The sequence below is a fragment of the Lissotriton helveticus genome, assembly GCF_964261635.1.
Source record: "Lissotriton helveticus chromosome 1_1 unlocalized genomic scaffold, aLisHel1.1 SUPER_1_unloc_61, whole genome shotgun sequence".
Lineage (NCBI taxonomy): Eukaryota > Metazoa > Chordata > Amphibia > Caudata > Salamandridae > Lissotriton > Lissotriton helveticus.
Window position 1 is genome coordinate 344,121 of NW_027611705.1, and position 121,896 is coordinate 466,016.

The 121,896-nt window shown below is 45.8% G+C and overlaps 2 protein-coding genes across 2 annotated transcripts; both read right to left on the reverse strand.

The window, feature by feature from the left end:
- Nucleotides 1–34,209: 34,209 nt before the first annotated feature.
- Nucleotides 34,210–35,615, reverse strand: LOC144806312 (uncharacterized). Its single transcript, XM_078672704.1, has one exon. The coding sequence runs from the start codon at nt 35,383–35,385 to the stop codon at nt 34,300–34,302; it is 1,086 nt and encodes a 361-aa protein (XP_078528830.1). The 5' UTR covers nt 35,386–35,615; the 3' UTR covers nt 34,210–34,299.
- Nucleotides 35,616–55,005: 19,390 nt separating this feature from the next.
- Nucleotides 55,006–108,529, reverse strand: LOC144806311 (uncharacterized). The gene is made up of 3 exons (XM_078672703.1): nt 108,475–108,529; nt 106,527–106,646; nt 55,006–61,176 (listed from the first exon to the last, which is right to left on the reverse strand). Exon 3 carries the CDS (start codon nt 59,805–59,807, stop codon nt 57,738–57,740), a length of 2,070 nt encoding a protein of 689 aa, XP_078528829.1. The 5' UTR covers nt 59,808–61,176; nt 106,527–106,646; nt 108,475–108,529; the 3' UTR covers nt 55,006–57,737.
- Nucleotides 108,530–121,896: the final 13,367 nt, after the last annotated feature.

A 121,896-nucleotide genomic window follows, 5' to 3' on the forward strand; every position in this document is an offset into this window, starting at 1 on the left:
TGCTCCTGGACGTCGCAGATGCCCCAGAGCCCACGTGACAGCGAAGAGAAGCGCCTCGACGACCACCTGATTGCGCCCGACATTGCCTGGTTCCGTCCTGGTTCCACCCTGGTCACTGCTGAGTGACCCAGACTCTGTCCCCTCTGCTTTCAGGTACTCTACAACTTGAGTCCACCCTTGGACTCCACCGGACACTTCGTCTTCACCCTGCCTGCAGCCCTTTCAGCTTCAAGCACCAAGAGCCTGCGTGTCAAAACCCGACGCCACTTCGACCCTGTGCACCCACTTCCTGTGGGTGAGGTAACTTTGCTCCGCCGGTGTTCCCACACTGGTGCACACCTCTAGGGTCTGTGTGTTAAGTTTTGTTCCTCTAGGTTCAGCGGAAGTGTCCTTAAACTTTAACTATTTGACTTTTACGCACCATTGGTTAACATTGGTGCATGCGTGCGCTTTCCGCACATCTCCCGAATCCCGAGGGCCATTCCCGACTTCAGCATTGCTTGTCCTGACTGCTCCCAGCGATTCCCTAGGCCCTAGGCCTAACCACTGTTCGAGTGGCCTCTCTTATACCACTTGTTTAGTATATGGTTTGAGTGGCCCCCTTCCCTCATCCATAATTGTGCAACTTTGTATGTTTAAACAGTGCTTTTGATTTAACGCTTGTGCCCCTTTATTCATAAAGAATACTGGGGATTGTTTTTAGTAATAAACACATATATTTTTATAATATATACTTGTGTGGTGTCCTTTCATTTGGTATTACAGGATTGTATGTGGTAAAACAGCTCGCTTAACACGACCTCTTAAGTTAAGCCTTTAGGCTGCTTAGTCCATGCTACCACTAGGATAGCTTGTCTAATAAGGTTGACTTACAACCAGACACCATAAGGGGATTGTTTGGTCAGGTAGTAGGTGGTTCCAGAATTGGAAACATCCCCTACCAGGCCAACTTCTCACAAGCATGATTAATGAAAGGCTTTGATGAAACACCACGTCTTTAACGCTTTCTTAAAGAGAACCATGGTGGGTTGGGATTTGATCTCCGAGGGGAGGGCATTCCATAATTTAGGGGCCACAGATGAGAAAGCTCTTCCGCCCCATCTGACCTTGTTTGTCCGAGGGACGGTGAGAAGGTTCTTATTGACCGAGCGAAGGTTTCTGCTGGGAGTGTAAGGACTCAGAAGGGAGCTTATGGCCTCAGAGCTGCCGCAGGATAGAGCACTGAAAACTAGGCATAGAATTTTAAAAGAGACTCTAGACTGAATCGGGAGCCAGTGTAGGCTCTTCCTTGCAAGAGAGACAGAGGCGGTGTTAGGGACGTCCAGAACAAATCTGGCAGCCGCATTCTGGATAATCTGGAGGCGTTGGATGAGGCCTTTATTAATGCCTGCATAAAGGGCGTTACAATAATCCAGCCGTGATGTAACTAGGGCCACCACGGTCTGTTTACGAGCTTGAAGAGAAAGGTAGTGGGCAATTTTTCTAAGTACTTTAATCACTCCCCAACAGGTAGAAACAGTTCTATTGACCTGTAGTGACATGTCTAGAGAGGTGTCAAAAATCACGCCAAGATTCCGGGCGGAATTTGACGGAACGGGACAGGTTCCGAGAGAGGAAGGCCACCATTCGTTAGACCAGCTGTTTTGATCTTTACCGAAGATCAAGACCTCTGTTTTCTCTCCGTTCAGCTTCAGGGAATTTAAAACCATCCAATCGGAGACAGCTTGCATGCAGTTCCTGAAGCTGAGCGCGGAGGTACTCACAGAGTGGGAGAGGGACACCATGATCTGGGTGTCATCGGCGTATGACACCACCTCCATCCCCTGAGCTCTTACCAGTCTGGCAAGTGGGGCCACATAGATGTTGAAGAGGGTCGGGCTCAAGGCCGACCCCTGTGGAACCCCACATTGCACAGGCTTAGCAGGGGAGAGGAACTCTCCTAGCTTGACCCTCTGTTCTCTCTGATCAAGGAAAGATGACAGCAAGCTCAATGCAGGACCTTCCACCCCTATCTCCCTCAGACGAGCAGTTAAGGTCGAGGGAGATAGGGTATCAAAGGCGGCAGTCAGGTCCAAGAGGACCAAAAAGGTGGTCTGGCCTTGGTCGACCTTAGATCGTATGTTGTCTGTCACTACTGTGAGGGCCGACTCAGTGCTGTGGAATTTTCGAAAACCATGTTGAGACTGGTCGAGGAACCCCGAGGCATCTAGGAAAGCGGTCAGATGATGGTTGAGATGTAATTCCAACATTTTGGCTGGAGCAGGCAGTAAGGAAATCGGCCGGAAGTTCTTAAGGATGTCCGGATCCAGAGTCGGTTTTTTGAGCAATGGTTTAACTATGCCTGTTTCCAGGAAACAGGGAACATGCCCTGAGACATAGCCAGGTTCATTACCTCAAGAAGCGGGGGCAGCAGGGTTTCCCTGCAAACTTTGAGAACCTTCAGAGGGCAGGGGTCCATAGGCGAGCCTGATTTTGTCCTGTTTAGCAGGGAGTCTAGTTGGTCAAGTGTAAGGGGCGGGAAGTTGGTCAGAATCTTAGAAGGGTCCTTGGCCCAAGGTTCTAGAACAGAAGGGGACTGGGGAGGATGGGAGCACATAAGGTCTCTCTGTGCTTCCAGAGTGAGAGAGCTGTCGGTGATTTTAGCATGAAAAAAATGGGCAATCTTGTCACATAGCTCTTGGGAACTTATGATGGGATCAGGCGTTTGTAGCAAACACAAGGAATCCACAATCTTGAATAGTTCCCTAGGGGACGCGAGGGACGATGTAAGGTTGGAAAAGTAGTCCTGCTTTTCTGTGATGACCATGGTCTTATATTCTCCAAGTAACAGCTTGTGCTTTTCTCTATCTGTGGGGTTCCAGGTTTTTCGCCATTGTCTTTCCTGTCTCCTACATCTCTGCCTCAACAGTCTAAGTTGCTCCGTGAACCAGGGAGCGGAAGGTTTCCACCTGGCTGAATAGCGTAGAGAGGCAGGGGCTAATAGATCAACAGCTCTGGAAATAGAATTAGCAAAGTCCAGTGCAACATTACTGGCATCCTTAGAGGGAAAAATAGGAGCCTGCAGTATGAATGGGGCAAGAGAGTCATTAGAAATACCCTTATAGTGGAATGCTACCCCCGTCGCCAGAACTGGCGGGGTGGGGGGGTAGTATTCCAAAGTGTTTGACACCTTACACGGCATGTTTTGATAAAGCCAAACCAATATTAGCATTAACCGCAAGCATTATAATGCACTAAAGAGTATATGGTATGGCTATATCATAGAACAGCTATAAGGACATAGTTCTGAAAGCTGCAGAAGAGCTCAGCTCATGCTAGAGCACCCTCCCACATAAAACCAAGCACTCTGCCTCCAGGATTTTCAAGGCCGACCATAGGAGTGACTTAGAGGTGCATATGTGTCTATATATAAGGTAGATTTAGATCTATTATATCTAAGTAAAGGGTGATTACACAACCTTACCCAAGCTGAGTGATCAGCCTGTGGTGTCAGTTTGGAGGGCCAGCCAGGGGTGGCATAATACATGCTGCAGCCCCTGGTAGGCCTTGGATGCACCTATGCCCTGGGTACCTATGGTACACTATACAGGGGCTCACAAAGGTGACCCAACACCCAATCAGGTATGTGCCTAAAGTACATGGTATCAATTTAGAGAGAGAACAGCTGGGCTGTGGGTCTGATTAGCAGGCCCACAGCCACACTAAAGTCGAAAAACCAGAAAATCACAGCAAAAAGTGGGGGTGAAAATGGGAAGCAGACCCTACTCTCCTACAAGAGGTATCATTGTAAGCAACCCAAAACAAAGGCACTGGATGTAACCACTTGGATGTGGTACAGATAGCAGGGCTCTGAGAACAGAGTAGCACAGTCCTGCCAGTGCTGCTTTGTCTACAAATAAAACAAAATGTCTTTACCTCTCAGAGAAAGTAAGCTCCCAATTGATCTTCAATTGCCCGGTATGTCCATACAGATACATGGCTTAGAATACGCATGTCGTTCTAATCTTACTGTTACCATTCTTTTGGTGTAAGCAGTAAGACCATTGTGCGTGATAAGCAAACATCCAATTCATGCATATGCCGACAGGCAGTTTGTGCTCCCACAGGGACTGAACACCCATATATCTGCAGTGGGACACTTAACTTTTGAGCGAAAGATGGGAAGAGGGTTAAAAAAAAAAACAGCAGCACGTGGGGGTGAAGAAATTGGACTGCTGAGACATGCACTCAACAATAAGAGTGTATGTTGAAAAGTTAAGAGAGAGTGCCTGCAGTGGAAGGACACTGGCCACCAGTAGCAGTACTTTTATCAGGGTCCACGGCGCAACGAAAACACGAAGGCCAGAAGGAAGATGGGGTCGAGGAGGAGGCGCTGACCAATAGGAAGCAAGGGAATGAGTGATTTGGGAGCCATGTGGGAGACAGCCAATGGTAAGTACCTCTGACTGCCTTCGACTAAATGGGGATAAAACTGAGGATTTGATCATTGGTAGCCAACAATCTATTTGGACCCATTCTTGGTGGCCAGAAATTCTGGGGCAAAAAAACACAGTTGATGGACAGAATGTAGAACAATGTCATACATTCACCCAGTATAAGGATCTGGGCCTAAATCCATCGTTTTTTTGCACTCCACACCACCCTGGGTTAGACACTGGCTACATGCAAATCAGCTCTGACCCTGTGCCTCATGGGAACAGTCCAGTCCGAACTACCAAGCCATGTCTTTCCCAGACCGGAATCAAGCATCCAAGGACCGGTTTCTGGCTATCAGCCTTCATTCAGCCTGGATAGCTTGCCTCCAGTGGTGTGGAGAGTCTGGGACTCACGTCTGAGCATACCCAGCCCACTCGGGGGCAACATACCAGCGCTGTTGACTTTGCAAAGAATCATTGCGTCCTGGTTGATAACAATCTGACGCTCATCTTCATCTACTCTGCCGTGAGGGCAACGGCTTACCTGACCTTGGTGCCAGTGGGCAACGGAAGACGCCGTGAGGGGAACGGCCATGCCGGACATCGCCTGCAGCTACCGAGGGGGGCCCAAAAACTCCAACACCCAGGTGCCCCGGCGGCTAAGTCGCGTCCCTGACGCCAGCACTGCTCCCGGAGGCGCCTGAAAAGAGAGTAGCGCCGAGCGCTCTTTGGGACGCTCATCTTCATCTACCCTGCCGTGAGGGCAACGGCTTACCTGACCTTGGTGCCAGAGGGCAACGGAAGATGCCGTGAGGGGAACGGCCGTGCCGGACATCGCCTGCAGCTACCGCGGGGGGCCCAAAAACTCCAACACCCAGGTGCCCCGGCGGCTAAGTCGCATCCCTGACGCCAGCACTGCGCCCGGAGGCGCCTGAAAAGAGAGGAACGCCTCTCGCCCCGCGAGTCGCGCGCGGGAGATCGCCGGGAGAAGCCCAGGACAAGGGCGGGCCATCTGTGGCCATCAGGGGCCAGAGGAGGCCGGGCTGGGCCACCCCCCTTGGACCTTCCCTCAGGTACTTCTGTGTGACTTTGATTCATATAGAGACTAATTCGCTTACAACAAAACTTGGGATATTGCATAACATCCGATAAAGCGAATGATAGACGGTTTGTGGGAAGGGCAAAAATCTGATTAATTTTGCTGATAGCTGTTGCTCCTTTAAGTATTATCTAACTAGCTCTGTATTCAGCAAAGTGGGAGGCAGGAAATAGTGTAGATTACTGCCCAACCACTATGGCTACTAAACCGAAAACTCGCTCTAATAAGGGCAAATCAGGAACCCCCTTACATCCACCAAAACAGGGACTGACCCCAACAATATAGTAAGTCATAAAGCAACACCAACAGCTATTGACCTAATGCTGAGGAAGGTCATCGGGGCTGTCGCTGGGGAGATAGAGCGCACTGAGAGGCGCTTATCAATGACACCAACAACTATCCAGAAATGAAACCTATACAATCAAGAATAATTTCTTGAGTGAATCAAGTCTCTGGCTTAGCCCAAATAGAACGCCACAATAAGAGTGGCCGGACGGCTGCTAAGTCAGATATAAACTCGATCCCAACCTCATCGTGAATCAATTGAACAGAGGCGGAAGGAGGGACACATAACAATCTCTTTAAAAACTTATTTTCATCCGTTTGAAGGGAAGGACCTTCTTTGTGGCCCCATACTCCAGCCCCATACAGTGCAGAAGAGACACAACGAACATTGTATATATTAATCATATCTGGGATACTTCTCGAACCAAGTTTAGTGGCAAATCGGAATATGCTGCTGGTAGTCCGCAGCATTTTCAATCTGATGGTATCGAATTCAGAAGTCCAAGACCCACTGTTGTTATAGGTGATTCCCAAATAGCAAAACGTTTTAACATGTGTCATTTTATCTTTGTCCAGGAAGAAAGTATGCTTCGTCTTTTTTGCTACCTGGCCGCATGACATAACATACGTCTTAGATTTATTCACAACAAGCCTCCTATTCTGGATAAACAGCATAAAGCTATCAATGAGGCGCTGGAGGCCGATCTGTGTGCGGGATAAAAGAACAGCGTCGTCCGCGTAAAGTAAAAGTGGGACAGGTTTTGCTCCAATCAAAGGGGCATCTGCTGGAATATCAACCAGGGTGCGGTCGACACCATTGATAAAGAGGGAAAATAAAAGGGGGGCCATTATAGCATTTAACTAAACCAGCTGATTGGGGGTGATTTGCAGCGTGGAACTTTTGTCGGATTCCTAAGCCATCACACACTCTCTTCATCACTTGGCCCACAAATTCACTCCCATTGTCACTCCAGACCATTCTCGGCAAACCATACCTAGGGAAAAACTCCTTAACTAAGACTTTAGCTGTGGACAAGGCAGTATACTTGTGTGCACTGCATTTCACAATCGCAACTTGCAACGGCAAGGTAAGTGACTCAAGAAGCTCATTCACCAACTGACCATTCTGAATCTTCGTTCCATGCGACGTGAGGAACCCACGTTCCTTCCACAAACGTCCAAAACTATGAGCCACACCAAACGCATACTGGCTGTCGGTGTATATGGTCACTTTCTTTCCTTTTGATAACACACACGCTCTCATAAGTGCAATCAACTCTGCTGCTTGGACTGAATTATGTGGGATACGTGCAGCTTCAACAATCGTATGCAAAGTCGTAACAGCATATGCCGCAGTCGTATCACCATTTGGAAGCTTGAAGCATGAACCATCTACCCATAAGGTACCATCACACTTTACAAGAAGAGTGTCCCTAAGATCTACTCTCCCTTTCGTTTCCTCTTCTGTCCTGAGAAAACAATCATGCTGTTCAGAAACATTTGTCTCTACTGAAATCGGCAACAACGTGGCTGGATTCAACGCATTGCATCTCTTTATGTGCACATGACTTGCTAAAAGTGTCAACTCATAACCTGTCAATCGAGCACTAGTTAAGTGCCGTGTCTTGGTCCTGTTTAACAAAGTATCTACTGCATGTGGAACCATCACAACCAGCGTATTATTCATCACCAAACCAGCGGACTGTCGAATAGAAACAGCTGCTGCCGCTGTGGCTCTCAAACAACTCGGCAAAGCTCTAGCTACCGGATCCAAGGTCGACGAGAAATACTCACATGGACGTTGCTTGTCCCCAAAAGACTGTGTCAACACTGACAACGCACATCCCTCTCTCTCGTGGACATACAACGTAAAGGGCTTACTGTAGTCGGGGGTACCCAACACAGGAGCCGAACACAATGCATCGTGCAATTCAGAAAAACTTTTCTGACAATCATCAGACCATGGGAGGGGATTCGGTGTGTCTTTACAGGTCAATGCCACCAGTAGTTTGGCCAACAGAGAAAAATTTGCTATCCTTTGTCTGCAATATGGCGTAATACCCAGAAAAGCACGCACTTCTCTGTAATTGGCACACTCATTTTCGCAATTGCTTGAATTCTCTCTGGGGTCAATCTTCTTTCCTCCTTCGATAGGAGATGACCTAAGTAGGTCACTTCTTGTCGAGAATATTGCAACTTCGAAAGAGACACCTTGTGATGGAAATCAGACAAATGACGTAACAATGATAAAGTAGCTTTCTTACAAATTTCCTCAGTATCGGCGGCAACTAACAAGTCGTCTACGTATTGAAGAAGAGCAGCACCATCAGGTAAAACAATCGCATCATGTTGTGTTTTCAGGGCTTGACTATAGATTGACGGACTCTCACAATAGCCTTGAGGAGCGCGTTTGAACCGGAAGCTTCGGCCTCCTAAACTGAAGCCAAAAATATCCCTACTCTCCTCAGCAATCGGGATGCTGAAGAAAGCATTCTTCAAGTCAATCACCGAGAACCAAGTCGCTGAAGCTGGAATCATAGTCAATAAGGCAGTGATATCAGGAACAACTGGAAACTGTGGCACAACTATCTTATTCACCTCTCTAAGGTGAATCACAAACCTGTAGACAGGTGGCTGAGAAGAGTCAGTACGTTTCAGAACAGGCAGAACAGGACTATTGCAAACGTTACCTCTTGTTTCCTCAATTACATCTTTTTCAATCAGATCATAAATGATCACTTGTAACGCTCTTTCACCATCGCTAGAGATCCTATATTGGGGAATGCGTGACATTTTAACATTCGCTTTTAACGTCACAACATATGGCCGTATCTCCAAGAGACCTACATCGTTAGGACCAGTTGCCCAAAGAACATCAGGAAGACAGGAAAATTCCATCGGAAGTTTATCCTTCGACAAATACATAGGAGAGACCACTTTCTTACCCAATGTGAGTTGTACTCCCGAAGGAGAACAATACAACGTCGCATACAATCTTTTCAACAGATCCAATCCCAACAAGTTCTCACCGCAACCTGTCATCAGAATAAGGGGTGCTTCGAATTCACGAGGTCCAACAGAAAGGGACAAAGGATTAGAAATCGGGTTTCTAACTGGGGCGCCAGAAAAACCTACTGAAACATTCGTTAAGCCAGACAAAGGTGCGCCAGGGAGTTTAGAGTGCATAATAGAACTCTTCGTAGCACCAGTATCCAACAGAAAAGGCTCTGACACACCTGACGTAATCACTTCAACATAAGGACCACTCTGATCTACTGGAACTGAAACAACTCCCTCTCTTTGTCCATGGCTGTCCTAGCAATCATTACCGTCTACATTCTCACCTTCGACATAGTAGTCGTCAGCATAGTACTGAGTCGTCCTACCAGATGCACCATTCTGGTAGAACTATTCATTGAATTTTGTGGGGGAAAGGAACGTGCGTTCTGGGGGAAATTTCCACGTCCCCTACCTCTAGGTGCCTGTGGAACACCTCGACCTCTTGCGCCAGAAACACCATTCATACGCTGTAATAAAATAGGACAACTATATTTGAAATGACCCTCTTCCTTACAATATGAACACTGATTCGGGCCTACCATAAAACGCTGTTGAGGAGACTCGAACCTTTGCGAGTTTCTCTGAAACTGCTGAGGCTGCTGATAATCACGCTGATTATTACGGGGCGGATACTCTTGCTGTAAAAGCACCTTCGTCTTCAACTCTTTAGTCTTCTTGTCTGCTCTATCCTTCTCGTCCTTATCCCTATTTTCATAATACTGTGCAGTAGCCAGTATTTGTGCTGAAGAGGAAACGGCCCAAGAACTCTCTGAATCCTTCAATTTTTTACACAACTCGGGAAGCAAATTGTGCACAAACTTGTCAACAAATAACCTTTGACCACCTTCTGTACTCATATCTTGACCACTGTGGTCGATAAACGTCTCTTCAAACCTAGTGAAGAAATCAGACACGGTTTCCTCTTTCTTCTGCTTACATGCAGACAATTTATCCTAATTTACACGCATCACAGGCATTAAAGTCTTCATGTAAGTAACGATCTTACCAGGGAGGTCTGCTACCAAAGGTTCAGGTTTAGCACCACCTACTTGTCTGTCATTCGCAGCACTAAAATTAGCCCATGTGTCACTTAACTCTTGCGCATGATCCGTATGACGAATCAATCCCCATAAAGGCTGTGGAACAACATTCCCAAACAACATATCTATATCGGCTAGATTCATAATGCATGAGTCTGCAGTCTGTGATAATTCCTTATAGTACCCTGCGGGATTTTTACGGGGGTCAGGTAAAGTCTGCTTAAGAGCCAGAACTTCAGCTCGCTTCCATGGAACATGTACCCAAACACGCTGAAAATGAGCTGGCACAGCATCAATATTATGACCCACATCAGCTTGAGTTGCTTCCTTCCACACTGGAGGAACTTCTCTCATTGGATATTGTCGCACCTTTCTCCTAACGGAAGAATCAGGTTCAAACAGTGACTGGGAAGGATCCTCATTCCTAAACGACAACAACGTCGCAACTGCTTTCTCAACATCGGAACCCACTATAGAACCTTTCGCAAACTCCGACTGTATCTGGATCAACTCAGAAGGAGCCTGTCCCAACTCACCATCTTCCCATTCTTCATGAAGGAAAGTACACATTTTATCAAAAACATATCTCTGCTTCGGTGCTTCCCATTGACGGAAGACATCCGTAACAGATTCCACATCATATCTTAAAGGGCTAGTAACCCATTTACGCGCCATACGATCAAACATTTCTCTCTCTCTCGAGAATCAGGCAATTGGCTACGTGACTGTTTACGCTCCGAACTAGGGGTCATACCAGATGACCCGAAGAGAGGAAATATAAGACTAGCAGTATCGGTCATTCTCTGTCGAACAGAAGGAGAAGTCGACAGAACAGGAGATAAAGCAGACTGAGAAAAGGTCAACGTAGGAACAGTAGCAGAGGAGGTAGTAAGAACAGGTGAAAAAGGCGCAGGAATTAAAGGCGGAGCAGGTAGCGGAGCAGGTAGCAAAGTCAGTGGCCCTTGAGAAGGCTGGACCAAAGGAGTAGGGGCCAACTGAAGAGGGGCTGGCGGCTGTGCAGGAGCAGGAAGCTGTACAACTGGAGGTTGCATAACTAAAGGTTGTGGAGGTGCTGTAGCACTCTGCACATAAGGGGGTGGCGAACTCAACAAATGCGACATTAGAGGATCTTTCTCAAGTTCTTTCGCTGCCTCTTGCTGAAGAAGCGAAAAAGCTGGATAGCATTTATCGATCACCATTTTACGCTGCCTGTGCAACTGCTCACTCATCTGTTCTTCTTCATTATCTTTAAACTGCATAGCAGCTTGCATTATCGAGATACCCTTTTCTCTCTATTTCTTTTCGCTAATTTAATTTCCTTCTGTTTGGCTTCCTTTCGCCATAGGCGGAAAGAGTCAAACATCGCCGGCCGGGCTTTCTTCTTAAAGAGTTTAACCTCTAAATTATCTAGAACTTCGGTGTCAAAACTACCATATTGGGGCCACTTTAGGACACCATCTTTCCTTGTGAACCTAACCCATACTTCATTATACGTGATAGGGCCCACGCCATGCTTTACGTAGAGCTCATAGGTTGGAGTTCCAATCGGAGGAACCGGACACGAGTCCTCAAATCAAGAATCCCTATTTCGACCACAACAAAACAAATTTCCAAGTCTGCTAAGACCAGGCATCTTCGCTCTCTAGTCTAGCTTCAAACTTCAAAGGATTATCGAATACGATAGTCTCGTAAATACACGAGTCCCTCGGCTTTGGTACTTGCAAGTTCCAAATCAAAGATCCTAACAAATCAAAGATCCCATGGGATATCCAAAACTAAGAACCAAACTAAGGACTGGGAGACGCTCCACTCATACCTAACTGAGGTATCGATGACGTCACCAGAAGACTTGTCTATCGTCTCGCTCTACAAATCATCAAAGGGTCCAAGACAGGGCGATAGTCAGGGCAGCAGTCCTTCGTAGCCGTCGGAAAGCGGGGAACCTCGCAGCAAAGACTTTCGGACCACAACAACATACAGGGGTCGATGAAGTGGTTGGCCTTCCTCCAGAATTTTCACACGAAGCTCCTCACGATCATCAGGCTTGGACCGGTACCGCTGAAATCGCCCCACGTTGGGCGCCAAATGAAGTACCCGGTTATTTAGAACCCAGTGGTGCCAGGGGACACACCCAAAGACTTCGAGTTCTCCTGTCTCAGACTACAGAAACGCAGAGACTTCTTGGTGACGTCAAAGATCGAATTTATTGGCTGCAGCCAGTAACAGATATCCTAGAAGTACAACACGGTGTATATTCTCAGGAGACTGCTTAATCTTACAAAGTCAGTCGACCCTTCTTATACAAAATATTACGCTTCAGGCAAACATTCCTTAGTTACAGTAAACCAATCCCAATGTGTACAATAAAAGCATTACATGACAAACCCATATTTCATCGTCCAGCCCACTATCAATTACCCGCCAAGGCCCAACATTCTTCATCAGATAAATCGGCTGGACCCCTCATAAAATCGGGCACCTCCTCATCGTAAAGCAGGTCATAAAGAAAGGAGCAGAGACAGGTGTGTGTAAGATTAGACATAGTTGTGTGCAATAAAGGGTTTACGGTATGCTGTGCCTTGTTCCCTAATCTCGATCGGCCACTGGGAAAGGTACTGGCCGAACAGGTCTGGCTGCGGGCAGTGGAGTCAGCTTGCCCAGGTCACACAGAAGTCAGCTGAATGTGTACGTGTCCCTAAGACTCGTTCGGCCTTAGTCATGGGCCTATGTGAGGGCAACCACAAAATGGCTGCCATACACAAAATGGAACCCGAGGGTTCAGAACTGAATCTCTGGTTTCACGGTGATCACGTCACTCGAACCTGACGAAAATACTTGTATATAGTATACTCGTCATTCTCGTTCTACTGATACCAAAATCGTCATGATTCGACGATGTTTATGACACGGGTCCAGAATCCACGGAACCACAATAAAACAAAAATTCCATGCTGTGTTCCATCCGCAGTCAGCAGGTTTAGTGGAAAGATACAATGCTACATTGAAGCTAAAACTAGCAAAGATTGTGGCATCCACGTCTTTGAAATGGCCGGATGCCTTGCCCTTAGCATTATTATCTATTAGATCAGTGGCACACTCCCGATCTGGCCTCACACCCTATGAGGTGGTGTTTGGAAGGCCTATGAATATTTGGGGAGTTCCTAAACCTGGTTTGGTTCATGATGTGCCTTGTATAATGATGAACGATTATTTGGCACGATTAACAAATGATTTACTTTCTATTCATCAACAGGTTCGAGAAGCACTTCCAGACCAATATGAGGGTAAGGCTCATAGTCTCCGACCTGGGGATCATGTGATGATCCAAGCATTTGAGAGGTCCAGCAGTCTAGAGCCGAGGTGGCGTGGTCCTGAGCAAGTGTTGCTCGCAACTCGAACAGCAGTTAGAGTTACGAACAGAAAGCGGTGGGTGCATTCCACTCATTGTCGCCGTGTTTCTCCGGATCTGGTGAATCCTGCTGTGCTGTCTGATTATCGGGATATTTTGACTGCGGAGAACAGCCCAGCCACTACGCCCAGCGAATCTGAGGAAGCCTTCCCGGACCACTCTGTTTCTGGTGCAGCGAAGTACAATCTGTGATCGAGAAAAGCAGCTGTTTTGTGCGAGACTGGTTGAGTTACCACTCTGAGGTTTGTGAAAACAGAAGCCGAGAATATCAAGGGGGGGGGGAGCAGTTCTGTGCAGTGTAGAGACACACGTCTTGAATCTCGGAGAAGAAACCAATGGCTACCTCGGGGCTCAGCACTCATTTGTTTTTTAGCTTTATTTTGATTATTTTGTTTTGAGACTATGGTTCCTCATACGATGAGAAATAAGAAGATTCTTGGTGGTGTGATTTTTTTTTTTTTTGTATGTTCTTATATAGCGCTCGAATCACCCGGAGGCATCTCGGCGCTTGCCTTGGGAACCCGTCCTGGCTTTTCCCTGTGAGATAGCCCCTATAGGGCATCCCCAAGGTGAAAGCCAGGCATCCCGCCGCAGGGGGGCCGTTGTGGAGATTAAGCAAGCTTAATGCCCAGAGTTGCAGAGTGAGAACCCATGATTAGGGCAGGCACCGGAGCGAGAATTATCGAGTCCGTGGACAATTGAGCTCAAGACCCTGCCGCGTCGGGAATTGAACCCTGGTCCCGGGTCTGACCTCTGCTCCAGGGTCTGCCTGCTCTAACCAGTGAGCCACACTTCTCCATTTTTGTTTTTACAATAGTGATAATAGCAATAATAGCTTAGGCCGTAGAACGAATGGCCCAGGCGAGAAACTATTTATTGCCTGCTACTCCAGTTCCATCTGAGCATTTACATTTCACCTTGCCTTATCATGAAGAAAGACATAGGCAAACTTATTTGAATAACAGTTTCATCCAAATTCTACACCACACCCACAAAATGACGAACACTACGAACTGTTGGGTATGTGGAATGTTGCCTGGACATCAAAAGAAGGGGGGAACTCGACTTATTCCTCTTCCATTTTCTCATAATGGTTCCTGCAACGCCTGGTGCACTCTCCTCTTCACTTTGAGATGGCCAACCAAAGGTGGACTTCTTTTCCGACTCAATAAAGTTTGTCATAATGATAAAGATGGCTACCTACAAGCAGAAGGAACTAAACTTGAGTGGGAACAATATCGACCGGACAATGTATCTACACCCCGTATTTTTACTAATCTAAGAACTGTGAATATGTCTAATTTAGTTGTGATTACAGTTATTGAAGCAAAAGCTGATCTGTGTGTAAGAAATAAAGGTACTATCCCATTAGGGAAAAGTGAGTGTACTACTACTCTAGCATTTGACGCACCAAATAATATTGCTTTTGTAGCATCACGTAACACTTACTTTATTTGTGGGAATAAGGGCTACCACCGCCTTCCGATTGGGTGGTTAGGAACCTGCTATATATCTTTTGTATTACCCCCTGTATTTATCGCCCCGCCAATGTACCATAATGATTTTGTGCTATATCATGATTTTATATTGAATAGAGTTAAAAGGACATTAGATATTGATGAAATTGATCAGACCGATACTGCCCTGCAGCAATATGTTGACTTCAATCTAGGCCTGTGTTCATTTGTAGGTGCAGCCCTAAACAGTAGGAAAATAAGACGGCTAACACGTGTTGTGGAAGCTGTTGCCAATCAAACTGCTTCCGCTTTAGGGAATTTAACTGAGGAGCTTCAAATTGCCAGAATTGTGACGCTTCAGAACCGAATGGTTCTAGATGTAGTATTGGCTGATCGTGGGGGTGCTGACGCATCATCGGAAGTAGTTGTTGTGTATACGTCCCTGACAACTCGACTTCTGTATATGATGCCATTTCTAAATTACACAAGATTGCTGCTGAAATCCACCCCGAAAATGGTACATGGACATTTTCAAATTGGTTCTGGACTTTACTTAGTACCTGGGGTTGGAAACTATTGACTATCCTTTGTATCCTCATTGGAATACTTTTTTTCCTTTGCCTATGTATCCAATGTGGCCCTACACTATGCTCTACATCTATCACTGCTTGCATTCCGTCCAAACGAGCTATTCCCAAAACTGAACAAATGATCAACAATGAAATAACGAGCATAATGCTAATTAATATTGATGATTAACACCCAGATTACTTCAGATATGAGGTAGCTTCAGCTAAATGCTAAAAGGGCCGTCTGTCGTAGTTTGACAGCGATTGGGTTAGCATTTGCTTCAGCTTCACAAAGCTTTTGCTGTTAGCTTGAGTATATTCCGGAGGCCATTTTGTATTTCTGGCTTCCATTTTAGCGAAATGTGCTGCCTCGTGGTCAGCATGCCCTTTCGTCCTTTCTCTCTCCCGATGATCATTTGGTCTGTCCAGCAACTGGCTATTTTTAGCAATGGTCAAGCCCGCACATGCGTATTCAAACTCTCTAGGTTAAAGATCGGTCACTGCTTAGGAATGTTCTCCAAACTGACCAGTGGTACTAAACTCCTCCCACATGTTGGCTGTGTTCCAAAAATGCCCTTATATGTACCTAAAACTGTGTAAAGATGTACCGCCTATTTTTCACATTCCTGTAAACTGTATAAAAGAAGCCATTTTTCAATGTTCGATGTGGTACTCCTTGCATTACCAAAGGGTTCTATAGGATTGTACCACCACCCCATGGGGTCTTAATAAACTTGTCTTTTGCATTTCCAGTTTCCGTGCCAACTTCTATTCTGAGGTATGAAGAGTTTTTGCAGAGTTCGTAGGTCTGTTGAAACCCAATACCACAGTACCTATTTATAACGCATCTGATTTTTACCGAGCTGAAGAGAGGTAAACACACAGATCAGAAAGACGAAAGAACCATAACAGAGGGAGAAAGCAGGAATATTCTAGAGTTAGAGAAAGGCCAAGGGGAGGGAGGGGGTGAGGGTGTCTGGTAGGGTATTTAAGACTACCAGCCTTGGCACTTGGCACTTGGCACGTCCACTTTTTATTAAACCGGCCACTGAGCTTCGGGCACCGGCATACTTTCTTTTATAAATTAGGCCCTAGCTTTCAGGTTGTTGCGTTTAACCCAGGCAGTAATTTTCTTCCTTGTTTCCTGGTAGATGATCAGTTGCTTTTTGACAAATACTCGCTAAATATCACATGAATTCACTGAAGGCATCTGTGTATGTTTAATGTGTTACTGTAGCAAGGAACCAGGGCTAAACTGAGACCAAAGGTAGGCCCGAACACCCCAAAAAAGTATCCCACATTTGTAGATCGCAATTTTTCGCGAACTGTGGCTTTATTAGAGCTTGGGGCTAATTTGTGGCAACATATTTGATAAATGACAAGCGTTCTTCCCTTAGCTCTGCTCGGCCCTACTAATTTCTGCACCTACCCTCATGCAACTCAGTTCTTCACCCACCCTCTTGCAACTCTCATTCTTCTACCTTCTGTCCTGCACCTCTAGCTCTTCATCTCTCTTTTTGCATCGTCTCACCCCACCAGTATTCTCCATGCAGCTTGTGTGTCTTTCCTCCTACATTGTCTGTTCTTCTTTCCTTTTCTCTACCCCTTCCTGCCCTGTCATTCCCTTCTTGTATTTGTTCTGAGAGGGAAAAAGCTCGCCCTGTTGCTACCTGGTTTTTCATCGTCCATGTGCATGACAGTACCTTTTGCCAACACCAATGCCCCTGATGCTCTTGCCTTCAGACTTCTAACTATTATTTGTGGTGGGGAGGCCCATTACACTATTGGTGAAGGCTGAAATATATATATTCGTTCCACAAACGCCAACATGAGTGGGATTGCCAATAATCAGTGCATGATGCCAAAGAATGAACTTTGACACAATAGGTCAACAGAGTTTACTTTGATTTTGCATATGAAACTGTTTTAGGAATTGACTGGACTGCTTTGTAAAATGAGTGACTCCATTTCATATGTGACATCTTCAGTCCTTCCTGTTGTTTTAGCCAACCTCACTTTGCGTGTGAGGGAATTTGAATCCATAATGTTTCAAAAGCCAAGACAGATTGATGATTTTACATGACATGGAGCCACTTCCCAGTAGTTTAAAAAGCAAGCTAAAATGCTTTTTTGATTTTCTATTTTTACCCCACCCAGTCATACTTTTTATTTAGGTTTTGATTTAATATGTGGTTTGAAAAGTGACATTTTGTTCATGATAATAACCCTCTACTGATCATCTCCACATTTGCAGTTTTCAGCAGGATCATTTGCACTAATATGGCTTACATCTCTTCTCGGACGGCATTCTCAACTTGGATTGCTCTTCTTTTCAGAATCCTTAATCAGGGCGGTAGGGGAAGGACAGAGATGACCCTGCAAAGGCGAATCCCATCCCAAAGCTAATGGACAAAGGTCAACACTTAAAAAACAAATGAGCCTGCTGACAAAACTTTACCTAAATGCAGTTTTAGCTGCACCTATCACTCCTCATGTGTTGACCAGCATTAGCAGCGTAACATACCTCAAGAAACACAGGAAAAGTTCTGTGCTATGGCAAATTAACCTCCTTTCCCACACACTCAAACGTATACTCTTCTGTGGAAGTGTCTCTGCTCAGAGCTGTGCTGCAAGAGAGCAGACACAAGCCACACTTTATGTTCTGCCATCCCAGGTCAGCCCATCATACTTCTCAGTATGACACTGAGCCAGCCAGAGTGTGTGCATGTTCAGGGTGGCGGCAGGCTGTTGGACTGCGTGGAAGCTGTGATAGTTGGCCCACACACACAAAGCGGGGGGAAAAAGCCAATGGTTGGCAGGCCTCGGGCCTCCGTCGATTGGTTGACTACCCAATCAGACCCTTCAAGGAGCTTATTTTGGTGGATATACCAAGTTTCCTGGGTAACTTTTTTTTGGTTTGTCAGAGGCTGATGAAAGTTAAGGGAGAAACTACCAGTAAAAAGCTGACGATGGGACATTGTGTGAGCCACACTAAATGTACTTTTTAGGTCTCGCATACGCAGCACGCATGCGCTACATTGGGGAAAGACCTTTAGCCATCGATTCAGTTTGGCTGCCAAAAACGTACATGCATTGCAGCAAAAATATTTTTTAGACTCCCCCCGCCATGGGAGAAGCCCCCCATAGCGAGGGGAGCATTACGTTTTTTTCTTTACATAAATAAAATCTAATTTTGGGATTTTCTTTTTGAAAAAAAAATTGATTACTATTTGTTACAGGGCTCCATCGAAACAAACAGTAAAATTCATTGAAAAGAACTGCCTGCTGGGTGGTATTTATAAATTTAGCGGGTATAGTAGTCTTGTCTTGCCTGAAGTAAAGTCCTATATTAGGCCAATGAGGATTGCTCTGTTGGACAATGATTGAATCGGACCCCTAACTCATCAATCTTTTTACTACAGGCACAGTTTCACCTTTGAAAACCTGGTTAAAAGGAGTTACTTTTCTCTCTCTCTGGATTTGCCTTCCCTCAGTACCATGTAATGAGTAACTGGTTGGGATGATTCTGCCCATTGAATAATACATAATACACATGTCCAAAGATTTGAAGCCCTTTCTGCAGTGCAATACTTAAATATGGGCTGTTCCTGCTCATGAGTGGCTAATGAGCTTGAATATAATAATTGCAGGTTACTTTAGCTTTGACAAAAGTTAAAGCTCCAAATTTCTATAAATTTTGCAGCCTAATAGCCTTTAATTTGAACAAGATGAGTCGTCTAAGGGGTTGTTTAGAACGTTCAGAGAGGGTTCTCCTTCTTGTTAACAGGACAGCATGTGTGCCATACCTCTCATGACTGATAAAGCCTGAGTATGTCTTGCCTGCATTATTGATCAATATGTGAATCAACAATAGTCCAGTATATCATGCACCAGCCCCAGACAGGTGACCTGCCTTTCTGCCTCAATTTGCTGAAAGCATTGTCATCCATAGCCCTCACAAGAAGCATCAGAGTGTAAGTTGTCTTTTGGTAGGAACCAGAAAATGAGAAAGCACTAACCCCACTCCCTGCACCATCTTATAACATACATTTTAGGCAGTCTCCTAGCCTTGTGAAATTGCACACTTACTTTGTCTAGACTAACGTTACCTTATGACCTACCTGGGTAATAATAATAATAAATAATAATTACGCACTTGTATAGCGCACGACTACCCAGAGGCATCTCGGCGCTTGTACGAATACCGCTAAGGAACCCTTCCTGGCCTTTCCCTGTGATGTGCCCACTCCTGGGCACCCCCAAGGTGAAGCCAGGCATCCTTAGCGTTGTTGGGGCCGTTGTGGAGATTAAGCAAGCTATTGCCCAGAGGTGCAGAGTAGGACTCAGGATTAGAATAGGCACCGAGGCGAGAATTATCAGGTCCAAGGAAATTGAGCCCAAGAACCCGCCGAGGCGGGAATTGAACCCTGGTCCTGGGCCAGACTTCTGCATCAGGGTCTGCCGCTCTAACCATTGAGCCACACTTCCCCACCTGGCATTGGTAATGTACACGTTCCTCCTGCAAAAAGCTTCTTCCTGGACCCCAAATCACCAAGCTAATTGCATTCTTTCAAACTCTCACCTTCCCAGTGGCACTTGCATGCTGTCCTTTGGTAACAGCTTGGCTCCATCCTCAAGTTCTCTGTCCCATGGCACAGCTGTTCAAGTCCCCTCTTGGTCTTGGCCCCAACTATGGTGCCATTTTCACCATTGTTCCTGTACAACACCGGAGTTCCTCCCATCACCAACAAGCATTGGAATAGCCAATAGGTCTCGCCTTTGGGACCTTATAAGTGTTGAGCCATGCAACAGTTGATGTTGTTGCACCAAGGATATTGTGCTGGATAACAAACACTTATAAGGTCGCAAAGGCAAGACCTATTGGCTATGCCAATGCTTGTTCCTTATGGTCTGCTGGGGAGCATAAGACATGAGAGATCCAGTTATGTTTTATGAAGCCTACGTCTTCTTCTGAGAGTTTGGTTTCTTGTAGGAGAATGAGGTCCCCTTTGGTTTTCGCTAGGTATTTCCTGCGCTTCACTGGATGATTGAGGCCTTTAACGTTCAGAGATACAATATTAAGGTTCTCTGCTAAGGCTCTATTCTGTGTCATGTAGGTGTTTGCTGTCGCTAATTACTGGGCGCAAGTATAGGGGCAAGCCTCTCCTGACCGGTTGTCGAACATAGGAATCAAGAACAAAGCCCTTGCCTGGTTGAGGAGCTTCTTATTCGATCGCACCCAAACTGTCACCATGGGTGCATACCGATCAGCGGAGGTGAAGATTTCAAAAGGGGTGCCACAGGGCTCATGCCTGAGCCCAACACTCTTTAACATCTACGTGGCACCCCTGGCAAGAGTGATGCGCAATTTTGGTTTCATCCCCGTGTCATATGCAGATGACACGCAGCTCCTCTTTCCTTTTAAAACTCTCACCGCGGAACTAAAAGACTCCTTCTCTGCAGGCATGAAGGCTGTAGCCCAATGGATGTCCACCAACTATCTACAATGCAACGTCAGCAAGACTGAAGTTATGCTGTTTGGAGGAGCAAAATTACTGTGGACCCCGGATTGGTGGCCACCTGATCTTGGTACGGTCCCAGAACCAAGACGGGTCGTCAAAAATCTGGGAATTCGTCTTGATCAGGATTTATCACTCAAACAGCATAGTAATCACGTTGCAGGCTCATGCTTCCATACCACTGGCCTGCTGCGCAAAGTCTTTCCTCTACTGCCTTACTCTTTCAGGAAAACCCTAGTGCAGGCCCTTATCTTGAGTCGAATCGACTACTGTAATGGCTTGCTTCTTTCTGCCAAGTAATTCAAAATACTGCGGCACGCCTAGTTCTCAATGCCCCTCCAAGAACACCTTCTAAACCCCTCCTTGACAAGCAGCATTGGCTCTCGATTCGACAAAGATCAAAATTTAAAATATGCTGTCTGATTCACAAGAGCGTAAATGGACAAGGCCCTACCTACCTGATAAAGAAATTTACTCCGTACATCTCTCCCAGACATCTTAGGTCGAGTAACAGCCAGCTACTGGTAGTGCCTCGCGCCAAGAAGGCTAGGCATGGAGGCAGGGCCCTATCAGTAGCGGGGCCCACTCTGTGGAACAGACTTCCTCTATCTCTCAGACTATGTCCGGAACATCTGAAATTTAGGAAACAACTTAAAACCCTGCTTTTCAAAAATGAGATCTAATTCCAGCCCGCTCATTCCTCTGTACATGTCAGCTGGCCTAAAAGCGCAGAGATACTCCAGATGGAGTCGATTCAAGCGCTATACAAACCCGCAAATAAATAAATAAATAAATGGTGACCTAACTCCATTGCCAGCTAAGTCTGTCTGCCTTACAATACCTATCATTCAGGAAAGACAAAATGTTATAAAGCCTTCACAGGTGGTATACTGTCAGAATCAAGGTTGCATCTTCCTCTGACCCATTGGCTTGGATGTTAACTTTGCCAATTGGACATTAACATTATCTGCATTACTGTGTCTGCGCTGACTAATTGTCCCAATTGTTCCTACTGCTGATATCATAGGCACACTCATCATCCTACCGGTGCTCCTACCTGGGCTTTAACTGTATCTATGTGCTAATATTGACAAGCGCAGTCCCTGGGATCTTTATCGACCTTGCAGCCTAAGAGATATAGCTCATTGAGAGTAAGCCTGCCCTTAATCATCGCGTCACCTAGCCATCTCAATCACCTCTTGACTAGAAATGGCGGACAAAGAGAGCAGATCCTCCTACAAGAAAGTGAAACCGGAACAACCATCACAGAATCACTGATAAAAGACCAGACCTAAATAGCACAATGGACATGATATTAAAATAATTAGCAGAAGTCCATGACCTGGCCAAATCAACGAAACAAAACACTGATGCAATGCAACTAGAACTAACCGCAATCCGTGCCGATATGAACACTATGAACACGAAAATTGATGAAGCGGAACAACGAATAAGCGATGTTAAAGACACGACCTCCCAGGCCACCAAAGAGATCAAACACCTCCTCAACATCATCAGGGAGCTTAAGAAACAGATTGCGGAATTGGAAGACCGAAATAGGAGAGGGAACATATGTATTTTTGGTATTCCCGAAGGGTCAGAGTCTGATGCAGGATCATGCGTAGCCTTCCTCGAAGCTTGGATACCAATGATAATGGGGATAAACTTCCAACAGGGCCTGGAACTGGACAGAGCCCATAGAATCCCGTCGTTCAACCCTCTAAATAGAATAGGCTCTCGCCCCATGATCTGCAAACCGCTCCGCTACCAACACACAGAAGCCATCTTAAACTACGCCAGGAAAAATCATCATGTCACCTGGGCAGGCCAACGGATTACCTTTACACAGGATTACTCCAATGACACAGTTGACACAAGGAAAGGATTCCTACAACTTCGGGACATTCTGAGGAAGAAGAACATTCAATTCTTTTTGCAGGACCCTTGAAATTCAGAATATTAGAGAATGGAAAACCAAGAATCTTTACAAACCCCCAAGATCTCGCACGTCACCTGGAAGACAACCCTGCCCAGGAGATGGACCTTTCTGGCGGCTCCTCAAACAAGTGGAAAACTTGATATCCTTTACTTTGTATTATTTGTCACACAACACTTACACCATTACTTTGCTTTTACACAAATGTCATCCAAAGAAGCCCTGCATGATGTACTTCTATACAGTTAGACATATTCAGTGTTGTAAGGGTGGTAAGTCCTGTTCATTTTCAAACCCCATGTTAAACCACGACTCTTGCATCTAGAGTTTAGTTTATGCTCCTGAATTAGCTGTGCCAACACACTGTTATCATTGTCACTTATCACTGGAATACCAATTCCAAAGTTCAATGTTCGTAAGAAGTGCTACGGCACTTTCTGTTACTCAATTTATATGTACTTAAGGTTTATATGCTTAAGGTTCGAGGATGCTTGGGGTTTAAGGTTTAAGGTTTAAGCATTGAGGACTAAGAATACTTAATGATGTTCCTAGTTAGATCTGACCAGGCCAGAATAGCCAAAATGTTCATTCTTATAATCTCAAGAGCAACCCTCTTTTTAATATTTCTCTCACAGTTTCACTCAAGTTTCTCCTGACATAACTTGTTTAAATGAAAAACCTCTGTGTTGCTCTCAGACGGATCTGCCGTCGCAGCTCATAAGTTCAAGTTCATCAAGGGAGGGAAGGGGATGGGAACGGTAAAGGGAGTGGTTTATGTACTGTCTAAATATTTTAAGGGTCTGAGCAACCCCTGGTCATAAGCATTGACTGCCCATGCTCTTCCAGAACAAGGGCTGCCTGTCCCCTGTCAACACTCAGCATTTCTGTAAGGAACCGGTTATGTTTCAGCCCCACACGGGACCCGACTAGTCCTCGTGGATCTCTGGGTCCAAACACTCTGGGCCTGTGATCGGGGTCGATCAGCAGCCCTAGTTTTGTTGTTTTTGCCTGAAGTGCTCATCCCCATGTCTGCTAAAGGTGGGTTTATGAGAGAGAGTTTATTGTTCACTCACCAGCCGCCTGCAGGTGCTACTGGAGATGGTCTAGAATAGGGTGGGTTTGCAGGTATGATGAGGGACGGCTGACCTTTTCCATGGAGCGGCGCTGTTAGCAGATAAATGTACACACTCTTGCTAGCAGTACTAACAGTGGCACACAGGGCTTGGCATCACCATCATCATTCCTTTGTAAAGCGTACATGTTTCTATTACTTTCATGTTTTACATCTCAAACCTTGATTTACAAACCTGTGCTGAATATACTCAGCCGGCAGCCCATCTGGACATGAGAGGGGGGGGCTGATCCAGTCACTTACGGCAATTGTGAGGATGTTTAAGTGGTGATAAACAGGTTTGACATTGAAATCCATAGGCTTTGAGTCTCTGTGCCCTCCCCTTTAAGATTTGACTAACCAACAGTGTTACATCAGGCCCCTCACACCTCTCCGATGAGAAACACCCTAGACCAGTGGTCTTAAAATGTCTTAATGCCACGCCCCCAACCCCACAGCGATTGTCGGGCGACCCTCAGAATTTGTGACAATTATTATATTAATTTGGCAATGTTTAAATATGTCTAGACTTATTTAAACATTGCAGTTAAGTACTGTTTTAAGAATGCAATCAAATACATGATTGCCAAACATGCTATTCTGGTCAGGCTTTAATATAGCCTTATGGCCTGCTGACGAAGGCCTGCATCTCGGGACTATAACGGGTTCAGGGCATTTAACAACCGGTATATCCCGTGGCAGAAGGGCTATAAGGCTATTGGAACATTCCACCCACTAAGGGTAGAATGTTCTAAATTAAAAAGAGAAAAATATGAAGACAAACATTGGAATGTTGGAGCTCTGTGCTTATACCAGCAATTACAAGCCCGGAGCTGCTTCAATGGAGCTCCCGACATTCCAAAGTTCTAATAACGGGCACAAGTCCCCAGAGTGTGTTCATTTGAAGTGGGGGTTTTGAAAAACATTTAGAGTCCCGTCCCTTTTGACACATACTCCTAGCTAGTATATAGTATATAAGTATTTAAACGTCAAAACAAGTTAGTGATGGCCCATGGGAGAGCGGCTTACATTATTTTAAGCTTAAAACAAAGCACCATTATCAGCATAATGCTTCTTTTGACCAGTGGCTAGCGCCTCACCTGGGATCACCTCAGGCCCCCCTACGAGAGCCCGCCCTCAGTTTGAGGCCCCCTGCCCTAGACATACATTTTAAGCATTCTCAGATCCTAAAAAAAATATAACATGAGAGCTGACAGCATGAGTGAATGAATCAATCAAGATTTATTTAGGAACTAATTAATATCTCACGAAATTGACACAGCAATAGCACAGAAGAACAAGTAAACAACTGAAATGCATTTTTACATCAATTAATCTATTCATAAACACTGGTAGGAAACAAGGAACTGGTGGATCAAAAGGATAAGATACATCCTACATCTAAAACGGATTACACTTTTGATTAAACATTCAAAACTGCAGAAATATGTTACCAGCAGCATCCTGCAACTTATGGGTGATAGGAATTTTTAGGCTAATGAAGTCACTTTTTGACCTGAATCTCTATTGTTTGTTCAATAACTTCTGAGGTTAGGAGGACAGTTAGAGTCGCACACTAGCTTTCTTAAAAAAATCATTTTCATTTTTAGGGCTTTAATACAGTGAAAATGTATATCAATACATAACTGTTAGCAAATTGCCACTTTGTTATCATTTTATCCGTCCCTTCGGAAACACAAACTGACTAAAACGATTCCATGGTTAATCATGCCACCAAAAAATTGTCGTCCAAGAATGCAAAAATTGTGATTTTGCCTAACTATCACACAACATGGGGCTCAGTGACATTTATAAATGATTCCTCACTCTCCTGAAAAGAAGCTGTGTGCTCACCCTGTCTATCACACAGCATACAGGTTGGAGACTTTCATTATTAATCAGTATCTGCTAAACAGACACCGTGTGTGGCTATCACACAGCTGCAGCTCCGTGACCTTCATTATTGATCCTGCACTCCTCCGAAGTGTGCTCGGCCTGGCTACCACACAGCTGCAGCTCTACGACCTTCATTATTGATCCTGCACTCTTCTGAAGTGAAACCTTGTGCTCGGCCTGGCTATCACACAGCTGCAGCTCTGCGACTGTCATTATTGATACTGCACTCTTTTGAAGAGAGGCTGACGTCTTTGTACGTTTGAAAATTAACAAAAGATCTTCACACATTTACTGCAATGACAGCTTTTTCCCTGTGTGTTTGTTCGCTGATCAATCCTTAATGTTGAAGAGTTACTAAACCTATGTCAACATTCACTGCACTTGAATGATTGTTCATGTGTGTTTTCTAATACCGTTTTAGACCTGATATATATATATATCACCTACTGGCGATAGCCAGTAGGTATATATAGTTAGGATTGTTTTTCATAGGGAAATCGCAACATTCTATTGGGAATAACTTTGGCGCCGGTTGAGGAATCTTCCTGAAATTTTCCTTAACTTTGCCTCGCGGCGCTCCGGTCCTTCCCTGAAAGTTTGGCGGGGGATTCGTCAAGCGGGGGCCGAAATAAAAGGGGGGTCCCAAAACGTGTTTTCCCCATGTTAATTTCCATAGGGCGGTTGGACTCACTTTTAGCCCGAACGGCTGAATGGTTTTCCACCAAACTTGGCAAAATTGTAGTGACTGGTAGCCCGATGTGCCTTTGCTATGTCTCAAGAAATGTGCTCCAGTGGTTTTTACGAAAATTTACTTTGAAAAATATATATTGGGCTACATTGGGCTATATATATGTTAGAGCCCAAATGTAGCCCAATGTAGCCCAAAGATGGCCACCAGAGACAAAAAAAAACAACCGTAGCCCAAATATCAGCCAGATGTAGCCCAACTATAGCCCAATGACACAATGTCCCAAAGTGTTCTAAAGAACAACTAGAGCGCTAACAGTCTTACTTATGACAAAAATATGGCACACCTGAAGTCATCTTGATTGGAATAAAGTGTTAACACTTAAAACATTTAATTTGCAAAGGAACAAAATGAGGGGGTTCATTTTGCCATAGAAATTATGATTAATGCTGAAGAAAGAAAATTTAGGGCACATTTTGAGTGACTTCTCAAATCCTCTTATATTTCATTAAAAAAATTCTGATATTCAGTCTCCCAAGATGGCCACCAGAGACAAAAGAGCCTGTGCTTCAAAACTCTGTTAGCAAAGCAGGCATTTGAGATTTAAAAGACGTTTTAATATATAAAAACGTTATCCTCTAATAGAATTAGCATTTAAAAAACCTTGCGAATTCAATGAAAAAACCATAGGTTTCAGGCCTTATATAGTTAGGAATTAGCATTTAAAAAACCTTGCGAATTCACTGAAAAAAACATGGGTTTCAGGCCTTATATAGTTAGGAATTAGCATTTAAAAAACCTTTGAAATTCACTGAAAAAACCATAGGTTTCATGCCTTATATAGTTAGGAATTAGCATTTTAAAAAAACTTGCGAATTCACTGAAAAAACCATAGGTTTCAGGCCTTATATAGTTAGGAATTAGCATTAAAAAACTTTGAAATTCACTGAAAAAACCATAGGTTTCAGGCCTTATATAGTTAGGATTTAGCATTTAAAAAACCTTGGAAATTCACTGAAAAAAACATAGGGTTCAGACCTTATATAGTTAGGAATTAGCATTTAAAAAACCTTTGAAATTCACTGAAAAAACCATAGGTTTCAGGAGTTATATAGTTAGGAATTAGCTTTTAAAAAACCTTTGAAATTCACTCAAAAAACTATAAGTTTTAGTGGTGTTATAGTTAGCTGGACATTTTACTCATACAAAACCATTGAAATTGCTCCTATATAGTTAGTTGGACTAACTATATTTCGCGCACCCGCAATCCACTTCTGATGATGTCACATATTAGATCATTCATGACATGGTCAGTGACATCACTGATGACATCTCAAATGACATCACTGATGACATCACTGATAACATCATCGACGTGACAATCACATACAACTTTTCATACACTATTACAATTTTTCTTCACTCTTTGTAAAATACAGAGTATCATATTTAAATCCATTGTCACAGCAATACAAGTATCTAAAAATCCACTCAGTGATTCATAGATGTATACACACATCTAATCACTTACCTGTGGATTCACGCATACATTCTGTCAATGAACAATAGAACACTATCAAAAATACTTATACACCTATATCGACATTTAACAACAGCACACATCCTATTCACATATGAAGTCATCCTACTCACTTATGCAAACAATGGATCATACTTACATATTTACTTAGCAAAACACATATAAACACCACTTCTTCTATTCATTTAGAGAGTAAGTCATACTTAGTGAATTATAAAATCATTATTACAAGTATACAGTTATCCATACAGTCACTCACACAATCATTGTGTCTTATGTATACTTATTTATATACAACAACTGACACATACACTGCCTTTTATTTTTCTAGTTTGTTGGACCTGTACCATTGAGAAATATATTTGCTCATCACCACACCCATAAAGATATTCACTCACCCAAACAACTGTTAGAACATGTAGTTTTAACTTCATATATCTACTGAATCAACTATTCACACATCTTTGGACAGTCACACACCCCCCACCGAACCACACACACTTTCACACTCCCATACAAATACTCAGTTAACTAATCAATAACTAATATAGACTTTCACATAGCTAGTAACCAACTGTAGAATCAGTTTACACAACAACTGACAAAGTGATACAGATTTTCACACAGTTTAGTCACTATCCACTATATTTAGTGAGACATTATAAATTGGTCAAGTAAACAGTCAATTACACTGCTACTAAATCCTCCATCCAAATATTTATTTATATATATCCACTTATTCTTCAATGCAAATTGCTATATATATAATGCATATTTAAATAACGAAGCAAACCACATTCACTGGATGATGTCATCAGTGATGTCATCCGTGATGTCATTTGAGACGTCATCAGTGATGTCACCGACCATGTTATGAATGATCTAATATGTGACATCATCAGCAGTGGATTGCGGGTGCGCGAAATATAGTTAGTACAACTAACTATATAGGAGCAATTTCAATGGTTTTGTATGAGTAAAATGTCCAGCTAACTATAACACCACTAAAACTTATAGTTTTTTGAGTGAATTTCAAAGGTTTTTTAAAAGCTAATTCCTAACTATATAACCCCTGAAACCTATGGTTTTTTTCAGTGAATTTCAAAGGTTTTTTAAATGCTAATTCCTAACTATATAATGCCTGAAACCTATGGTTTTTTCAGTGAATTTGCAAGGTTTTTTAAATGCTAATTCCTAACTATATAAGGCCTGAAACCTATGGTTTTTTCAGTGAATTTCAAAGGTTTTTTAAATGCTAATTCCTAACTATATAAGGCCTGAAACCTATGGTTTTTTCAGTGAATTCGCAAGGTTTTTTTAAATGCTAATTCCTAACTATATAAGGCCTGAAACCTATGGTTTTTTCAGTGAATATATATATATATATATAGATATATATATATCTATATATATATATATATAGATATATATATATCTATAGATATATATATATCAAAACAAAACCCTTTCAGGCATAGAGTGACGCATAAATTATGCAAAAAAGAAGGAGAGAACTCTGGGTAGGTCTCAGTTTAGGTGGAAAGCAGCTCCTGTTAGAGCACTCTCAACACCAGCGACACTCTAGATCTGCTCACCTCAAATGTCTGTTTTTCTATCAAAGTTTTTAAGCATAGGATTAGACAGTGCTATCCATGCCGAGATAGAAAATGACAAAGTCTTTCGCCATTTAAACAGCAAAGTCTTTAAGCATAGAACTAGTACAGTGCAGTCCTTGCCGAGCTGTCAAATAACAAAAGCCATTTATCACTCCAGGCACAATATTACAGCTTTGAATTGGTAAAATACCAACTCAAGCCAACCTGAAATGACTAAAAGCAACCCCTGACACAGTGTTTCGCTCTAATTAGAGCTCTTCAGAGAGGTATAGCTTTGTCCAGACACAAGGGAGTACCCAGTATTAAGTCAAAACAAAACCCTTTCAGGCATAGAGTGAAGCATAAATTATGCAAAAAAGAAGGAGAGAACTCTGGGTAGGTCTCAGTTTAGGTGGAAAGCAGCTCCTGTTAGAGCACTCTCAACACCAGCGACACTCTAGATCTGCTCACCTCAAATGTCTGTTTTTCTATCAAAGTTTTTAAGCATAGGATTAGACAGTGCTATCCATGCCGAGATAGAAAATGACAAAGTCTTTCGCCATTTAAACAGCAAAGTCTTTAAGCATAGAACTAGTACAGTGCAGTCCTTGCCGAGCTGTCAAATAACAAAAGCCATTTATCACTCCAGGCACAATATTACAGCTTTGAATTGGTAAAATACCAACTCAAGCCAACCTGAAATGACTAAAAGCAACCCCTGACACAGTGTTTCGCTCTAATTAGAGCTCTTCAGAGAGGTATAGCTTTGTCCAGACACAAGGGAGTACCCAGTATTAAGTCAAAACAAAACCCTTTCAGGCATAGAGTGACGCATAAATTATGCAAAAAAGAAGGAGAGAACTCTGGGTAGGTCTCAGTTTAGGTGGAAAGCAGCTCCTGTTAGAGCACTCTCAACACCAGCGACACTCTAGATCTGCTCACCTCAAATGTCTGTTTTTCTATCAAAGTTTTTAAGCATAGGATTAGACAGTGCTATCCATGCCGAGATAGAAAATGACAAAGTCTTTCGCCATTTAAACAGCAAAGTCTTTAAGCATAGAACTAGTACAGTGCAGTCCTTGCCGAGCTGTCAAATAACAAAAGCCATTTATCACTCCAGGCACAATATTACAGCTTTGAATTGGTAAAATACCAACTCAAGCCAACCTGAAATGACTAAAAGCAACCCCTGACACAGTGTTTCGCTCTAATTAGAGCTCTTCAGAGAGGTATAGCTTTGTCCAGACACAAGGGAGTACCCAGTATTAAGTCAAAACAAAACCCTTTCAGGCATAGAGTGACGCATAAATTATGCAAAAAAGAAGGAGAGAACTCTGGGTAGGTCTCAGTTTAGGTGGAAAGCAGCTCCTGTTAGAGCACTCTCAACACCAGCGACACTCTAGATCTGCTCACCTCAAATGTCTGTTTTTCTATCAAAGTTTTTAAGCATAGGATTAGACAGTGCTATCCATGCCGAGATAGAAAATGACAAAGTCTTTCGCCATTTAAACAGCAAAGTCTTTAAGCATAGAACTAGTACAGTGCAGTCCTTGCCGAGCTGTCAAATAACAAAAGCCATTTATCACTCCAGGCACAATATTACAGCTTTGAATTGGTAAAATACCAACTCAAGCCAACCTGAAATGACTAAAAGCAACCCCTGACACAGTGTTTCGCTCTAATTAGAGCTCTTCAGAGAGGTATAGCTTTGTCCAGACACAAGGGAGTACCCAGTATTAAGTCAAAACAAAACCCTTTCAGGCATAGAGTGACGCATAAATTATGCAAAAAAGAAGGAGAGAACTCTGGGTAGGTCTCAGTTTAGGTGGAAAGCAGCTCCTGTTAGAGCACTCTCAACACCAGCGACACTCTAGATCTGCTCACCTCAAATGTCTGTTTTTCTATCAAAGTTTTTAAGCATAGGATTAGACAGTGCTATCCATGCCGAGATAGAAAATGACAAAGTCTTTCGCCATTTAAACAGCAAAGTCTTTAAGCATAGAACTAGTACAGTGCAGTCCTTGCCGAGCTGTCAAATAACAAAAGCCATTTATCACTCCAGGCACAATATTACAGCTTTGAATTGGTAAAATACCAACTCAAGCCAACCTGAAATGACTAAAAGCAACCCCTGACACAGTGTTTCGCTCTAATTAGAGCTCTTCAGAGAGGTATAGCTTTGTCCAGACACAAGGGAGTACCCAGTATTAAGTCAAAACAAAACCCTTTCAGGCATAGAGTGACGCATAAATTATGCAAAAAAGAAGGAGAGAACTCTGGGTAGGTCTCAGTTTAGGTGGAAAGCAGCTCCTGTTAGAGCACTCTCAACACCAGCGACACTCTAGATCTGCTCACCTCAAATGTCTGTTTTTCTATCAAAGTTTTTAAGCATAGGATTAGACAGTGCTATCCATGCCGAGATAGAAAATGACAAAGTCTTTCGCCATTTAAACAGCAAAGTCTTTAAGCATAGAACTAGTACAGTGCAGTCCTTGCCGAGCTGTCAAATAACAAAAGCCATTTATCACTCCAGGCACAATATTACAGCTTTGAATTGGTAAAATACCAACTCAAGCCAACCTGAAATGACTAAAAGCAACCCCTGACACAGTGTTTCGCTCTAATTAGAGCTCTTCAGAGAGGTATAGCTTTGTCCAGACACAAGGGAGTACCCAGTATTAAGTCAAAACAAAACCCTTTCAGGCATAGAGTGACGCATAAATTATGCAAAAAAGGAGAGAACTCTGGGTAGGTCTCAGTTTAGGTGGAAAGCAGCTCCTGTTAGAGCACTCTCAACACCAGCGACACTCTAGATCTGCTCACCTCAAATGTCTGTTTTTCTATCAAAGTTTTTAAGCATAGGATTAGACAGTGCTATCCATGCCGAGATAGAAAATGACAAAGTCTTTCGCCATTTAAACAGCAAAGTCTTTAAGCATAGAACTAGTACAGTGCAGTCCTTGCCGAGCTGTCAAATAACAAAAGCCATTTATCACTCCAGGCACAATATTACAGCTTTGAATTGGTAAAATACCAACTCAAGCCAACCTGAAATGACTAAAAGCAACCCCTGACACAGTGTTTCGCTCTAATTAGAGCTCTTCAGAGAGGTATAGCTTTGTCCAGACACAAGGGAGTACCCAGTATTAAGTCAAAACAAAACCCTTTCAGGCATAGAGTGACGCATAAATTATGCAAAAAAGAAGGAGAGAACTCTGGGTAGGTCTCAGTTTAGGTGGAAAGCAGCTCCTGTTAGAGCACTCTCAACACCAGCGACACTCTAGATCTGCTCACCTCAAATGTCTGTTTTTCTATCAAAGTTTTTAAGCATAGGATTAGACAGTGCTATCCATGCCGAGATAGAATATGACAAAGTCTTTCGCCATTTAAACAGCAAAGTCTTTAAGCATAGAACTAGTACAGTGCAGTCCTTGCCGAGCTGTCAAATAACAAAAGCCATTTATCACTCCAGGCACAATATTACAGCTTTGAATTGGTAAAATACCAACTCAAGCCAACCTGAAATGACTAAAAGCAACCCCTCTATGCCTGAAAGGGTTTTGTTTTGACTTAATACTGGGTACTCCCTTGTGTCTGGACAAAGCTATACCTCTCTGAAGAGCTCTAATTAGAGCGAAACACTGTGTCAGGGGTTGCTTTTAGTCATTTCAGGTTGGCTTGAGTTGGTATTTTACCAATTCAAAGCTGTAATATTGTGCCTGGAGTGATAAATGGCTTTTGTTATTTGACAGCTCGGCAAGGACTGCACTGTACTAGTTCTATGCTTAAAGACTTTGCTGTTTAAATGGCGAAAGACTTTGTCATTTTCTATCTCGGCATGGATAGCACTGTCTAATCCTATGCTTAAAAACTTTGATAGAAAAACAGACATTTGAGGTGAGCAGATCTAGAGTGTCGCTGGTGTTGAGAGTGCTCTAACAGGAGCTGCTTTCCACCTAAACTGAGACCTACCCAGAGTTCTCTCCTTCTTTTTTGCATAATTTATGCGTCACTCTATGCCTGAAAGGGTTTTGTTTTGACTTAATACTGGGTACTCCCTTGTGTCTGGACAAAGCTATACCTCTCTGAAGAGCTCTAATTAGAGCGAAACACTGTGTCAGGGGTTGCTTTTAGTCATTTCAGGTTGGCTTGAGTTGGTATTTTACCAATTCAAAGCTGTAATATTGTGCCTGGAGTGATAAATGGCTTTTGTTATTTGACAGCTCGGCAAGGACTGCACTGTACTAGTTCTATGCTTAAAGACTTTGCTGTTTAAATGGCGAAAGACTTTGTCATTTTCTATCTCGGCATGGATAGCACTGTCTAATCCTATGCTTAAAAACTTTGATAGAAAAACAGACATTTGAGGTGAGCAGATCTAGAGTGTCGCTGGTGTTGAGAGTGCTCTAACAGGAGCTGCTTTCCACCTAAACTGAGACCTACCCAGAGTTCTCTCCTTCTTTTTTAGATATATATATATATATATATATTTATCTCTTCTCACATTCATTGAATTTAAATGGTTTTTCCAGCTGTATTCACAGATGTTTACTTATTGTTGACGATTCACTAAAACTACTTCCCCATTCACTGAAATGATCCAGTTTTTCCCCTGTGTGTGTTCTCTGAGGCTGTTTTAGGTGTGATAATCAACCAAACCTCTTCAAACATTCACTGAAATTATATTATTTTTCCAGTGTGTGTTCTCTGGTGCTGTTTTAGGCTTGATAACCGACTAAACATCTTCACACATTCACTGCAATGATATGGTTTTTCTCCAGTGTGTGTTCGCTGATGAATCCTTAATGTTGAAGATTCAATAAAACTACTTCCACATTCACTGCACTTGAATGATTTTTCCTGTGTGTGTGTTTTCTGATGTCGTTTTAGTCCTGATACATATATAAAGCTCTTCCCACATTCACTGCACTTGAATGGATTTTCCCCTGTATGTGTTCGTTGATGAACCTTCAATGTTGATGAGTCACTAAAACTACTTCCACATTCACTGCACTGGAATGGTTTTTCCCCAGTGTGCGTTCTCTGATGCCGTTTTAGGTTGGATAATCGACTAAACCTCTGTACACATTCACTGCAATGATATGGTTTTTCTCCAGTGTGTGTTCTCTGATGAATCCTTAATGCTTTAGATTCACTAAACCTCTTCATACATTCACTGCACTTGAATGGTTTTTCCCCTGTGTGTGCTCGCAGATGAATCCTTAATGTTGATGAAGTCCTAAAACTACTTCCACATTCACTGCACTGGAATGGTTTTTCCCCTGTGTGAGTTCCTTGATGCTGTTTTAGGTGGGATAATCGACTGAACATCTTCACACATTCACTGCAGTGATATGGTTTTTCTCCAGTGTGTGTTCTCTGATGGTGTTTTAGGTCTGTTAATTGAAAAAAGCTCTTCAGACATTCACTGCACTTGAATGGTTTTTCCCCTGTGTGTGTTCGCAGATGATTCCTTAATTTTGACGAATCAATAAAACTACTTCCACATTCAGTGCAATGATATGGTTTTTCCCCTGTGTGTGTTCGTTGATGTCTTTGTAGGCCTGATAACTGAATAAAGCTCTTTACACATTCAGTGCATTTGAATAGTTTTTTCCCTGTGTGTGCTTGCTGATGGGGTTTTAATATTGATGACAAACTAAAGCTCTCACTGCATGTGTCTGAAACTTCCTTCTTGGTTAGCGTCTCTGGGTCTGGTATATACTTGTTTAAATCCCTTGACTGTACTTCCTGAAGGGTCATCATGACTGATAAAGCACTTGTGTTATTCTTGCATTCCCTGTATGTATCGTATTTTGCACGTTTGCTTATAGATTAAAGAATAAAGTGTAATGATCAACAACTACTCCCCAAACTCATAATGTGTGTAAGGCTTCTTCATGGGCGATTGTGTCTTGAGACTGGATAATGGTTCTGCATGCTTGCGGGTAAAGATCCATTGTCCTTCTGGTCGGTGCACACTGGGACAGTGCTCTGTATTTTAGAAAACAGAACCCCTATTTCTTTTAGCCTTCAGTTGTCTGACTCCACTCCATTGCGCTTTTCACTGGTTGCTGTGGATTGGTCTGAAACAGTTTACAATACACCTTTAGCACTGAATGGTAGTCGTTAGTCTTTTAGGAAGCAGAGCACTGCTGTAACCACCACATACCAACCTCGTGATCAAAGCTGGTATTGGACATGTTTACACAAGAGGAGATTTATCAGTGTTGTCTTAATTTTCTAGAGGTAATTTCTTCGTTTTGAGGCACGAAGGTGCACAGCTGAGACTCGTGGAATCACTGAATTTCTCGTGTCCCTTGTCCCTTCTTTCAGGATGTCTCAGTTTATGTTCGGGTTCAGCTGGCTCTGACGGCACTTATGTTTTCCTGAATACTGGAACTCAATGTTTCGGACTTCATCTTTGCAGAGTTACAGTGTTATCTTCCTTATTTTTAAACATTTCGTCCAATCAAAGATTGTTTTCTGTCGGATGTAAAAAGATTTAAAATAACTTAAAGTGAAACATAACGGAATGTGCTTACACAATTTTTAATTGATTGTATAAATATTTCTTCATTACCATTTCTGAAACTTATGAAGGCATATTTAACCATACACAGAAATTTACATAAAAGTTGCTTTGACTGTCACATCTTACTTATTTCAGCAAAGGTGTTCATGAGTAAGTGAGTTAAAAAAAGGGCGCTCGCATAGCACTCATACACTAGTTACAGCTTTAGGTAGATGCATATGGGCAAGGTTTTGTAAAACAAGAACAGCTCTTTGAGTAAGAGATGGATCAAGAAGACTCAAGACAGAAGGGTGCACATCAGGATGTTGTGCCATAAATCAAATATTACTGCTCGCAGAGATGCCTGGCTTCCTCCACTGCACCCACAATATGCAGTAGAGCAGCAGTTTCATGATTGTATTTACTTTGTGGTTTTACTTCTCTCAAATATTTTTAAGTTTCTCAGTATTATCCATCGGGGTGGGAATTCCCAGCTGGACGAGGAGATTGAGCTGGGCTGCTCTGTGGTTTAGTTGTCCCACCTCTAACTTTAGAGCTTGAGATAGCACACCAGCCTGGTGGCACACTAGTTGAGAGCTGTGGTGCATAAGCATAGCAAGAGCACATATGGTGCTCCAAAACCAAAGCCTGTTAGCACCCTTTCACCCCTGGACCATGCCCAGCACCCCAAGCACTCTCTTAAAAACATCTCTTAAGTCAAACTGCTCTGTCCATATCTCCTACATCTCTGCTGCCCTCCATACAAGGTAGGGCCTGTTCTCAAATGTATTCACCTGCACCTCACATGCATAGACCTGCTTTCAACATTCCTTTTCCAGCACAAAGCCTGTGAACAAGATTTTCTAACCACGTAATTCCCATGACTTTTCATGGGTCCCTCCTCCTACTCATGCAATTCAACATCACCTGTACAAACCACCGTGGCCACATTTAATGGAACAATACTGAGGTGCGCTCATTCTTTCCACAAGATGGAGAATGCGCCAGAACAGCGCACGCTGCACATAAGATAAAGATAAAGTGCCTTCTGCGACTCTCACACATGCCTGGCAATGACACAGCCCCTACACAGCTTTTACAAAGGACCAGATGCTTAGCAGTGCTTTTCAAATACACACAAAATGCCATAGACACAGCTCAACAATGTAAAATTAAATTAATTAACGGAGTGAAAGCCACCAGCAAATGATCCAAAGCGTGCCGCAGGCCACAAGGGTCTTTACTATCTCAGCTGCTTCCTACAGCAGCACAGCTTAATGGCACCAAAGTGTTCTTCCTTTGATAAAGGTGCTATGCATGTGGTATTTGTACAGCACAAACCTAACCAAAAAGAAACAGAGCTCCCTATCAGGTCCAAGGCAGGGACAGAGTCAACGAGTGATAGGTGAGGCAGCTGGATAGTGGATTGTTACTGCATTGTGATCGAAGAGCCTGAAACTAGCAGCGTGTGTGATAATTCCTCAGCAGCTTCTCCTCTATGACTGGTAAAGCAGGTGCAGGCCCAGATCAGACAGTAATAATAGATTTATAGCTCAGTAGCATTTTGAGATAAAGAACTGGGTAGTAGGACGCTGGCTTCCAATAGCACAGCACTGAACACTCCACCTCAGCCAATCTTTAACGATTGTTTGAAGAACAGAGCAAAAGGAAGGTGTGTTAAATGCCGACCATTAACCTTTCACCAGCTGCACACGCGGACAGCATTGGCTAGATGGAACGCTGTGCTACCGCAACCGCTCAAGTCATGCATGCGCACGCAACAACATGCTGCGAGGGGTTACTTGAACCCTCGATTCCAATTCACACAGTTTAACTACACACATCACAGTTATCTCTCTCCCCACCGTATCCAGCGCATGTTTCTTGATTCAAAACCAGAGTGCCCGTCCTGTAAACAGGCTGATGCCAGCTTCTAACATATGGTGTGGGAGTGCTCACCACTACAGGTGTCAAGGCTTGAGGTTACAGCCACCTTAGCGGAACTGGCAGATCATACACGGTCACCTACTTCTGAATCCTGCCTGCTAGGCCTTCACCCTAAAGCAAAGGGGGGCAAACACTTACACCGGTTCATAGACCTTGCATACGTACTTTTCAAGTGACAAATAAAAATGTACTGGAAAGCAGCCTCTGTGCCGGACATTAAGAGGCAGCTGCATACTCTCCTGCACTGTGCACGAGCAGAGGCAAACACACCACACATGCTACTCACTAGAGGAGTGGGAGAGTGGGTATGGGGAACTGGGATATATATAACTTTAGAATAGAAGCCAAGAACGATATTCGACCACCATGAAGAAACTATTTCTGGGACCTCATGAATGTATAATTTCTGTACAATTGTACCGAAGTATGATGTATATCATCCTGTTCATGTGATCTCTGTTACGCTGTGGACGGTGGGGCTGGGAGCCGGGCCAGCAGAAGTCTTGGATTAGACATCATGTGTTCTACCCATTTGTGTTCCCTGCAGCCTCCCCCTTACACCCACTTCCTTATAATTTATTGATTTATTGACGCTCTGTCTGCTATTAGGATTGGCATGTTTTATAGTCCTCACCGTCCTGCTCGCCTTGTGATCACCCTTTACCTTAGTAGATCTTGCTCTGACACTGATGTAAATAGCAATGCTGCCCAACCATGATGTGTTTACATATGTCACATATATGATGTCATTGATGCTCCCTGCAACCTGTATCCCTCAATGTGTTTCCTCTTGTTGGTGTTTTAAAAGAATAAAAAATGAAAAAAACTTTCACCAGCTGCAGTCAAATGAGATAATGAGATGCAAACATACCTCCATCCTGCACAACCTGGGACCAGACTGCTGAAAAGTGATCAATGGGAAATGAGACAGGTTTGGAGGTGAGCAAAACAATGAAAAACCACCTGAAAGAGCAAATTCAAAAAAGAGAGTTAGGAGAAGATAGATGGATATTAGAAATGGCAATAGCGACAAGCAAGAGAAGGAAATAAACTCAACATTATTTGGGTAAACACTGGCCTTGTGAATTTTTACAGAGCAAAAATGTTTTAAAAGTTTGTAAAACACTGAAAAAATCACCACAATATAGAACCCATAGAAACTGAAAACAGAAAAGCCAATGCATCTTGTTTTCAATGATCATTATCAGAGAAGAGGACTTGCTGCATGCACGGAAGGATTAACAACGAGACCTAGTGTGCCATGAGGGTGCACCAGGTGCAGTTATCTGTAGTCGTGCATCCCAATGGGTTCTGGGAAGTGCAGTCATTTTGTAACTGCATTTCATGTAGATGCTGATAAAGCTACGGATGAAATGCATAATAGTCTAGACTTTCTGAATCTTTACACTTAGGAAAATCTAAATTCTGAGCATGCATACAACACATAATGTGAAGTGCACACTTGTATGAGAACAAACAGATGGCAGACAAGAAAAGAAGTGGAGAAGAGCAAAAGGGAAAGAAAGAGAAAGAACCCCATTAGACCTAGCATGAGGCAGGGATGTCCCCTTTCACCCATACTCTTCCTGATAGTCCCAGAGCCCCTTACATTCACCCTATACTGCTCAGAAGACATTTGGGGAACTGAAACCAAAGCCGGAAACCTGGAAATTATGCTGTAACCGGACAACATACTCCTCACTTTAGCCTCCCCGCAACGTTCGCTGTCAGCACTCATGTCCACCATATCAGACTTTACAGCGTTTTCCAGGTACAAAATGAACTGGACCAAACGTTGGGAAACAGAGACAAGTCACATTAATGCTGCCACAGGGCATAACAGTCAAATCCAATTCCCCAGCGGCTTGCCTCCTAGGCATATTTCCTAACCCTAAAGCCAATATGATTTCCTCAGGATGTGCAGATATAGCCCTGGCTCTTGCACAATGCTAGACAACCCTCTTTTGAACCCCTCAGCGGACCCACACTCCAAGACTGGGGAAATGAACTAATCAAATGGGCCACATGCAAAGGAAACAATACTAAAAGCCGAAGCTCAGAAGGGGATGAGGAGTCCAGAACACACACAGGCATGGGAAATGATTCTTCAAGATTGTACCCATATAGATGATACAGCTGATTACTCCCACTGTTGGATGATGGCTCCACTGAGGAGGAACAGATCGTCTCACCCCTGGTCCCCAAATGTAGCAGCTAGGTCCTTCCTAAGGGGGCCTGAAAACATTTAAAACTCTTCGGAAGGAATTCGACCTCTCCAAATTACCAGCAGATGAACTATGCCCTCAAGACCTCAAGAGTGAATCAAATATCATCTCGGACTCAACTACTAACTCCTACTAAGACAAAATGGGCAAATATAGGAAACTTATCAGTGGTCTCTACACTACACTAATTGAAGATCTTTTTCCTGGTGGCTGCAATCTAAACGGGCTCTGTGTCAGCCCCGAATATCCTCCAGTATCCTGCCCCTCTGGAGAGGGATCAGCCCTTGCTGGTGGCTGACTACCTGCCCCCAATCACTGTTTCCTGCTGCTGGACCCACCATAAGTGGAGTAGGGGCTGAAAACATGGTCAGCGGCCATTAAACAGACATTGATGAGGAGTGGTCGCACCACTGGGACTTCTGCTGCGGCAGCTGGGGACTGGGGATCGAACTCGGCTATCTCCCCCACTGTTGCTGGCTACCCTGAGAGAGGAGACAGTGCTGAGAATACCTGTCAAGAACTCAGAGTGGACCGTGAGAGTGGCAGTCACCCAATGACACTTCCGTTGGGGCTGCGAGAGGTGGATAGGCACCTCTCTCATCTTTTGCATCCTCTATACGCGAGGCGGCCTTCCCCTCACACCAATTCTGACCCACTGTGGGAGACTCTAAGGGAAGAGGACCAACCAGGCGATGACGCTGGATAAGGACGGCCTACTCCTTGCTGACAGACACAGAGGTGAGGAGTTGGGGGAGTGAAATTGATCTGGCTGTGCACCGTAACACTGGCACCAATTGCCCTGGGGAAGAGAATGAGGATGTGTGAGTACCCAAGGCAGCAAATACTCATGCTGGATATTGGATTGCCACCATGGTGAAGGAGAAGGCTGCAGGGGCCTAGGGACAGATAGATAAATACACCAAACCGGTGGCACATGGCTGGTCAGTAGCGGGAGGAGCACAGGGCCTCCCCTACTACTACAGGAAGAGACAGTTTCCACAGCAGCAGGCCACCAAGTGATCAAAGACAACCACTAAGACTTGACAGACAAGCTTTATGGGGTAGGTGTCTCGCTCCTCCGTCAAGGCTTACATGACTTATACTTGTGAGCTATGGAGGCAGAGGGGCGCATTTCCTCCCTGGAAGATGTGGCAGGCACCACTAGATGAGCATAGAAGACTGAATAAGCCAACAACACTCCTCGTACACTCCATGGAAGATCCAGAAGGCCGATCATGCAGAAATAATCTGTCGCTGGTGGGACTGCCGAAGGGCACAGAAGGACAACAAACCGGGGAGACTGGTTTAAAACATGGATTCCAGACAGAGAGCTATCCCCGTGCTTTAATATAGAGAGAGCTCAAAGGACGCAGGCCACAAGACTGTCTCCATCATCATCTGGAGGAAAGTACCCTTTTTGGGTGGTCACCCTCACACTTTTTGCTCCAGATACTGTTGGTTAGGACTCTGAAAGTACACTGGAGCAGTCTGAAATTGCTATATGTGAATTGACATCCCCAATTGGCAAGGACTTTAACCCCGTATAAGTCCCGAGTACATGGTATCAATGGTACCCAGGGCATGGGTGTTGAAGGGGTCACCAGGGCCTGAAGCACTATGTATGCCACCCTGAGTAGCCCAAGTAAATTACTAACAGGAGGTCTGCCAATGCAGTCTGCAGAAGAGTGTAAACTGCTTGATCCAGACTCTGCCTTCACCATGTTTGGCAAAGTCAAACACGATTTTCAATATACGCCAGTCACCCCTAAAGAAGGCCTCCGGAGGCAGACAAATGGCTTGGCTTGATTTAGCCCGAGGATCCGAGTAAACTCCGAGCTGAGCTAAAGCCAGGCATCCTTCACTGGCTCGCCCACCTCTATAAAATAATGGAAATTACGGGCACAAAGACATAGTAAGGATGATATTTGAATATCTACAGAAAAGTTTGATGATGCAGGAGTACCAACACCATGGAGGAGAACTCCTTGTTTCAAGATTCATAACGTTCTCACTACATCATATTTTAGTGAGTGTATTATGAAACTGGGTGTTCTCACCCCTAGGGTCAAATGAAATGATCATTGTTTTACAGTGCAGTTTTATCATCACAAACTTACTACCAGGGTTTAGTTTGAATAAGTTTCCATCCGGGTCACTACACAACGGGGTTGTGAGTTGTTCTGATGGTTGGACTCAGGAACTCCTCTCACCTAGAGATATGCCACTGTGCTGTGGAAACTGTCCAGGCTAAGTATAGATTTCAAAACCAGCATATTTTGGTAAAACGAAGATTAAATGCCAAGCCTCATCATGAGATGGTTAAAACTTTTGCACTGCCCATGTCTTGCGGTGCAGGTTGGGTGTGAGAGTCTGCCCACCAAAGAATAGAATAGGATTAGAGTGTGAAATCAACGGAGCATAAAGCTTCAAAACCAAATTCGAGCAACAGAACTGCCCATAAAGAGTAGTTGATAAGACTGAGCCGACCCCTGACCTTTCGTCCTTGAACTGGCTGCCGTATGAAGCTCGGATACAATACAAAATTGCATGCATGGCAGACAAAGCCTTCACTTCAACACCTCTCTGTACCTCACTCAGAAACTGGAGCTCACATGTGGTGCAAGAGCCTCCAGAAGCTTCAGCACACTATTGCTCAAGCAAACAAAATTCAAGAAGAAAAAACCTACAATCGAGCCTTCTCGGGTATAGCACTGAAGATTTGGAACTCCCTCCCGCTGAAGTCAGGGTGAATCCTTCCATTGTCCTCTTCAAAAAGGAAATCAAAGGGCTCTTGACGAAGAAATCTCTGCTTTGGACTGGCTATTCCAGTGGACACTGAGGTCACAGTTGCTGATCTGTGGCCCAGCTTCTATGGTGGCGGGAATCCCTCGGCTCTTCATTATTGTGTATTTTTTGCATTGTTGGTTCTGTTTCTGATTGCTTGTTCCCCTCTTGTTATATATAAACTGTAAAGCACTCTGATACCCGAGTTGGTTATGTTTGCACTACAGAATACTTTAAAAATAAATAAATTGTAACAGGCTTCTTCCATCACAGGCCAATAGTGTTATGCTTAGATATACTTGTTGGGATTCCATACAGAATCCCTTATGTTGTCATAGAGCTTCTCTGGGTCTAAGATCCATGAAGAGTCAGTTGGTGCCTCTCTTCTGTGGTGAGAGCCGCGGTGGCTCGTTGTTCCCACGATTAAACTATTCAGACTAATTAACTGTGTCCTGTTGTGTTACTGCGCCTTGGAGGACACAACATAATTTTTGGCGACGAGAATGAGAAATGTCTCAGACTACACTATTGGTGGCCCTCTATGGACAAAGACATAGAAGGGAGGGTCAAGGAGTGTGTTGTCTGTAGAGGAGCAGAAAAGGGTTTGAAAGTTGTTACACCTCCTCTTCAACCCATCTATTTTCCTACGAAGCCATGGCTTAAGGTGGGCACTGGTTTGGTTGGGCCATTCAATTTTCTTCCCCACAACTTACGTTTTGCGTTTGTACTAATGGACTTTCACAGCAAATGGCCTGAAGTCAAGTTGTGTGCGTCTCCCACTGCTAGCAATGCCATACTCTTCCTTAAAGAGATTTTTATGAGGGAAGGGTTTCGGAAGCAATAGTTTCAGATAATGGTGTGCAATTTGTTAATCAGGAAATGAGTGAGTTTTTAAGTGAATCCGGTGTGATGCATTTAAGAAGTTCTGTTGGACACCCACAAACCAACAGTTTAGTTGAGAGAATGAACAGAGTAGTAGTGGAATGTATCAAGTGGGCTAAACACAACAGTTTTGATGTGGAGGGTGCAGTCAGATCCATGTTGTGGTTTTATCGCACAGCGCCGCATTCGCTTACAAAAATTACACCTTTTGTTTCACTTAAAGGTAAAGTACCTACTTCTACTCTTTATCCTGCTTAGCTGTTAAGAACCGTTTCTAACAAAGTTTCATGTTGTGTGGATAATGTTGCTTTGGAGTCTCGTGTTAAAGTATCGCAGAAGAAGATGTCTGGCAGGTATAATCTGAAGAAATCTGCGAAGACAGTTGGATTGTCTCCTGGGGACATGGTTCGTATTAAAAACACGAATTTTGTAAGAAAAGGTGGCATGTCATTTGGTGAACCCATTTGTGTAGAGAAAGTCTGTGGTGGTGCCGTTATGGTAAGGGGTGGACATTGGTGGAATCTGGAAAAAGTTGTCAAAGTTTAGTCTGCAGTGAATAAACCTTCTGGTTTGACTAATGTGTCTGCAGGCAATACCAATTCTCCAACGGGACCAGCAAATGTATCTCATTCTCTGACAGGACCTGCAAATGTTTCTGTATCTTCTTATCTGACAGGACCTGCAAATGTTTCTCCAAGTAATGTCTCTGAAACCAATGCGACAAGTCAGGTGCCAAGGAAGTCTATGTGTGTTAGACGGCTTCCCTGGAAGCTGCGTTTAACTTTTCAGCAATCACTTGCAATCTTCTTTATGTTTATGATCAACTTTGTGGCATTTTTCATGCTTCTCATGCTTATGTTTTGTGCATAATCTACATTACCTGTATTCTACCATACATTTTTCTTGTACTCTTGTATTTTTCAAATGTTTTTTTTATGCTTACCGCTTTCTCTCATTATTTGCTATGCATTTTATTGTTTGTTTTCTTTACAAAAAGAGGTAATATGTTATGCTTAGATATGCTTGTTTTGGATTCCATACAGAGTCCCATGTGTTGTCATGGAGCTTCTCTGTGTCTAAGTTCCATGAAGAGTCAGTTGGTGCCTCTCTTTTGTCGTGAGAGGAGCAGTGGCTCGTTGTTCCCACGATTAAACTATTCAGACTAATTAACTGTGTCCTGTTGTGTTACTGCGCATTGGAGGACACACAAATAGGATGGCAGGATTCTTCAGTAGCAGACTCAGTTCCACCGTTCCAAAGTAAATACAGGCAGCTGATACTTTTTAGGTCTCGGCCTGATCCAGCACATGTGCTAGTCTGGCCGAGACATTTAGTAGCTGCTTTGAGCAGTGGCTCGTTGTTCCCACGATTAAACTATTCAGACTAATTAACTGTGTCCTGTTGTGTTACTGCGCATTGGAGGACACACAAATAGGATGGCAGGATTCTTTAGTAGCAGACTCAGTTCCACCGTTCCAAAGTAAATACAGGCCTGATCCAGCACATGTGCTAGTCTGGCCGAGACATTTAGTAGCTGCTTTGAAAAGTGCTACGTTCCCGGCGACCAGCTTACTATCTCGCACACAAGCACCCGCGTGACGTGCACAGCTACCATCTGGCTTGCTGTGCACGTCGCACGCGCTTGTGCGCCTAATAGCAAGCTGGTGGCAGGCAACTCACATATGTAATCCTATTTACGTGCATGCCTTTTTAAAATTATGCACAGCACCCGTGTGCCACACAGCAGCGTGCTACTTGATTTTTTATTTTCAAATTGGCTCCGTGTGGGAGGCCACCGACACTGCCACAGCTAACCCCTCTGCATTTCAGGAGCCGAGCCCCGTCTCCAGGACCACGAGCTCTGTGTGTACGGCTCACCAGCGGCTGGATCAGCAGCTCCCATCTCAGGTACTGGGTGTTACCCACTGTGTTGAAATTCTCTAGTACCACAGAAGCACGTATTTTTGCCCGCCCCACCACCCGTCCCAGGTTGCCGCTTGAATACCTCCCCCTGCATTGCTGATCACCTCCTGCTCCCCCTCTCTCTCATGCGCGCACCACTTGCGGGCTTTGTTGTATTTTCATCCAGCGCCACTCTGTTTTCCTTAACCCTCCCTGCCTTCTTCTCTCTCTTCTCCCCGTCTCCGAGTCTCTCCTTCCTCCGCACAGCCTCTCTTCGCATCCCCCTCCTTTTCACCCACTCTATTTCACCTCTTTTACTTTCCTTCGACAATTTGTGCTCCCCGCCCGCTTTTCTGCTCTTGTTTTCCACCCATTGCCTCTTCCCCTCTCTAGCTATTGCCTCCTTATGTCTGGTAGTTTCACATGTTCTCTTCTTACTCCCTATTTTTCTGATTCACTTAAAGGGAACAACACTGCGTTTGACGCACTGGATGGATACATTTAATATTTGTATTCTCACATTTTGCTCCCACCCCCAATCCCTTGTCCCCTTCTATATTCTCTCCTTAGCACTGCCCCATTTCTCCCCCAAACTCTGCCCCTATCCCATCCACCCATTCTTTCGTTTCTCCTCTTTTCTCTATCCCCAGTCATACTCCGTTACTTCATTCATTCACTCATTCTCCCTCCTACGCCTCACCACCCTTACTTCGTCCCCTGTCTCTCTCCTCATCTTTCCAATATGTCCCTCCCTCTCTCCTTGTCCGTGGCTCCTCGCCCTTTTTCTGTCCTTGCTCCTTTCTCCTATCATGTTTTCCTTCTGTTCTCTTGCCTTTCACTGGTATTCATAAGAGAACACACCCCACAAAAAGGTGTTTGTGTGTAGTAGATCACACTGAGGTAGGAGGGGGCAAAGCCGCTCTCCAAAAGTTACAGTAAATATCGCCCCTCTGAGGTGAACGCATTATGGATTGGAAAAAGCTTGGCGCCCCTCTGAGGCACGTGAACCCTGACTGCAGTCTCCTGGCCGCCTTCGCCTGGCTGGAGATATTGTGCTTGTCACCTCTGCCCGCTCTTGGTTCTTAATTTTTGTTTTATTGGCTCTGTCAGTCCCACATGCTGTATTGCCTCTTTCTTCCTTGGACAGTCACAAACACCTCTCCTTATCTCGCTGCCCTTCCCTACCCCTCCTGCCCCCACCTGTCTCTGGCTGGTAATCCCGGGGTTAAACTCTCCTGACTCAGTAATCACCTTTGATATAATCTTCCTTCAGAGAGGTGCTGTACTGCACCATGTTGCATCAGCTGGCCCCTCCAGAGCCCAACCCTAAGCAGTTTAGAAAAGCGGGCAGGGTGCGTGTGTGAGTGGTGGGGGTCGCCTAATACACAACAGGTTACAAAGAGCAATGTGTGTGTGTGTCAGGCGCGTACACACATTGAACTCAAAGGGCTTCAGCCCCCCCGTCGTTTGTGGCAGCCCGGGGTGAGACAGCTTCCCGGGCACACACACAGCCGCACCCGAGCACTTCACTGGTCTTTAAAAGACTATTTGCATGTTAATGAGGCTTTGTTGTTGTTTCACCCCTTCTAATAGCCCCTGCAGCTACTCTCTGCCTATTGCTTAAAGTTTAGTTTCAGCCTCCCCACAAAAAATTTTCTTACCCGCCCCCGGAATTTGGCACTAGTTGCGCCTCTGGTGTGTATTGTGTAACTGTGTATTTACATCTCTGTACAGCTGTTGGCAACGTGATTAGCCTATCTAAATCTGTAGTCTGTCTAAATGTGTGGTGGCACATGTGTGTGTGTTTTTAACATCGGAATTAAAGCACTTATAATAGGATGGCTGTGTGCCCAACTGTCTCTTTTGTGGCACCCATGTGGGTGCCTCTCCCTGTGCATACATATGTCTGTGTCCAACTATGTGCCCATAAGTATGTCTTCCTATCTAACTTTTTGTGTGTGCGTTTATGTATAATTGTCTATCTTCGAGAGCATTTGTATTACGGTATTTGTGTTTTGGTTGGTTTACCTCCATAGATGTGTGTGTGTTGTTTGTGTTTTTGTTTAGGCTGTGATATGTGACTGTATGTGTGTTTGAGGTCTTGCGCTTATCAACCTTTCTTCATACCTAGCCTAGCCATGTCTTCCATGGACCGGAAACAAGCATCCTGGGACCGGATTATGAATCCGAAACCGGTCCCAGGATGCTTGTTTCCGGTCCAGGGAAGACATGGCTTGGCAGTTCGGGCTGGAATGTTCCCACAAGGCACAGGGTCAGGCTGATTTGCATATAGCCATGTCTGAACTGGGGTGGCTGAGTGAACTAAAGAATGGTGATGGATTAAACCCAGATCATTTGACTGGGGGTGAGTGTTTGATTTGTTCAAACGCTCCGTCCATCATCCCCTTTTGTATCGCTTTGTTCGCCCTAAGTGTGGCAGGGTATGCTCAGACGTGAGTCCCTTGTTCACTTGGCAACTGGATTCAAAATAGCCTGGCTGATGAGGATTATGAATCCGAAACCGGTCCCAGGATGCTTGTTTCCGGTCCAGGGAAGACATGGCTTGGCAGTTCGGGCTGGACTGTTCCCACAAGGCACAGGGTCAGACTGATTTGCATATAGCCATGTCTGAACTGGGGTGGCTGAGTGAACTAAAGAATGGTGATGGATTAAACCCAGATCATTTGACTGGGGGTGAGTGTTTGATTTGTTCAAACGCTGCGTCCATCATCCCCTTTTGTATCGATTTAGCCTTCTCTTGCCACATAATTTACTTAGCTCTGCCGTATAATTCCAGTGGCTCTGGTCTTAGCCTTTGTACGCAGCAAAATATCCTTGGTGCAACAACATCAAGTGTTGCATGCCTAAACACTTATAAGGTCCCAAAGGCGAGACCTATTGGCTATGCCAATGCTTGTTATAATTTGGTTAGCTACAGACAGTCTTACGTAGTTATATAAATCCAGTATTTGTAAAGCGCACAGCTACCCAAAGGCATCCTGGCGCTGGGGGCCGCCGGGAAGATTAAGTAAACTATTGCCCAGAGTCGCATGGTGCTGGGCTGGGCTGACCTGTCTCCGGAGCCAGAGCCCCAGCGTCCAGCATCAGTCACCCCGGCTGCGGCACCACTCCTCAGAAACATCAGGCACGGTTCCCAATGGTCTAAAACACCTATCGACCTCGACCTTTTACGAAAGCAAAACCACAGAGGACAAAGTAACGTAAATAGCACGAACCAACAAAAACTTCAGAAAAAAATAAATGACGTGCAGTTCCGTATTCACGCTGCGGTCAGGTGCTGTGTGTTTTTTTACCTGCATGTAGCCAATCCGTTTGGGCTTTTCTTGGTGCGTGACCACCAACATGTTGTTCAGGTGAGAGAGAGTTTTCTTCCCAAACTCAGTCCACGGACTGAAGGCGAGTGACTCCTTCCTCGATTCAGAAAGGGTTCGACTCCTGCTCCAGGGTCTCACTTGTGATGTGGGTGCAAGTCAGGGCGCCCGTGTCAGGGAGGGTGGGTGCGAGTGAAACCAATCCTCCTGAGAGAGGGGGGTCTGTGTAGGCTGGGGGTACTGGATAGAGGCTGACGGCAGTGTGTGGGTGCAGGCGAGGGCTCACCGGGCGGCAGACCGCGTTCCCAGGGTCACGAGGTGGTACTAGCCTCTGCTGGTAGCCTGTCCTGGAGGAAGATGATGAGTCAGCCGCAGGGCTCCGTCTGTGCCTGTCCCTCCGTGGCCTTGGCGGCAGCTGATTAGGTGCTGATCTGAGGGGGCGGTGACGGGCAGCGAGATGAGTGGTGAGGATGGTGTGTTGCTAAAGGAAGGGACAGCCTGGGATGGAGGGAGAATGAAGGCAATGGTAATGGGATAGACAGAACGAGAAAAATGTTGCAAATATGGAGAGGGGAAATCAACGAAAGAAAGGATGGCAACGAGATAGGAAAACAGGAAATGAGACAAGCAAAATGGTGGCAGCAGCTGCGGATAAGCCCCGTCCTTTTCAGACAGGGGGGGCGAGCTCCGCCATGACACCACCACGTTTCTCCAAGGCGAAGCAGGAATGCCTCGGAAAAACACACGGTCATTTTGGGATTCCGGAGCATGTTTTTCGTTCTCTCCTCTTCCCATTGGCTGGAAGGTAAAATTCTACCCAATGGGAAGAGGAAAGAAAGAAAAGAGAAAGAATGTAAAAAAAACACCCCGAAACCCAAAAAGACGGGGCTTAAACGGAATGACGCCCCTCTCTTCCAATGGCTGGCCTCCATTTAGGAAGCCAGTCAATGGAGAAGAGGGGTGGGTTCAAGCCCCCATAATAAAAAACATAAAATCTCGACAGCGAGACTGCGCAAGCGCAGCCTTCGCTAGGCCGAGACGTAAAAAGCGGGTTTTAGGCGGGTGAGACCAGCTCTTATCTTTTTATAACTACTCTCTAATGACACTTTTTTGCATACGCTTAACTTTTTACTGGTCGCTGTTAGCCTCAGGTCAAGCTGAGATGAACTTCTGTACTGTAATTCATGAATTTTTATCTTGGGTTTTGATTAACTTAGACATATTATATTTGTCAATCTGTAACTTGGAAGATGGTTTATCATTTTGTAAATTACTTTTATCGTTTTCTTTTATAAAACCTAATAAGGTATGTTGATCATAATCACTAGGGGATTCATTTACAGGGTAGCATGGTATCCCTCACAATAACTCCAGGAGTCACAGTCCACACAATGTACATGCTTTGTTTCCCCTACTTCCAACCTTACATATACCCCCAATCACCTGCTGATGCCAATGTCGTCCTCCATCATCCCGCAGACTATATTTTTGGCCCCTTTGTAAGCGCCCATACAATTAAAATGCTGCAGTTGTAAATACATATCAACTACCATTTGTTGTGTTTGAAACATTTTATTGAATAATAAAACCTAATAAGCATAAGCCGATTATTAAAGCAAAACAAAATATCAGTTGCTATAGACATAATAGACAAAAGTTGTACATAAAAATCAAAATACTGTAACACAGCAAAGTTATGTAGAGCCCAATTATTAATTTCGGGTAATCTTTAAAGTTCAACAATAGAAACGTTCATGAAGAACAAGAAATACTAATTATTTTTTTAAGCAAAAAAGTCTGCACACTAAAATACTACGAGAAATATATTGAACAATGAACATTTCATGTGTAATTTGAATTCAATTTGAATATTTTAACCTCCTCAGCATTATTTGACTCATGATTACAACCTGAATGCTTTCTGGAAAGGAACCGCCTCATGGGGTTCAAAATCACATCTTTTCCAACAATAGGATTCCAATGATAAACTTTAATTTCAATTCAATTTATTGATTTAGGCCTTTTTGGAAATCAACAATTTTAAATATATACAAAATCCATACATTTTTGTGAAATTGTCACCTAAACTTTAATTCAATCCACATTCTAATGAAACACTTCCCATTCCAGCAAGCATCACAGGACCACTTGTTGTTATCTTCTTAATTAGTGATAATTTTTCAGATGGCAACAACAATAAATATGTTTAGAATTTTACCTCCGAAAGCAAAAACATACCATTTCTGAATCATGGTGCACAATAAAATGTAGGAACAGAAGGGCATCTTTTTAGTGAAGCATTCATTAAGGTTTGACCAGGCTTGAAACTAGAATTCCTGAACTTTTGGACATTTAAATGTCATATTTTAAAAGAGTTCAAACAGACCCAGCACGTGGTCCGCGAAAAATAGAAGATGAGTGAAAATGTACTGATAAGTAATCTATTAATGTAAAATACAGTGGTCAGGCAATGCTTGTGGATATAATCTATTCAGATTTTAACTCCATAGTTTGTTCAATAAATTGACTGAGCATAATACTTGAAGGTCCATCTCTCAGATCAGTTCTATTACAGTTTTAGTTGCGATAACACTAATAGAGATCATTGTTAAATAGAGTTTAAAAGCCATGGATGGAATTGATCCTTTGTCTAAATCTAGATTATTGTCTGCAATAGAAACCAGTACAGACAGATCAAATCTAAAAGGATTGAATATGTTTATTATAGCACTTTAGAATAAACCCAGAAAACGCGTAGGCCGACGCGTAAGCCAACGGACAGAGAGAAGGCGAAGAGCGATGATGCATCTTTGCCTTCTTTTTGTGCATCAACTTACTTGAGGAGTGCAAAGGCTTCGAAGAGGAATGGTGATGACTCAGCGACCTTCCTCTCGATGGGGATTCGAGCTGCGTGGAGTGGACTGCCAGGCTTCCAAATGCTTTCGGGACTGCTCGGGCAAAGACTTGAGGTTCATGGCTGGGCAGTCGGAGCAAGGCTTCGCATCGTGGTCGCGCTCCAGGAACCAAAGGCACACGAGATGACCGACATCAACTTGTGTCCAGAGTCACGTGCTACCACGAGGGATGTTTGAAAAAACACTGAAAAAAAGAGGTTGACCAAAGTCGAAAAAGGGTTCAGTAAAAAACTGACTCAAAGGCACGCCCTCTCCCGATCTGGGTTGGCTGGCGCGGAAAAAGACGGAAGTCAGCGCGCAAGTGTGGCATCTAAGTAGACACTGCGACGTCATCCCGGCGACTACGACGCCGGACACGGAGTCAACCGACCCCACCTACTGAAGCGCAGGTGTACTGCTAAGAAAACATTTCTCTGGATCCAGTCTGAAGCTTGGGGGTAATTCTAAGGTAAGGAATCTATAACTAATAGTCTCTCTTTCAGATAGAAGCATCCTGGGACCAGTTTCGGGGTAAAAGCCCTCATCGGCCAGGCTAGCTTGAATCCAGTGGCAAAGTAAGCAAGGGATCCATGTCTGGGCGTACCCTGCCAACTTAGGGCAAACAGAGCAAACACAAGGAGATGATGGACGAACGGCTGAAACCCAGATCTGTGACTCACCCCCAGTCACAGATCTGGGTTGAATTCATCATCGGTCTTAAGCTCACTTCTCCACCCGAGTTCAAGCCCAGCCATATAAAAATCAGTCTTAACCCTGTGTCTCATCCAGATCGAACTGCCAAGTCAGGTCTCAACTGGACTGGAAACAAGCATCCTGGGATTCAAGCTAGCCTGGCTGATGACGGATGTTAATCCGAAACCGGTCCCAGGATGCTGGTTTCCGGTCCATGGAAGACCTGGCTTGGCAGTGCGGTCTGGACTATTCCCATGAGGCACAGGGTCAAGACTGATTTGCATATGGCCTGGCCTGAACTGGGGGTGGCGAAGTGAGCTAAAGAACGATGATGGACTCAACCCAGATCTGTGTTTGGGGGTGAGTGTCTGAAAAGTTTCAGCACTCCGTTCATCATCTCCTGTTGTTTGCTGGTAAAACTTATTTCAAAAAGCAACCAGGTCTGCTCTACAGTACGTGCAACTAACAAAAAAACAACAGATATGAAATCACAATGGAAACCTTTACATTCTTTCAAATGAGGTTGCATAAACACAGAGAAATGAAAAAAGGGCAAGATCAACCACCTGCAAAGAAAGGGAAACTAAAAATGTTTGAAGCAAATTTGTACAAACCGAGTATAAATATAGGTGCAGAGAAATTCATTGCAGTCAGAAAAAAACAGAGAATAAGATCCGGTGACAAGGGGAAGATGAATTTCAAATACAAAGTCTGCCTTATGGTAACCCAACTGGATTAGGAAAAAGTCAGAGTAAAAGTGCGTAAGGAAAGTCCGAATTCAAACTAAAATCACCCTCAGCAAAAAAGGAAAATAAATACTGAAGCCTATGCACTATGCAATACTGGTGGTGCCAAAGAATGGAACAAACTGAACAGTTTGCAAAAAATCCACAAAGGAGGGAGAAAATAAATCAACTGGGAGAAAAAAATGAAACCTCGTCAATGCACGTTCTTAGAAAAGGTTTTTAAAAACACCCAAAAAAGGAATACAGTTTAAACAGGAATACAGTGGACGCATAAGAACTCATGATGTAAAAAGGATGAAACATGAATGCATGGGCTCAAAATCACAACAGAGCCCTCACCCCAAAACAATAAAAAACCTAAATATTTGAAATGGTTTTTGGCCGAATTTTATAAAATGTGCAGCAGGTGTCTTCAACCAGTCAATCGCGAGTTACCAGCAGCTCCCAGACACCACTGGATTAACTCACAGCTTTGAGTTAATTTTTAAGTAAGAACAAGGTAATATTTTCCTTTTAAAGTTAAGGGAAGGCTGTGTTTATTTTATATTATCATCATCTGGCTGCAGCTAGCAGAGTCTGATAATGTTAATGTAATTTTTTTTATCAAGCACACAATTACCAAAAAGGCATCTTGGCACTAGTGTCATTTGAAACCTGACAGTAGGGGATATAAAATACCTAAATATTTGCCTAGCAGTTAGATGAGAACATTAAACTATGGGCTGAAAAGAAAAGACTTAAGTTCCTTCCTGAACTTCAATAGTTTAGGCTGACATTAAATGACTGGATAGAGTTCCACCATTTGGAAGTGGAGTAGAAGAAACGTCTTCCTCCCCAATGGACACTTTTTATTCTGGGTATACATATCTGCCTAGTATTGCTGGACCATAGAGTACGAGAAGGGGCATATCATTTGAACATCTTGTAGGAAGCGAGGGCCAACCTGATGCAGTGCCTTATGGTAAGGCTTTGAATGTAATTCTTTCCCTAATAGGCAGCCAATGGAAGTCATAAATGGCTTCAAAGGCTGAGCAGAATTTGGGGAGGTTCTTCAGCACTCTTGCTGCCACATTTTGGACTGTTTGCAACTTATTGAGAAGACAACTGGGAGCCCATATAAAGATCAATAAAATAATCCATTTTAGATACCACAAGAACCAGGATGACACTTTTCCTAAGCTCCATGGGAAGGAAGGGCAAGATTTTCTTTGAATGTTTTAACATAAGGTAACAGGAAGAGGTTACCTGATTGGAGTGGTCAATGAAAGTGAGTTTTGAGTCAAAGACGACTACCCAAATTTCTAGCCTTCTGGGCTGGGAGTGGAAGGGGCTCGAGACTGTGTGGCCTCCAAAAGGTGTTCCAGAAGGAATCCTTACCAAATAGCACTATTTTGTGCATCCAATTTTAAGAAATTCTTCTGCATCCAATTAGCGATGCTAGTCATACTTGTTCTAAAATCCTTTGCCACTTTTTCAGGTTCTGCAGTAACCGATACCACTATTTGGGTATCACTGGCATAAAAGAATGCAGAGAACCAGCAGGATCGAACTAGTTCAATTAATGTAGTGCTGTAGGCATTAGGCAAAGTCTAACTTATTGAAGATCCCCTAGACCCCACAAGGAAGTGAAAATGGGGCAAAGGTAAAATCTTCCAAAGGTACCAATTGCCCTCTGTTTGACAAAAACAACCTGGTCAGTTTCAGACCAGTACTGTTGATGCTTATATTTTCTAAACGGCTTACCAAAGAGAAATGGGTAACCGTATCAAATAAAGCCAAAAGATCCAATTAGATCAAGGCTGCATTAATCTCCTCTATCTATAATGGATCTGATGTCTTCAGTCACTGCCGATAAGGTTGACTCTGTACAGTAGTAAGGTCTAAACTCGTGTTGAGCAGGATCCAGACAGTCCGTATTTTCGAAGACGGTGGTGATCTCCTGATTCATGGCCTTTTCTAAAATTTCATCGGGAAGAGAAAAGACCAATTTGGATCTGTAATACTTTACATCTTAGGGATCGAGGGAAGGAGTCTTTAGAAGTGGCAAAATCGATGCCTTTTTCCAAGCATCTGGAAAAAAGACAGATATTGCAACCCCCACCCAAACTGACCCCTACCCTACCATGGTATGGGCAAATTGGAGAGGCGCCGATCTACCGTCCTGATGAGACCACGGTAATTAACTGGAAGGGTCGAAACATTGACTATACAGGGACTATTTCATATAAATTATGTCTTCTAAGAATCGCCTTTGCTTAAGTTGTATTGTACGAAAGTATTTACAGCCCTGTTTTTGTGTACAAAATGTGGATCGGACTGTTTTATCATCATATCACTTTCATCTTGAGCACTGCGCAGTCATCACTCAACGATTTATATATACCCTTGCTGCTGAGAATACAATTAGAATTTTTGGAAATGAAAAGACTTAATCTGAATTCTAATCATGATAAAAATGGTGAATTAATATCTGCCCAGGGCCTGCATATGTGATACAGACCCGTGAGATAGTGAACTCATAGACCTCTGTAGTTGTTCACAGAGCGCATGGAAAGTGCTTATAGGAGTCTCCGCTTGTCACTTCTGGAGCAGAATGATGTCGACACTGAGCTGGATGTTGTCTCCTACTCTGCTTTAAAGTTGGAGGACCCAGTCTGGCGTGTGGGGGATATTCACAAGGTGAGGAATCTGCAGGTACAGGAGTATCCACCAGAAAGAGCGTTACGAAGGCAAGTAACTGGTTTGTTATGTTTTCATGGTGTCGTATATTATCTCATTCTGGGTGGTGAACTCTGCTCGCGGAGTTTTCCGCGGAGCTCGCATAGATCCTAAAAACTCCGGTTCATGAAGCATAGCAAGGTTTTTTCTACGCTCGCGCTCTTCAACGTCATGTGCTGGAGCGGGGAAAATCCACCTCCTGATGAGATTTTAACTTGCTCGCGCCCGCCATGGTCTAGTTGGCGAGCAAAATCAACCTCCTGGGGCTATTTCTCAAAGCGGGTGGTCGGATTTTTCAATGCGAGTGGTCGCGGCAGGTCACAACCACTCGCGTTGAGAAACCTTCCTTCACATTGACAAAGCTGCCGCTCGAGTAGAAGCAGCTGCACCCTCTTGCGCTGCACATGGTGCCATTCGTGATTATTTTTACAGGGCGGGACAAACACCAGGAGATCAAAATCACCAAAAACGGCATGACCCTTACGCACTCCACTGCTAGTGGAACTCCGCGTAGACCGCCAGAGTTTTTTATCACTTTGCAGAGTTCCTCATTGAGGAACTCTGCATAGGCTTAATCTTATCGTGAAAATATAGATATCAGTCATATGTTAAGAAACAAGGGTGAGTAGAAACCTTTTGGGTGGAGTAAAATTTAAGACATTATTATTGTGATTTTTTTAGTAATCAGTTGATTTTTGCAACCACTGACACTTCTTTGTCTAAAGTAAAGACCTTGAGAGTAGTGTAACTTTCAGATACTCAAATTGTGGATTCTGTTGCAATTAAAAATATTTCCAGGCCTGAAATTTCTTTGGAGGTTGCATGTGGGCAGCCTAAGTTATCCTGCAGGAGTTTTTTGATGAATCCTATTACAACTACAATATGTGCTCTCTCATGTAAAGTCAGATTGTTAGAAGCTTTTCTGCAACTCAAGATACGCCTTATTTTTCACCTCATGTGGATGTATTTCTCATGTTTAGTGAGATCTCCTTTCTGAGTAAAATGTTTCTGGCTTTCTCCACCTGTATAAGGCTTTAGTCCAGTGTGACTTCTCTCTTGTGAAGTGACATAGTTTTCAAGACTAAACCTTATCTGACATTCAGAAAACACATAAGGCTTTTATTCCCTCGTGTGAGTTCGCTCATGTCAAGTGAGAAGTAATTTGTAACCAATACTTTGCTTGCATTTCGAGCACTCATAAGGTTTTACCCCAGAGTGGCATCTCTCATGAAGCATAACACTGTCTTTCAGATTCAAGCTTTTATGACATAAGGATTTTCTCCAGTGTCAATTTTCTCATGGTGAGATACCGTTTTTCTCTGCAGCTTTTCTGGCATTCAGAGCACTCATAAGGTTTTCCATCAGTATAGAGTCGTTTATGGTTAGTGAGGCTGTGCCTATCAAATAGGAATTTCTGGCATTCACAGCATTGGTAATGTTTTACCCCTGTGTGCGTCTGCTCATGAAGAGTGAAATTGAGTTTAAAATTGATGCTTTTCTGGCATTCGGAGAACTGAATTATTTAGATGGTGTGTTTTCTTATGGCGCTTGTAACCATCTCTACCGCTGAATCTTTTCTGACATTTAGAGCACTGATAATTTTTTTCACCAGTATGGATTTTCACATGTTCAGTGAGATGAGATTTTTGGCTGAAACATTTTTGGCATTCGGAGCACTGATAAGGTTTTTCCCCAGTGTGGATTCTTATATGGTAAGTGAGACTGCGTTTTTCACTGAAACATTTCTGGCATTCAGAGCACTGAAAAGGTTTTTCCCCAGTGTGGGTTCTTATATGATGAGCGAGACTGTTTTTTCCAATGAAACATTTGTGGCATTCAGAGCACTGATAAGGTTTTTCCCCAGTGTGGGTTCTTATATGCTGAGTGAGACTTCTTTTTTGAATGAAACATATCTGGCATTCAGAGCACTGATAAGGTTTTTCCCCAGTGTGGGTTCTTATATGATGAATGAGACTGTTTTTTTGACTGAAACCTTTGTGGCATTCAAAGCACTGATAAGGTTTTTCCCCAGTGTGGGTTCTTATATGCTGAGTGAGACTGCTTTTTTCACTGAAACATTTGTCGCATTCAGTGCACTGATAACGTTTTACCCAAGTGTGAATCCTTGTATGTTTAGTGAGTCTCATTTTGTCACTGAAACATCTCTGGCATTCAGAGCACTGATAAGGTTTTTCCCCAGTGTGGAATCTCACATGTGCAGTTAGAAGTGATTTAAGTTTGAAATATTTTGGGCATTCAGAGCACTTATAAGGTTTTTCCACAGTGTGGGTTATTGTATGTTGAGAAAGACTTCCTTTGTCACTGAAACATTTCTGGCATTCAGAGCACTGATAGGGGTTTTCCCCAGTGTGGGTCAATATATGCAGCATGAGATGTCTTTTTTCACTGAAACATTTCTGGCATTCAGAGCACTGATTAGTTTTTTCCCCAGTGTGGGTTTGTATATGCAGCGTGAGATGTCTTTTTTCACTGAAACATTTCTGGCATTCAGAGCACTGATAAGGTTTTTCCCCAGTGTGGAACCTCACATGTGCAGTTAGAAGTGATTTAAGTTTGAAATCTTTTGGGCATTCAGGGCACTGATAAGGTTTTTCCCCAGTGTGCGTTCTTGTATGGTGAGTGAGATAGCTTCTTTCACTGAAACATTTGTGGCATTCAGTGCACTGATAACATTTTTCCCCAGAGTGGATCTTTGTATGCCGTGTGAGACTACTTTTTATACTGAAACATTTCTGGCACTCAGAGCACTGATAAGGTTGTTCCACAGAATGGGTTATTGTATGTCGAGAAAGACTTTGTTTGTTATAAAACCTTTCCTGGCATTCAGAGCACTGATAAGGTTTTTCCCCAGTGTGGAATCTCAAATGTGCAGTTAGAAGTGATTTACGGTTGAATTGTTTTGGGCATTCAGAGCACTGATAAGGGTTTTCTCCAGAGTGGATTCTTGTATGTTCAATTAGTCTGCTTTTGCAACTGAAACATTTCTGGCATTCAGAGCACTGAAAAGGTTTATCCCCAGTGTGGGTTCTTCTATGCCGAGTGAGACTGTTTTTGTCAATGAAACATTTCTGGCAAACCATGCACTGATAAGGTTTATTCCCAGTGTGGATTATTCTATGACGAGTGAGACTGGTTTTGTAAATGAAACATTTCTGGCATTCAGAGCACTGGTAAGGTTTTTTGCCAGAGTGGGTTATTACATGTCGAGAAAGACTTTGTTTGTTACAAAACCTTTCCTGGCATTCAGAGCACTGATAAGGGTTTTCCCCAGAGTGGATTCTCATATGTTCAGTGAAATAAGATTTACGGTTGAAACTTTTTTGGCATTCACCGCACTGGTAAAGTTTTTCCAAAGAGTGGGTTAATGCATGTCGATATAGGCTCGGTTTGATACTAAACCTTTTCTGGCATTCAGCGCACTGATAAGGTTTTTCTCCAGTGTGGATTCTCATATGCTCAGTGAGATAAGATTTACGCCTGAAACTTTTTTGGCATACATTGCACTGAGAGTGGTTTCCCCCAGTGTGCATTCTGTCAAATTCTGTGAGATAAGATTTATGGCTGTATCTTTTTTGGCACAGGTAACTTTTTTCCCCAACTTCGGTTATTTTGCCTCGATTGAGGCGGGTTTGAACACTGAATATGTTCTCACAGTCCGTGTTTTTATAAGGTTTATTCCTAGAGTTAATATCTCTATGTTTAGTATTCTCTTGCTTATATGCCACGGTAAGGGTGAACCTGATTTTAGAGTTGGGCTTGTTTAGATAATGTTCAGCACTTATCTCTAAAAGAAATTGTGTGTAATCTTCTTAACACTTGAATTGAGCAAAATGTCTGGAAGCAGCCCTGTAACACATGTTGACATTTTTCTACCAGATAATAGTCTTTAGGTGATAGCCTATCCGGCAGCAACTTATTTTGTGACTGAAGTTTTTCTCAAGTCTATTTGAATAGGTTCTTAGCAATGCAGTAATAAGGTGTTAGTCTGATATTTAATTAATAAACTGATAAGTACCTTTTTGCACTGACGTAAAGGCAGTAACTGAGAGGGTTAGACCGTGCACAGTAATATTGAAAATCATTAGTCGCAGAACATCAGCTCCTTTTACCAATTCTATGTTTGGTGTAAGGTTAAGGTTTGTAGTCCTGAAGATGAGGATTTATTTACATTAGCTATAGCGCCACGGTGCTCCTTTAATCCATTTTTATATTTAACAGTTTTACATATAACTCCTGCACAACAGATAATGTTGAGGCGATTTACATAGAATTACAGAACAGTACTCAATAAAAAGGAAACAATCTGAGATGGTCATGAACACAATAAAATGGTGAACTTTTAAGGTTTTCGCAAGAGTGAGCAGAGTGGGCCGAGGTGTTATATCCCGAGGTAGATAGTCTCAAACTTGCGAAACTGGTTAAAACGGTTGTTGAACAAAGGTGATTTTCCAATCTTTTGGTTGTTAACGTGTCAGCTTCAGAGTCTTCTTTCAGCGTCTTTTCTTTGCGATATCCAGAAGAAACTTTTGTTGTAACTTTCTTTGATGCAGTGTGTGCTTCCTCTCTAGAATTACATGATGCTTTAGATGAACGTTATTCTGTCATGCTGAGGCAATTGATCTTTCTGATAATATTTCAGATGAGGATGCTGAAGTGGTCTTTCTAAATTATTTCTGATGCTGTGTGCACAGAAATGCCTTTGCTCTGGGTTAATGAAAAGCAAAATTAGAGACTTCACTTACAGGTATAGTACTTTCCTCGACACACTTAGATATTTGGAAAATGTTTAAACGTAGAATGCTGGATGTCCTTCAGTTTTTCAAAATAATCCTTCTTATGGCACTGACATTCAGTTGCTTAGTGCTAAATCTTGCTTTCTTCGTCCGTAATTTCAATCACCTAAAGTATTAAAATTAAATAGTTAATACATGTACATTTCCAAAAATATAATGTACAAGCCAAATCAATGCAGAATTTTGAAAATGTTGAGCTGTTTTTCAGACAGAGCATAGTGTGGAATGGTAGCATGAGAGTACTTGGATGTAGGAGTGAGGATTTGTAGAATTTTACATTTTTTATTAAGGATACATGTACCCAATGGAGTTGTAACATAGAATCCCAAAGACAAATATTAAAGTCGTATGGACTGGCACCAAACAGATATATACTATTAATTAATTTGTAATGCAGATTTCTGGGAACGGAATGACTCCTCCACGGACAACAGGCGTTTTACCCTGCCCTGAGTTACCACCTACTTGTAGCTGGTATCCTGACTTTTGAGTTTTGGCAAATCTCAAGCAAATTTCAAGCAAATCTATTGTGTGCTGCAAGGATTATGCCTAGACCAATCCCTCAACTATGGTCCAGAGTATGAATCAAGGCGTACTTTCATGTGTTCATTTTATTCCACTTGATTATCAGTTGTTAGGTTTTTCTGCACCTGGATTTACTGGGTGCAGAAAATCAGGACACAATTTTTTTCCAGACAGAAAAATTAGACTGAAAAGACACATAAGACTCTGGGTGCAGCAGAAGCAGCCAAGACTTATGCTGTTTTTTATCTAACTGGGGGAAACACACAATTCTTCCCTCTGTTGGTGTTCACAGTCGTTGTCGGCCTGTAATTCGGCAGAGCGTATCGAGTAGAGGCGAGGGGCCGAGCCGAGCAGGAGTTGACAAGCAAGCGGAGAGGAGTCTGGGACGACTGCCAGGGTTTGCTTTGTGACCGGTTCCCACTGCCGAAGGTTTCTCCCGCTTCACCCGCGTCCTGTTATACGGGCTCTTTAAGTTCTATGGATCGCTGTGGGGGCAGGAACGTCCGCCGCCGGCACCGCTGTGCTAAGGCGCTGCTGGTGCTGCTCGTGCGGCGGCCGCTGCAGGGGTCAAAGGAAGCTTGGCCTGCGGTGCTGCTGGTGCGGCGGCTGCTCCAGGGCACAGAGGCACAGAGGAGCACAGAGGGCACAGAGGAGCCTTGGACTGCCGCCTGATTTTACGTATATACCAAGCATTGAGCAGAGCAGAGCTGAGCCGAGGAGCGGAGGGAAGTGCCTACATCTGCCATCTGTAGTGGGACTGTCTCGGGATCCCGCTCTTGCTCCTCAAGGATTGCCAGCATTCTCCCTTGTACTCTTGACAGCGACGAATAGCAACGAACAAGCAATGAACAGTGAGTAGTGAGTGACAAGTTGAAAGAGGTGTGTGGCGAGTACTTAAGGTTGATCTGTCCGTAAGTCGCTGAGACATTGGAGTCTGTAATAAGTCTGTAATACAAAGTCTGAGAAATTATGCAAAGGGGAAAGTGACAATAGACTTTGACCCTGTTGAAGCACCCCTCGACCCCTGAATTACTCTGCATGCCTAGACTACAGCACTACCCGGAGCTGGGATATTAACCCCTTGAGTGCTCATGACGAGCTGAGCTCGTCATGGCACACAGTGCACATGTGCTCATAATGAGCCCAGCTCATCATGACACCCAGAACCGGAAATCCCTCTGGTGCGGGCACCAGAGGGATTCCCTTTTCTCCCCCAAAGCCTCAGCTCCCGAGACCCCCTCTGGTTTCCCTGAAATGACGATCAGCGTGCACGTCGCGCTGACGTCATTTCAGTGAAACCGAAACTGAAATGAGCCTAGAGGCTCATTTTCAGTTAGAGTTTCTACATGCTCAGGGGGCTAACTCAGGAAAGGTATCGTTGGAAAGGGCAGACTCTCCCCTTTCCAATGGTACCCCTCCTTAGTGGATCCCTGCTTGGCGATCCCCAAGCAGGGATCCACCCACTAGGCACCAGGAAGGGGGGAGCAGCCTCTGGGCAAGAGCCTTCGCTCCACCATAAAAATGTTGGCATCATTAGTCTTTCTGCCCCCTTGGGGGGATAGATGGGGGCAGTAGCCCCCAATCTGCCCCCCGGTGGGTAGAAAGTCCACTGGACACCAGGGATTTTTTATGGGATATGGATTAGGGGTGGGGGCTGCCCAAAAAGGGCATGCCGATGCCCCCACCCCTCAGCCACAATAATTACAGTCTTTCTGCACCCCCTGGGGGACAGATAGGGCAGTAGCCCCTAATCTGCCCCCCGGGGGGCAGAAAGCTCATTAAATGACACAGATTTTGTTTTTGCACCATTTTCTTTTAGAGTGGGGGCTGCCCGAAATGGGCACGCCAATGCCCCCACCCAAGCCACCAGTACAGCCTTTCTGCCCCCCCTGGGATGCAGAGTGGGCAGTAGCCACCAATCTTCCCCCCAAGGGGGGCAGAAAGCCCACTAAGCGCCAGGGATTTTGTTTTTGCACCATTTTTTTTAGGGTGAGGGCTGCTTGTAACGGCCAAGCCAATGCCCCCACCCGCGCCACCATTACAGCCTTTCTGCCCCCCTGGGGGGCTGTAGCCCCCAATCTGCACCCCTGGGGGGGGTAAAAATCCCACTAGAAGCCAGGGTTATTTCGGGGCAAATCTGAATTAGGGTGGGGGCTGCCCAAAATGGGCATGCCTATGCCCCACCTCCTCCCTGGCAAAAAATTACAGCCTTCATGCCCCCCCTGGGGGGGCAGATGGAGCACTAGACACCAGGGATTTTTTTGGGCACATTTTTATTAGGGTGGGGACATTGGCATGCCCGTTTTTGGCAACCCCCAACCTAATTAGAATTAGCTCAAAAAAATCCCTGGCGTCTAGTAGGCTTCCTGCTCCCCCTGGGAGGCAGATGGGGGCATTAGCAAAAAGCCCACTAGTCGCCAGGGATTTATTTTTTGGCAAATTTGAATTAGGATGGGGATGCCCAAAACAGACATGCCCATGCCCCCACCCACTTCCCTGCAAATATTACAGCCTTCCTGCCCCCCGGGGGGGGGGGAAGCCCAGTAGACACCAGGGATTTTTGGGGCAAATTTTAATTAGGGTGAGGGCATTGGCATGCCCGTTTTGGGCAGCCCCCACCCTCATTAAAATTTGACCAAAAAACTCCCTGGTGTCTAGTGGACTTTCAGACTCCCTGAGGGGCAGGTTGGGGCATTAGCCCCCAATCTGCCCCCCGGGGTGCAAAAAGCCCACTAGACCCCAGGGATTTTTGGGAAATTTTGTATTAGGGTGGGGGCATTGGCATGCCCATTTTTGGCAACCCCTACCCTAATTAAAATGTCCTCAATAAAATCCCTGGCGTCTAGTAGGCTTTCTGCCCCCCTGGGGGGTAGATGGGGGTATTAGCCCCCAATCGGAACCCCCGGGGGAGCGAAAAGCCCACTAGTTGCCAGGGATTTTTTTAGGCAAATTAGAATTAGGGTGGGAGCTGGCCAAAACAGGTGTGTTCATGCCCCCACTCCCTCCTCCGCAAAACTTATAGCCTTCCCGCCTTTCCTAGGGGCAGATGGGGGCATTAGCCGCCAATATGCCCCCCAGGGGGGCAAACAGTAGACGCCAGGGAGTTTTTTGGGCACATTTTAATTAGGGTGAGGGCATTGGCATGCCCGTTTTGGGCAGCCCCCACCCTCATTAAAATTTGCCCAAAAAACTCCCTGGCGTCTAGTGGACATTCAACCCCCCGGGGGGGGCAGATTGGTGGCATTAGCACCCAATCTGCCCATCCGGGAGGGGCAAAAAGCCCTGTAGACGCCAGGGTTTTTTTGGGAAAAATAAAACACATAAGCTGATGGACGGAATGTTGCACATTGGCAAAATATTCACCCACAACCACAGATCTGGGTTTAATCCATCGTTATTTTGCTCACCACGCCACACCAGTTCAGACATGGCACTATGCAAATCACTCTTGACCCTGTGCCTCATGTTTTAAAAAATGTATAGGTTTGCTAGGTTTCCCTAGGTGCTGGCAGGGCTAGGGTTCAAAAACTACAGCTAGGCACTTTGTCGAAAAAGGGTTATTTTTCAATGCGAAACTGAGGTGGGACCATGTTGCGTTTTGCGTCGTTTCCTGTCGCAGGCACTAGGCCGACCCAAACAACTACGGTACCATTTTTCTCATAAGACTTTGGTGAATGCGGGGTGGGTGAAAATTTGTGGATCCAGCAGATTCCAGAACTTTTCTCCACAGAAATGTGGGGGAAAATGTGTTTTTCTTGGCAATTTTTTAGGTTTGCAAGTGATTCTGGGTAACAGAACCTGGTGGGAGGGAGTCAAGTCACCCCATCCTGGATTCCCCTGGGTGTCTAGTTTTCAAAACTGTATAGGTTTGCTAGGTTTCCCTAGGTGCCGGCAGAGCTAGGATTAAAAAACTACAGCTAGGCACTTTGCCAAAAAAGGGTCATTTTTCATTGCAAAATTAAGGTGTGACCACCTTGCGTTTTGCGGTGTTTCCTGTCGCATGCACTAGGCCGACCCACACAAGTGAGGTACATTTTTCTTATAAGACTTTGGGGAGCGCGGGGTGGGTGGAAATTTGTGGATCCACACAGATTCCAGAACTTTCCACCACAGAAATGTGGGGAAAAATGTGTTTTTTTGTACAATTCTTTATGTTTGCATGGGATTCTGAGTAACAGAACCTGGTGGGAGGGAGTCATGTCACCCCCTCCTGGATTCCCCTGCGTGTACAGTTTAAAAAAATTTATAGGTTTGCTAGGTTACCCTAGGTGCTGGCAGGGCTAGGGTTCAAAAACGACAGCTAGGCACTTTGTTGAAAAAGGGTTATTTTTCAATGCGAAACTGAGGTGGGACCATGTTGCGTTTTGCGCCGTTTCCTGTCGCAGGCACTAGGCCGACCCAAACAACTAAGGTACCATTTTTCTCATAAGACTTTGGGGAATGCGGGGTGGGTGAAAATTTGTGGATCCAGCAGATTCCAGAACTTTTCTCCACAGAAATGTGGGGGAAAATGTGTTTTTCTTGGCAATTTTTTAGGTTTGCAAGTGATTCTGGGTAACAGAACCTGGTGGGAGGGAGTCAAGTCACCCCATCCTGGATTCCCCTGGGTGTCTAGTTTTCAAAACTGTATAGGTTTGCTACGTTTCCCTAGGTGCCGGCAGAGCTAGGATTAAAAAACTACAGCTAGGCACTTTGCCAAAAAAGGGTCATTTTTCATTGCAAAATTAAGGTGTGACCACCTTGCGTTTTGCGGTGTTTCCTGTCGCATGCACTAGGCCGACCCACACAAGTGAGGTACATTTTTCTTATAAGACTTTGGGGAGCGCGGGGTGGGTGGAAATTTGTGGATCCACACAGATTCCAGAACTTTCCACCACAGAAATGTGGGGAAAATGTGTTTTATTGTACAATTCTTTATGTTTGCAAGGGATTCTGAGTAACAGAACCTGGTGGGAGGGAGTCATGTCACCCCCTCCTGGATTCCCCTGCGTGTACAGTTTAAAAAAAGTATAGGTTTGCTAGGTTACCCTAGGTGCTGGCAGGGCTAGGGTTCAAAAACTACAGCTAGGCACTTTGTTGAAAAAGGGTTATTTTTCAATGCGAAACTGAGGTGTGACCATGTTGCGTTTTGCGCCGTTTCCTGTCGCAGGCACTAGGCCGACCCAAACAACTAAGGTACCATTTTTCTCATAAGACTTTGGGGAATGCGGGGTGGGTGAAAATTTGTGGATCCACGCAGATTCCAGAACTTTCCACCACAGAAATGTGTGGGAAAATGTGTTTTTTTGGCAATTTTTAGGTCTTGTGACCTACAATGCGCGCAAGCGCATTGAGGGATCGAGAATTCAAGTGCTCAAAATCCTCATGAAACCACCAGCTTTTTGCTGGCGTTTTCATGAAGTTCACGGGCCACAGGCACGTGCTTTTGGGCCATAAACTTGCATAGCCAGCTTCCCCCAGGCCGTAGCAGCACTCCTCCCACACCAGCACCTCCCCTCGCAAACACAGCCTTTACTTCTCCTCCCCTAACTTTGCCGTCAGAACTCTGCTCTCCCCTCAGGCGCCGTGACATACTTCAAAGGCTTATCACTTCACACGGCCGCAGGCCGTGCAACCAGAGCACTTCAGTTGGTGCGCAGCCCCCCTCCCAGCACTGCCTTGTTTTCCCTTTCTTTTCTTTTTCTTTACATTTCCTTTTAACCGTTTTACTTGGTCGTTAGTCGTTTATTAGAAGATTCTTAAACTATCAACAACAATTACAATACAGCAGCTGAAACAACAGCACTTTGAAATCGAGCGTTTTGTGTTTTTTTACAATATATTTAGTATTGTTAAGTTGTACTGTATTCTTCTCCTTTCTGCTACCCAGGCTCCGCATTTCACCCATTGAAATAACTTTAGAGCAGCATAAAAGGGTATACAAACAAAGTAATGTAACTAAACAGAACATATATTCTTAACTAAATGTGGCATATACATGGATAATATATGGAACGTATGTAAGCATAACATACCATATGTAAAGTGCAGAGTGCAGATTCAGAGTGCAGTGTGCAGAGGGCAGATGGTGAGTGCAGATTGTGGGTGCAGATTGTGGGTGCAGATTGTGGGTGCAGATTGTGGGTGCAGATTCAGAGTGCAGATTCAGAGTGCAGATTCAGAGTGCAGATTGTGGGTGCAGATTCAGAGTGCAGATTCAGGGTGCAGATTGTGGGTGCAGATTGTGGGTGCAGATTGTGGGTGCAGATTGTGGGTGCAGATTCAGAGTGCAGATTCAGAGTGCATATTGTGGGTGCAGATTGTGGGTGCAGATTGTGGGTGCAGATTGTGGGTGCAGATTCAGAGTGCAGATTGTGGGTGCAGATTGTGGGTGCAGATTGTGGGTGCAGATTCAGAGTGCAGATTCAGAGTGCAGATTCAGAGTGCAGATTGTGGGTGCAGATTGTGGGTGCAGATTGTGGGTGCAGATTCAGAGTGCAGATTGTGGGTGCAGATTGTGGGTGCAGATTGTAGGTGCAGATTGTGGGTGCAGATTCAGAGTGCAGATTCAGAGTGCAGATTGTGGGTGCAGATTGTGGGTGCAGATTGTGGGTGCAGATTGTGGGTGCAGATTCAGAGTGCGGATTGTGGGTGTGGATTGTGGGTACAGATTGTGGGTGCAGATTGTGGGTGCAGATTATGGGTGCAGATTCAGGGTGCAGATTCAGAGTGCAGATTGTGGGTGCAGATTGTGGGTGCAGATTGTGGGTGCAGATTGTGGGTGCAGATTCAGAGTGCAGATTGTGGGTGCAGATTGTGGGTGCAGATTTAGAGTGCAGATTCAGGGTGCAGATTGTGGGTGCAGATTTCAGGGTGCAGATTCAGAGTGCAGATTGTGGGTGCAGATTGTGGGTGCAGATTGTGGGTGCAGATTCAGGGTGCAGATTCAGGGTGCAGATTGTGGGTGCAGATTGTGGGTGCAGATTGTGGGTGCAGATTGTGGGTGCAGATTCAGAGTGCAGATTCAGAGTGCAGATTCAGAGTGCAGATTGTGGGTACAGATTGTGGGTGCAGATTCAGGGTGCAGATTCAGGGTGCAGATTGTGGGTGCAGATTCAGAGTGCAGATTGTGGGTGCAGATTGTGGGTGCAGATTTTGGGTGCAGATTGTGGGTGCAGATTGTGGGTGCAGATTCAGAGTGCAGATTCAGGGTGCAGATTGTGGGTGCAGATTGTGGGTGCAGATTGTGGGTGCAGATTGTGGGTGCAGATTCAGAGTGCAGATTCAGAGTGCAGATTCAGAGTGCAGATTCAGAGTGCAGATTGTGGGTGCAGATTGTGGGTGCAGATTGTGGGTGCAGATTGTGGGTGCAGATTCAGAGTGCAGATTCAGAGTGCAGATTCAGAGTGCAGATTCAGAGTGCAGATTGTGGGTGCAGATTGTGGGTGCAGATTCAGAGTGCAGATTCAGAGTGCAGATTGTGGGTGCAGATTGTGGGTGCAGATTCAGAGTGCAGATTCAGAGTGCAGATTCAGGGTGCAGATTGTGGGTGCAGATTGTGGGTGCAGATTGTGGGTGCAGATTGTGGGTGCAGATTGTGGGTGCAGATTCAGGGTGCAGATTCAGGGTGCAGATTGTGGGTGCAGATTGTGGGTGCAGATTCAGAGTGCAGATTGTGGGTGCAGATTGTGGGTGCAGATTGTGGGTGCAGATTCAGGGTGCAGATTCAGGGTACAGATTGTGGGTGCAAATTGTGGGTGCAGATTGTGGGTGCAGATTGTGGGTGCAGATTCGAGTGCAGATTCAGAGTGCAGATTCAGGGTGCAGATTGTGGTTGCAGATTGTGGGTGCAGATTCAGGGTGCAGATTCAGGGTGCAGATTGTGGGTGCAGATTCAGAGTGCAGATTGTGGGTGCAGATTGTGGGTGCAGATTCAGAGTGCAGATTGTGGGTGCAGATTGTGGGTGCAGATTCAGGGTGCAGATTGTGGGTGCAGATTGTGGGTGCAGATTCAGAGTGCAGATTGTGGGTGCAGTTTCAGAGTGCAGATTGTGGGTGCAGATTGTGGGTGCAGATTGTGGGTGCAGATTGTGGGTGCAGATTCAGAGTGCAGATTCAGAGTGCAGATTCAGAGTGCAGATTGTGGGTGGAGATTGTGGGTGCAGATTGTGGGTGCAGATTCAGAGTGCAGATTGTGGGTGCAGATTGTGGGTGCAGATTGTGGGTGCAGATTCAGGGTACAGATTGTGGGTGCAAATTGTGGGTGCAGATTGTGGGTGCAGATTGTGGGTGCAGATTGTGGGTGCAGATTCAGAGTGCAGATTCAGAGTGCAGATTGTGGGTGCAGATTGTGGGTGCAGATTCAGAGTGCAGATTCAGAGTGCAGATTCAGAGTGCAGATTGTGGGTGCAGATTGTGGGTGCAGATTCAGAGTGCAGATTCAGAGTGCAGATTGTGGGTGCAGATTGTGGGTGCAGATTGTGGGTGCAGATTCAGAGTGCAGATTCAGAGTGCAGATTCAGGGTGCAGATTGTGGGTGCAGATTGTGGGTGCAGATTGTGGGTGCAGATTCAGGGTGCAGATTCAGGGTGCAGATTGTGGGTGCAGATTGTGGGTGCAGATTCAGAGTGTAGATTGTGGGTGCAGATTGTGGGTGCAGATTGTGGGTGCAGATTCAGGGTGCAGATTCAGGGTACAGATTGTGGGTGCAAATTGTGGGTGCAGATTGTGGGTGCAGATTGTGGGTGCAGATTCAGAGTGCAGATTCAGAGTGCAGATTCAGGGTGCAGATTGTGGGTGCAGATTGTGGGTGCAGATTCAGGGTGCAGATTCAGGGTGCAGATTGTGGGTGCAGATTCAGAGTGCAGATTGTGGGTGCAGATTGTGGGTGCAGATTCAGAGTGCAGATTCAGGGTGCAGATTGTGGGTGCAGATTGTGGGTGCAGATTGTGGGTGCAGATTCAGAGTGCAGATTCAGAGTGCAGATTGTGGGTGCAGATTGTGGGTGCAGATTGTGGGTGCAGATTGTGGGTGCAGATTGTGGGTGCAGATTCAGAGTGCAGATTGTGGGTGCAGATTGTGGGTGCAGATTGTGGGTGCAGATTGTGGGTGCAGATTCAGAGTGCAGATTCAGAGTGCAGATTCAGAGTGCAGATTCAGGGTGCAGATTCAGGGTGCAGATTCAGAGTGCAGATTCAGAGTGCAGATTCAGAGTGCAGATTCAGGGTGCAGATTCAGAGTGCAGATTCTGGGTGCAGATTCTGGGTGCAGATTGGATTCAGAGTGCAGATTGTGAGTGCAGATTGTGGGTGCAGATTGTGGGTGCAGATTGTGGGTGCAGGTTCAGGGTGCAGATTCAGAGTGCAGATTCAGAGTGCAGATTCAGAGTGCAGATTCAGAGTGCAGATTGTGGGTGCAGATTGTGGGTGCAGATTGTGGGTGCAGATTGTGGGTGCAGATTGTGGGTGCAGATTCAGAGTGCAGATTCAGAGAAAACTCAGCAGCACCACCACCACAGCATCAATCTGTGCAACCATTCAACAACAACTGGTTCAATTATGTTCTCTCAATGTTTCAAGCTTTATTACAAATGTCACAAAAAGATGTTATTTCACTTCTGTTCTTGGATTTTCATCACAATAAAATACACTGAACATAATCTTCACAAACGTTATTTACAAAAATTTAAGCTATTGCCAATATAAATTACAATCACTTTTATTTAAGTATTAATTATTTAAAAAAATTAAAAGCCGTTGCTATTTGTAATATCAATACATCTAAGTCACGTAAATACAAAACATGTTGCATTACAAATGCTATAGTCGTCACATGTGCGAAAGTTATAACTATTGGCATTGAAAATGACAAAGCTATTAATGTAGCTATTTTCAAAACCAACACATAAATAAAAAAATTGTCATTTACAAGACCAATAGCTCAAACTTTCATAATGCGAGACCTATTGCATTGCAAATGCTTGTTTTTTAGGTTTACAAGGGATTCTGGGTAACAGAACCTGGTGGGAGGCAGTCAAGTCACCCCATCCTCGGTGTCTAGTTTTCAAAACTGTATAGGTTTGCTAGTTTTCCCTAGGTGCCGGCAGAACTAGGGTTAAAAAATTACAGCTAGGCACTTTGCCAAAAAAGGGTCCTTTTTCATTGCAAAATTGAGGTGTGACCACGTTGCGTTTTGCGCCGTTTCCTGTCGCGAGTACTAGGCTGACCCACACAAGTGAGGTACCATTTTTCTCATAAGACTTTAGGGAACTCGGGGTGGGTGGAAATGTGTGTATCCACACAGATTCCAGAACTTTCCACCACAAAAATGTGGGGGAAATGTGTTTTTTTTGGGCAATTTTTTAGGTTTGCAAGAGATTCTGGGTAACAGTACCTGGTGGGAGGCAGTCAAGTCACCCCATCCTGGATTCCCTTGGGTGTCTAGTTTTCAAAACTGTATATGTTTACTAGGTTTCCCTAGGTGCCGGCAGCGCTAGGGTTAAAAAACTACAGCTAGGCACTTTGCCAAAAAAGGGTAATTTTTCATTGCAAAATTGAGTTAAGACCACGTTGCGTTTTGCGCCGTTTCCTGTCGCATGCACTAGGCCGACCCACACAAGTGAGGTACATTTTTCTCATAAGACTTTGGGGAACGCGGGGTGGGTGGAAATTTGTGGATCCACACAGATTCCAGAACTTTCCACCACAGAAATGTGGGGAAAATGTGTTTTTTTGTACAATTCTTTAGGTTTGCAAGGGATTCTGAGTAACAGAACCTGGTGGGAGGGAGTCATGTCACCCCATCCTGGATTCCCCTGCGTGTCCAGTTTTAAAAAATGTATAGGTTTGCTAGGTTTCCCTAGGTGCCGGCAGAGCTAGGGTTCAAAAACTACAGCTAGGCACTTTGCCAAAAAGGGCCATTTTTCACTGCGAAATTGAGGTATGACCACGTTGCGTTTTGCACCGTTTCCAGTCGCAGGCACTAGGCAGCCCCACACAGGTGAGGTACCATTTTTCTCGGAAGACTTTGGGGAATGGGGGGTGGGTGGAAATTTGTGGATCCACACAGATTCCAGAACTTTCCACCACAGAAATGTGGGAAAATGTGTTTTTTTGGACAATTCTTTAGGTTTGCATGGGATTCTGGGTAACATAATCTGATGGGAGGCAGTCGAGTCACCCCATCCTGAATTCCCCTGGGTGTCTAGTTTTCAAAAATGTATACGTTTCCTAAGGTGCCGGCAGAGGTAGGGTTCAAAAACTATAGCTAGGCACTTTGCAAAACAAGCATTTGCAATGCAATAGGTCTCGCATTAGGAAAGTTTGAGCTATTGGTATTGTAAATGATACATTTTGTATTTATGTGTTGGTTTTGAAAATAGCGAAATTAATAGCTTTGTCATTTACAATGCATATTGTTTTAACTTTCGCAAATGTAACACCTATAGCATTTGTAATGCAATATGTTAATGTTGTTGTATTTACGTGACTTATATGTATTGATATTACAAATAACAATGGCTTTTGATTTTTTTTAATAATTAATACTTAAATAAAAGTTATTGTAATTTATAATAGCAATAGCTTAAACTTTTGTAAAGAACTGTTGTGAAGAATATGTTCAGTGTATTTAATAATGACGAAAATCCAAGAACAGAAGTGAAATATTAAAATACACAAGATGATGGACGGAATGTTGCACAATGGCAAAACATTCACCCCCAGTCACAGTTCTGGGTTTAATCCATGGTTATTTTGGTCACCAAACCACCCCAGTTCAGACATGGCCATATGCAAATCAGTCTTGACCCTGTGCCTCATGGGAACAGTCCAGACCGAACTGCAAAGCCCCGTCTTTCCTGGACCAGAATCAAGCATCCTAGGACCGGTTTCTGGCTATCAGCCGTCTTCAGCCAGGATAGCTTGACTCCAGTGGCTTAGTGAGCACGGGACCCACGTCTGGGCATACCCTTCCCACATAGAGTGAACAGCAAAATACACAAGATGATGGACGGAATGTTGCACAATGGCAAAACATTCACCCCCAGTCACAGATCTGGGTTTAATCCATCGTTATTTTGCTCACCAAACCACCCCAGTTCAGACATGGCCATATGCAAATCAGTCTTGACCCTGTGCCTCATGGGAACAGTCCAGACCGAACTGCCAAGCCACATCTTTCCTGGACCAGAATCAAGCATCCTAGGACCGGTTTCTGGCTATCAGCCGTCTTCAGCCAGGATAGCTTGACTCCAGTGGCTTAGTGAGCACGGGACCCACGTCTGGACATACCCTTCCCACATAGGGTGGACAGCAAAATACACAAGATGATGGACGGAATGTTGCACAATGGAAAAACATTCACCCCCAGTCACAGATCTGGGTTTAATCCATCGTTATTTTGCTCACCAAACCACCCCAGTTAAGACATGGCCATATGCAAATCAGTCTTGATCCTGTGCCTCATGGGAACAGTCCAGACCGAACTGCCAAGCCACGTCTTTCCTGGACCAGAATCAAGCATCCTAGGACCGGTTTCTGGCTATTAGCCGTCTTCAGCCAGGATAACTTGACTCCAGAGGCTTAGTGAGCACGGGACCCATGTCTGGGCATACCCTTCCCGTATATGGTGAACAGCAAAATACACAAGATGATGGACGGAATGTTGCACAATGGCAAAATATTCACCCCCAGTCACAGATCTGGGTTTAATCCATCGTTATTTTGCTCACCAAACCACCCCAGTTCAGACATGGCCATATGCAAATCAGTCTTGACCATGTGCCTCATGGGAACAGTCCAGACCGAACTGCCAAGCCACGTCTTTCCTGTACCAGAATCAAGCATCCTAGGACCGGTTTCTGGCTATCAGCCATCTTCAGCCAGGATAGCTTGACTCCAGTGGCTTAGTGAGCACGGGACCCACGTCTGGGCATACCCTCCCCACATAGGGTGAACAGCAAAATACACAAGATGATGGACGGAATGTTGCACAATGGCAAAACATTCACCCCCAGTCACAGATCTGGGTTTAATCCATCGTTATTTCGCTCACCAAACCACCCCAGTTCAGACATGGCCATATGCAAATAAGTCTTGACCCTGTGCCTCATGGGAACAGTCCAGACCGAACTGCCAAGCCACGTCTTTCCTGGACCAGAATCAAGCATCCTAGGACCGGTTTCTGGCTATCAGCTGTCTTCAGCCAGGATAGCTTGACTCCAGTGGCTTAGTGAGCACGGGACCCACCTCTGGGCATACCCTTCCCACATAGGGTGAACAGCAAAATACACAAGATGATGGACGGAATGTTGCACAATGGCAAAACATTCACCCCCAGTCACAGATCTGGGTTTAATCCACCGTTATTTTGCTCACCAAACCACCCCAGTTCAGACATGGCCATATGCAAATCAGTCTTGACCCTGTGCCTCATGGGAACAGTCCAGACCAAACTGCCATGCCACGTCTTTCCTGGACCGGAATCAAGCATCCTAGGACTGGTTTCTGGCTATCAGCCGTCTTCAGCCAGGATAGCTTGACTCCAGTGGCTTAGTGAGCACAGGACCCACGTCTGGGCATACCCTTCCCACATAGGGTGAACAGCAAAATACACAAGATGATGGATGGAATCTTGCACAATAGGTATGCTCAGACGTGAGTCCCATGCTCTCCACACCACTGGAGTCAAGCTATCCTGGCTGAAGACGGCTGATAGCCAGAAACCGGTCCTAGGATGCTTGATTCCGGTCCAGGAAAGACATGGCTTGGCAGTTCGGGCTGGACTGTTCCCATGAGGCACAGGGTCAAGGCTGATTTGCATATGGCCATGTCTGAACTGGGGTGGTGTGGAGTGCAAAAAAACGATGGATTTAGGCCCAGATCTCTGTACTGTGGTGAATGTATGACATTGTTCTGCATTCTGTCCATCAACTGTTGATTTGCATAAGTGAAATATTAACATCTTTTTGTGACATTTGTAATAAAGCTTGAAACATTGAGAGAACATATTTGAACCAGTTATTGTTGAATGGTTGCACAGATTGATGCTGTGGTGGTGCTGAGCGATGCTGTGGTGATGCGATAGATAGATAGAGGGAGGGCGATAGATAGAGGGAGGGCGATAGATAGATAGATAGATAGAGGGCGATAGATAGATAGAGTGCGATACATTGTTAGAGGGAGATAGATAGATAGATAGATAGATAGATAGATAGATAGATAGATAGATAGATAGATAGATAGATAGATAGATAGAGTGAGGGCGATAGATAGAGGACGATAGATAGAGGTCGATAGAGAGGGCGATAGATAGGGGGCAATAGATAGATAGAGTGAGGGCGATAGATAGAGGGAGGGCGATAGAGGGCAATAGATAGATAGATAAATAGATAGATAGATAGATAGATAGATAGAGGGCGATACATTGATAGAGGGCGATAGAGAGATAGATAGATAGATAGATAGATAGATAGATAGATAGATAGATAGATAGATAGATAGATAGATAGATAGATAGATAGATAGATAGATAGATAGATAGATAGATAGATAGATAGATAGATAGATAGATAGATAGATAGATAGATAGATAGATAGATAGAGTGAGGGCGATAGATAGAGTGAGGGCGATGGATAGAGTGAAGGTGATAGAGTGAGGGCGATAGCTAGATAGAGGGCGATAGGATAGATAGATAGATAGATAGATAGATAGATAGATAGATAGATAGATAGATAGATAGATAGATAGATAGATAGATAGAGTGAGGGCGATAGAGTGAGGCCGATACATAGAGTGAGGATGATAGATAGAGGGAGATAGATAGATAGAGGGCGATAGATAGAGGGCGATAGACAGATAGAGGGCGATAGACAGATAGAGGGCGATAAACAGAGGCCGATAGATAGAGGGCGATAGATAGAGTACGATATATAGATAGAGTGAGGGCGATAGATAGATAGAGTGAGGGTGATAGATAGATAGAGTGAAGACGATAGATAGATAAAGTGAGCGCGATAGATAGATAGAGTGAGTGCGATAGATAGAGGGCAATAGATAGAGTGAGGGCGATAGATAGACAGATAGATAGATAGATAGATAGATAGATAGATAGATAGATAGATAGATAGATAGATAGATAGATAGATAGATAGATAGACAGATAGACAGATAGATAGAGTGAGGGCGATAGAGAGAGAACGTGAGGGCGATAGATAGATAGAGTAAGGGCGATAGAGTGATGTCGATAGATAGATAGATAGATAGGTAGATTGATAGCTAGATAGATAGATAGATAGATAGACAGATAGACAGACAGATAGAGAGATAGAGTGAGGGCGATAGATAGAGTGAGGGCGATAGATAGATAGAGTGAGGGCGATAGATAGATAGAGTGAGGGCGATAGATAGACAGAGTGAAGGTGATAGATAGATAGAGTGAGGGCAAAAGATAGATAGAGTGAGGGCGATAGAGAGATAGATAGAGTGAGGGCGATAGATAGATAGAGGGCAATAGAGGGAGGGCGATAGATAGAGTGAGGGTGATAGATAGAGGGAGATAGATAGAGTGAGGGCGATAGATAGAGGGCGATAGACAGATAGAGGGCGATAGACAGATAGAGGGCGATAGATAGAGGGCGATAGAGGGCGATAGAGTGAGGGCGATAGATAGATAGAGTGAGGGCGATAGAAAGATATAGTGAGGGCGATAGAGAGAGTGAAGGCGATAGATAGATAGAGTGAGGGCGATAGTAGGTAGAATGAGGGCGATGGAGTGAGGGCGATAGAGTGAGGGCGATAGGGAGATAGATAGAGTGAGGGCGATAGATAGATAGAGGGCAATAGAGTGAGGGCGATAGATAGAGTGAGGGCGATAGATAGATAGATAGATTGATAGATAGATAGATAGATTGAGGGCGATAGATAGATAGATAGATAGATAGATAGATAGATAGATAGATAGATAGATAGATAGATAGATAGCGATAGATAGATAGAAAGATAGATGGAGTGAGGGCGATAGATAGATAGAGTGTGGAGGGGCTCGGACTTGACAACATACCACAACAAGGCGGAGGTGGAGAAGGGTACAAGGCGGAGGGGAGAAGGGTGCAAGGGGGAGGGCGAGAAGGGTGCAAGGCAGAGGGCGAGAAGGGTGCAAGGCAGAGGGCGAGAAGGGTGCAAGGCAGAGGGCGAGAAGGGTGCAAGGCAGAGAGGAGAAGGGTGTAAGGCAGAGGGGAGAAGGGTGTAAGGCAGAGGGGAGAAGGGTGCAAGGCAGAGGGGAGAAGGGTTCAAGGGGGGGGGATGTAAATAATGTACTAGGAGGCAAATATTTGGTTCAGTATTTAAAGATGTGGCTTAACGGCTATAGCAGCTGACTTACAAGCTGGGGAACTGGGTTCGAGTCTGGTGGTAGGCTCAAGCACCCTGTGATTTTGGGCAAGTCCTTTAACCTCCCCGCTATATAAAACTGCAACAACAACAAAAAGTCCACTCTGAACATGTGTTTGAGTGAGACACTGCTCTAGCGAGATCCTATCATAAGAGTGCGCTGTCACTGCGAGGCTGCATCTTCACTGTGCCTTACAGCATGGGTCGGTGTCACATGTCAAGATAAATGCTACCAGCGGGGCTTGGCCCTTCAGAGTCCACATACCGGGACAAGCTCCTGGCTGCTGCCTTCTGTACCTGTTTTTCCAAGTATGCGAGATATGCATTGGCGTTATTGGAGCCTACGCTGCGACACTAGGGGGCACAAAGGCGCTGCTCGGCCGACTGCCGATATCAAAGCGGGCTCCAGCAGCGCACCTGGCACATCAGCCCACTGTTTCCAGTTACTGTTTGCAGTGGCTCGGATTAGTTTTGATTAGCTAAAACAGCCATCAAAAAGACAAATATATGTTTTCCTGAGATGACTCCTTGTAGAGAGAGTGAAGCGGTGAAAGAGAGAGGAATTATGGAGAATAAAGCATAAGAAAATGAAGACATGCAATAGGAGGAAAAGCTAGAGGTTGTTACGAAAGACAGGTAGGACGATGCAGGAATGAAGGAAGGATATTAGGAAAGGAAAACAAGGGAAATGAGAACATAGAGGTGTGGCCAAGGATGGGATTGTTTTACTACAGAAAAAGGTGCAAGGGAAGAGGCAGGAATTTGAGAGTAGAAGCAGGGGAAAAGGAGTGAGAACAGAGGCTGCAGTGAAACGGGATGCGCAAACAAAAAAAAGACGAGAAGAAGAAGGAATAGAAAAGCAAACAGATAAGATGAGAGGCAAGGAATAAAGACAAGTGTGTCTACATCAAAAGAAGAGGGAGTGAAAGGAAGGATGGAAAAGCTGGTAGAAAGAAAGAACAGTGTTAGTCTGCTTTCTTGTCTCCACTGCTAATGTTACAGGCTTTTACATAGTGCATTGATACCAACTGTAGACCCCATAGCGCTTACAGAATGTGGGGAGTCTGTCTGATCACAGCTATTGTGATTTAAGGTAAGTTCAATTGTAGATCAGGTTAAGATGGGATTGTTCGATGTTTAGTTTGGTGAAGGTGTAGGACGTGCACGTACCATAGGACTTTACCAGTTGTATCTCAAGTTTGTATATTTGTATTTTGCAGAACAGAACTCATAGTGTTGTTGAAAGGCGACTTATGAATTGCATATTTACAGAGCTGTGCTTTGTGTGTAGTTGTTGTTCTTTATGATGAGAGCAATTAGAACAAGTGACACGTAGTATGGAGAAACAGATAGATAGTAAACAAAAAGTAAAGAAAAGCAAGTAGAAGATTAAATTTAGCAAAACACAGCAAATCAATGGAAGGATCACATTTAGCAAACAAGTAGAGACAAGCGCTATCTCTTTTCCCCTCGTTAATGGTAATCTGTTGACCTCAAAAGTCTGGCTTTTGTTGTTGTGATTGGAACTGCGGCCGAAAGACCTCTGCAGATGTCAGCCGCGAGCGTTTAACCATTTTCTGACTAGCATTGTTCCGATATCATGTTACTATGTATTTTGAAGCATGCAGTTACTTGTGTTATGAATAGATTGTGTTAGCTTTGTGTGTAGCGCCATATGGCATTAGGAGGCTGCTAGTATGGAAATTAGCACGACTAATCGAATTTAACTTTTACTGAATGGCTATGCGAAAGTTGGCAGACTTCGTATTTTGGCAAAGCAAGTATACTTTGGAGGTTTGTGAGGGTTCTCTCTACAGAGAACCTTTGAAGAAGGCGGAAATTCCTATTAGCCGGTGAGAAAACACTACATTGTAATTATTTATTTGAAACACGAAGAGATTGCCATAAAGTGGAGCGATGGTGAAGGATATCCCGGCGCGTATACCAGACGTTCGGGAGCGTGAAGCCAGTCGTGGGGCAGGTACTTCCGCCTTCTGCTGGAAGCCCGCGCCCACGGAGTGCGTGGCAGAGAGCAGCAGTGTTGACGCGGGGCTCCGCGGTAGCGGCAGACGTGGCGGCTGAGGCCGCCGGTGCAAGTGCGGGGCTCCCATGAGTGAGGGAAGCGCTGCATGTCTGCCAGGTGATGCGGCGGAGATAACACCAGGGGAGTCGCGACAAAAGAGCCAAGTGAGTGGGGCTTGGAGAGAGAGAGGGGGGGGGTGTGGCTGTGTGTGTGTGCGTGCATGTGTGTGTGGCTGTGTGCCTGCGTGAGAGAGAGAGAGGGGGGGGGGGGGTGGCTGTGTGTGTGTGCGTGCATGTGTGTGTGGTTGTGTGCCTGCGAGAGAGAGGGGGGGGGTGGGTGTGTCTGTGTGTGTGCGTGTGTGTGTAGCTGTGTGTGTGGCTGTGTGCCTGCGTAAGAGAGAGGGAGGGGTGGCTGTGTCTGTGTGTGTGTGTGCGTGTGTGTGTAGATGTGTGTGTGGCTGCATGCCTGCGTGAGAGAGAGGGGGGTGTGTGGCTGTGTCTGTGTATGCGTGCATGTGTGTGTGGCTGTGTGTGTGTGTGTGTGTTTGCATGGGATTCTGGGTAACAGAACCTGATGGGAGGCAGACAAGTCAACCCATCCTTAATTCCCCTGGGTGTCTAGTTTTCAAATATGTATAGGTTTACTAGGTTTCCCAAGGTGCCGGCAGAGGTAGGGTTCAAAAACTATAGCTAGGCACTTTGCAAAAAAAGGGTCGTTTTTCAATGCGAAATTGAGGTGTGACCACGTTGCGTTTTGCGCTGTTTCCTGGCGCAGGCACAAGGCCGACCCACACAAGTGAGGTACCATTTTTCTTGGAAGACTTTGGGGAACACAGGGTGGGTGGAAATTTGTGGATCCATGCAGATTCCAGAACTTTCCACCAAAGAAATGTGGGGAAAATGTGTTCTTTTTTAGGTTTGTAATGGATTCTGGGTAACAGAACCTTGTGGGAGGCAGTCAAATACCCCATTCTAGATTCCCTGGGTGTCTAGTTTAAAAAAATGTGTAGGTTTGCTAGGTTTCCCTAGGTGCCGGCAGAGCTAGGGTAAAAAATACAACAGCTAGGCACTTTGCCGAAAAAGGGTAATTTTTCAATGCGAAATTGAGGTGTGACCAGGCCGCACTGCCCCAGCTTCACCGCGACATGCGGTATATAGGGAGGTGTACTTTGCCAAAAAAAAGCATACTGTGCTTGTGCACACAAATAATACAGATGCATGTCAGGTACCTTAAAGCCACCTCTCTCATGAGGGCGTGTCAGGAAACCCCAACTAATACGTGGCTTCTCCCCCCCATCAGATTTATCAATCACACGCGAGATATACTGCAGAAGTTGCATTTTACCTCTGTATCTGGACAGGTACAGACGACCTGCTGTTGTCATTCCTGCAATGGTTGAACCAGGCGGATGAAAGCCTGCGGTTCACTTGGACCATCAGTAACGTGTCTGCAGTATATCTTGATGTGGATATCTCTGCGGTGGAACATAAATTAGCAACAAATGTCCACCGTAAAGTAACTGACCGGAATTCGCTCCTCCATTATCGCTCTTTCCATCCCAGGGTCCTCAGGGTTAATCTCCCAGTTGGCCAATTTTTACGCTATCTGAGGAATTGCTCAACAATTGATACATTTATGGAACAATCGGAGAAGCTGCTAACGAAATTGAGGGATAGAGAATATCCTATGAAGGTCATTAAGTAGGCGCAGAAACGGACACTAAACACCCCGCGTGAAGCCTTGCTTGAAAGAAACATGAGGGAAAGACAGGCCTGTCTTCCAGTGGTAACCACATTTGACCTGCTGTCAACAAAAATGAGACAGATTATACGTAAACATTGGTCCATTTTGGACACAGCTACTAGCAAAATGCCAGTGGCACGCTTTGCATTTAAAAGAGCTCCTAATTTAAAAGATAAATTGGTCCACTCGTGCACACCGATAAAGACACCACCTAATTCACTGCCAGTGGGGCATTATCCCTGTGGAGGTTGCTCTGTCTGTGGTTTGACACAGATGACGAAAAGTGTCACATTACACGATGGGAGAACCTGGTTTCAAAATCGTTTTAGTAATTGTAACACTTCATACGTGATCTATAGGTTGACTTGTAGTTATGGTTTGCACCACATTGGATTAACCTCCAGAAAGGTTAAAATACGCATTCAGGAACGTCTGAGTACAATTAGAGCGAGAAAGTTGAAAGTTTTGCGCCGTTTCCTGTCGCAGGCACTAGGCCAACCCACACAAGCGAGGTACCATTTTTCTCATAAGACTTTGGGAAACATGGCGTGGGTGGAAATTTGTGGATCCACACAGATCCCAGAAATTTCCACCACAGAAATGTGGGGAAAATGTGTTTTTTTGGCAATGTTTTAGGTTTGCAAGGGATTCTGGGTAACAGAACCTGGTGGGAGGCAGTCATGTCACCCCATCCTGGATTCCCCTGCGTGTCTAGTTTTAAAAAATGTGTAGGATTGCTAGGTTTCCCTAGCTGCCGGCAGAGCTAGGGTTCAAAAACTACAGCTAGGCACTTTGCCAAAAACGGTCATTTTTCTCTGCGAAATTGAGGTATGACCACGTTGCGTTTTGCACCATTTCCTGTTGCAGACACTAGGCCGACCCACACAAGTGAGGTACCATTTTTCTCATAAGACTTTGGGGAATGCAGGGTTGGTGGAAATTTGTGGATCCACGCAAATTCCAGAACTTTCCACCACATAAATGTGGAGAAAATTTGTTTTTTTGGACAATTCTTTAGGTTTGCATGGGATTCTGGGTAACAGAACCTGATGGGAGGCAGACAAGTCAACCCATCCTTAATTCCCCTGGGTGTCTAGTTTTCAAATATGTATAGGTTTACTAGGTTTCCCAAGGTGCCGGCAGAGGTAGGGTTCAAAAACTATAGCTAGGCACTTTGCAAAAAAAGGGTCGTTTTTCAATGCGAAATTGAGGTGTGACCACGTTGCGTTTTGCGCTGTTTCCTGACGCAGGCACTAGGCCGACCCACACAAGTGAGGTACCATTTTTCTTGGAAGACTTTGGGGAACACGGGGTGGGTGGAAATTTGTGGATCCATGCAGATTCCAGAACTTTCCACCAAAGAAATGTGGGGAAAATGTGTTCTTTTTTTAAGGTTTGTAATGGATTCTGGGTAACAGAACCTTGTGGGAGGCAGTCAAATACCCCATTCTAGATTCCCTGGGTGTCTAGTTTAAAAAAATGTGTAGGTTTGCTAGGTTTCCCTAGGTGCCGGCAGAGCTAGGGTAAAAAAACAACAGCTAGGTACTTTGCCGAAAAAGGGTAATTTTTCAATGCGAAATTGAGGTGTGACCAGGCCGCACTGCCCCAGCTTCAACCGCGACATGCGGTATATAGGGAGGTGTACTTTGCCAAAAAAAAGCATACTGTGCTTGTGCACACAAATAATACAGATGCATGTCAGGTACCTTAAAGCCACCTCTCTCATGAGGGCGTGTCAGGAAACCCCAACTAATACGTGGCTTCTCCCCCCCCATCAGATTTATCAATCACACGCGAGATATACTGCAGAAGTTGCATTTTACCTCTGTATCTGGACAGGTACAGACGACCTGCTGTTGTCATTCCTGCAATGGTTGAACCAGGCGGATGAAAGCCTGCGGTTCACTTGGACCATCAGTAACGTGTCTGCAGTATATCTTGATGTGGATATCTCTGCGGTGGAACATAAATTAGCAACAAATGTCCACCGTAAAGTAACTGACCGGAATTCGCTCCTCCATTATCGCTCTTTCCATCCCAGGGTCCTCAGGGTTAATCTCCCAGTTGGCCAATTTTTACGCTATCTGAGGAATTGCTCAACAATTGATACATTTATGGAACAATCGGAGAAGCTGCTAACGAAATTGAGGGATAGAGAATATCCTATGAAGGTCATTAAGTAGGCGCAGAAACGGACACTAAACACCCCGCGTGAAGCCTTGCTTGAAAGAAACATGAGGGAAAGACAGGCCTGTCTTCCGGTGGTAACCACATTTGACCTGCTGTCAACAAAAATGAGACAGATTATACGTAAACATTGGTCAATTTTGGACACAGCTACTAGCTAAATGCCAGTGGCACGCTTTGCATTTAAAAGAGCTCCTAATTTAAAAGATAAATTGGTCCACTCGTGCACACCGATAAAGACACCACCTAATTCACTGCCAGTGGGGCATTATCCCTGTGGAGGTTGCTCTGTCTGTGGTTTGACACAGATGACGAAAAGTGTCACATTACACGATGGGAGAACCTGGTTTCAAAATCGTTTTAGTAATTGTAACACTTCATACGTGATCTATAGGTTGACTTGTAGTTGTGGTTTGCACCACATTGGATTAACCTCCAGAAAGGTTAAAATACGCATTCAGGAACGTCTGAGTACAATTAGAGCGAGAAAGTTGACAACACGCTTAGTGCAACATTTCACTGACAAGGGGCATGACCCAAGGGATTTAAGATGGACTGTATTAGAGAAGGTGATAGGTGACACTCACAATTTGGAAGCTATTCTGGCAAGAAAAGAGGCCAAATGGATCTTTTCAGAATGAGCAGATCAGGATGGGCTTAACGATTCAATTGAGTGGAATAAGGTTAGCAAGCGATGAGAATCCTGTGCCCCGATATGTACATAGTATGAAAAATGAGGAAAGACCCATTATCCGAAATTCATGAATTTGTATTATTTTTTCATGGGTGATTTGTGACCCTATGACAATTCTCACAACATTTTCATGTGAGGTACGTGAGGTCGGCTCATGAGGGTCCTTTGATAAATAGGCACAGTATGTACCCCCTCTTGCTCCCTGTCCCCTTTGCTAATAACTGATCCGAGAGCAATTGGAGTGTCTGGCATGCAAGACTTAGTGGTCACGGATTTTGAATTTTGTACCTTTATTCACTTTCTATTCAGAATTGCACCCTCACCCAAGATGGCCGCCACTGATAGCAGCAGTAACACGCAGGCGCATCGCTCTGTGAAATTGCCTGCGAGGTTAGGGGCCGCATGGTAATCACAGATGTATATATATGCGGACATTAGTTGTGAAATTTTTTTTTGAAAGAACTTTTTCCAAATTCTGGCACACAAAACACATCCTGATCGTTGATGGCCGCCACGCTTGACGACGTGAACACGCAAGCGTCACACTCGAGCTAGTAGGCTTGGTCAGCATGGGCGTTTAAACAGAGCGGCGGTGAGAGCAGATTGTCGGAGCTTAACACGCGTCGTAGGTACTCGGCACCGGTAAGCACTTCAGTGTGTTGGTTGTTTGTCCGAGAGAAGTGTGGAGCCTGCATTTAGTGCAATCGAATGATGTGGTAGGGTTGGAACCAATGGAGCCCAGAAGAGACCCTCGGGGCCCAGGGCGCCGCAGGCTGTCATACCCGAACACGGGAACATATACCATGCAGCACGGGAATATTTAAAGTGAGACAGGGGTACACAAAGGCATTGCAGGAGTTTTTAAAGTGGGATGTGTACTACACAATCTATGAATATTGACTGGGATGTGACATGCTTTATCTCATGCTTTTTTACACTTTGTAGGGTGCTCGACATTGAGGGGCCACTCGGCGGACACGTGATCTTTTGACACGGGGTCCATAAATGAGTGATGGTTGTAGGTACTGTTGAGACGATTGAATATTAAATGATATTCATTGAACCTTCGTGGTTCTCAGAATGACTGCGGTTCGATTTGTAACCTTTGGGTGATCTAATGTTGGTTCGTTTTTAATGTTGTCACAGGTCCTGGGAACTATCAAGAGTGAAGAATAAGAGTATAGAACCCCCAAAGCCCTGACGAAGTTGCGTAAATTCTTGGCAACAAAACATGTTGGCAAAAATGATGGTGTATTGGTAACCATTTTTAAGTGGTAATGCTTGCAGCCAGGAATAAAATTGGATGGCCAGTTAGCATCACCCTGTTTTAATAAGTGGGAATTCTAAAAAATTTCTTTTTTTTTGGTTTTCACTGGGGTTCTTTGAGCACGTATGTGGTCTGTGTAGTGGGAAAATTTAACTGTGTCCACTATTTCTTCACTATATGAGTTTTGTTGTAAAGGGAGCACATTAGTTCTTTTTTATATATCCTTACCCACACACAACAAAGAGGGAGTAGCCAATGATGAGAAGTGGGTAGACTGGCAATCATTAGTCAGTAACCCCCTCGGGTGTTACCGTGAGGTACTCTCTCTTTACACACTACATTTCTTCACGAGTTAGTATAGACCTGTGATGACGGCTTTTAAGTATTGAAAGGGCACCATGACTAAACATAGCAGTGTAAACTAACACACTAGGAGAATAAGGAGATAATATTATTAACAGATCCTTTGTGTTAGTCAAGATAGGTGCAATTCAGGTGGGGCCCTTTATTGTTGGAACCCGCACATATAAAACCATATCGTCAGCGTACATAGACACTGCTAATGGTCTCAGGTGAAAGCGCAACGCTGCCTTGGCATGCCGCTGCCGCAATATACGGGCCACTGGCTCTAGTACGATAGCAAAAAGTATTGGCGACAGCGGACATCCCTGCTGCGTCCCTCGCCTAATTGGGGATGATTCAGACGTCCTACCATTCACCCTCACTCTCGCCACAGGTTGTTCATATAGTAGCTTAATCCAATTGGTGTAAATATAGGGGACACCCATACGATGTAGTACCGCTATCATATACCGCCAGGAGATAGAATCAAAACCTTTAGCGGCGTCCAAGAGGACCGTAGCAGCCGGCATGGTGGGCTCTAGAAGATGCAGGACAGCAAAGAGCGTTCGCAAGTTGTGGGCGGTGGAGCGCGATGGAACAAAACCCAACTGATCCGGCAAGACCATGACGAGCAGCAACAACTGCAACCTCGTGGCCAGGACCTTTGTTAGTATTTTGATATCCATATTCATTAAAGATAAGGGGCGATATGACTCACATTTGTCAGACTCCTTGCCGGGCTGCAATAAAGTGACAATCAAAGCCTCCCGAATGGTGCCCGGCAACAGTTGTTGCTCATAAGCATTTTCAAACATGGCATGCAGGTGTGGCACCAGCAACTCCGCATACTCTTTATAAAACTCCGCAGGGAGTCCATCCGTGCCCGCAGCTTTCCCATTTGACAAAGCTTTAATCGCATCTTGGATTTCTCCAATCGTGATGGGATGCATTAAAAATTCCTGCAGCCCCTTGGAAAGCCACTCTTCGAGATAGTGAGCAATCTCCTCTTCCCCCGCGGTTTGTCTAGCTTGATTATAATATTGCACGAAGGTAGTAAGCATACCCTCAGTATCACAGAGTCTATGGCCCCCATCCACAATGGAGTGTATCATTCTGTGTTTTGCCCCAGGTTCCTTGATCTTCTCCGCTAATGCTCTGCCAGGACGTAATATATATATAAGAGAGAATAAGCATTTGAATGAGAACTGGAGAGTGATCTGATAGTGTTCTGTCAAAAAACACAACTGGGTCTTGACTCTTTACTCAGCTAGGCTGAGCCAATTGAACTAACACAACAATACAAAAGCCAATGCTGAGGGGTAATTTAAACCATTTTGACTGGGAGTGTTGAATTTAAACAATCACAACCTGCTGATATTAGCATAGACAACAAATTTATTTTTGTAACAATTTTTGTTTCGAATTTGGACAAAAGTCTCAGTGCAAGGAGAAAAAGCAGTTAAATTCTATATATACAATATATACAACAGTGTCAAGGAAAGAAAAACATTTTCATACTTCCAGCAAACATGGCCATCCAGTCATACAAAGACACATTCACACAAGCAGTTATATAACAACCATTAAACAAAAAACAAAAAAACACAGGTAAATCCACGTTTGGGTCATGAGTCAAAATGGAAACAAATTTTCTCAAATGTGCAATTTTGAAGTCTTTTTGAAAAATCAACGTGTATTATTCTGATATTGGTGGAAAGACTTTGTTATTGTCACAAAGCATGTAGACCCAAAAACGGGGATGAGGTGGTCGACGCGTTTCAAACCCCACTCGTTACGGGGGTTCTCCTCAGGACCAATAGATTCTAAAACAAGACAATGAAAGTGTGCTATCAGCAAGGTTCCATACCAAGTAAAACAAGAGACACAGTCCCCGTGATCACACCAGCCTACCTTAACCTGCAAACCACAACGTATTGTATTTTCAATTTTCAAAACCGGCGGCTGATTTGATTGCGCAGCAAGGACGCGTGGTGACTGTGATCTAAACAAAAAGAACCCGTGATGGTTTCAATTACACGAACTCGCTCCCACTCATACGCTCTAACCTAACCTGGTGCTATGTGGGGCTCTTACCTGGACTGCGACCAGCTAACGACTTGCCGTCGGGTCCATACTTCTCCTTCTCCCGTGGGGTAGCTGTCGTTACTGTAAAACGAAGGAGACACGTGAGCGGTTCATACGCATGCTGGACCTGGATTCTGCTAACGGTAGCGAATCGTTTCAGCATACCTGTCAAGCGGATGGCGTCCCTCCTAGTTTCCACAAGTCGTTTGAGAGTAAATTTGGAATACTGGGATACCTGGGATTCCACTTCCTGGTTTATGAACCCAGAGGGAATTCTGGGACTTGTAGTCGCGCTGCCAAAACCGGAGTTTTGGGGGATTGATTGGTGCCTACAGCTTAGTTCTTATAGATCTCAGAGATCTCGTTTAATCCTTTAACGGCTGTGTTGAATTTCATGATAAGTAGCGCCTCGCGTTGAGACAGTTTAGCGTCCACATCTCCTCCCCTTGGATCTTTTTCAATTTTCGAAAGAACAGTCCATTTAAACGCATTCTGTTCATGTTTCATTCTAGTCCAGTGATTGACTAGTGGTGCATTTTCCACTCCTCTTTTGATTCTAGATTTATGCTGGATGATCCTGCTTCTAACCTCTTGCGTAGTTTTCCCGATGTATACCAATGGGCACGGGCAAATGATGGCATAAACGACGTTTCTACTTTTACAATTAGTAAAGGTGTCATGCTTCCAATGGATGTTATCCTTACTGAACACAGAGTCCTCAATTGTGTCGTTACAGCATGTACAAGTTCCGCACTTATGGTGACCTTTGGTAGGGGGAAGTCCAAACAGGCTTTTCAGAGTGGGTGCTTTTGCTTTAGGGAGGGCAGCTCTAACAATATGGTTGGCTACACTTTTTTCTTTTTTGTACGCGAATAATGGAGGTGACAAAAAGTCTTCATGGAGGTCTTTCAACAAATGCCAGTTCGACAAGATCAATTTCTTGTATGGATTAGCTGCTGGGCAGAATGTGGTCACACAAACCAATCTTTTCAGGTCTTGTTTAACTCTCTTTTCCAAAAGTGTTTCCCTCGGGGTCCACCAAGCTCTTTTAATGGAATTCTTTAACAATTTTTTAGGGTAACCCCTTTGTATAAGACGCTCTTTAAGGTAGTCAGCATGTTTGAAGTATTCCTCCTTTTCTGAGCAATTTCGGCGTATCCTTAGAAATTGGCCGTAAGGAAGGTTTTGCTTCAAGTTGCGAGGATGGTTACTCGTAAAGTGTAATGCCTTGTTCCTATCAGATGGTTTTCGGTGCAAGGTCGTCATAAGTCCCTGTGTGGTGGATTCTATTTTCACGTCCAAGAACGTGATGGATTCATTAGATGATGTGATGGAAAATTGAATATCAATGGTTCTAGAATTAAGCCATGCCACGAATTGGTTTAATTCCTCCTGGTTCCCTGTCCAAATCAGGAACACGTCATCGATATAACGCATGTAATGTGAAATGTGAGAGCTATATGGATTGTCATTAGCAACGAATTTCCCTTCGTATAGTCCCATAAACATTATGGCCAGCTCTGGAGCAAAGGGGCAACCCATCGCTACCCCTTTTATTTGAAAAAAGAACTCAGAGTCAAAAATAAAGAAATTCTTCTGTAATGCAAACCGGGATAGTTCAAGGATGAACTCGGTGGGGACTCGAACTGGTCTCTCCCGCCTGTCCAGAAACCAAGCTAGTGTTTCCAAAGCTTGTTCTTGGGGGATTTGCGTGTACAAAGACACGACGTCAAGGGTAACCAATAGTTGTGTGTTGCTGTCAAAAGTGACATTAGCCAAGCGATTCAGAAAAGCAGTGGTGTCTCGCAAGTGGGCTGGAATGTTATCAATAAATGGCTTCAAAAAGAAGTCGATGTATTTAGCGACTGGCTCAAATAGGGAGTCACACCCAGAAATTATAGGGCGACCCGGGGGGTTCGTCTCATCTTTGTGCATTTTCGGTAGCACATAAAAAACTGGGGTTCTGGGGTTTTTATTTTGCAAAAATGACAATTCCTTAGGTCCAATTATACCTTGATCAAACCCTTTTTGAATAACATCAAAAAGTTGATTTTTGATTTCCACAGTAGGGTCCTTACCAATGCGTCTATAGCATTCCTGATTGTCTAGTTGGCGGTGGACCTCATGTTTATATTTGTTTACGTCCCAAATAACTATAGCTCCGCCTTTATCGGCCTGCTTGACCACAATGGTATCATCGTTTTTTATGGCCAGGAGGGCATCTCTCTCAGTTTTAGACACATTGTATTTAACAAAGGTTTTGGTTTTTTCCAAAGCTGAGATTCCAGATAAAATGGTATTCTCGAAAGTCACAACTTCTTTGGGAATTTTAGGACCTTTGGGACAGAATGTCGATTTCCTTTTTAAACCTGTTACCTCCTCTTGATGTTCTTCTACCGAGTCTTGAAAAAATGTTTTCAGACGGATTTTCCTACAAAATTCAAGCGTCTCTAATTTCATTTTCACATAATCAGTGGGTCGTGATGGCACAAAGTTAAGGCCTTTTGTAAGTATAGACGTTTCAGCAGGTGACAAGGTTCTGTCAGAAAGGTTAAAGATCGGAGACACGGTTAGTTCTTGTAAAATTTCTGACGTGTTCGCATTTCCCATGGTTGGGGAGTTCGAATGCGGCCTCGAGGTTTCGGTTGGCCTCGTCCTAAAAAAGGCTGTTGGTTTTGCTGTTGTTGTTGGTATTGACCAGGGCGATTCTCTGGCCTATTTTGGAATTGTCGGTTGGTATTGTCTTGTTCACTCCCAGATGATGAAGATGTGTCAGAGAAGGTCAGATATTTTTGACGTGATCTTCCCTGATTGTCCTGTAAGTAACGACGTGAGTCCGGTCGTGTATAAAAATCCTTACTCAAATACGGATAAATATATTCCAGCGAAAAGTTCTTTTTATCGGCTTCAAATTTGTTGTTTTTTTGGGTCACTGTATAATCCTTGAATTCAAGAATGTCCTTTTCGATTTTCTCCAGCAGTGCTTTAGAATCAGAAATAAGCTGATTGTTTTCAATTTCACTCCGTAGAGTTGCAATTTCTTCCAATTCTTTCTGGGAAATTCTATGTGCAGTCTCGATGGTTAGGACCATGAGGTCCCTGCTGCATTTCGTTTCAATTCCGCTGAATCCCTTTTTGTACTCCGGGTCGTCTGTGAACACGACGGGGATGTTTCGAATGACTAATCCTGCAGGTATAGTACCTGATCGGAGATGTTGGAGTAAAAAATGACCGTGAAGGTCTGTGCGAATCTGTTTTTTTCGTAGACGAGTTAATTTGTCCGACTCGTTCTGAGTGCTGGCGGTGAGGCTCAAGGATGCCGAGGCAAACACTGGGGGGTCTCTTATTAGATTTCGTATGTGATCTTCGCTAAAAGCAAGCGTATCTTTTTCAGCCATACCAAAATAAATAAATAAAAGTGAAAAAAGAAGGAACTAAAACACCAACACCAAGTGTATTAAACAGTGATTAAGACCAAGCACAAATGCCCCACAACTGGGCAGACGACACCAGATCATACAAAGAGCTAAACACCCTGTGGCAGGATTTTCCCTGCCTATCAGGACCTCGCGGGCACCTGCCCGCTACAAAGTCAAAAAACACAACTGGGTCTTGACTCTTTACTCAGCTAGGCTGAGCCAATTGAACTAACACAACAATACAAAAGCCAATGCTGAGGGGTAATTTAAACCATTTTGACTGGGAGTGTTGAATTTAAACAATCACAACCTGCTGATATTAGCATAGACAACAAATTTATTTTTGTAACAATTTTTGTTTCGAATTTGGACAAAAGTCTCAGTGCAAGGAGAAAAAGCAGTTAAATTCTATATATACAATATATACAACAGTGTCAAGGAAAGAAAAACATTTTCATACTTCCAGCAAACATGGCCATCCAGTCATACAAAGACACATTCACACAAGCAGTTATATAACAACCATTAAACAAAAAACAAAAAAACACAGGTAAATCCACGTTTGGGTCATGAGTCAAAATGGAAACAAATTTTCTCAAATGTGCAATTTTGAAGTCTTTTTGAAAAATCAACGTGTATTATTCTGATATTGGTGGAAAGACTTTGTTATTGTCACAAAGCATGTAGACCCAAAAACGGGGATGAGGTGGTCGACGCGTTTCAAACCCCACTCGTTACGGGGGTTCTCCTCAGGACCAATAGATTCTAAAACAAGACAATGAAAGTGTGCTATCAGCAAGGTTCCATACCAAGTAAAACAAGAGACACAGTCCCCGTGATCACACCAGCCTACCTTAACCTGCAAACCACACCGTAGCAGCCGGCATGGTGGGCTCTAGAAGATGCAGGACAGCAAAGAGCGTTCGCAAGTTGTGGGCGGTGGAGCGCGATGGAACAAAACCCAACTGATCCGGCAAGACCATGACGAGCAGCAACAACTGCAACCTCGTGGCCAGGACCTTTGTTAGTATTTTGATATCCATATTCATTAAAGATAAGGGGCGATATGACTCACATTTGTCAGACTCCTTGCCGGGCTGCAATAAAGTGACAATCAAAGCCTCCCGAATGGTGCCCGGCAACAGTTGTTGCTCATAAGCATTTTCAAACATGGCATGCAGGTGTGGCACCAGCAACTCCGCATACTCTTTATAAAACTCCGCAGGGAGTCCATCCGTGCCCGCAGCTTTCCCATTTGACAAAGCTTTAATCGCATCTTGGATTTCTCCAATCGTGATGGGATGCATTAAAAATTCCTGCAGCCCCTTGGAAAGCCACTCTTCGAGATAGTGAGCAATCTCCTCTTCCCCCGCGGTTTGTCTAGCTTGATTATAATATTGCACGAAGGTAGTAAGCATACCCTCAGTATCACAGAGTCTATGGCCCCCATCCACAATGGAGTGTATCATTCTGTGTTTTGCCCCAGGTTCCTTGATCTTCTCCGCTAATGCTCTGCCAGGACGTAATATATATATAAGAGAGAATAAGCATTTGAATGAGAACTGGAGAGTGATCTGATAGTGTTCTGGGCAGGTGATGGGCTTTAGTGATCAGTGAGTTAACCTCGACTAAACCTAACCAATAGTCCAACCTAGACCATGAGTGTTGTGCATAGGAATGGCACGTACCCTCCCTCTGCCCAGGATGCCTCAGCCTCCAAACATCAATGAGAGACAGCGCTTGCATACCATCCTTAACCGCCTGCGAAGCTTTCTTAATTATCGGATCCACCCTGGATTGGCGATCCATTTTAAGATCTAGGACCACATTGAGATCCCATCCATAGAGGAGCTTCGCGGGCATCCAAGATGGTCGCGTGAGTGTAGAGCTCCCGAGACCCACGCCGCCCTTTGCACCTATCCTTTCGAAATCCTGATTTTATTGATGGGCTTTTGAAGACGAACTTCGGCTGACATCATCATCCTTCGAAAAATCGAAATCGGACGCTTGGGTCCATTTCTAGACCGTCGGGAACTTTATCGGCCCACCTCGAGGCGGCACCGGGATCTCAATTGATTTGTTGGCCGGGGAGTAGTTGAACAACAACGGCCGAGGGGGTTCTCTCCCCTGGGCGGCCCCTGTGGGACTTTCGGTTTCACTTTCTCTCCCCGGCACGACTGACCGGACTACGGCTTGGTTCGCCTTCTGCCGCAGCCTGATTTCGAGGCATTGCTGCCAGCCGTCTTCTTTGACCACCGTGTCTTCCACGTTATTGCCATTTGTGCCCATTTTGTCCAGTTTCGTGGCTTCTGGCATCACCGCGCTCGCCATTTTCACCAGGTCGCGCGGGCCCCTTCGGGGTCCCTATTCCAATATGGCCGCTAGGCACGAGCCGGAGAAACGTAAGACCAAGACATTGCATCGTGGGGGCCCATCTCAGACGAACATTATGGACCATTATTCCCAAGTAAAGGGATCCCCCAGCAGTGCTGGCCGTACGCTCGACGATCCTAAGGCCGTTTCTGCCGCGACGGAACTATCATTGCAGGACGTTATGGGTGCCATCTCCGGCCGTAAGGTCTCTGTGGGACAGCAATATGAGGCGCTTGCCTCCAAGATAGACACGGTGGCAGTGGACGTCACGTTAATCAGAGCGGACTTGGCGAAGACAAATGAGAGGGTCAAGGAGTTGAATTTAAAAACTTCTAGTCTGACCACTGATGTCACGGAGATCCAAACAGAGATCGGGAACCTGCGTTCCTCTCGGGACATGATGGCACGTCGTCTGGAGGATTATGAAAATCGGTCCACTCGCAACAACGTGCGCATTATTGGTGTTCCTGAGACTTCCGATCCTACTGCTACTGACCTCCGAGTGGAAGATCTGGTCTCTAACCATCTTGTCCCCCCCCCCCGGGCTCACCAAATTCTTTGCGGTTGAGCGGGCTCATAGGGTTCCCGGGGGAAGGGCTCAGCTCGGGGCCCCCCCAGACCCATTGGGGCCAGATTGTTCCACTTCAGGGATAGGGACGCTATCCTGCAGGCTACCCGGGACAAAGGCCCGTTGAAGTTCGAGAATTCCACAGTCAACTTCTATCCGGACTTTACTCCATTTGTACAACGGCAGAGGATGGGGTTTCAGGGAGCCAAGAGGCGGTTGAGGGACCTGGGACTCAAGTATGCCATGTTGTTTCCGGCCAGGCTTCGTGTGGAACATGGTGAACAAACGTTTTTCTTTGATCGACCGGACAGTGTCAATGACTGGCTTGACTCCTTGCCCAAAAGGGATGATCGTACTGAGCACCCCGGTGGAGCCGAGGGTGGCGTGTCGGAATAGGAATGATGCTGTGGACCCTGGTGTTTCAAACTTCTTGATCCTTTCGGCTGAGTTTGGACTTTGGTTCTTTTGTTTCTATGTTATTGATTGTGCCTGAGGGTGGCGGGGTTACTGGGAACTCGTTCTCCGCCTGGGTTCTTTGTGTAGAGTAGTTACTATGGGGCGACAGGCACACTGCAAGTTGGGGTGGCTTCTGAGTCGTAAGCAGGGGTGCAGGGTGGGGGGCGTTGTAACGGGGTTCAGTTGGGGGGTGGGGGGGAATGTGTGTGTTTTTTGTCGTCACAAGGCTTCGTATTGTCTCTCCTTTTTTAGCTCATGTAGTTTGGGTACATGTGTGGGGTTCCCTGCTCATTCTCGGGGATGGGGGGTGGTGAGTTGAAACTGTTGTCCTGGAATGTTAATGGGCTGGGAGACAGAATAAAGCGGGGGGTGGTCCTGCAGTTCCTCAGACGCCATTCTCCTGATGTTGTTCTCCTGCAGGAGACACATCCGATTGGCAACGTGTGTCACGCCTTGAATAGGCGGGGTTATCGCTTAGTCGCTCACTCTGGTTTCACTTCTGGTTCCCGGGGGGTGGGCATCCTTATCCGGTCCTCTCTCCCTTTTGAGATCGATGACGTGATACTTGACGATAGGGGGCGCTATGCCGTCCTCACTGGTAGATGGGAGGGTAAGACTCTCTCCATTCTTTCGATCTATGTCCCTCCGGGCTTGCAGGCCCCGACTTATGTTGATTTGGGTACGGTTATTCTTGGGTTACCCAAGGGTCTTCTTATTCTCGGTGGGGACTTTAACACCGTGGTCTCTGGTGCTGCGGACCGTTCTCCCCCTCGGGAGTTGGTCAGGTCTCAGATGTGGCTTAGTGATTTCCTGGAGACTTTTGGATTTATTGATAGCTGGAGACTGATGCATCCCACCCAGCTTCAGTATACCTTCCATTCCGGGGCGCATGGTAGTCTCTCCAGGCTCGACTATTTCCTGATGCCATCAGCCCAGTCCTCCTGCATTGATGAGGTTCGACATCTTCCTAGGGGTATATCTGACCATTCTCCTTTGTGGCTTCGGTTTCGGGTTGGAGTTGGTAAATGAAATGAAATGAAATGAAATGAAATGAAATGAAATGAAAAAGAAATTTATAAAGCGCTCTGTGGCCAAGCGGCTTCCTGGCGCTGAGGAACACATCGGAATCTGCCTAACTGGTGCGAGAGAGATTAGCCCGGAAAAGCCTGAAGAAAGAAAAAAGTTTTAAGGGCTTTCCGAAAATGAGAAAAAATGGGAATGGAGCGGATAGAGAGGGGAAGAGAGTTCCAGATTTGTGGAGCACGCACCGAGAAGCGGGTGCCCCCAGTGCGGGACTTACGGAAGCGGGGAACGTGAAGAAGAGAGAGGGAGGAAGATCGGAGGGAACGAGGAGGAGCGTAGGAGGAGATCAGAGAATTGATAAAAAGAGGAGCGGACCGGGCCTGCGCCCGAAAGGCCAGGCAGGCAAGTTTGAACTGGGACCTGTCCTGAACGGGGAGCCAGTGAAGGGTTTTTAGGGCGGGAGTGATGTGGGAGAACTTAGGTAAACGAAGGACAAGACGAGCCGCCTGGTTCTGGATGGCCTGGAGACGACGGGTCTCGTAGGCAGGAATGCCTACATACAGGCCATTACCATAATCCAGGCGGGATGTGATAAGGGCAGTGATGATAACTTTAAGGGCATCAACAGAAAAAAACCGGGAGATCTTACGGATGAGGCGGAGGGAGAGAAAACAAGAGGATACGACAGAGCTAATGTGCGCATGCATCGAAAGGTCATTACTGACCTTGATGCCCAGAGTGCGGACAGAGGGGACCGGGGAAGGTGGAGGACCAAAAGAAAGGGGCCAGTGGGCAGAGGACCAGGGGTTAGAGGGGCCACCAGTGAGGACAAGCTCTGTCTTGTCAGGGTTGAGCTTCAAATGATTGAAGCTCATCCACTGGGAAATAAAGACAAGAGTTGACCTGAGCTTGGGAAGAGAGTGGGTGGGAGAAGATAGATCAAAGACGAGCTGGAGGTCATCAGCGTAATTATACACTGAGACCCCCAGCTCAAGAAGAGAGGAAATGAGGGGACGGATATAGAGGTTGAAGAGAAGGGGGGAAAGAGAAGAGCCTTGGGGTACCCCACACGTGACCGGGAGGGGAGGGGCCGAGAAAGAGGAGAGGTGGACTGCCTGCGAGCGTCCCTGCAGAAAGGACGCGATCCAAGAGAGGGCAACGCCCTGAATGCCCGCTGCGCTGACACGGTCAAGAAGAATAGTATGATCGACCGTGTCAAACGCAGCGGACAGATCCAAAAGGACTAAGGCCTGAGGAAGGTTACCATCGGCCTTGCCCTTTAGTTCGTCAAGGACCGCAAGGACCACGCCCTCAGTGGAGTGGCCCGGTCGAAAGCCGGCCTGACGGGAGGCCAAGATGTTATTCCCCTCGATGTAAGAAGAGAGACAAGATGTTACATGGCTCTCAAGAATCTTCCCTAGATAGGGGAGGAGGGAGATCGGCCTAAAGTTCGATGGAAGGGAGGGATCCAGGCCAGCTTTCTTCAGGATGGGAAGCACGATGGCAGACTTGAAAAAGGAGGGGACAGAACCCAGAGCCAGACAGGAGTTGAGGAAGGTTAGGGGGGGGGTGGGACAACTAGTGAATAAGGTTCTGAGGATACGAGCAGGAGCGCAATCCATCGGAGAACCGGACTTGACCTTAGCAAGGAGGTCGAGAAAAAGCTCGGGTGAGATGGGTGTGAAATGATCAAAAGCGGGGGAAGCAAGGGGGGGATGGTCCGGTATGTCAGGAGGAGGAACAATCGGGATGTTGGCCTTAATGGTGGTTATTTTATTGATGAAATAAGTATTCAGGGAGTGACAGAGGAATTGCGAAGGAGCAGGGGAAAGACCAGCACGGTCAGAGGTGGCCAGGCTGCGGACCAGAGAAAAAATCTCTCGAGTTTTATTAGCCGAAAGGGCAACGCGGTCCGAGAAATATTTGGATTTAGCTGTTAAAATCGCAGATTTATAAATATTGAGGAGGGCCCTATATTTCAGGCGGAGAGTGGGGCAATAAGTGCGGCGCCAACGACGTTCCGACCGTCTGAGCTCAAGCTTCAGAGATCTGAGGTCATCGGAAAACCACCTGTGGGCGTCGTGAGGACGGGCCGATCGAATCTTTTTAAGAGGGGCGGCCAGATCGCAAGCCGCAGAGAGCCAGGTGTGGATAGCATCCGCCTGAATTTCCACGGAGAGGTCAGTCAGGACGGGGGCAGATAGAGAGAGAGAGGAGGAAAGATCATTGAGATCAACCTTATTCCAGCACCGAGCCCAGATGTTCTTGGGCAAAATAGATTTCTCGGGCTGACCTAAGGGGATTGAAAAGGAGATCAAAAAATGATCAGACCACCCGCAAGGGGAGATAGAAGACACCAAGGGATTGCAACGGAGAGACCAAATCTGGTCAAGAATATGACCATGGATGTGGGTAGGGGTCAGGACATGGGATGAAAAGTTGAGAGAACAGAGAGTAGCAGAAAAGTCTTTCGAGAGGGGGTCCTCCTGCGGGTCGCCCGGCCAGAAATTAAAATCCCCCAGCAGAATTAGCGACGAATTGTCTACAGCCAGGGTGGCCAGGAGATCCTGCAAGGAGGACACAAAAGAGGACATATACTGAGGGGGGCGGTACAGAAGAATCACCGTGAGGGGGACCGGGAGGTTGAGAGAGCGGGCCACCAGAAAATCTACATTGGTAATGCCAGGATGCGAAAGTAGCTGGAATTGCAGGGATCGACGGACTATCATCGCCACGCCGCCCCCCGGTCTTCCGTCTGGGCGGTCGGCTCGGAGGACATAGTGAGTTGCAGGGAGAATGGCAAGAATGTCAGGAAGTGAATGAGAGGAAAACCAAGTCTCAGTGAGGAAGAGGAAGTCCGGGGGGTCCGTGTCGAGTAGATTGAAGAGAGCGGTTTGATTTTTTACAGCGGAGCGTGTGTTCAAGAGAATAGCAGAGGCAGCAAGGGAGATAGGGGAAATACAAGGAGGGGGGGACAGAAAGGAGATCGGAGAAGACAAAGGAGGCAAGGCGACGCCGGGGAGGGGGGGGGCGTAGATGCCCTGCGAGGATAAGTGAAGAGCTATAGATGGGGAAAGAGGGATTGAGGCAGAGAGAGATGAAAGTTGGGCCGAAGAATACGCCAGACGAGGAGCAGAGTCTGTGGCCCCTGGTCCCGGTCGGTCGCGGACGGGCGCAGACGGGCTTGCCTTAGGCGCGCCTTCGGCGCGCAAACGGCGCGCCCGCTGCGCCCGTCCGCTGCGCGACCGGTAGAGGCACATGTTAAGTAGTGAGAGTGGGAGGTGAAATCCGGGGGGCGTGGCCAAGAAGTGGGCGTGGCCGGGAGGGCGCCCGCTGAAGGCGGGAAGCGAGTGTGGAAGCTACCACTGCAGCGTCCAACTCGGCTGCGCGGGAGGGAGGGAGCAAGGGCGAGGACCCTGAACAGGTAAGGAGAGGGTGGTTTTAAAAAGCGCACTCAGGCGCAGAGAACTCAGAGTTAATCAGGGCTGAAAGGTATGGCTGCTAAAAGCTCCCGCGGTAGGCAGGGAGTGATCCTGTGGCGAGTCAGCTAGCACTCAGCTGCTAAATAGTGTCCCAGGGGGCGTGGCCAAGAAGTGGGCGTGGCCGGGAGGGCGCCCGCTGAAGGCGGGAAGCGAGTGTGGAAGCTACCGCTGCAGCGTCCAACTCGGCTGCGCGGGAGGGAGGGAGCAAGGGCGAGGACCCTGAACAGGTAAGGAGAGGGTGGTTTTAAAAAGCGCACTCAGGCGCTGAGAACTCAGAGTTAATCAGGGCTGAAAGGTATGGCTGCTAAAAGCTCCCGCGGTAGGCAGGGAGTGATCCTGTGGCGAGTCAGCTAGCACTCAGCTGCTAAATAGTGTCCCAGGGGGCGTGGCCAAGAAGTGGGCGTGGCCAGGAGGGTGCCCGCTGAAGGCGGGAAGCGAGTGTGGAAGCTACCGCTGCAGCGTCCAACTCGGCTGCGCGGGAGGGAGGGAGCAAGGGCGAGGGCCCTGAACAGGTAAGGAGAGGGTGGTTTTAAAAAGCGCACTCAGGCGCTGAGAACTCAGAGTTAATCAGGGCTGAAAGGTATGGCTGCTAAAAGCTCCCGCGGTAGGCAGGGAGTGATCCTGTGGCGAGTCAGCTAGCACTCAGCTGCTAAATAGTGTCCCAGGGGGCGTGGCCAAGAAGTGGGCGTGGCCGGGAGGGCGCCCGCTGAAGGCGGGAAGCGAGTGTGGAAGCTACCGCTGCAGCGTCCAACTCGGCTGCGCGGGAGGGAGGGAGCAAGGGCGAGGACCCTGAACAGGTAAGGAGAGGGTGGTTTTAAAAAGCGCACTCAGGCGCTGAGAACTCAGAGTTAATCAGGGCTGAAAGGTATGGCTGCTAAAAGCTCCCGCGGTAGGCAGGGAGTGATCCTGTGGCGAGTCAGCTAGCACTCAGCTGCTAAATAGTGTCCCAGGGGGCGTGGCCAAGAAGTGGGCGTGGCCAGGAGGGCGCCCGCTGAAGGCGGGAAGCGAGTGTGGAAGCTACCGCTGCAGCGTCCAACTCGGCTGCGCGGGAGGGAGGGAGCAAGGGCGAGGACCCTGAACAGGTAAGGAGAGGGTGGTTTTAAAAAGCGCACTCAGGCGCTGAGAACTCAGAGTTAATCAGGGCTGAAAGGTATGGCTGCTAAAAGCTCCCGCGGTAGGCAGGGAGTGATCCTGTGGCGAGTCAGCTAGCACTCAGCTGCTAAATAGTGTCCCAGGGGGCGTGGCCAAGAAGTGGGCGTGGCCGGGAGGGCGCCCGCTGAAGGCGGGAAGCGAGTGTGGAAGCTACCGCTGCAGCGTCCAACTCGGCTGCGCGGGAGGGAGGGAGCAAGGGCGAGGACCCTGAACAGGTAAGGAGAGGGTGGTTTTAAAAAGCGCACTCAGGCGCTGAGAACTCATCGTTAATCAGGGCTGAAAGGTATGGCTGCTAAAAGCTCCCGCGGTAGGCAGGGAGTGATGGTAATGCGGATAGGTTTGCCCCCATCAACCCTTGGTATTTCGCAACCCTAAGACCCGTTCTGAACTAGTGAAAACTATTGACCATTATTTCAATGACAATGTGGGGTCTGTTTCTTCATCTGTTTCTTTGTGGGAGGCCTTTAAGACAGTTATCCGAGGGCAGTCACTATCGCTTATTGCTGCTGCTAAGAAGGCTAAAAATGAGGAAATTGTGCGTATTGAAAATGATATCACTGCACTTGAGAATGAACTTGGTTCTGGGGTGACACGTTTGGCTTCGCATTCCCTTAGTTTGAAGCAAGCTGACTACAAAGCCCTAGTCACGAATGCGGCGAAGGCGATGTACAGTGAGCAACAGGGCCGATGTGGGGGACAAGGCTGGTAAACTGATTGCTTGGCTGGATAAGAAAGAGAGAGAGAATCGTGTTGTCCCGGTGATTGAGCGGCTGGATGGTGAGCGTGTTGCGGAGCCTGCGGGGATCGTTGACTGTTTTGTTGACCATTTTCAGACAGTGTACGCCTCGGTCTCCGACAGAGATGAGGATGATTCCCGGTTCCTTCTTCGGGACATTGCGTCGCCTTGTCTTTCGGAGGACGACAGAGACCTCATGGACGCGCATATCACGGTCGATGAGATCGCGAGTGCTATCCGTTCCCTTCGATCTGGTAAGGCAATGGGTCCCAATGGCTTACCTATTGAACTGTATAAGCTACGACCCGATACCGTGGCACCCTATTTAAAGGAGATGTTTCTGGAGGCTTTGGACTCTGGCGCCCTGCCCGCGGATCAGCGACTTGCTACCATTGTGGTTCTCCATAAGGAGGGCAAGCCTCGTGATCGCTGTACCTCGTACAGACCCATTTCACTGCTTAACGCTGAACCCAAAATTCTCGCAAAATTGTTGGCTAATCGCTTGGTTGCTGTGATTGGGGACCTGGTCCATCCGGATCAGTCCGGTTTCATCCCGCATCGCAACACCGCCCTTAATCTGCGGAGGCTCCACGGGGTTCTCGCGAGGGCTGCAACGCTTACTGAGTCGGCCATTTTGGTTTCCCTTGACGCTACGATGGCTTTTGATACCATTGAGTGGCCCTATCTCTGGGCTGCTCTTTCGAAGTTTGGGTTCGGCCCGGGGTTCATTGCTTGGGTTAAACTTCTTTATGAGAAGCCCCTGGCTCAAGTGGTGGTCAATGGTAAGGTGTCCGGGACTTTCCCGCTGGGGCGTGGTACCCGGCAGGGCTGCCCGTTATCCCCGTTACTCTTTGCCCTTGCATTGGAACTGCTGGCTGATTGGCTCCGTTGGGAGCCTTCCTTAAAGGGCATTCGGTGGTCCCCTGACTTTGAGGATCGTGTCTCGCTTTACGCGGACGACATCCTCCTCTACCTTACCTCCCTATGGAAATCTCTTAATGTGCTTTTCGATGTTCTTACCTCCTTCGGGAAGAACTCGGGTCTCGTCATTAATTGGACCAAATCTTGTGTCTACGTTTTGGCTGGGGGTCTTCCCCCCTTGCCTCGTAGATGTCCTATTCAAGTGGCTGAGACTGGCTTTAAATACTTGGGGATCTATATCTCCTTGGATGCCACCGTTCGCTATGAACGCAATTTGCTACCTCCTCTTCAAAGATTGAAGATGGATGTCGCTCGCTGGCGTAAGTTGCCGTTGTCCCCGTTGGGTCGTGCGGCTCTATTTAAAATGATGTCGCTGCCCAGATTTCTGTATGCTCTCCAGAACTCGTTTGATCTTGTTCCCTCTCGGTATTTTCGTGAGGTGGAGGGCCTACAGAGGCGACTGCTCTGGGACGGTCGCGTGCGCATTGCCCTGTCTAAGCTTACCTTACCGTGGTATGACGGCGGTATCGCACTTCCTGACGGCAGGCGCTACTATTGGGCTTCCCAGCGGAGCGCGGTTAATCACGCGACGTATGCCCCCGGCCCGGCCCCGGCTTTTGAAATGGATAAACACCTTTTGTCTGGTGGGACTTTCACCAGGGCGCTTTATTCCCGTAGGCTTTGTGGTTCGCTGACTGGACCCACTAGGATAGCGGTGCGAGTGTGGCACGATGCGACTGCGGCTCTTGGTTGGCGTGACAGATTCACCCGAGCGACCCCCCTGTATGATTCTGAATGTTTGGGCAATTTGTGGCGAACGAAAGGATTTGATAAATGGGACATGATTGGTATTAGCAAGGTGGGGGATCTTTGGTCCAAAGGTGATGTGAAGTCCTTTGCGGTGCTACAGGCTGAATACGACCTGGGGGATAGAGAATATTTTCGCTATCTGCAGGTCCGACATGCTCTTTTGTCGGTTTTCACGGTGGGCACGGATCTACCTGAATCTTCTCCCCTTGAGGATCGTTTACTTGACGGACATGTACCTGATAGTACGATTTCCCTGACTTATAAGAAGCTCATAAACAATAGAGCCGATCTGCTTGTGCGCCTCAGGGCCTCGTGGACCGCTGATGGTCTGGAATTAGATGACGAGGACTGGCAATCTGCCTTGTCCTCACCTAAGGAGGTCGCCATCCCAGCTCGCCTCCGATTTGTTCAGCTCAAGATCCTCCATCGTGTGTATGTCACTGGTCCGAGTCTGGTTCGCATGGGTTTTTCTGAGGATGATCCGTGTAAGCGTGGATGCGGTATGCAAGGCACCTTCCTCCATATTCTGTGGGAATGCCCGGTGGTTTGTAAATTCTGGTCTTATGTTCATGCTGTGATGGAAAGGGTGACTGGTGTCGCCCTGCTTCCCGAAGCCAGGCGTTGCCTTCTCAATGTCTGGGAACCAAATGACTACAATACGGCCCAGATTACCTGGGCGACCCTGGGGAATATGATTGTGAAACGTGATATTGCACAGCTGTGGGGTTCTAACAGGTCGCCTACAGTTTCGTCCTGGAAGGAAAACATGGACTGGTGCATGTTTAGGGAGAAGACTGTATATCTGTCGCGGGGTCGACCCAGGAAATGGAGTAGAATTTGGTCACAGTGGAACTCCTATCGTGGCGATATTTGCACCCCCCCACAGGCTTTGGATCCGGATGTCGCTTTGACCCCATGATTAGCATTCCATTTATTGGTTTTATGTGTTACTGATTCTCTCCTCGCTGCCCCCGCCCATTTTCCTTTGTATCCTGCTGGTTTGATACGTGATATTGCAGTGGAGCGCCTCCTGCGCGGACCCATGGCATGCTGATATACTGTCCTTGTTGCCTTGTGATGTTGTTGTGTGTTTCTGTTATTGTTTCAATAAAAGTTTATAAAAAAAAATAATAATTAAAAAAAAAAAAAAGATCCCATCCATAAGACAATCAGAGCTAGGGGCAAATGATAGATCTTATTCCAGACCTCCTCATAAAAACCAGGGTCAACAATATTAGGACCGTACAGATTAATCAGAGTCAGTGTCATGCCACACATTTTCCCTTGCACAATGAGATACCTGCCATCATCATCATCTATATCCACATGAGTCGCCTGGAAGGGGCTGCCTTTCTTAATCAATAGCATGACGCCTCTTGCATAGGAGGAATAACTGGAGGCCCACTTAAACTCAGCCCACTTCGTGGCTACCTTCTCGGCCGTCTGTTTAGTCAGATGGATCTCTTGCAGAAACGCCACTTGTACATTATGCCTATCCAAGTAGGCAAGCACCTGTCTCGTTTTCTTTGGACTATTGAGGCCCCTGACGTTCCACGTTATCCATGTAAGTTTGCCCAACTCAGCTACCATTCACATTAAGTTCAATTATCATATCCCACTGTAATGTTGCATGCTGTCTTTATAAAGCATTCTGCCTGGCATATTGCATTCTGTACAGCATAACAATACATATAAACAAGCCCTCTTCCAGTCCCCCCCACCCACACAGGCATCCCAATCATGCCCACAGCCCCATCAGAAGAAACATAACAAAACAAAACCCCTGCCCCCGCCCACCAAAAGCAGAGAACCTGCTCACACCCCAGGAACAAAAGCTAAACTGCTAGGGGAGTTCCCTTTTGAGGAAAGTTAGTAGCCCAAATGCCCCCACTATTGTAAGCAGGGGGGTCAGAGCCATAATCATAGCCCCCTTCAATCGAACTAGCTGTAGTATATTGTAGTAAAAACTGTAACAAATTGAAAAGACCCCACAGTAATCAATGACAGTCTGGAGTCCACAACGTTAAGGCTATCCACCGTCAATTCCCACCCTCCATAGCATGTATAGCGTCTGTCATTCCTTTGCTGACTGTATCCGTGAAGGATCAGCAAGTACGCTAGACATCAAGGAGCAACGGAAAATAACCATATTACAGCACGTGTACAACTAGTAAAATAAAGAGAAAACAGCAAAGAAAACGGAATCAGGCTCATTACTGACATACAATCCGAACGTTATAGGAGCATGTATCAGCCAGCTTGATGTGGCAAGATGTGAGCCCATACCTTACCATATACCAATAACAGCAAACAACAGAGAATGTTCAGATATCGAAGCTGTTGGCTCTAATCATGTTCCAGCATGTAACACAGCAGAACTACTGAGGTGATCTGCAGCACCTTCACAGCCTCATCAGTCCCCTGCATCTGCTTCTCCACCCTCTGTCATCGTCGAGGCTTTACGCTCAATTTTATTGATGAAATGCAGTGCGTCCTTAGGAGTCGTGAAGATCCTCAGCTTGCTGCCGTGTTGGATCTTGAGCCGGGCTGCGTATAGCATTGCATACTGGATTGCAAGCGTTTGCAACTTCTTCTTGACCTGTTGAAATTCCCACCGGGCTTGCTGAACAGCTGTTGTGAAATCCACATAGAGCTGTATCTCTGTTCCCTGATACCTTGTAGTGCCCATTTCCCATGCCATCCGAAGCGACACTTTCCGACCCCTATTATTAAGGAGTCTTGCTATAATCGGATGTGGAGGCGCCCCTGGGGCCGGGCGCGGCACAAGGGACCTATGGTCCTGCTCTACCACCAACATGACGGAGAAGTTTTCGGCACCAAACATTGTCTTCAACAAATCCTACACAAACAGCTCCATTTTCGCGAACGACAGAGCAGAGCAAACGATCGCCCACAGGTAAGACGGGATAATATAGGATGTTGGGCCCTGACCAGCAGAGCTGCACTAATGTGTGGCCATCTTGCTCCGGGCTCTCTAGCGCCCGCCCAACTGGTCGATAGCATGTTCACTTTCAGGTGAGTGAACGCAACTTGTCTTAAAAGCACATGCTTCCTAGGGTGACTGCGTTCAGTTACAGATAATGTCTCTGGGACTGAACCTCGGGAACAGTATACTGTGATTTGATTGTGTTTTATTTTAACAAATGTACATAGCAGATATTGGCGCTTGCTTGTTTTAAAAAAATTATTGGATACCTGCCACGGAGCGCACTTTTTACAGACGAGTATCGGGTTATCAAGTTGCTTCTACAAGCTCCTTACCTGTGCAAATTATCGGGATAGATGCAGGAGGCAGACCCAAACCAGCCACACGTGGAGATCAATGACAAATACTGAAGAATTAACTGAGCATCCGAGCTGGTGACCATTACTTAATTGACCCTGAAAATAAAAGACACATTTTTAGTATGACTCATGACCATAAAAAACAAAGGTTATAAATTCAATATTGTGTCAAATACTTAGCAAATGGAACTGGATGTGCTGAATCAGATGTTGCCCCAGGTCATGCATGACACCTTCCACCACTATTGCTTATGGGACTTGTAGTTTTGTTTTTCTCATTAAAAGGATGGGCTCTAAAGTCCCAGTGTTCTAAGGGATGTTAGTTAAAATCAGAGGCCTGACGGAGGATGAAGCATGACACTGCTCTGCTTAGCAGTGAGATGAATGACAGTTCCTCAGCCCTTCCATTCTTTGACAGACAGAGGCTCATCAGCCGTTCATATTTTTTTGCAACAACTAAGAAACTTTTATTGCAGCTTGTGTCACTGAAGAGATAAAACCCCTGGGCGTGTTTAATTAACTACTGACAAACATGAACAATCAAGAACATGAGTTTCTGGAAAACTATCAAGCACCCAATCAGAATCAGCCGCCCTTCACACCCAGGAATTCTTGAGGCTTTGGAGAGGATGAATTGCACGTAGTATAAGAGGAACACTACATTGACTCAAAGCTCACTTCTCAGGGATGTACTGAACTGCCAGCCTCATGGCACACTTAGCCAGCTCTTCACCTCCTCCTCCTCCAACTGTTGACCAGCTATCAGGGCAAATGAGCCTGCAGCAAAGCATCGCTGGCTTGGTTCCACTCCAGACCAGGCAAGGTGGTCAACTGCATACTCCTCCAAGTCAGCAAGCACTCTGGTCGAGCCAGTCCTAACCCCACATGAATGTTCCCCATCACAACTATTTTAATGGTACTAAGTTATGTTTCTGCCAAATGTATGAGTCAAAAAATGAAAGGTTTTACTATGAAGTGCTGAAAGAGAAATCATGAAGTTTTTCAATATTTCTGAGTCTGCCACAGTACACAGGAGCATTATTTCTTTACAGCAGCAAATCATATATGTGCCCTGTAGAAAGCACGTTTGAATGAAACATGGAATGCATTGCAGCCAAAAATCTATGCAACATCATAGCAGAGTGAAAGATAACTTGTGTTATTATTCCAGCAGAACGAAATGCCATTCCTAATGTGTACGTCATTTTAAAGACGGTGCCAGGAAATGTATGGTCAGTGTTGTTCTTCTGCCTGTTAAAAGACAATCTACATAAATGTGTCAGGAAATAAAATACTTTCAGAAATCCTACTCTATGGAGAGTGCTGCTAGCCACTATATTGCAGGTTACTTCCAACATAATCTGATTTATACATACATACTCCAGGGTGCTGCCAGCTATCGGGTCTGCACACAGCAGTCTGGAGCCATTCAGGAAGGAGGTAAGCTCTTCATTTCATCTTAAGCCCTTAGGTTACATTCACAGCCTGATGGGTCTGGAGAACTTTATCCTCGCTCTAACTGCGCCGACGTAGCCCAACATAGTCTGTGTTGTGTGCTGGGTGATGCCTGGCATCTTATTATCGTTGGCGGGAGGAAGAAACTCTGATAGGAGCTACTACAAGAAGAGCAGAGAAACAGGACCACAGATAGCCACAGAGCGACAACTGCCCAGAAGCTGAAGAAAGAACTCTGGAACAGCAAAACTCCTCCACCCTGGAGATTCTCCAGGATAAGTAAATGATGGTAATGAAATGCAAACTGCAGCATTAAGGTCACACACTACAACATCTTTCCCTTTAAACCGAAGATAACAGTCTACAATAAAAAACGAACCAAAAAGCAACAAAATAAGAAAATGCATTTCCAAATGCTGTAAAAGAGAAACAGTTAATACAAATTAATAATATTAAACGTTGTTGGTACCTTAGTAATGTGCTTACTTCTTGGCTTCACTCCATATGCAGCAATAACGCTCTGAAAGGAGAAAATACTGCTGTGAGTCTCAGAGTCTTCAGCATTATTGGTCTCAGTCACGAAGACTGCGGTGTCGGAAGATAACTTTCTCTTATTTGGCTTTATAGTTCCACCAGTCACGCCATCGCTTTTAGCAGACACGCTACTGTCAGCAGCATCATAACTTCAGGCAGACCAGCAATGCGGATCTCACCACTCACATTGGGTGAACAGACTCGCCTCTGCTACATACATCCACTCTGTTCTCAAATTTGCTTGGGGCTGTCAAAATGCTGCAATATATTCGCCATACTTTCCTGACTACCTTGTTTTAAAAAGTTATGACATTCAAGCGTAATTCTTAGTTCGTCTGCAAGCTGAAGTTTTTTAGAGATTCTATTGCCACACAATACTCATCCCATATTTCAATCTGTCCACATGGTGCTTCAACCCTGGTAGATTATCAACTGCCTGTTTTGCAGATAATGTTAGATTGTTTCTGTAAGAAACTGAATTATTATTTGCGGTAGATGTGGAACAATCACAACCGTTGTCAGAGTGAACTTTCAAAGCCATTCAATTAACCTAGGATCAACCCCCTGGTACCTAAGCACCGAACAGGCAGGCTTAACTTAAGGTAATATGTAAAATATGTATGTAGAAACCAAAAAATAAAAGTCAAAATGCAAAAAAATAAAAAAAAAATAAAAAACGAAATAGAAAAATAAAGTAAAGTGTATTGAACAAAATGACACTAAAATGACAAAATCCAATAAGGGGAATGAGATATGAACTGTAACGCTGTAAGAATCACAAGGTGCCAATGGGTGAGGGGCCCGGGCATGGATCAGTCTCTCTGGAGCTGACTGCCAAGTCAGAGGAAACCGGAGGCCACGGCCTGCAAGCACATAATGCAGGAATTAGACGCAGTGGTCCAAGAAGACATCTAGTGCTCCAGGCTCAGATAGGGCAGCTGGCCTACAGGGGGATTCACAGCAGGTTCGGGCGCAAAGTGCTTAGAGTATTGAGAACAAGCAGCAGATGCCCAGCAGGGCAATAGCAGACGGTCAAAGACAGCATTGCACGCACGAGACTGAAAGGGAGTGACACCTAGGGCCCTCACCATCAAGCAACAGCGTAGTGGAGCTCAGCGGGAGGACAACCCGGTGACAGCCACCCACTGGGGCTGGGACCCCCACGACAAGGCATGCGGGTCTGGTGATGTGGTAAGAGATATAGCAGCCATGTCCTCGGCGAGAAGCAAGAAGGATCAGAATCTAAAAAAGATGCTGATCAAGCGCCCGATGACCGCAGCGGAGAAGGGAGGCTCTCCCCAATGACACAAATCAGCCAAGATGTGGACACCTCTGAAGCCCCAGTTACCCACGCCTTTTTAGAGTCTCTATTCGGTGCATTACAAGGCGACTTGCAGACGCTGAAAAGGGAAATAGCGGGGGAGATGAAGGAGATAACCGATGGAGGCCACACGTTCCCAAATGGCATCAACGTCCCACCTTTTGATAAGGCGGGACGTCGCTGCCGTTGGGGACCGTATTGCTTCCATCGAGGATCAGGAGCAAGCCCAGGAAAAGGAGGTGGAGCATCTACAGCAAGAGATAGTCCGGCTCAAGGCTCAATAGATCGATCTCCAGGCACACAGAGAAGACCTGGAGAATCGGTCTCGGCAAAACAACATCCGTGTTAAGGGAGTTCCACCTAAAGAAGAAGGGCCAGACATCACACAATACCTGCAGGGTCTCTTCAGGAGCATACTGGGCACCCCCACCGGATATTTTGGCTTACATTTCAGACTTTCAACTAAAAGAGTGTATGCTACGTGCTGCCAGGGACAAGCAACCAATAATATATTAGGACCACTCCATAGCTTTGTACCAGGACCTGGCTCTTATACCCCTTCAAAAGTGTAGGGAGTTCCGAGTAGCTAGTTGCGTCATCGAAATCAAGGAATACCGTATTCTTTGGGTCACCCTTTCTGGCTGATTTTCCTATGGCAGGGCATACTCCTCCTGCCAGGTGCTGGGCATTGAGAATCCAATCCAGGAGGAGACAGAGGGCCCACAGACCAAAATTCCTCGAGAAAGATGGCATAAGGTCTACGGGAGGCGTAGCCAAACCTTTTATGGGGACAGTGGCGGAAAAGGTGGCTGAAATCAAAGAGGTTGATGGGAGCAGGGCCATCAATAGTGTAGGTGTTGGAATGAGTATTTTAGATGCGAAATTGTGTCGCAAACCGCCAGTTACTGCTCCCGCAATCACCCTTCACCTGATATAAAATCAATCCTGGGGCTTGTGGTAAATAAATAATTAATTACCGGTTCTATTTTTCAGGATACTCTATAAACAGGTAGCTCAATAAATAAGAGTCAGGATTCGAGGTATCTTGAGTCGTCAGGCTTTAATATGCATAAAGGACAGGAACAGGACAGCCTGTACGGGAATAGAATGAAGGAAGGCAGCTGCCTGGGGACGGACAAGGGAATTGGCTAGCAAACTTTAATATCGGTGTACAATATATATACTTAAACAAATACATTACATTCAATACAGTAGGCGTAGCAGTAGGCGTGGTTCGTAGCAGTCGCGAAAGATAAGGACAAAATGAAGTAACAAGAAGGCGTGTACAGGGCGTATACATAGACATGTGATGCAAACGTAACAGAAGTGTCATAAACGGGGTGGAAACATGGAGGGGGCTACCTGAGCAGCTGGGACCTCTAACCTAGTGGTGCGCGCAAATGGGCAATGACGTATTACCAGGGAGAACTGGGGGCTATGACTTCTGCGCTAGAAGAGGAGACTAAAGTCTGGAGTGTCAGAGCGACATGTACCCAAGCATATCTAATATCTAGTGTTTAGAGTACATGTTGATAGAATCCAAAAGTTATCAGGGCAAAGACTAATAGACGCTAAGACTGGTGCATGCATAATTCTACATGTATTGCGTGTGTGAGGAATATTCTATGAATATTAATACAGTATTTCTCTTACATGGAGACATAAAGGCTAGACCATGACGGAAACTATTGATGCGATTCAGTAGCTTAGGAATGCAGAGAAGGAGGGCTGAACTGATAACTAGAAACATAACATACTCTTGGCAGACTGGGAGGCAGAGCCAGGCCGGGCCGGGCACTGCGTGGCAAGAAGTAAGCGAAGGGTCAGGGATACAGGTGGGGGCTGTATCGCTCCTCGGAGAGGGTTCAGGAGACAGGAGCTGAATCTGAGTCCGGGCCCTTTTGAGGCCTAGAAACGGGGACAATTCAATTAATTAACGTGCACACTGTAAAATGTGGCAACGTAGGTTTACATAGGCCTAATATTCGTTGCTTTCACGAAGACTGGAAACTGGCATACTAGAGATGGACACAACTGTAATTGCGTCTTTAATCGATCAGAGGGGAATACATGCATATCGATCATGCACATATAACATAAGGTGGGGAACACGTAGGCACATACAACATGGCAAAACTTACTTTTCCACAGGCTGCCTCAATTGCCTTTAGATAGAAACGGGTCCTCCCCCCACCCCCCTATACCAATAACCATTTCAAATACCAACCCCACCAGAGATGGTGCTAATAGGTTAAACAGGCCCAGGGGATCGAATCAGAACAGGTTGTCTAGTACCTCGTGCATTAATGTTCCTGCCGCCCCAAGTATGAATGGCTAATCAGGATGTCCTGAGTCTGCCGCCCGCTGCTTGCCCTTATGTGTTGGTACTGGCAGGAGTACCTACTTTAAAGAGGGATCAGCATGAGTCATGGAGCCAGCTACGCATGAAATGTGCAGACTTCTATCAAGGCATAGAAGCTTCCGTGCTACAGCGCCAAGACGCCTCGGCATAAGAGCGCATTAAAAATAATTCAGTCAGTCAGTCCATGTATCCGAAATAAAGGATATTATTATGGCACGCAGGGTTGGGTGAGTTGGTGCATCTACAAAAAATATTGAAGGGGACAGTGTAGGAAGGTGGCTACCTGACTATGGTTACCCCAGATTTTTTGCCTGTGTTTAGCTGGTTTTTTGACTTAGTTGACCTGGTTCCCTGCTAATCAGGGCCCCAGGCCATCTGCTCTCTCTGTAAAATGGATTCCATGTACCCTAGGTACATACCAATTGGAAATGGACTCCTTGTCAGCCCCTGTAGAATGCACTATAGGTGCACAGGGCACAGGAGCCACTAAGGCCTACCAGGGGCTGCAGCATATCTTTTGCCACCCCTGGCTGGTTCTTAAATTGACACAACTGGCTGATCACTCAGCTGGGGTAAGGTGGTGTACACACCCCTTGCTTAGATATAGTATACCTATGTCTAAACCTATATCTGGACACATGTAAACCTGTGAGCCACTCCTATAGACAGGCCTCACCAATCCTGGAGGCTGGGTGCATGGTTTTATGTGAGATGGAGCTCTAGCATGAGCTGAGCCTGTCTGCAGCCGTCGGGAACAAATCCCTAAGCTGTTTCAGGATAAGGCCATACCATATACTATTAAGTGCCTTATAATCCTCGCGGTTATTTAGCAACTTTGGTTTGGCTTTATCAAAACATGTCGTGTAAGGTGTCATACGCTTTGGAATACCATCCCCTCGCCAGTTCTGGCGACGGGGATGGCATTCCACCCCTCTAGAGGGGTAAGACATGTTACTTCACTTTAATGCGGTTGATTTCTCCAAAGGCCTTAAGATCCACAAAATGGATGCCTCTGCCACAGACAAATGTCTGGACCCCTGGAGCTGACCGAAACCCAGTCAAGGGGGTCCTGGACAAAGGGTTTCCTGTCACAGGAGGGTGTCACCGCCCTCCAGACAGGAGATAGTGTATTGTAGCAGGGAGGTTTGAAAGAAACCAGACACTGCCTGGGGCGCACAAGGCTGCCCCTTGCATAATCCGGCCAAACCGGTTCTGGGGCACTCCAGCCCTCGTGCCAGGGCGGCCTGGATCAAAGGAAGGGGGTGTATCCACCCACTTCCTGGGTCCCACCCATAGGAGGGGACCTAGCAGGTAATCACGCCCACCAGATTCGAATAAGAGTGGGAGCAGTGCCAATGCACATCAGATTTCCTGGAAGAAACATTTGAAACGATATTCTGGACCCTTCGCCCTCCATCTCAACGTGGAAGCCCGAAGAATCTCCCTTGTGGTCAAGGAGTGACCACCCTGCAGCAGCAGGCACCATCCAGCCCTCGACGTCTACTTAGTTGCAGTTCCCGCCGGAACTCGAGCGACTGAGATCGACGAGATCAAGCCTGCCCAGCTTCTAACAGCCCGATCCACAGTCCCTGCAAAGCTGAGACCCGTGGAGGCGACCGGAAGCGTGGGGCACGCCATCTTGAAGTGACCACGAGACGCTGACCGTGCAGCCCACGAGTGACCCTCGAAGCTGTACACCGGGGTTTGAGAAGCCCCCACCCTGAGCTACTCCTGAGCCGAAGTTCAGCCCTCCACACTCGACGAGTGCTGCGTGGGGCCCTTTGGCACGATTTGGCTCAACGCGTTGGCCCGGTCACTTGCCAGCTGGCTTGTGGTCCCTGTGCCGACGAACTACAAAAGAAGACTCGTGATTCTGGTTGCTCCAGATCCACACCAGCTCCCCTGAAAGGGAGCCCCGACTCTGACCTTCCTGGTCCGAGTGAGACGCCATCTTCCAATCCCGCGTGGATTGCTCTTACCAAGGCTTGTTTGCTCCAAACCGGAAGCCGACTGCACCGACGGTGAGAGCCTGCGTGGGACAGATCGTGACCTGCTCCTGGACGTCGCAGATGCCCCAGAGCCCACGTGACAGCGAAGAGAAGCGCCTCGACGACCACCTGATTGCGCCCGACATTGCCTGGTTCCGTCCTGGTTCCACCCTGGTCACTGCTGAGTGACCCAGACTCTGTCCCCTCTGCTTTCAGGTACTCTACAACTTGAGTCCACTCTTGGACTCCACCGGACACTTCGTCTTCACCCTGCCTGCAGCCCTTTCAGCTTCAAGCACCAAGAGCCTGCGTGTCAAAACCCGACGCCACTTCGACCCTGTGCACCCACTTCCTGTGGGTGAGGTAACTTTGCTCCGCCGGTGTTCCCACACTGGTGCACACCTCTAGGGTCTGTGTGTTAAGTTTTGTTCCTCTAGGTTCAGCGGAAGTGTCCTTAAACTTTAACTATTTGACTTTTACGCACCATTGGTTAACATTGGTGCATGCGTGCGCTTTCCGCACATCTCCCGAATCCCGAGGGCCATTCCCGACTTCAGCATTGCTTGTCCTGACTGCTCCCAGCGATTCCCTAGGCCCTAGGCCTAACCACTGTTCGAGTGGCCTCTCTTATACCACTTGTTTAGTATATGGTTTGAGTGGCCCCCCGCCCTCATCCATAATTGTGCAACTTGTATGTTTAAACAGTGCTTTTGATTTAACGCTTGTGCCCCTTTATTCATAAAGAATACTGGGGATTGTTTTTAGTAATAAACACATATATTTTTATAATATATACTTGTGTGGTGTCCTTTCATTTGGTATTACAGGATTGTATGTGGTAAAACAGCTCGCTTAACACGACCTCTTAAGTTAAGCCTTTAGGCTGCTTAGTCCATGCTACCCCTAGGATAGCTTGTCTAATAAGGTTGACTTACAACCAGACACCATAAGGGATTGTTTGGTCAGGTAGTAGGTGGTTCCAGAATTGGAAACATCCCCTACCAGGCCAACTTCTCACATTGGTGGCAGCGGTGGGATTTGAGCTTGCTGTTGTTTTACCATTGCAATCTTTATATCAAATTGAAAGATCACATCAAGTACCTCTAGGTACATATAAAATCAAAAGCTTAGCATATTAAGTTCTACTGAACTTAGTAGTTGTAGGTTGAAGGGAGTAGCACACCCCTGACTACAACTCACTAGCAAGGTCCAGTAGGAAAACACTTAGTGTAGGTAAGTGCACCACTTACACCTCACTAGTAACCATGTCTGACACAGGAAAGGCCTCAGGGTCTAGTCCTGTGACAGTTGACCCTACCCAGGCAACTTTTGGATATGACAAACTAACCCGCAGAGACTTGATTGCCTTGTGCAAAGCAAGAGGGTTAAAAAGGGGCAGAAGCCCCACCTGCCTAACCCTGGTAGAAATCCTAGAACAGGATGACTTAGAGAAGGCTAAAACAGCTTCCCTAGACACAGGAAATGGAGAGAACCCCCCTGTAGTTGATCCCCCTGAAGAGGAGGATGATGATGACTTGGATGAGGACTCAGATGTTGGGGACTTAGAAGTACAGGATCAGGGTAGCCAGGTTCCAGTTGGTAGGCTTAGCCAGGCCAACTTGGACCTACTGGGGAATGGAGAGGGCCAGCACCTCCCCAGAACCCAACATGTGATTCTCCCAGGCAACAGAAGAGTGAGATCTCCCTCAGGGGACTCTCATCTTTCTAGTGCCTCCAGAGAATCAGAGAGAGGCATGAGTGCTTCTCAGAAAGCTGAGCATAGGGCTAGAATGAGGGCTGTCAGACTCCAGATAGAGAGAGAGGAGGTAACCCTGAGTCAAGCTAAGCTTACCTTAGCTCAAGCTAAACTTGCCTTGGCAAGAGAGCAAAAATTGTGTGGCTTAGATGCCACTGGTGGCAGCAATATTCCTAAAGAGAAACCCAGGTCCTATGATAGTAGAAACCTGACAAAGATTGTGCCCCCCTACAAGGAAGGGGATGACATCCACAAGTGGATAACTGCTCTTGAGAGAGCCTGCATGGTACAGCAGGTTCCTGAGGAACAGTGGGCAGCAATCTTATGGTACTCCTTTTCAGAGAAAGGGAGAGATAAGCTCCTCACTGTCAGACATGAGGATGCAAACAATTACAAAGTCCTGAAGAGTGTTCTGATAGATGGGTTTGGCTTAACCACTGAACAGTACAGGTTGAAGTTCAGAGATACCCAGAAGACACAGACTCAGGACTGGACTGATTTTGTAGATTGTGCTACTAAGGCTCTGGAGGGTTGGCTACATGGCAGCAAAGTACATGACTTTACAGGATTGTATAATTTGATTATGAGGGAGCAGATCCTAAGTAATTGTCAGAACCAGCTCTTACACCAGCACCTGGTAGACTCTGATCTGACCTCTCCCCAAGAATTGGGAAAGAAGGCAGACAAATGGGTCAGAACCAGGATTAGGCCTAAGAATCAGGACAGTAACCAGAAGAAGGAGTCTACCAAGCCTCAAGATAAGGGTGGGGATAAAAGTAAAGAAAAGACTTCCCCAGGGCCCCAAAACTCCAAGGATGGGGGTGGGACCCAAGACACTTCTTCAACTGAGAAAAAGCCTTATTGTTATGCCTGTAAACAGGTGGGGCATTACAAAACAGATAACTGTTGTCCCAAGAATAACAATAAAGAAAATATACCTCCAAAACCAGCTTCAACACCTCCTGTTACTGTCAGCAGTAATCCCCCAGGAAGTGGGAGCACATCCAGGAATCTGGGTGGGTTTACTTTTGGAAATCAGGTGGACCCTGGCCTATCCAGGTCCCCATCACCCAATGATCTTGTTTATGAGACTGGCATGGGGTTTGCCAACTTCTCTGCTTGCCCAAATACTTTGAGTAAGTATAGACAAGAACCCATCATCAATGGTTTAAGAGTTGAAGCTTTTAGAGACACAGGGGCTAGCATCACCATGGTGGCTGATGGCATAGTCCCCTCTAAGCAACTTTTACCTGGTGCCACATACCAGGTAATAAACATTGATGGCATCCAAACAAATCATCCCATGGCAGTAGTAAGTCTCAGCTGGGGAGGTGTCACTGGCCCAAAGAGAGTGGCAGTGTCCCCAAACTTGCCTGTAGACTGTCTACTGGGGAATGATTTAGAAATCTCAGCCTGGGCTGAGGTTGAACAGGAAACCCATTCTAGAATGGTGAATTCCCATGGAAAGGTTAGTGAGGCTGTACTGGCTACAGCCCCAATTCAAGGTGTCCTTCCTGAAAAGGTTGGTAGGGCTGAGAAACTCTCTGCCCCATCTTTAGTAAAAGCTCTTCCTGAACAGAATAGCAAAGCTGTTATGATAACAGCAGAAACCCAAACTGAGTCTCCTCCTGAAAAGGTTGGTGGGGCTGTGATGGCCACAGCCCAAACTCAAACTGACGTGTGTGTTGTGAAACCTGAAATGATGGATAACTCCACACAAACTGAGAGCATGGAGGAGGAAGAGAAATCTCCCCCTCACCAGACTTTAGGACAGGATCAGCCTCCTCAGGGAACTGATCTTACCCCTGATGAAGGAGCTGCCCCAGAGGTGGTTGGGCCTAGCCTGACAGAACCTCTGATGTCAGTGGACCCTTCTCAGGTGGGACCCAGTCTGGAGCAGGTAACCTGCCCCTCTCTCCCTTGCCTTAGCCAGCCCAGGGCTGCAGAGGACAAGAAGGACAGTGAGACCCAGAGGGCCCCCTGTCAAATAAAGCACCCCCATCAAAAGATTAGGTGCACCAAAACTAGTAGCCCTAGTAAGGTGAAAACTTTAAAAACTCCTGAGGGAGCCCCCTTAAAAACAGTTAGGGACCTCCCCCAGATGGATTCTGTTGGGCACAGCCAAACCTGGGACCCAAAGGGCCCAAACCTGAACTGTCCCTCCAGCAAGCCAAACAGAGGGACCCAGCCTCCAGCTTTAGGTAGCCAGAGGTTGACCCTGAGAGCACAGTGCAACTCAGTTAAAGAAAGAAAGGCACACATGGTGGAAGATAATTGGAGGAAGCTAAGCCCTAAATTAGTAGAGCCTCACTTCAATACTCCATATCCAAACCAGCCTTTAACTTTGCATAAACACACCCAAGGTAGTGATTCCCTATGGTGGAGACCCTCTAATACCCAAAGGGTGAGGGACTGCTTAGTGGACCATGAGACAGGGGGTACCCATGCTAGTGCAGGTACTTCCTTATATGGCCACTCAGGCAATATAGGCTTACCTGGCCAAGGATAGCCTTATCTCCTTTCGTTTGGGGGGGGGTTATGTAGGAAGGTGGCTACCTGACTATGGTTACCCCAGATTTTTTGCCTGTGTTTAGCTGGTTTTTTGACTTAGTTGACCTGGTTCCCTGCTAATCAGGGCCCCAGGCCATCTGCTCTCTCTGTAAAATGGATTCCATGTACCCTAGGTACATACCAATTGGAAATGGACTCCTTGTCAGCCCCTGTAGAATGCACTATAGGTGCACAGGGCACAGGAGCCACTAAGGCCTACCAGGGGCTGCAGCATATCTTTTGCCACCCCTGGCTGGTTCTTAAATTGACACAACTGGCTGATCACTCAGCTGGGGTAAGGTGGTGTACACACCCCTTGCTTAGATATAGTATACCTATGTCTAAACCTATATCTGGACACATGTAAACCTGTGAGCCACTCCTATAGACAGGCCTCACCAATCCTGGAGGCTGGGTGCATGGTTTTATGTGAGATGGAGCTCTAGCATGAGCTGAGCCTGTCTGCAGCCGTCGGGAACAAATCCCTAAGCTGTTTCAGGATAAGGCCATACCATATACTATTAAGTGCCTTATAATCCTCGCGGTTATTTAGCAACTTTGGTTTGGCTTTATCAAAACATGTCGTGTAAGGTGTCATACGCTTTGGAATACCATCCCCTCGCCAGTTCTGGCGACGGGGATGGCATTCCACCCCTCTAGAGGGGTAAGACATGTTACTTCACTTTAATGCGGTTGATTTCTCCAAAGGCCTTAAGATCCACAAAATGGATGCCTCTGCCACAGACAAATGTCTGGACCCCTGGAGCTGACCGAAACCCAGTCAAGGGGTTCCTGGACAAAGGGTTTCCTGTCACAGGAGGGTGTCACCGCCCTCCAGACAGGAGATAGTGTATTGTAGCAGGGAGGTTTGAAAGAAACCAGACACTGCCTGGGGCGCACAAGGCTGCCCCTTGCATAATCCGGCCAAACCGGTTCTGGGGCACTCCAGCCCTCGTGCCAGGGCGGCCTGGATCAAAGGAAGGGGGTGTATCCACCCACTTCCTGGGTCCCACCCATAGGAGGGGACCTAGCAGGTAATCACGCCCACCAGATTCGAATAAGAGTGGGAGCAGTGCCAATGCACATCAGATTTCCTGGAAGAAACATTTGAAACGATATTCTGGACCCTTCGCCCTCCATCTCAACGTGGAAGCCCGAAGAATCTCCCTTGTGGTCAAGGAGTGACCACCCTGCAGCAGCAGGCACCATCCAGCCCTCGACGTCTACTTACTTGCAGTTCCCGCCGGAACTCGAGCGACTGAGATCGACGAGATCAAGCCTGCCCAGCTTCTAACAGCCCGATCCACAGTCCCTGCAAAGCTGAGACCCGTGGAGGCGACCGGAAGCGTGGGGCACGCCATCTTGAAGTGACCACGAGACGCTGACCGTGCAGCCCACGAGTGACCCTCGAAGCTGTACACCGGGGTTTGAGAAGCCCCCACCCTGAGCTACTCCTGAGCCGAAGTTCAGCCCTCCACACTCGACGAGTGCTGCGTGGGGCCCTTTGGCACGATTTGGCTCAACGCGTTGGCCCGGTCACTTGCCAGCTGGCTTGTGGTCCCTGTGCCGACGAACTACAAAAGAAGACTCGTGATTCTGGTTGCTCCAGATCCACACCAGCTCCCCTGAAAGGGAGCCCCGACTCTGACCTTCCTGGTCCGAGTGAGACGCCATCTTCCAATCCCGCGTGGATTGCTCTTACCAAGGCTTGTTTGCTCCAAACCGGAAGCCGACTGCACCGACGGTGAGAGCCTGCGTGGGACAGATCGTGACCTGCTCCTGGACGTCGCAGATGCCCCAGAGCCCACGTGACAGCGAAGAGAAGCGCCTCGACGACCACCTGATTGCGCCCGACATTGCCTGGTTCCGTCCTGGTTCCACCCTGGTCACTGCTGAGTGACCCAGACTCTGTCCCCTCTGCTTTCAGGTACTCTACAACTTGAGTCCACTCTTGGACTCCACCGGACACTTCGTCTTCACCCTGCCTGCAGCCCTTTCAGCTTCAAGCACCAAGAGCCTGCGTGTCAAAACCCGACGCCACTTCGACCCTGTGCACCCACTTCCTGTGGGTGAGGTAACTTTGCTCCGCCGGTGTTCCCACACTGGTGCACACCTCTAGGGTCTGTGTGTTAAGTTTTGTTCCTCTAGGTTCAGCGGAAGTGTCCTTAAACTTTAACTATTTGACTTTTACGCACCATTGGTTAACATTGGTGCATGCGTGCGCTTTCCGCACATCTCCCGAATCCCGAGGGCCATTCCCGACTTCAGCATTGCTTGTCCTGACTGCTCCCAGCGATTCCCTAGGCCCTAGGCCTAACCACTGTTCGAGTGGCCTCTCTTATACCACTTGTTTAGTATATGGTTTGAGTGGCCCCCCGCCCTCATCCATAATTGTGCAACTTGTATGTTTAAACAGTGCTTTTGATTTAACGCTTGTGCCCCTTTATTCATAAAGAATACTGGGGATTGTTTTTAGTAATAAACACATATATTTTTATAATATATACTTGTGTGGTGTCCTTTCATTTGGTATTACAGGATTGTATGTGGTAAAACAGCTCGCTTAACACGACCTCTTAAGTTAAGCCTTTAGGCTGCTTAGTCCATGCTACCCCTAGGATAGCTTGTCTAATAAGGTTGACTTACAACCAGACACCATAAGGGATTGTTTGGTCAGGTAGTAGGTGGTTCCAGAATTGGAAACATCCCCTACCAGGCCAACTTCTCACAGACAGTATTGTAATTAACTTTCGCAGACCTTCTTTGGTGAGACACCTACTAAGGGGTTGCAAATTCATAACACCTAATAGCACTAACATATGCACACTACCCCTTGGTTATTTCTACAAACCAAGTCATGCTCCTTTCACCAACAATTCCTCTTGAATTACTACCTCTAATAGGTTCCAGGCCTTGTCTGGATTAGAGACACAAAACTGATATCAACTTTTGGGGAAAATACTGATCCTGCTATTAGGTTACCTCATGCCCTGCCAGAAACTGAGTGTACTATTCCCACAACCCACTTATCCCCCCTATGCAAACGAAGGCCTCAGCAAGTTCAGACATTCGTATCTTAAGCTGGAATGTTGCAAGGTTGTACTCTAAACTTCACCAGCCAGATTGGGTACAACTTATTAAAGACCAAGATATCCTTTTATTTCAGGAAACATGGGCCACACAAGAATTGCATATTGAGGGGTTTGAATGCCATAACATCCTAGCAACAACCCCCAAGCAGGGTCGACCATTTGGGGGTTTATCAATCTGGGTCAATATTAAGACAGGGGGTGCATAAAAACTGTACATACAGATAACAATAATTTTCTAGGCATATTATTTAATAGTGGAATTTCCTTTTGGATAATTAATGTTTATAA

Coding starts and splice junctions, on each gene's coding strand:
- LOC144806312 (XM_078672704.1), bottom strand. CDS start 35,385: ATGATGACCCTTCAGGAAGTACAGTCAAGGGATTTAAACAAGTATATA.
- LOC144806311 (XM_078672703.1), bottom strand. CDS start 59,807: ATGCACACTGGGGGAAACCACTCTCAGTGCAATGTATGCCAAAAAAGT.